The 133,937-nt window shown below is 45.3% G+C and overlaps 4 protein-coding genes and 2 long non-coding RNA genes across 9 annotated transcripts; 2 read left to right on the plus strand and 4 right to left on the minus strand.

The window, feature by feature from the left end:
* Positions 1–5,562: 5,562 nt before the first annotated feature.
* On the minus strand, positions 5,563–75,902 carry MYH9 (myosin heavy chain 9). The gene is made up of 41 exons (XM_041481401.1): positions 75,747–75,902; positions 59,922–60,274; positions 54,963–55,119; positions 44,756–44,783; positions 43,925–44,018; positions 38,876–38,968; positions 38,120–38,183; positions 37,479–37,577; positions 36,477–36,620; positions 33,510–33,605; positions 32,266–32,384; positions 31,011–31,163; positions 29,623–29,796; positions 28,679–28,852; positions 27,996–28,110; positions 25,445–25,638; positions 24,984–25,105; positions 24,551–24,620; positions 23,431–23,591; positions 22,575–22,683; positions 21,463–21,594; positions 20,637–20,843; positions 20,003–20,140; positions 19,407–19,527; positions 18,405–18,579; positions 17,593–17,805; positions 17,000–17,144; positions 16,314–16,520; positions 15,273–15,377; positions 13,872–14,024; positions 13,268–13,516; positions 12,565–12,777; positions 11,648–11,860; positions 11,137–11,298; positions 10,320–10,448; positions 9,887–9,975; positions 9,555–9,678; positions 8,271–8,479; positions 7,746–7,854; positions 7,277–7,449; positions 5,563–7,109 (listed from the first exon to the last, which is right to left on the minus strand). The coding sequence occupies exons 2-41, from the start codon at positions 60,252–60,254 to the stop codon at positions 6,989–6,991; spliced, it is 5,886 nt and encodes a 1,961-aa protein (XP_041337335.1). The 5' UTR covers positions 60,255–60,274; positions 75,747–75,902; the 3' UTR covers positions 5,563–6,988.
* Positions 75,903–98,486: 22,584 nt separating this feature from the next.
* Positions 98,487–105,920, minus strand: TXN2 (thioredoxin 2). Of its 2 annotated transcripts, none has more exons than XM_041481474.1 (4): positions 105,771–105,920; positions 105,079–105,263; positions 103,965–104,088; positions 98,487–99,238 (listed from the first exon to the last, which is right to left on the minus strand). In XM_041481474.1, the coding sequence occupies exons 2-4, from the start codon at positions 105,261–105,263 to the stop codon at positions 99,122–99,124; spliced, it is 426 nt and encodes a 141-aa protein (XP_041337408.1). In that variant the 5' UTR covers positions 105,771–105,920; the 3' UTR covers positions 98,487–99,121. The 2 variants fall into 2 exon arrangements, with proteins under 2 accessions (XP_041337408.1, XP_041337410.1); XM_041481476.1 differs by lacking the exon at positions 105,771–105,920 and adding an exon at positions 105,580–105,720.
* A 914-nt stretch (positions 105,921–106,834) lies between these two features.
* On the minus strand, positions 106,835–115,624 carry FOXRED2 (FAD dependent oxidoreductase domain containing 2). Its single transcript, XM_041481683.1, has 9 exons — positions 115,509–115,624; positions 114,502–115,047; positions 112,819–113,070; positions 112,073–112,342; positions 111,201–111,367; positions 110,392–110,557; positions 109,650–109,891; positions 108,649–108,819; positions 106,835–107,875 (listed from the first exon to the last, which is right to left on the minus strand). The coding sequence occupies exons 2-9, from the start codon at positions 115,023–115,025 to the stop codon at positions 107,610–107,612; spliced, it is 2,058 nt and encodes a 685-aa protein (XP_041337617.1). The 5' UTR covers positions 115,026–115,047; positions 115,509–115,624; the 3' UTR covers positions 106,835–107,609.
* LOC121361209 lies at positions 113,622–114,336 on the plus strand. The gene is made up of 3 exons (XR_005956312.1): positions 113,622–113,756; positions 113,860–113,942; positions 114,030–114,336. It is a non-coding gene; the product is annotated as an uncharacterized LOC121361209 (long non-coding RNA).
* A 171-nt stretch (positions 115,625–115,795) lies between the features above and the next one.
* Positions 115,796–123,174, minus strand: EIF3D (eukaryotic translation initiation factor 3 subunit D). Of its 3 annotated transcripts, none has more exons than XM_041481647.1 (15): positions 123,096–123,174; positions 122,671–122,804; positions 122,390–122,435; positions 121,901–122,037; positions 121,729–121,814; positions 121,182–121,254; positions 120,931–121,043; positions 120,590–120,722; positions 119,885–120,032; positions 119,520–119,650; positions 118,988–119,073; positions 118,607–118,736; positions 117,986–118,128; positions 116,932–117,212; positions 115,796–115,951 (listed from the first exon to the last, which is right to left on the minus strand). In XM_041481647.1, exons 2-15 carry the CDS (start codon positions 122,791–122,793, stop codon positions 115,938–115,940), a joined length of 1,644 nt encoding a protein of 547 aa, XP_041337581.1. In that variant the 5' UTR covers positions 122,794–122,804; positions 123,096–123,174; the 3' UTR covers positions 115,796–115,937. The 3 variants fall into 3 exon arrangements, with proteins under 3 accessions (XP_041337581.1, XP_041337580.1, XP_041337582.1); XM_041481646.1 differs by having other exon boundaries at positions 120,931–121,046; XM_041481648.1 differs by lacking the exon at positions 115,796–115,951 and having other exon boundaries at positions 117,075–117,212; positions 118,546–118,736; positions 120,931–121,046.
* Positions 123,175–123,663: 489 nt separating this feature from the next.
* LOC121361224 lies at positions 123,664–131,966 on the plus strand. The gene is made up of 3 exons (XR_005956313.1): positions 123,664–123,697; positions 124,237–124,398; positions 131,835–131,966. It is a non-coding gene; the product is annotated as an uncharacterized LOC121361224 (long non-coding RNA).
* The last annotated feature ends 1,971 nt before the right edge of the window (positions 131,967–133,937 follow it).

Below are 133,937 nucleotides of genomic sequence, written 5' to 3' on the forward strand. Positions count from 1 at the left end.
CTCTGCCTCGGTGGGATGTCCCAGCAAGTGGGACAGTGACCAACAGGTGCCCCATGGGCTCCCACCCAAGCAGCACAGCCAAGGCCCAGCTGCGGCCAGGAGCAGAGCACGGGCAATTCCAGAGCCATCCAGAGCCAGCTCTTCCCGCCACGGCGCCTGCTGGGAGGTGTTTGCTTATTCCACCCCGGTGGCCAGGAAAAGGCTTTGTTTGACAGGGGAAAACGGAGCCAGCTGCCCACAGCAGCGCTGCCGCCCCCGCACACCTTGCCAGTAGAGAAATTAGTCGGGGGAGCTCCCACCAGCACTGCCTGAGCACTTCCCAGCTTCATGGCAGCCTGCAAACGCAGATTAACTTTCTTGGGAAACGACAGAATGCAGCTCATGCTTTCTGTTTGGAGTGAATGTCCCATGACAGTTTATTTTAATCATCTTGTTGCTTTTAATAGTTCATTGCAGGGTCGTGAGGCAGCCTCTCCTGCTGGGCAAGCCAGAGGCACTGCGGCCCACGGAGAGCAGGCATCCTCTAGCACAGCTCACAGAGGTGCCAGGGGAATGCAGAGGGAAGATTTTGGGGAACTGATCTGCCAGATCCTGGACAGCAGAGCAGGGAACAACTGCTCTGTCCACCCAGGGGATTGGGACCTTGAAATCTTGCTTCGGAGAGAAGCTGCTTTGACATGACCCTGCAGGATAATCCTGAACACAGCTCTGCCCCTGCTATGCCCTGCATTCATGGAATGGGTGTCCACTTTCTCCATCCCATATCTCTTTGCTCCCAGGTTATGGGAGAGGAGCCACAGAGAAGCTGTTATCTGGTCTCCCTCTGTGATTTTCTCCCTAATCCCCTTTCATCCTCTGCCCGAAGCAAACCTGTCAGTTCCTTTCATGGGGATGTGTTGCCAGCCTTGGCTCTTCCTCAGTGTCCCTCTGAAGCTTTGCTTGTTCAGGGCCGTGCTGTGCCCAGTGAGAGGAGCAGTCCTGCAGGCAGCATGCTGCACTTGCTGCTCCCATCCTTGTCCTGACACTTCCACGGTGACAGTGGGACTGCCTGCCCCACACCAGTCAGCCCCACACATGCAGGTGCTGGGCCCCAGCACCTTTTCTGTTCAAGCAGTTCTGGTTTTCTCACCTGCCCAGGGAAGCAGTGCCAGCAAAGGACCTCGGAGGCAGGCGGGGCTTTAGTCCCGGTGTGATTTCCTCCTGCTCTGCAGGGATGCTCTGCGTTACCCTCCAGGGCAGCAGGGCTGGCCAGCCCTCCTCTCAACCACACTCCTTGGCTGCAGCACAGAGGTGAGCACTTCCCTTAGCAAAGGAGAGGTGCTGGGATGCAGATAAATCCCCTCCAGCCTCACAGCAGGGGCCTGAATAAACACAGACAGCACAAACGTGGCACCTTTCCTCCTGCGGGTCCCGCTGCAGTTTAACTGCAGATCTATGCTGGAGCATAAGCCATGTCCTTGAAGTCACCTCCCAGAAACTTCACAGGTGAGAGGGAAATGGTGAGCTGAGCTTCAAGCAAAAGCTGATCAAGAGCTTTATCTGTGCCTTACCCACAAGGACACACCAGGGCAAGACAGCCGGTGCCTCGTGCTTCTGGAAATGATGAGCTGGCGAGCTGGGAGCTGCACAAGCACATCGACAGCCCACAGGATCAAAAGCCTGCACAGCAAATTGGGCTGTGTTACCTCATTAAAACTTGTTGTGGCTGTGCCCATAACCTCAGCTTCAAAGCCTGCTGCAGATCCTAGCAACAACTCTAATACCTAGGCAGAGAGCCTCACCTGAGGCTGGAGCTGGTCTCTCCTGCAGAGCTGAGCTCCTTGCACCTGCACCTGCAGCTTTGGGTGGCAGAAATGGGGTCTGAAAGAGCCAGCTCTGATCCAGCATGGACTTGGCAGCACGGACAGGGTGCATGCAGCCCCCATGCCCTCTCAGCTCCCATGGGGAAGTGCTGAGAAGGAAATGAAACAAGATTTCAACACACGCCTGCTGGCCATGGGGCAGTCTGGGCAGGCTGCATCCATCCAGCAGCTTGCAGGGCTGGGAAGTTTTGCCAGGATCCTCTCAAATCCCAGGGACATTTCAGGATTGAGTGAAGCATTCCAGAAGGGAAGAGCCTGGGCTAGGAGAAAGGATGCTTCCCTTGCTGCTGCACCAGGAGTGCCTCAGTGCCAGGAGTTTGGGGGAGGAAAAGTGAAAGGTGGGCTCAGCTTCTGTGCGATGCTGTTTCTTTATAAGGCAGCACAGGGAGATGTTTCCCTGGATACAGTGGGAATGAAAAGCAGGAAGTTCCTTTGATCACAGCTCCAAGAGTTTGTTGTATTTTTTTTCCTTTCTTCTACCAAGTCTGCTTCACTCACAAAGCTTGTGGAGGCTGCCCCACATCTCTTGGCTGTACAGCACAGCATCCCTGCACTTCTAGGCAAATCTCTCCACTGGCAGCACCGTTCTCTGCCACCAGAATTTCATGTCTATGAGACTTTTTCTTACCACAGAGCCCTCCTTCAAACTCAGTCTTAAATGAGGTCAGGGATTTGAGCTATGGCTCTTCTCCTAAAAAGGAGCCTAAGGAAGTGGTCTATTTGTCCCAAGTGATACACCCTGCCACAACACCCACTTCCATGACATTCTGCACAAATTCCATCAGAAGTCAATTAGGGCTGTACTGAATTAAGCCATTCACAGTGTAATTCCAGCTTAATTAGCAGCAAGCGACCACATTATGAGTAACACGGCATTGTGAGGCCAACCACTCCATCATCATCAGTCCTCCACTTCCTCCCTTGCTCTTCCTTAGGGCTGGAGGGCTGAGCAATAGTGAAACCTCCAAGGCAGACTCTCCTGCAGGGCACATGTCCCACAGCTCTGCTGCCTGCACGCACCCTCAGCTGCTGCAGGTGAGCAGAGGAGGTGGCCTGCCCTCAGTGATCCTCCTGTACAACCAAGCCCAGTCCAAAGAGTGGCTGTAGTTTTACCTAATTGACTTTTCAGCGTCCTTCTCTGTACATTCTACCCAAACTCAAAGTCTCAGAGAGGGAGGCTGCCCCAGGGCAGGGACCCAGCTCCCTGCACCTCTCTCCTCTCGTGTAACAGACCATCATTGCTTCAAGACAGTTCACATTTCACTTTTCCTCTTGCTGCCCGGCTGCTCAGCTCTTTGTTCTGCTCAGCCACACAGGCTTGAAGTGCTAGCAAGGATGGAAGTCATGAATTTAGGACAAAAAAGGTTTTGGTTTAGTTTTTTTGCTATCCTTTTCCTTCTGCTTTTGCTCCCACTGCTAGAGCATCAAGGAAAAGACAAAATCAAACCCAAACAGACAGCATTTATCCACTAGTACTAGCTCTCTGTCCTGAAACTGGGAATATTGTCTCCAGCTTCTCCAGAACAGGCTGAGCTGCCTGAGCTCTAGTTTGGCTCGGTAGCTGGCATTTTATTTTCAGATCACTCAAACCACTGCTCTGAGACCTCCCTCACACCCTAGGCTGGGAAAGCTGCAATTTGCACCTTAACTCCCCCACTGCAGTGCCTGTCACTGAGGACTCCCACTCCACAGCCATTGAATCTGCACCCTCATTCTCCATTTACATTAAGTGGTACTTAAATCAATTTGTGGAAGAAATGGAAGAGAGCTAAACCCTAAACCTGGCAGGTCAGTGCTGCTGTGCCCAGGAACCCAGCTGGAAGTGGCTCTAATGGCCACTGTCCTTGCTCTGCCCTGGGGGAAGCTGCAGCAGGAACAAGCAGAGCACTCAGCAGCTCCCCAGGAAAGAAGGCTCTTTGCGCAGGATGCTGCTGCAGGTCTGGTGATTTACCTCCATTTCCCGGAGCCTGGGGCTGGGCTGGTTGCTCTGCCCCTCGCTTGTGCTGCTGCAATGGCCGGTGAGGGCCACACTGTAACCTGCAACAATTTAACTTTTTTTTTTTTTTTTTTTTTTAAAGCTGGTTTATTACTTGTAATGATCTGGTTGTCAATCCTTTGGCCCAGAATGGCCCAGTGCAGGGACAGGAATATTTGTAATCAACTTCATCCCTTACATCTCCTCACAACTTCTCTATGCCCTTCCCTCTAATTTAGATCCCTTCCACCACGTGCTGGGATCAGCCCTGGGGGAGGATGGTGCGGACAACAAACAGAGCTCCAGCAACAACTTCCAGAAACTACCTTTTGTAGGCCCCATAGAAAAGGTCCCAGCTCAATCTCTCTTCCACACTTACTACCATTGTAACCATTCACCCACTCAGACCATCCCCAAAATCCCAGGAAAAGCCACTGTGAAGCATTTACCAGCTCTGGAGAGCCACAGAAGAGCAACTAACGTGAAGCTATGGGAATCTCCTGGCTCAAGGTTGTGCTCTGCAAAGCAGAAAATGGTGAATAGGAGACTTAATTCTGTCCCTTCCATGGGGATGTACAAAAAAGTGGAAAGCTGAAGAAAAATACTGTGCCAGCTGAAAAAAAAAAAAAGAGACACAAGCCTCTTTCCATCTTGCACAGGACAGAATGGCAGCCAAGCAAGCAGCGCTCTGGCACACACAGCACAAGGCTAAGGACACAAAAAGCAGCCTGAGCTTAAAAGGGTCTTCACAGCACCAGCACACAGCTTCTGCTCTGGATCACTGCAGTGCCTGGCCAGTGGTGCCATTTCAAGTTGATCCTAGGATGGAAAAGCAATTTCTATGCAATTTAAAGGGCACAGTGGTCTCAGAGATACCCTGCAAGTTTCTGGAAAACACTCTGGAAAAAGACTGAAGCAGCTGAATCAGTAACCTCCCAGATGACACCAAGTCCAGTCCTGTTTTTAACAGCAGTCCTATATGCAGGACATCAGCACAGCAGTGCCTATATTCCACACATCAAGAACCCACATCCAGCCCTCGTGCCTTAATCCCTACCCAGACTTTCAAAAACTGCAGCCAATGTAACACAGCTTCAAAAGCAGCTCATTCTCAACTGACCCTTCATAAAGGGACTGCACCCACACATGGTTAACTGTGCCTGCTCCTTCTGCACTGCCCCTTGGCTTTTTTAACTTCTACTTACACTGAAGTTTCTTAACGAGAAGCCTTTTCCCCTCCCGACATCTGGTTAGGCAGAAACGCCAGGGGCAGCAGCCATGTGTGCTCGCCAGGGAAGGAGTTTCCTGTAAGCTGCACCCTCCCTGCTCCTTGTTTTCCAGACCGGCGCTGGCAGCAGCCGCTGCTGGCAGCACAGGCCCCTCATGCCGAGTGCCAGCACCTCCTTCCCCATCGCTGCCGCCCAGGGCCCGGCCCAGCCCGACCGCAGCTCCCAGCTCAGACTTTCTCAGCAAGGGCTGAGTCTCCGCCAGCACAGGATGGGAGGGACGAGCTCGGAGCTGCTGGTGTTGTACTCCAGCTTCTCCTGCCCTGGCTGGAGGACCAGAATGCGCTTGTGGCACTTCAAGGGGCCAGGAAGACCAGAATACGGGCACAAGTTTCTTATTCAATTTCTGGCAAAAATGTAACAAAAAGTAGAATTTCGCTGGCCGCACAGGGTCTTCATTGCAGGGAGGAAAGGAGGGAAGGGCAACACACGCACAGACTGCAGCACATGGATAATCTTTATTGGTAACATCAGTGGAGCACCAGTAAACCATTACTGACTGTAGTGGTGACACACAGCTGAGGCACATGCTAAGGCACTTTTATTATATAAAAAAATTTAAATTCTTCTGTGACAGCAATCTGGGACCAGAGGCTCCTCCATTAGGGCGCTTCAGGCATACAGTATGGTGCTTCATATTTAAATCTTACTTTGCTCATAAGTAGGTCTAAATGCAGCATATACAATATGGTTAAGAATACAGGTAAATCCAGCAACCAGTGTACGGTGTAGAAAAGTAAAGACTATCTATATATAACCATGGTCCCAAGAGAAAGGCAGTGATAAAGACCTTTATTTTTTTTCTTAATTACTTATTACAAGAAATACAAAGGCCTTACATATATCTGTGCAGATTAAAGGGTTTTTAATATACTCTTAGTCAATGGTGCACAATAACTAATCCCAACCCCTGGTTACAGAGCAGGCGCAAGAGGCTTGGACAGGTCAATAAGAGGAATTTCCGTCCCCTTATCCCACCCTCTGCCCACTACCCTATTAAATTCCTCTAGATTCTGTCTATTACCATTAAATATATTTGGTCCCCCAGAGATTCTTGGACAAGCACAAAGACATTGCTCTGCTCCCCCAGCCTGTCATTAACTACTGGTCCACACTACCTTAGATGAAACCGCTCAGAGGCAGAGACACAAACAGGACATCATTGCACTTCAGAGATCTGTCCAGACAGGAAAAAGAAGAAGGGAGGAAAATAGAAAAAAAATGGGGGAAAAAAAAAAGACTCAAGAAAAAAAAAAAGACAACTTTGGCAAGTTCCCCAGGTAAGTGGTCCCAAGAAGAGTTTCCCTCTTCAGCCCTCCCTGGAAACACATGAAAGAAGAAAGGGCAAATTGCCATGGCCAAAGCACACCGTTTTTCCTGAAACTGCTCCCAAACCACATGGGTGGGCAGATTAAAAGAGGCAGAAGTCTGAGGTCACTGAACATGATTGCCGAAAGCAAACAAAGAGGGAGGGGAAAGAAGACAGGACGAAGCTTCCCTGCAGCTAGAATTGAAGACAAAAGGAGATTTACAGCAAAATTAATCTTTCCCTAGCCCCACTCCCTCCAACCTGTAAGGATTAACCAGCAGACATGGCACAGACAGTTCTACAGGCCTTTGCAGTGGCCAAACTGCTGGTCAAATTTCAGAGCCCTGACTCTTTGGCATTAAATACAAAGAGGATTAGGAAACTGGAAAGAGGAGAAAACTAGGAACACAGATGCCCGATGGCTCCAGACACACAGACCTGGGCTTGTTCTGCAGATTCCCAGCCAATTTAGGAGAGGGTTTGCTGAAAGTCCAATGGAAGAGGGGAGGGTAGGTGGGTCACTCCCTCACATGTAACCTGGGTCAAATGGGAGGACTTATTCAGTAGCTTTGGCATCACCAGCATCTGCCTTGCCATCCACTTCCTCGTCGGACACCGACTCTCCCGTTCCCTTCCTGACCATCCGGCGTGTCATGACGAACGGCAGGTCCCCACGCCTAGGGAAGGACACATGGCACGTCAGCAATGTTCCACAGAGCTCACGGGCAGGGCAGGCTCTGGGATGAGGGGAGGAAACACCTGGTCCCGCTGTTTGCTGTGGGCAGCTGCACAAAGCCCACGCTGCACTGGCTGCCAAGGCGTGGCACAAAATGCTCCTCCTTACCTGAGTTTGCTCTTCAGGGAGCTGACTTCTCTATTCATTGCATCTGCTGTTTCGGTGGCATCCTCCAGCTCCCGCTGGAGCTTCCTACGGGATGCATTGGCTCGCTGGGCCTCCTCTTCTGCTTCCTCCAGCTGGCGCTTCAGCTGCTTCAAGCGCATGTTTGCCTTGTCCGCCTGAGCATGCACGGGGCAAAAAGCATTAAGAACTCAGTGTTTCCCCAGAGTTGCAGTAGTTAGAGCAGTAAAAAGCAGAGTTTCCAAAGCCCCCTCTTCCCTTTCTGAAGGGGATTGCCTAGGACTTGAAAGGTCCTAGTTTTTCTTTAGAAGAATCACAGTTTCATCTATCTCATCTTGTAATTATTACAGTGACAGAGAAGAGGAGAAATCCATAGGACAGTGAATGCCTTGGCTGTAGAAGGGAAAGCCTGCCCCCCAGAAGACTCACAGACACTGCAGGTGACTGTACCCACCTGATCTTTGAACTGCTCAGCATTACGCCTCTCATCATCCACCTGCAGCAGGATGTCTTTCAGCTTCTTCTCGGCACGGCGCACCTGTTTGCTGGCAGCCTGGCGCTCCCTGAACACAAACACGGGGGGCTCAGACAACAGCTTATCTCCCACTGTCCCCAGCAAGACCACCTGACCTGGGCAAGTTACAAGTGAGGAAGACAGGAAAAGTCCTCCTTAACGTAGGAAGAAAAGAGGATGGGAAGCAATGTTCCCCAGAAATGACCAAAGGCTGGTGCCACAAGGACAAGAGCTACAGAGGGGCAACAAGTGTACCACAGCTACAGTTTTAGGAGTGGCTGAATTCAGAAGAAGCTGTAAGTGGTTACTATGAAAAACAAGGAAGGTGTGCTAGGATCTTACTTCTGTACTATCCTGTATACCTAGCATGAAGCTCTCACTCAGACAAATAAGAATTAAGAAGAGCTTAAAATCCCAGAAGGGATGGAAGCTTGTAAAGCAGACAGAGTTTCTCCTATTACATACTTTGTCTCCATGTCCAACTGCTCCTCCAGCTGTGCTATCTTTGCTTCCAAGGCTGTGATGGTAGCCTTGTACTTGGACTTGACGGCGCTCTCCATCTCCTGCAGTTTGAGCTTGAGCTCCTTGTTCTGGCGCTCCATCTGCTGGCGAGCGTTCTCGTTCTTCTGCGCGTTGCTGCGCTCAGCGTTCAGGTCGGCGTTCATCTGATCGATCTGCACGGAGACAGAGATAAGGACTCCTCAGCACAGCCAGTGCTCCAGCTGAAAGGCTCATTTATTTCGCAGACTCAAAAAGAACAAGGACCCTGAGGGTGAGCTGAATACTTGGAATAACTCTGATGCAGAGGGAACTGTCTGTAGGCAGGACACTTCTCAAAGTATCTTAGTTTACCCAGATTTTCAAAGTAATTCCTTAAATAACAGGTTTATCAATTTCCTCTTAGGGCTAACTAAACTTGCCAATCACATTCACCACTCTCTGGGGCTAAAGCCATGGTCTGGCACTCAACACAGTAATTATCAGTCTCTGAATTACAAAAATCCTGAGGCAAGTGGATTCAATAGATGTGCTTTACTAATTTATTGTTTATTTGCTGTCTATTTCCAGTACAAAGCAACAGCTTTAAAATACTGACTTTCAGAGGTAAAAGGGTGAGAACTTGCCTACTTCCAAGCCAGGGCTCTGGCTAATAGTCAACCAAGTACAGAACTACACTCTCATCTACCAGAATTAATAAGCCCTTGGAAAACCATCAGCCCAGATCATTGGCTTTGGAGTGCTAAGAAAACAGCATGCTCGACTCTCAAAGTTGGGCAGACAAAATATGGCACAAAACAGGCAGATCAAGATCATGGTTTCTATAGCAGCCTAACAAATTTCATATGTTCAGTCCATTTGAAACAGCACAGAACTGGTAGAAAAGTAATTTTTCAAACACATTGTGGCACTCTTCAGCATGTCGAGTTGGAGCAGCATGCCACAGATCATCTTTCTCAATATCCCTTAGTACAGAAAAAAGGGACTGGGAGGGGGTTGGTTTGGTTTAAAATAAACTGGGAGATTGTTCCAGCTACCCAGTGATTTTAAATGGTCAAAGCCAGCGAGTTAACATAATTGTGGCTGCTATTTTCTGCACTGTGGTATTCAGCTGTTTCATCTTGCTCACACCTACGGCCTTCTGAGGGCCTGCACTGTGTACAAGGCAGCTGCTGGCATTGCTCAGAGCACAGCTGGACAATTCACAGACACCAGAGAACTCCCACGGGCTGCTGCAGCCTGAACAGGTACCTGGAGATTTGCCTTCTTGAGCCGGTCATTGATTATCTCTGTGTTGCCCTGTTCTTCTTCTAACTCCTCCTCCAGCTGAGCTATCCGTGCCTCCAGGCGCCTCTTCTCCTCCATGGCCAGTGCTCTACAGGACACAGAGTCATGAGAGCATTAAAGCAGCACTGATGGCATCAATGCCTTGGGGAAAACTCACCACTTGTACACAAAATTAGCTCAGTCTTTAGGGACCAGAGGGGATACAGTGTGTGCTGCAGTCTACATTAAAAAAAAACAGGCCAAGAAGTGTTTTCTCACAGCAGCTCCTCCTCCCTCAAACGGGGAACATTACTCACCCTTTACCACTGTTGTTGGCAATCTCATCAGCCAGCTCATCCCGCTCTTGCTGGGCTTGGCGCTTGGCACGCTCAGCAGCTGCAAGTTCCTGGAATGAAAACCAGACAGACAGTGATCCAATAGGAAGCTACCAATTAATGCAGCATAGGAAAAGGGAGTTATTGGTAATGGCTGGTACGGTCTCCAGCATGATCCAAAGCTAATTCTATGACATGGCCTGTTCTCTGTCCACCCCACAGATTCCTTTGCTTTGCACACTCCTATCGCAGCTGCCAGGAACGGGCCAAATTCTGCATCTTGAATCGGACCTCATATTTGAGCAGAGCAAAAAGTACAAAAGTAAGGAAATAAACACACCAGCTTAGACTGCTGCATATAGTTCTTGGCCAAAGAAAACAAACCATCTCTTGACTTTGATGCATATTCCATTACCTCCTGCAACTGGATCATCTCTGCCTCCATGCTTTTCAGCTTCTTCTCATTTTCTTTGGCCTGTGCCAAGATCTCTTCTCTGGAAGTACGTGTGTCCTCCAGTTCCCGCATGTAATCCTTCATTTGTGCCTGAAAACAGAGAATAGAAAGGGATGAATTTCAGAGCACTCATACTAAGAGATGTGGTTTGTTTGTCTTACAGGAAACATGGATGGAAAACAGAAATAGGGATTCATTACTCTTCAGCAACCACAAAGATTGCTGTAAATACAAAGGAATCATCCTTTTTGCATTTCACAAGTAACATGTAAAAATATCAATGGAAGAAAACACGATTGCTTTTTGTAGGAAAAAAGTTTTGTCAGATAAATGGAGAGGGGAAGGGAAGGTACAGGAAGCTTTCTAGTGAAGCAATGGAATGAACAGTCTACAGAAGATTTAGTTTTTCCTAAGAACAGGTCAGACAACTGCTTGCAAGAATTTAAAAAGCACAACAGAGCCATTTTGGGGCAGGAGTAGGCCTAAATGTTATTTAAGGTCCTCTAGCTTTGCAGCTCTGCAATCCTTTTCAAAAACATGGATCTTGAAGCAAGCACTAGAGTGGACTTTGCCTACAGCTTGTCTCCCAGGGAGTTAAACAGGCAGATTGGGGTTAGAAGGATGCTTGAAATGCCAAAAAATCTTTCACAGTGAACTGCTACAAGATTCTGCTGCTCTTATGACACAGGTGCAATGTTTTGGCAAGGTGAAATCTTTGCATCCCATTTCCCTGGGTAAAAACTCTGCCCTGACAGCTGAAACAGCTGCAACACTTCACCTGCAGTTTGCGCAGCTGCTTGATGGCTTCTTCACGATTCTTGTTAGCAGTGTCTATATGGCTTTCCAAATCCTTCAGGTCCATCTCGAGCTTCTTCCTGGCAGCCACAGCCATGGAGCGCTGTTTTCGTTCATCCTCCAGTTCTGCCTCCATCTCCCGAACCTGTGTGGAGCAGCAGAGGCATCAGCATTTCAGCTCCTTCCTTTCCCAGCACCCACTTGTCGCATTCCCCTTTCAAAGGCTGCATAAGTGCAAGCATGTGACCTGTCTTCATTCTCCCTGGCAGGGGGATGGGGCTGACATTCCTCTCTAATAAAGCCCCATGGGTTCCTGTGATAGACAAAGACTATTGGAACAATCACACACACAAGGGAGGAAGTCTATCACAGCTTTGCAATATTGCCTGGAGTATTAACAACAATCTTTGGATTGGCACTGTCTGCCTGACCATCTTTGGACACAAGTGCCATTGTGCACAGAATCCATTGAGGATTTACAGAGCAGTTCTTACTTGTCTGATTAGCTGTTTCTTCTTCTCTTCATTCTGTTCATCACGGCCCTGGAGGTCCCGGTCAAACTGTGCCTTCATAGCCTGTTGGTTCACTTCTAGCCGCAGTTTGGCATCCTCTGTGGCCTGCAGCTCATCCTCCAGCTCTTCCAGCTGTGTCTTCATCTCCTCCACCTGCTGTTCCAGGGCTCGCTTAGCTTTCTCCAGCTCATGGACCTACAATACAGTACCACACATGAGGTTTCTGCAGAGAGTGCAGACAATTTAATCTACCCTAACAGAAAAAAAGGCTAAGAACAGCCACTCACATCAGACTGGATACAAGAACACTGCACCTGTCCCTTGTATTAGGGCAGATGCACGCTGCCAGTCTGAACCACAATGACTGTTAGTTCTGGTTGTGTGTGTTTGTGTGGTGGTGGGGAGAAAGAGAAAAGCATTTGTCAGCCCAGTCCTGACTTAGTGAAGGCTTACCAGAGCTGGACACCTCTGGTTCTGACAGAATACAAGAAAATACTTCTTAGCCTCTGAATTTATTATTTTCCTTAATTAACATAACATTTCTTTTCTTTTCTTTTTTTTTTTTTTTTTTTTTTTTTTTTTTTAAATATTGGACGTGATTTCTTCCACTGCCTGGCTAATTGCTGTATTTTACATATCAGGCTCATACCATACCTTAATCTCTGCCACAAGGATATCAGGTAATTTTCAGCTTTGCCACTGCCTCATTTGGGTCATTTCCAACCCACCTTTACCACTCACTGACATAACACAAACATAACATTCACAAACTCACAATGTATCCAGTATTCTCTACAACGTTCCTCTGTGTTACCACTGGCATCAGCTTTTTGCAGTACGCAAGTAACAGTATCGACTGTGCGACATTTCCTGCCTGGACACTTCAACTGAATACTTACACTTTTCCCAACATCGTCCTTTGAGCTCATGAGATCTTCCATCTCTGCCCGGAACTGCTTATTGAGTCGTTCCATCTCAGCCTTCTGCTCTATGGCTTCTTCCAGGGCTCTGGCCAGGGACAGGGCCTTGGTCTCCTTCTCCCGGGCCTCTGCCTCAGCGCGGTCCCGCTCCTCCGCGTACTTGGCAGAGATGGTTTTCTCCTCTGCCAACAGCTACAAGAGCACAGCATCAGTATTCTGAGAAATTACTGATCATCTGCTAACAAGGTAAACATGCATCTTTTCCTCAGGGCCTTCCTAATAGTGTTCTTCCATGGATAGAAGGAATCAAGAAAATGCAGCTTCAGAGATGGAAGCACACATCCCATCTCTAACAACTGTGCTGCCCCAAATAAACAAACCTCTGATTTCCTAGGCCTCCAACCTATTTTTTTCAACCTTCTCGGAGATGATTTGCAAATGACACTTCAAACTCAATCTTGGTTTTGATATAAATGTTATCTCTTTGGGAAAAGGAACATTGCTTAACTTCCTATTCATAGAACAAAATTAATTCACTTCTACTAAAGCATTTTCTCCACTCTGTGTGCTCTGCCTTAGTTCAGAAATAAATATGCATTCTCCAAGCAGTATTGCTTAGGGATTCTTAAAGCAGACCTATCAGCAAGATGTACCTACTGAATGCTTATGACTGAAGTCATACCTGATCAAACTTCTTCTGCTTCTTCTCTAGGTTGGAGACGATCTGCCGCTGATGGTCCAAGTCCACAGCAATGTCATCCAGTTCTTGCTGCAGGCGGGTCTTTGTTTTTTCCAGCTTGTCATATGCAGCTGTCTTCTCCTCATATCGCTGGCTCAAGCCCTCCAAGTCCTTCTGCAGCTTCTTCCTGGCTTCCTCTGCTGACTCAAGACAGCCCAGACCATCATCCATCTTCTTCTTTGCATCTATTGCCTAAAGGACCAGGATTGCACATCAAGCCACAGAAAATGTTCTGTGCACTTTACCAGCACCAGAAGTTTAGGACTTTCAAGTAAGAGAGTCTGAAGGTAATACTCCCTGCTCAGATAATACTGCATGACTGAATTCCCAAAGGAATTCCTGGACAGAAATCTACAAGCACTTCCTATGACTATCATCAGACACCTCCTCATTTCTTCTCTCATCCAAATCAGCAATATCACCCTTGCTCAGGAAAGGTTGTGTTACTAGAAGTCAATTCTGCATTTAAATCTTACTTCTCTCAAGACAGACCTGTACTTACCCTTCCTCTCTAAAGTCACTGGTTTATGGGATGCAGACTCTGTACCTGTTGCTGAAGAATAGAGATCTGTTTCTCCAGGTTTCTCTTTGCCTCCTCCTCTTCTTCCAGTTGCTCCTTGAAAGCATTCTTCTCATCCTCCATTTGCTTCAGCTTAGTGCTGAGGCTCAGTTTGAGGCGAGTCTCCTCCTGCAGCAGTTCCTGTAAAGCAAACACCCCAGTGGAATTCAGCACCACTCATTGGATTTAAAGGCTCACAGTCCTCATCAACTCTCTCCAGGAGTGCTTCTAAAGTTGAGTTTAAGCATGTAACTAATTTCACAGATAGGACAACTGAAGACAAAATTCAAATAACTGCCTTTCAGTGAGTCAGTATAGAAACAAAATATTCAGAAGGGTCCCATTCTCACCTACACTCTAATGATTCAAGTACACTCTTTGCCACACAAGCCTTTCTCAAGGCCTAACCACACAAGCTTTTCCACAGTCCTTTCTCAAGTCCTCCAAGTGGCACAGAAAGTATTCAGACCTTTCCCAACAACAGCATGACTGTACTCTGCTACGTGTCTCCCTCATATTCCAGTACCAAAGGAACACACAACAGACCCAAGTGCTCTTGCATGGTTAAGAACAATGTTGGTCTCAGCAGAACTGTACAGCACTGGTCATTTACCAGCTTAGGGCACAACAACATTAACTGACTTATGCTGCCAGTGTTTGAGCTGAAGGATCTGTAAAGATGAACCAATCTTCAAACCTAGTGCAGAATTTTTGTATTGTGCCCTGTCTTTGGAGTCTGTTTTTTAAAGACTAATGAGTAGACAGAACATCAATGACTGTTCAAGGCTACTTATTATTGATGTGCTCTTGCTTTTCCTTCCAACCTTCTTAGCACTCCACCTTAAGAGTCATATTCTGCTAACTGTAAATGCATGTTTTTCCCAAAGTGTAAGACCAAGGATGATTTAATTCCTGAAAAAATACTAAGTTATTTGAATCGATCACTTCCCCAACATCCACTGGGAAATAAAGTTTTCTGCTTAATTTGACAAATTTACTGGAAATATCACACGCATGTGCACACACACACAGACACCCTGTCAAACACTTGACTATGAAGATCTCAAACAAGAACTTCAAACAAGCACTGCAGTCAGCTGAAGCACTAAAGTGCTCTCAGGTGGCAAAGTGATAGAGGAGGACTTCTAAGCCTAAGACAGGGAAAGTCACATATGTTCCACAGGCTGAGGAAGCAGAAGGAAGATAACCAGCTTGTTTCTGTAGAAATGCTCACAATACCATGCAGTATAAACCCCTTAGCAAAAAAAAAAAATCCAGACCCAATCCTTTGAATTGTTGTATAATCAGTACTTAATGGCATCCAGAGTGATTTCTCCCTTTACCAATGTGTAACAGACACACAGTTGCCTTGGTTTCCAAAGCTCTCACCTGTGTATCCTGAAGCTGTGATTCCAGAGCAGAGAAATCCTTTGCTAATTTGATTGATTTACTGTCAGACTGGTTCAGAAGACCTGTGACATTGTCCAACTCGACCTGAAGAAGAGATCAGAGTATCAGTTACTGAATGCATCAGCAAAAACAAAGACGGGAAGAGGTGAGCAGCTATGAGACCTAAACTGAAAACAGAGGCACCTCTCAACAGGAGGGCGTGTGTATAATCTTTCAAGGAATGAACACATTGTTTCCACAGTCCCAGGAATTAAATACCAGAAGCTGAAACGATATTTTTATTTCAGATCACCTCTATTGCAACAGCCTTCTGATTTTGGTCAGTTTGGGTTAAGGCCTATATGAGATTTTAGCCTGGCAAGCAATTCTAAAATATCTTATTAAACTCACTCTCTTCTATTTTATATATCTGCTTCAGGATTATATCTAGAGTCGCAAAATTACATTTTCATGCTTCAAAAGGCTGTGCATATGCTAGCAGTGTTTGACTTTTAATGACAACCCTCCATAAAGGAGAAGGCCAAAGACAATGTTTCATGTCACTCTAAGGGATTTGCTGCTCCTTTGAAGAAACCCATAAATTCCCACATCATCCTTGAGCTATCAACCATGTGACAAAACTTCCAGACACCGTCTTCCACATGAGTTACTCAACCACCAGTCTGTGTGTGCCACTCCAGGTGCTCCAGCAGCTGAGTGCTCACAGAGCTGTGCTATGCAAACCACTGCCTGCCTTCAGGGGGCACAGACACTCTGCCTCCTGGAGCCTTAGAAAACTCAAACTCCAACAGCAACTGGTTATTTCACCTTCTCAGGGCTGCTCAAAAAAGGTAACATCAATCCAAATATCCTGGTCTAGCAATGAGTTAAGCCCTTCGGAAGCAAATGATGGATTTGCTGTTTTTAGGAACATTATCCTCAGGAGGAGCAGAATTTTTGAACTAGCCATGGGGAGACACCATCCTATAATCTTTTCTCTTGAGCCACGGGCTGAAGCTAAGCAAAACCTATGCCACTCACCTGCAGTTTGTTAACCCTCTCAGCCAGTTCAGTCTTCACTCTTTCGCCTTCTGTAAATTTCACCTGCAGTTCCTGGAGCTGAGCATCCACTTTTTTCCGCTTGTGCTCAGCATCGCCTTTGCCCTGCAGAAGAGCCTTCACCTCGTTGGACAGTTCAACCTTCTCACTTTCCAGAGCTTGTTTTGCTTTCTCAAGATTTGCTTTCACCTGAAGAGGAAAAGAAAAGGCAACAAAACCCCTCAGACTTTAATATGGCAGGATCCAGTGAGTACATGTCTTTCCAACAAGCAAGCTAGTGTATGTTTAGCAGTTAAGTTGCAGACTGTTTCCTCAGAAAAAAACAAGATGAACAGCCTGTCAACTGATTATCAGGAGACAATCTAACAATCAGAGAAGACAACAATACAGAAAAAAGTCCTGCATCATCACATTTCCAAATTAAGAGGTTGTACAAGCTAACAAGTGCTAGCAGTGAGAAGAATGTCTTGGGTGTGCAGTATAACATGCCTAACAGGAGAAAAAAGAATGAATGCCAATATTTAAAACAGCTTTATATATGCTTCATGGAGAAAAACCATCTACCAAGGGAAGAACAACACATGTATGAGTATCATGAACACTTTGTGCTCTTCTGCACTGTCATTTCAGGTTGACTGCTTTGGCCCTGTGTTTTCTGTTCCACATACCCGTTTGGTTTGCTCTAACTGCTCTGCCAGCTCTTCAATAGCTTGTGAATGTTTCTGCCTCATCTCTTGGATTTGAGCCTCATGGGTCTTTGCCTCATCTTCAAGGGTCTTCTTCAAAACCGTTACTTCTTGTTCTCTCTTTGACCTGCAAAATTCACAAATTCCATTTAGATGCTAAGAAGGGAATCAAACAGAGGTGTATATCCACCAACAGCGCCTCTAATGCATGACAATGCCACGGTCTGTTTAGCCTATAGATACTTTTCAAAGGTAGCACCTTGGCACTGCATCCTTCTTAAGTGCAAGCTAGCAGCATTATTTCGGCCAAAGTAGTAACAGCTTGAAAGTACCAATGTTTCAGGGGTACCACTGATATTTTGGTTAGGGAGCAAATCAACTTTCTGACATCAGGTGAGGTAATGCAGTCCTGACTAGGGCTTGCACAACACCTCCTTCTGCAGTCACGGAGGCTGCTAACCAGTGATAAAGGCAAAGACTTGCTATGTATGGTAAGAGACTGAATACAGCAGAATTATGAAAAACAACGAAAACCAAACCCAAATAAAGATAACACAGCCCCACGTTGGAGTTACCTCAGCTCCTGCTGAGCAGCTGTAGAATCTAGTGTGTCTTCTAGCTCTGTTTTCAATGCCTCCAGCTCTTCTCCCAGATCCCGCTTCTGTTTTTCCGCTTTATTCCTGAATGCTCTCTCTGACTCCAGGTCTTCCTGCAGCTCAGTGATCTGGGATTCGAGTTCCCTGATCTTCTTCAGGGCCATGTTTTTCTGCGCTGCCTCTTCTTCCACTCTGTGTTCAACATAAGGCTCATAAGGTTAAGAGCAGACTTAAACCATACACAAATTAAGACAACCTGTCCTACCAAAAATAATCAAGAAAAGCTGGTATTGGTCAGCTCTACAATGTTATATTCAAGACTTTGACCCATATATGATCTACAAATTCTAAGCTCTATCTCCCATTACTTGAGATAGCACAATTACTCACCTTAAAGAAGGGGACAGAGAGGGACTGACAACAGAAGAAAGCAGAAGAGAAAGCACCATTTTACAATGGAAATTGGACACTTTACTGAGTAGATGGATACAGCAACTACCAGAGGGACACCAGTGTGCTGGCACTACTTTTTAACCACAGCTTAAGGATTGCTACTCCAGTCAAACGCATGCAGTGCCTATCGCATCCATAGTCTAGTTCTGAACAGAGAATGTGGCAGTGAGCAGCAGCTAAAGAATTCTAATGCCAAGGACATGGATCTTAAATAGTCCACAGGCTAAATACAACATCCACAGGTTGCATTTATCCCTATTCACCCTATACCAAATGACACAAGACAAGAAATACTTCCCAACCAGGTGGTCCCTGAACTCCACAGGTCAGGTTCTCACCTAGCTAAGGCTGCCTGCAGCTCCTCTTCTTTCTTGGCCAGCTGCATTTTGAGTTCTGCAATCTGAGCCTGCAGCTCAGCGATCTGGTCATGCAGATCAGTGGAGTCTCCTTCAAGCTTCCGACGAGTCTTTTCCAGCTCTTGCCTCTGCTTTTCCTCGCGTCGCAGGCGTTCTAACGGAGATGGGGACACATTAATTACACACTCAGAACATTGTACAAGCACAGAAAAATAAATCTATTTAAGCAACTTTCTTTCCTGATAACACAACTATCCAAACTGTAGCTGGACTGCATTGTTCTGTCAGGACCTATACAGGCATCTATTCTATTTTGCCCTCAAAATATATCTGGGCAATTTCCCTTCCCCTCACCTTACAGCCAAAGCTCCTTTTCCCACTCTCACTGTAACAATGCAAGCACAATGCCAGTCTCACACCACGCAGGCATAAGCACCCATTTAGTGATGCTGGACACAAGGTCTGCTCTCCCTTTACTGAAACTAAACAGGCAGTCTCCAGAAGAATATCCTTCTAGAACTCTGAAGAACTTGTGCAAACAGGCTATCAGAAACAGCACTAACCCTGACAGACTGATGCTGCTGGAAGTAGAAAAGTGGAGACACTTCCACAGCAGGAGAAGAAAGATAACCAGCCTCTCTTCTCCATTGGCCTGGCTGCTTTGGAGCAGATTTTTATTTAGATCAAGGGCTCAGCTGACAAGGCATATAACCTTCAGCCAGACAAGAGCACAGCTCTATCAAACTGATCAATAGCTCACACACTACAGACTAATTTTTAACCCTTCAGAAACTTGGGAGGACTAAAACTCTTTCAGAAATGAAACTGAATTTCAACAAATATTAACAAGAAACCACCTAAAACTAATTAGGCAAGGTCTTTACAGGATGTATCTTAAAAAAAAAAAAACAAAAAAACAAAAACAAAACAAAAAAAAACCCCCCCAAAAAAAACCCAAAAAAAAAAAAAGAGTGCTGCATCCAGCAAGGTCTGTGATCATGGCCTCATGCTTATTCTTCAGTTTGGCTAAACTCTTAGATTTTTCTTCTTCCTCTGTCAGGTTTGTTGTAAATTCAGACATTCTGTCTTCCAAGAGTTTCTTTTCCTGCAGAATTGAGAAAGCAGAGTCAAAAGAGTTGCTGGAATTACAGGGTATTTTTCCAGATCTGACTGCTTAGAAATGTCAATGTCACGAGTGCCTACTCCTGCTACAAGCAATCTCAAAGAAAGAAATCCTTTCAGGATCACAAACAGAATTCAAATAAATTTAAAGGTGCATTTAAATTAAAGATATGATACCCCTTTCAAAACTGAAAGGGAAGTCTTTATTAAATAAGTTGATACTGATTGGCATAACAATGCATCAGAAAATGTTTGCTCATGGATCATTATTTAGCAAAAGTTACTTAAATAGCATACAATTCTGACTGTTGAGAATACAAGCAGGCAGTTACTTTCAAAAATTCAGATCAGAATTCTCAAAGACAAGAGAAATACGGAAAAGGTCAGCCTGTAGTGGTTTTCTCCAAGAGAAACACCAGCGCATCTTTAGCTTGTGGATGATGACGTGGGAGTCTTACCTTAGCCAATTTGAGATTCTGATCTTCCAGAACTAGCACATCTTCTTCCAATTTCTTCAATTTGGCCTCTGTGGTCACTTTTTCTAGCTGCAGCTTCTGCCTTGCACTTTCCTCTTCCTCAAGCTGCTCCTCTAGTTCCTTCACAATACCCAAAGAAAAGCAAGGTATTTGTCAGTGCTGCTCACCAATTCATGGAACAGCACAGCAGCAATATTAGAATGGAAGGTTTCTTCAACCTTCCCTCAAGGTATTATCAGTAGGTCCTAGACTGACATGCCTGCCTCGACTTAATGCAACATACTGCATGCCAGTCAACACATTTCCTAGCAGAATAAACAATGCTATTTTACAAAAAATACTACCATTCCTAAAACAAAGCAAATACTTGTCTAATTGTTTGAGAAGTGGCCATCACCTTCAAGAATGGAACAATTCCAGACAACTGATGGAATTCCTCAGGCTCAGCACCAGAACCGCTGCGTTCTGTTGCTGTTTCCACAGATGGATTTTCCCGTGCCTCTTCCCCCCCCCACCCCGCTTCTCTCTTTCATTTCCCTCCAAGCTGAGGCAAAAGAAAGACTCTAACCCTCACTATCCTCTTTACTGACAAGAGGCAGCATTCCTAAGGCATTACCTGGATGTTCTGCTGCATTTTCTTCTTTTCAGCCTGCAGATGTTGACACCGTTCTTCCTCTTCCTCCACCCTTGCTTCCAGATCATGACAGATCTCCTCCAGCTCTTGTTTCTTGGCTGTCAGGCGAGCTCTTATCTCCTCAGCTTCAGCACACAGTTCGGTTTCTGCTTGCAACTGTTCCTGCAGCTGCATCTTCTCTGCCATTAGCTACATTGGATGCAAAGCCAGAAATAAGACAAGCTCCAATTTGCCAAAGCACTTAGCAATGTGTGTGAAGTTCTGTGCTGCTCTGTTCCACAGTTAGTTTTAAACATTGCAGCAGTCCTCTGCTGTTAACCAAAAGCTAACTATCAAAACAGTTTTTAAGTGTGTGTTCTCCTTCACAAATCAGGAGCTGCAACCACAAATTATTCACAAATTTCTCAATCCATTTGAAATACGGATATTGTCTATTTCCGCTTACAAAAGTAACAAATAATTATCAGCCCTATGGAAAAACACCAACCCTGCTCCCACCTTCTCTGTTCCCAACAAAAAGGATTCCATTACTGACAAGACTGAATTCAACCTGTAACACTCAGCCAAAGCAGACTCTTTTTGCTATAATGGCTACAGAAGGGCAATAGGTAGTCACTGTACAAAAAGATCTGCTGCAGGAAATGAGATGCAAGAAGGTCAAAGGAAAGTGAACAAGAGGCAGTCAAATCATGTTCCAGCAATTTGGAATCCTGCAGTTTGTCCACCAGACCAAGAAAGCAAAGGAGGTGCTCTCAAGCAGTGGGATAGGCAGAGAAAAATTTTTACACATCAGATGTGCAAAACTCACCTGGGCCTGGAAGGTCTCCATCTCACTCAGTCTATTTTCTGCAGCCAACTGCTTCTCCTTGACCTTTATTAGTTCTTCTTCCTTGGCCATCATCTCCTCCTCCTGTCTGCTCACTTGCAGAAGGGGTTTCACCTGAAAGGGAAACCAAGGGAATGAGATGTGTATAAGGAATAACAAAAAAATGAAGAAATGCTCTTGTATTTGAGAGAAGCACTGACTCAAATAACATTTCAGATAAGTTTCTTACTTGAAGGACCAACTGTTTTGTTATGAACACTGGGGGAATCATACAGGACTAGATATCCCCTACTCTGCCAATAGCACACTTTCTGCCAGTCCATTTATTCTCCTCCAGGATGGGAAGCATCAGGAAAGGGTTCAGTAAATTCCAGACCCTCTAGGGTTAAGTAGGAATAGTCAGAGAATAAAAAAGTTGCCATACAATGGGGAAATTCACAGGTAAGTCAATGTCATATAGTGGACTTCTGTAAGGTTTTTGGCATGGCACCCCACAAGACCTTTCTCTCTAAACTAAGAGATATGGACTTGATGGGTGGAGTGTTTGGTGATCAAGGAACTGTCTGGGCTGAACTAGAGGGGGATTCCGTCCCTCTTCTCTGGTGAGACCCCACCTGGAGTGCTGCATCCAGGTCTGGGGTCCTCAGCCCAGGAAATGTATGGACTTGTTTGAGTGGGTCCAGAGGGTCACAAAAATGATCAGAGGGCTGGAGCACCTCTGCTATGAAGACAGGCTGAGAGAGTTGGGGCTGTTCAGCCTGGAGAACAGAAGGCTTCAGGGTGACCTCAGAGCACCTGTCAGTACCTAAAAGGGGGTTCACAAAATAGAGGGGGCCAAACTTATTAGGGAGGCTTGTTGTGACAAAAAGGTCATGGTTTTAAGCTAACAAAGAGTAGATTCAGACTTGATATAAGGAAGGAGTTTTTTACAACAAGGGTGGTGAAACACTAGAACAGGTTTTCCAGAGAGGTGGTGGACAGATGCCCTATCCCTGAAAACAGTCAAGGTCAGCTTGGATGGGGCTGTGAGCAAACTGGTCGAGTTGAAGATGTCTTTGTTCATTGCAGAGGGATTGCAAAGGGAAAACTCCTACCTTGGTGAACAATCGCCACCACTGCCAGTTCCTCAGTTTCAGATAGGCAGCGCAGTTCCTCTGAAGCACTTTCATAGCTGTCAGCTGCTGCTGGCGCTTGGCAAAGGCTCTGCAAAGCAAGTGGAGATGAGACAAAGGAACCCAGAGCAGCACACAATTCACACCCCCAAGCACTTTCTTAGATACTTCTGTGCTTTTTCTTTAGAGGGTTCCCTCCCAAAAAACCGGCAGTTTCCATCAAACTTTCTCTTAATTTTAATTTTTTTTTCTGCTCAGATAAGAGTGGCTCTTTTTTCCTTAATCCAATTTCCTATTTTGACAAAATTTCCCTTATGTCTTCTACTCTTAAAAGCTTTGCTATCTTCACTTCCAAGAAGGGAGATCTGAAGCAGAGGTGTGTTTTCCCACCAAACTATAAGATAAGGTACTATCTTTGATCTTACAACTCTACCAATTGCAGCCCTACCTGATAGCTTAAGAGAAACCCTACACCTCCTGCAACAGTACTGTATTAAGACTTTTCCATTTGCACCTTCACAGCACTTCTGTCAAAAACCTGATCTGCTGCATAGCATTCTTAAGGAGAAGAACAGACTTTATTGCTCAGGTAGTTTCTGGGATACAGCACACAGAGATTCTTGCAGGTAGCAGAAATCTGGCATTACAGAGATGAGAAAACTCTAAAAAGACCATCAACTGTTATATACAATAAATAAATCATGACCTTTCTGACAAAAAACCAAAATTCTAGACATAATTATTTCCTTTTTTTGAAGATAAACTCGTGCTTGAAATAGGAGAAATACATGTTTATGATGAAATACATGATTATGACTTCAAAAATCACTGTACTTACTTTCTGGCCAGGTAACCTCTGCAACATGCTTGGAATCCAATAATGACATCTGTGATCTTCAGGTCTCTCTCTTCTTCAAGATGAGCAAGGACTCCAGCTCTGAAAAACACTTTACTCTGTCCAATTCTGTAAAGGTTGGAATCCAGCTCCAATGCTTTGATCTAAAAAGAGAAAGAGAAGAATTAATGTCCTGCAAAGACTGTTCCATGTGAAACATCACAAAACATATTTGTGGCTCATGGCTCTAAGACAGCCCTTCTCTACAATGCCGCTCAGGCAAATCAAAGTTGCCAACTCCCAGCAAATTCCTGGCCTATCCCAATTAGAGGAGCTGAAGCTCAGCTAAGCACAGCATCAAATGGAGGTAATCAGAGACAGAAAATATGACAGAAAGCATCATTTAACAGAGGTATAACAACACAGGTATCGAGTATTTTGAATACAAGAATGCTCTGAGAAATGCATGTCTACTCCTGAGAGCCCTCTTCCTTTTCTAGAAGAAACACATCTGTTGATCCTTCCCATTTACTTTTTCTCAGTCCTATCTTTGTCAAAAAAAGACAGCCCAGCCCAACCTTCCTTTCAAGAATTTGCTGCCAATGCTTATATTACCTAAGCTAGGAAGTATCAGCTGTACTCATGTAAGACAGAAAAGCGGGAATCCCTTACAGCCAAGCTCAGTTCAAGCCTAGTCATCAAGCTAGAGGCAAAGTTTTCCCTTTGAGGCAGGCAATTCCACAGAAACTAGTCGGAGCCTTTGCTGAAAGCATTTGTCAGCAGCAGGCCATTACAAAAAGTTTACTGAAGCTCATACTTTAAGCATGTGCTAAAGATAGCATTAATGCTTCTAAACATTTTGATTCTATGAATACTGCTGGCATCTCAAAGTATGCATCTGTGAAAACAGAAAGGTCCTCTTGCCTAGGATTATTGAATCTCATGCCAGACAAAAGCCTCCATCCATGAAGCCAAGAGGAAGCTTTTTGCACCCTTCTCTCAGACAAAACATTTGACTTTGGAATTTTGGTCTGTGAGTACAAGTTATTTTTAGCATGCACAACCTCAACTTTCAAACCACACCCGTAAAGTTTATTCAAGTAGAGTTTCTGGGATGTTTTACCATCAGCACGCAAGCCTGCTTTCCATCCATAAATCCTTTGGGAATTGCATTTGGAGTTAAGATTTCATATCTGAAAACGAGAAAGCATCAGACTAAGTCACACAAGTGTACTTGAAAACAACAAAACAAAAGAAACCAGTATGCATTCCTATGCCATTGTGAGTTCAACAGTTTTTCAAAAAACACCGCACCTCTAGACAGCAGAGTATGAAGCAGCAGCCTTGGACAGGGTCCTCTATGCCTCACCTTAACTACATCATTACTGGAGAAATCAAAAATGCTTTTGGGAGGCTTTGTGCCAGGACATACCAAGGTACAGATGTGTTGTCTTTGAAAAATTGGCAATCTAGTTTCAATAAAGACTTCCATTTTTGTGCTTATGTCTTAACTTTGCCAGGCTAAAGACTGCTTCAGATTCTTTTCTAGGGCTCACCTTTGTCTGAATTCCTGGAATACAACTCTGTTGGGGAAACCTTGACGACAAATACGGATTCCCTCCAGCACTCCATTACAGCGAAGCTGATCAAGGACCAAGTGGGGGTCCAGTTTTCCAGCCTAGTGAGGAAAATGTATGTTTTATGAATAGCACAAAGCTTTTACAAAAAGGGCTTACCCCCTTGCCTCTCCCCATCTCTTTCTTGTACAACAGCCAGTTCTCTCTTTTCTAGTTAGAAACAATGGAAAGCTTTTATGCCACCTTGAGAACTACAAAGATCAGTCTCCAAAATTTTAGTAAGCATACTAAAGTTATTTAGGATGACCTTAAAAAAATACCCTGAGAAAACAGGGCCTCTTCCAGATCTCTTGCAAAACCTGACAAAAGCCATCAAGCCAGCCACACGGCCCAGGAAGCCCATGTAAGAATGCACGGGCTGTGCTGTTACAGCTGTTTACCTTTTTCTCATGGTTGGGGATGATGCAACGGACGAAGTTGGGGTTGGTGTTCCTCAAGGTAGCCATCAGTTTAGCCAGCTGTTCTTTGTAGAGCTGTCCCACTGTCCGGAACATTCCCTTCCTGGTTTTGAAGGCCCCTGGCAATGCTGTATCTGACATGCCAGCTACCTGATCCAGCCCAACAATACGGTCCACTAGAGAGAGCACAGGAAAGAGCATTAAAATTCTCCCACAAACAAAAGAAGCATTGGGACATACAAAGAACATCTGGGTAGAACAGGATAAATGAGAGGAGCTGCAGGATCCTTTTTGCTTCATCTCTACACATATGTCGACTCCTGTACAAAATTTGTGCAGGGATAGGAGCAGGAAGGAAAAGAAAGCATCAGCTCACTACAGGAAGTTTGAGTGATGGAGCCAAACTTAATCCCAAACATATTCTACTGATGCCCTGGATGGCAGCACTGGAAGAGCAATCTAGAAGTGAGTTTCAGACGCTTCTACTTGCTTAGCTTAGAATGAAAACCAACAAGAGTTCTAGCTGCTAGCCCAGCAGAGTCAACTGTTAGTTAACTCTGATCCAGGAGGGGCCACAGATAGAGAAAAAGCACAGCTTCACTCTTGCATTACAGGCAGGACTGTCAGAACTGATGATCAGAAAAGTCGTAACTACTCGTCAACTGAACAAGCACAGTAAAAGGCATGACAAAACCCAAACCTCAGGATACCACTGCTTGAGCTGGTTTTGGAGTACAAGTATTCCATGACACAGACATAACAGCACTAGGAGAAAGTCAGAACTCCCTGCCCCAAGTTTCTCCACTATGCCACAATGACATCCAAGCATTGATGAAACTATCACCTTGATGGATGGACACCACACCACAGATTTTTTTTTTTCCTCAACAGAAGTCAGCTAGATCTAGCTAGTCAGCTAGATAGTAGCAGGGGCAAGAAGAAACTGGAGTTTTAATTTTTCCCATTGCTTTTCTACATAGAGATAAATATTCACCCATCCAGCAAAAAACAGCTGTATCACTAAAAATTTCCACACTTCCAATACACTTTTATTAAGGGCTTCAAGCTACTCTTCACCACCTTTAGTGGTAGGCTGATGTTTACACTCAGGCTCCCAATCTTCACTTCAGAAAATACACTAGCTTGTGCTCAATTGTCTTCTGATTTAAAAAAATGCAGCTGCTAGGACACACCCCTACAAAAGAATAAACTAGAAAGAGTATTCTCATTTACAGCTAATATTAGCTAAAAGCAGTTCACTTCTAGAGCAGCTGTTGGAATAGGGTCAAGGTTGTCTTATCAGAAAGAAAAGGTTAAGTTACTAGATGACATCACAGGGAAGTCCACAGAAGTGCATCCCAGATTGTGGCTGTGCCAATCCTCTTAATCTTGAGCCTTGCAATCTACTTCAGGATAGTGAAAAGAACAGTCACTTGCCAAAGAAGATCCATCTAAGAACAATAATGAAAACTGATAAGCTGTGGTCAGTTGACATTTCAAGCCCAAAAGTAGTCTCACAGCAAAGGCCTTGTTAGGCACAACTTGCTGATGGCCATTTTTCATCCAGGCAGAGTTCCTTTGCCAAACCCTCTTTTAAATTATCAGCTGCTGAAGTGAAATCCCAGTACTAAAAGGAATATTAAACTGGAATTAGTTTCTATGCAGTCTCAGAAATCTTCCTTCCATATCTTGCAAGAAATACAGCTGTGCTAGTTCTACATTCAAACAGTTGACAGAGATTTGTTCCTACCCAAGTTGTGCAAGAGCAACTTTAAGCACCTGAATGTGTCTGTATTTTTGTATCCACTTTCAAGGTGAGTTTTACTTTTGTTTCAAAGTCCATGAGGAGCTACTAGCACAAAGCAGAGGAAATGAACAAGAAAGGCAGGTATGACAAAGGGACAAAGAGAAGTTAACGGAAGCATTTCTTGCATGGCTCTAGGATGCATCACACACATGACACAACAGCTGGGTTTCTCAGTCACCTGGTTCTAGATGAAGAATAGGAAAGTGTTGATAGAAATAGGCTCTCTGAACCTTCTGCATCTCTGCAACAGACAGAGACGTCAAAGAAAACCTACCACAGAAAGTGACAGTAACAGTAAGACTCAAAACCAGATAAAACCCAGAGAAGATAGAGTAAAATACTGAACAACACTGCAGAAAGGGCACACTTAGTTGCAGGACTGAAAACAGATTCCACCTCAGATCTTGAGTGTTGCAGCTATACAAGCTGCTGGCTCATAATGGTGCATTCATATTTTATCCCAGTATTCCTCACATTGAGACAGAATTGCTATATATGCAGCAAGTTTAACAGAAGTTGATGCAAATGAACCTTTCTTTCTCTTGAGTTACAGTGAACTTTTAATGAAATACCATGTTCTAAGCAAAGGATGTTCCAGATAATGCTCATCTTAGTGGCTTAGTCTTCAGGGGAAAAAAGCAAAACAGCTCATCACAGGCTTTTGATGCTCGAGCTCTTTCACACAAAAAAAAGAGCAAACAAATGAAATGAAGTTTAAATACATACCATCTTTCCACAGCTCAGACACAAACTTATCCGACGACTGGTGCAGAAGGGTGGCGATGTTATCATTCAGGGGATCCATGTTCTTCATCAGCCATTCATCTGCCTTGTAATCCACCTGGAGAAGATAAACACATCAAGAAGCTTGGGATGGGCAGCTTTCTGCAGCCCAATATCCAACATCTGGCACAGTCTAGAAAAGTGTCTCCAAGGTTTCCACAACAACAGATTACCTAAACATTCTTGGATTTCCCATCTAAGTAAGCACACCTACGAATTTCCAACCCTTACAAAAAGCTGCATGTTCTGTTCTGTCAGTAAAGGGAATGGATTTGCAATGCTAGTTTGTACCATCCAGAGTGTGACACAAAAAACACCTGCATCAGCATTTTTGGTGATGAAGTCTTGATGCAGGTTTCCTCTGAGCAGTACCTCCAGTCTCACCAAGTCACACAGAACAAATTTAAATTGCTGTCAGTTTCACATGTCTTGAACTATAAATATAGATAAAATTGCAGGCAAGTTAGGCCTCCGTAGACCCTGTAAGCTCCTCTGCAATGGAACACTTCCATGAAACCTTCTGATGGTTTCTCATAGGCAACCATTTTGGTAAGTAGCCATTTCTAAGAAGCAATGGTTATGAATTAAGCATTCCAACCTTCACATTTTTGCTATTAATTTTTTACCTTGCCAGCATAATGTATGATACAGAAGTCAGCTTTATCTTTCAGCTGTTTGGGCTTCTGAAATTTGGGGTGGGTGCCTTGTTCTTGAACAACTTTTTCCACAAAGCTTTTGTCTGTTGCTTTTGGGAACCAGCACTCTTCATCCAGCAGAGCCAGTATACCAGGAGGCCCAGCCTTAAAGAAGGGAAACATCAAAACATCATTAACTACATGACTACAACGATAATTAACACCTTTAGATAGCTAGAGGAGAAAAAAAAAGACAACTAAGCCTGATCCACATCACATTCACTTCTTGTGTGGTATCAGTTAAACTACTTCCATTCTAATATAAATTGTTAATAGTTCTTCCATATCCTCATCTGAATTCTGACCATTTTTATGAGAAAGTCTCTTCTATGACATTTGTCTAGGTTGTTTCTTTGGCAAAATATATTTTTTTTAATACAAGAAATATTATCATGCAGTTCTCTAAATGTATTCAGGTGTCTAAATGCAAAAGGCCATGGCAGAAAGTTTCACAAACTAGTCCTTACTATTGGAACATCTACTATGAAATTTGTAAATTCTCAAGTTTCCTTAGAGCAGAATGAAAGCAACAGAGTTCACAGCTTCTCATCACACCTGTTTAAGTATGGAAGTTCACACTACTTATGGCAAACTGCACATACATCTAGCACCATGCAGACCTACCTACTCAAGTGAGGACAATATAGTGAGAGGAAAAAGCGGCCAATTAGATCCATTTTCATGCAGTGTTCCCTACAGAACTAACAGCCTTATTGCTGACACACTTTCAGAAAAAAAAGAAGCTGTTCACTCCTGCTTCTAATCATATTACAGTGTCAGTAGAGGATTACAAAAGCTAGAGGGCCAGAGATGATGTCCTCAATGACAAAATCAGTGCAGCCATTTCCTCCTGGACAGTAAAACAATAAACTTACCGGCTTCTCTATGAGGTCAATGCAGGGCTGCAGGTCCAGGCCAAAGTCAATGAAATTCCACTCTATGCCCTCCCTCTGGTACTCTTCTTGCTCCAGAATGAACATGGTGTGGTTAAAGAGCTGCTGCAACTTTTCGTTTGTGTAGTTAATACACAGCTGCTCAAAGGAGTTCAGCTAATGAAGAAAAAGGCAGAAAGATGTTTGAGCAATTGCTTGTGAAGACACACCTAGCATCCTATTAGCACAAAAGATTGTATCTGTGGTTCAGGCATCTCAGCTAGAGTGGGGCAGACAGTCCACTGTCAATAACCCCTTTGGATATCAACTGCCTGCTCTGTCACGTGCCACTGCACACTGCTGCACTCCCTAGGGAAGTTCATACACACTGGTTCTCAGACTTTGCAAAAGAATGTTTAGCTGTAAACAGCAGAAGAGTTACTGCAACCACTTAACCCAGGACAAGAAAGGATTCTGGTTTTCTCACAAATGCAGAGGCAGCAAGTCCTCTTCATAGGAAGAAGCAGCAACAGAAGCCTGAGGACAAATTCCTAAATGTGTGGACTGGAAAGTCCCTTTTTAATCCTTATATAAAATCAGAGCAAGGAAAATGAGGGAAATTTCTACAAAATTTTCAGATTTCTTCAAACAGTAAGGACAAGGTTAATAAGCCACAGTGCATTTTTACGTTTGACCACACAAATCATAATGTGGCTTCTAAAGAAAGCGGTCCTGTTCTAATTCCTCCCTATTTAATAATTCCTAACTATGTTATTTCTTCTCTTCTTTTCATGAGATTCAGCCACTGTGAAGCCAAAGGTATACCAATAAGAAGGAGAAGGAAAAAAATACCCCCCAAAACCCAACCAACAAACAAACAAACACAAAAAACCAACAAAAACAACCTCCAAAGAAACCAACACTAACTTTTCTGTGTCTCAGTTTTCAATTTCATTAATAAATGGTCCAATTAATTTTTCAGCTGTTCATGCATTAGACCCAGTGTAACATAACACAGGTTGACAGAAGCTGCCTTGCTGGGATAATGGTAGGATACTTCTTTTTTGATGGCAGTCTGTGGCTGCTTCAGATTATAATGCAAACCACATCCTAAAATTATTTAATAGAATCCCGTAACAGTTTAGCTTAACAGTTCACTGTCATCTAGAGAAAGAGCTCACATTTCCCTTCTCTCCCATCTCTCCCTCAACTTTCCTTCAGCTCTTCCTCTCCTACACTTATCTTGCATGAGACTTTATGTTAATTCCCCTTTCTGTGGACTTCACATCCTTGTCAAGAGTGTGTTATTTTCCAGTTGTTAAGCTATTTCCTTCTGTGGTCTTTGCTCCATATTAAACTGTGCTGAGTGCAAGGACCTGACATTTCCTTACCTCAAAAATCTCAAAGCCAGCAATGTCAAGGATTCCAATGAAGGAAGCACCCTGTCTCTTGGTCTTATCCAAAGCCTTGTTGATGCGCATAACCAGCCACCGGAACATCCGCTCGTAAGTGGCTTTGGCCAGTGCTTCAATGGCAAAATCAGCCTAAACAGCAAACAGATCAACATCAAAAGGTGAATCACAAACCAAAGAAAGGCAGATTACACTGCTTCAGGATCTAGCAGCGCAACTGTAGTCTGACATTTTCTCTCCACCGGGAAATTCACTGAACAAGGCTTATTTCAGTTTATTTCAAATGAAAATACACGGCATAGTGATATTCCATATACAGAAGCAAAGAATTTGCCTCTAAATTAGTGTGTCAAAACCAAATTTCAGGATCCTGCCTGCTGGAAGAAACACGAGCTGGTATTAAAGAAATAAAAACTATGCCCAGTCACTTCCAAAGACTGTAGTAACATGGAGTATTTCATAGGCCCAAGGAAATGAACTTAAATTCTTTTGTAACTTTGGATTTATGAAGGCAAATCCCTCCCTGACACTCCGATACCTGTGTTTGACACAAATACTACATGTAGTAAGAAATTAAACATCAAAAGGGACAAGCAGCATGGAAAGGCAACCCTTGACTTTTTCCAGACTTCAATCTCTTACCAATCCCTTCCATGCTACAGGGCCATGTTTCTTTATTTAGAGGATAATGCTGTGTTCATAAAGAAGCCATGCAATCAGTAAGCACAGGGCTTTGCTCCATTCAAGCAGGCCATGAGCTCCTAGGTCAGGTTTCATTTACAGCACAAACAGGCAAGAGTGTTACAAAATCTCCAATCAATTTCAAGGCTGAGTAGCAAATTCTTCTATCTTAGTAGCTGACCTACTCAAAAATAGTGCTTTCTGTATTGCTCCAACTCGAAAATATCACCTTTGCATACCACATTGAAACTACTAACTCCGTAGGGACAGCCAATCACCAAAATTAGGGGACTTGTGTTCTCTTTTTTTTTTTTTTTTCTGATGAGAGAAAGTGCTAAGGGACAGGGTGAATTCTATCTTTATACAGATTACATGAACAAGCAATATATTATGTTAGAAGCAATATATTATGGTACGACGTTCAAGTGTGCTTGCCATACTTGCAATCATAAAGATGGTCAGTAAACACTACAGAAACCTCTGATACATTTATTAGCTGTGCAGCAGTAAGCTTAGAGATGAAATTACTCATTAATTTTCTGAGAATGCCTACCTGTTCTTTGGTCTGAGCTTTCTGGACATAATCTCGTCCAACTTTGATGCGAGGAGTCAGGATACCTCTGGTGAAATCTGTCACGTTGATACCCAAAAGATGAGACACCTTCTGAGCAGCTAAAGATGGTAAGAGGAAACAAAAGATTCATATTACTCTGTTTTTCTCACAGAAAGCAAGAGAAAAATAAAAATATTCTGACAACTGTCTTTAGAAAAGTCATGAAACAGTTTACAAAAACATTAAATGAAGAACAGGTTGCTGAGACAAAATACCTTCCTAACCAAAAAAACACACTAAAAAAACCCTCTTACAACCCATGTTACAGTTTACAGAGTTTCTCCAGAAGCCACTAGAGTATATTTGAAGTAATAGCCTCATACAACTAAATTGTAACACAGAAGCTTTAGAAAGGTCATTGTCTGTAATCAATCTAAAAATACATCAGATAATGGATTTCTTAATCAAGCTAATTGTTCTGTCTTCATCTACTGATTAGTCTTTGAGACAACTCTGTATTTCAGATTCAAGATCCAAAACCCAAACGGTTTACTCTCCTCCTTAAAATGACATTTAGAGCACATTTTAAATAATAACAGCCAAAAAAAAATGCCACTTAGTGATAAATTAGCAACATTTGCACTTCTGCAGTACATCTACAATGAAGGTCTAAGAGTTAACAAATAGTTATATTTGTTACAGAAGACTATAGACTATTTCTTATAGAAGACTGTAACAGTTTTCTATCACGTGAAACATGGCACTATTTACACATTCAACAATGGGCAGTGCAATTAAAATATGTACACATGCTTTTATACCCACCATAAAACTATCCACCACCTTACTCTCACAGTTACCAGACTACCTACAAAGGCAGCAAAGAACATTCCTTAAAATCTGATAATATAGGTTTGAAGGAGCAACTACTGTAGCTGGTTTAAAACACACACTCCACACATTGCAGTAGAGTAATCCTTTTCATCTGCTCCCGTGTACTTCCTGCCTAGCCCTGACACAGGAACAGTGTCACATTCCTGCCCGTGGGTGGCTGCAAACACACGCCTGGCAGAACACTGTGTATCTGTATGGGGCACGCCAGCTCCTCTGACAAATCATTCACCCCGTGGAAAAACAGGACTCCAGCATTCCGTACATACTGCAAAACTTTCTTCCACTTGCAAGAACCTCCTGTAGGCTTTTTTGGTGCACTTTTCTTTGGTGTGGGGGAGGAGATTGGTTACCTGTATTGTCAGGCATAGAGGCTTGGTCTGTATTACGCTCCTTCTTGAAGACTATGTTGCCAAGTTGAAGAACACCTGAGATAACCTTCAGCAGACCTTTTAAAATAGTAATAATAACAGCTTAGTGTCAGACATCACCAAAATGTGACCCAGTTATCCATATTACCCAGTTACGTTTTCTAACATGGTAAAGAGGCCCATCTCCGCATCCCAAAAATCCTTCTGAAATTTAGGGAAAACCACTACAGGTTATTCTTCTAAATGACTCCCATTCAGGACAAAGGACATGCCATGTCGCTCCTATGCAAGTCTACAAAACCTAGAAATTTACCTATTCTCAACACCTCTATAAAATAGTGACAGACAGGACTGAGGGTAAAGTGCCACTTACAACAACTGTATTTTTTAATAAAACACTTTTTATCTGCTTGAGGGTCAAAACTCATCCAATGAATTTGGTACTAATTTTTCCTCAACAGTTACTGTTGAACACAAGGAAAGAGACAGTTAAGCGTACACCCCAATTAAAGATTTTGTTTCTTTAACCCAGTAATACTTTCAGTTCCCTAACCAAGATCTGTAGTCCTTACAGACACACATTATAAAGTACAGAAGGCAGCAGGATGTGGGCGAAAGTGCCTGTACCGTAACTATTACTAATTATATGCTGAAGCACCCCGCCCCATTGCTAATGATACATTCGTACTCTTCAAATGATGCACGTCAAAAAAGCAAAACTATCAGATGCCAAGACAGGGAAGATGGTGTCAATTCAATTTTCACCACATATAAAAGCTCATTGCATAATAGCTTCCAGTGCCTTGAGCAAAGTAAGCTGCCAGTCACTTGAAGGGGATCTTGCAATGAATGTATTTTTTGTCCCCCAATTTCTACTTATTTATGCTGATTTTGGCTGGGGTAGAATTAATTTTCTTCACAGTAGCTGTTACAGGTCTGCGTTCTGGATTTGTGCTGGAAACAAGGGTTCATAAGACAGGAGGAGGCTGGGGGTGCACAAGAAGATGGGAAAGGACACAGCCAGGACAGCTGACCCAAGGGATATTCCATACCACATGGTATCATGCTCAGCATATAAAGCTCAGAAAAGAAGGAAGGGGACGATGTTAGGAGTGATAATGTTTGTCTTCCCAAGACACTGTGTGATGGAGCCCTGCCTTCCTGGGTGTGGCTGAACACCTGCCTGCCCCTGGGAAGTGGTGAATGAATTCCTCATCTTGCTTTGCTTCACTTGCATGTGCAGCTCAGCTTTTGCTATACCTGTTAAACTGTCTTTATCTTGATCCATGAGTTTCCTCACTTTTACTATCTCAATTATCTCTCCCATCCTACTGGGCAGGAGTGAGTGAGCAGCCATGTAGGGCTTAGTTGCCAACTGCAGTTAAATCACAACACTATCACAAAAAGATTTGTTTTAAGAAAACATCCTTTTAATAAGAGAGTGAACAAATGCTCCATTATATGCTACATTAGGAGCAACAGAAAAGACATATATGTTTGTGATTGTCCCACTCTGCTCTGCACTGGTGTAGCCTCAGCTGAAGTCCTGAGTGCAGTTTTGGGTGCCACAATATCAGAAAGATATAAAGCTACTAGGGAGTGTCCAAAGGATGGCTATGAAGATGGTGATGGGTCAAGAGAAACCACGGGAGGAGCAACTGAGGTCACTTGGTTGTTCAGCCTGGAGGAGACTGAGGGGGGACTTCACAGCAGCCTACAGCTTCCTCAGAAGGGAAAGTGGAGGGCCAGGCACCCATCTCTCTGGTGACCAATGGCAGCATCCAAGGGAACAGCACGAAGCAGTGTCATGGGAGGGTTAGGCTGGAACTTGGAAAAAGGACACTGAAACAGGCTCTTCAACAAGTGTAAAACATTAAAGCTATTTTTGCTGTAGTGCCTGGAACCAATAACTCATCTACATGACAGCAAAGACATACCCTAGAGCATACATTACAAAAAACTCAAGAAACTGAGCATAGCAGGACACCCTGACAATGAATTAGGCTACCATTTCTTTTATTTAGTTTAGGCAAATTTCTCTTCACCTTCATACAGAAGTTTCAGTCTCAGATGATCCAGGATATCAATAAAAGTATTAAACTGTCAAAAACAACAGCACGACCAGAAACAGCAGACGGCACAGGCAAATAAATGTTCCCTACAGCCACAAGAGCTGCAGCCTCCAGCAGAGGTGGTGATGTCAAACCACAACAGATGCTTGCTTGCTTCAGTGTAGAGAGTAACAGTCCTAGCTTTAGAAGACCATAGACATTTTGAAGGTGAGACTTTGCAGAACACTGATTTCCAACCAGTGGGGCAGATAATGAATGAGCAAGCACGGAGCTCTGGTGAATATGTATCACTGTGCTTTGTGCTGGCTGCGTGCATTTCTATTCTCACTGTCATGCTACTGTGCTCCCAGAATCAGACAATATTAATTTCTGATCAGCAGTTCAGTGTTAAGCTGGAAAGAAAGGCACTATGACCAGCCCATTCTCAGAGGACTAATCCAGCAGTGGTTGGATCAGATACTTTAGAGCCACTGCTAAGGGATAGGGGGAGCACACAAGCCATGCATTGCATAAGGGAATGAGGGGATCCTTGTATCTTTGATGCGTTTTTCATAAACTGGGTACACACGCCTCAGAATAGGAACAAAAACAGCAATCAGAAGTATGTTTTTATTAGCTGCTTGTTCTAGAGTTAACTGTGTAACCTGAAACTGTGCTGGCAGATCCTGAGGTGGGTCACTCCAAAGCCACTGAATTTTGTTACTTGCACACTGTTCACTCGGGGCAGGGGGAGCAGGAATGGACACAAGCAAAACAAAACCAACAAAATCCCTGGACAAAAAGCTAACAAATCAAACCAAAACAAAAAAAAAGAACACCAGAACAAAAAATCTCGAGACACAGCCTGTTCCCTTTTTAATTCCTTGCATATTCATACCTATTTGCTCTTCATCTGGGATGCCCATGATCTTCATTGCCTCCATGGTCTCCTGAAACATGTCTTTGTCCTGCTGACCCGGGATTGTAACATGCCCATTGGAAAGGAAGCGGTATTTGTTGTAAGGCTCCAGCAGCAGATCATCTTAGGAAAGAATTGAGAAAGAAGTTGCTATGGATTTTTTTTTTAACAGACAACAAGCTACCACCAATATCAAATTTCTGACTTGCATACACTACCATCTCCTGGATGAATCAAGGATTAAGCCCAGTTTTACTTCGGGCTGAACATTTAATGTATTTTAGATAAACACAGAGTTTTTCTGTGTTATTTCTTGCTATTCCTTCCTCTGGACTACTCCACCAAAGCAGTGTCACTCATCATTAGGTCCTAAATCTGTAAAAAGCAGGGATTAATTTGAAAGTAAATCTGCCTTTAATTTCAGATACCTCATTTGTTTCAAGTCAGATGAAAGTTCATACATGAACGCTTGAAACAGTAGCAGCTATGAGAAAGTCCTCTCCTTGTGTCATTCCTGCAGATCCATTTGCAGCTCTTGCACAACACAGACCCATATTACCAGGCTGAGGTATTAAAACAAGGTGTGCTGGGATCCCAGGCTGCTAGAGCTGCTTAGAGGTTTGCAGATTTGCTCCACTCAGTTACACGTCGAGTGCATCACAGCAGGACCATTCCTGCACCAGAATGGTTTACATCATGCAAGACTAGACTAAACATGGGACAGTGATTTAGATAAGGAAGGGCGTAGAGTCATTGCTGGCAGGGAGACAAGTGCAGGAAGGAACCAGAGAAGCAAGTTTTCAGGAACTGAGAAGTGTTCACATGGACATATGAGTGCAAGAAAGAAGTGGAGGAGAGCTGACCATATTCAAAAGGCAGAGAAGGAGGAACTGTGAAGGAACAGGTCTTTGTCTACAAGTGTTCTGAGGCCTCTGTTGTTGTAGTTATGGGATTCCCCCATCACAACACAATCGTACTTACTCTTCAAATGCTCCCCTGCCCCAGAGAGCAGGTAGTAAAAGATGTGGAAGGTTCTCTCCTCTTTGGCCTGGCGAATTGCACGTGACTTCTCCAGCAGATCTTCAGAGAGTCAAGGCCATAACAGGACATACAAATCCCTTCCTATTCTGTGGCAGGAGAAAAAACTACCTGATGTTCTCTTCATACCAACTGACAGGGGTGTTGACTTAGCAATCATTATCAGTCAACACCCCACTGAGCTTCTGGTCTCAGTTCTGCCAGCCTCTGAATGATGACTATGGTAAGAGAGACTTAATTGGTAAGAAACATAAAAATTTATACCATCAATCCCCACTTGCCTTGGAAAGAAGCAAGAATGACTTATGAAATTCCACACCTATTCATGTTGCTGCAGTTTATGCTTGCATTCACCTCTTAAGATTAGAATTCATTCATTAATTCAGAAAAGGTCTGCACCATGATCACAAAGGTCACAAAATACTATTGAGGAAAGAGGAGACTACAAGAGTGATCTTGATAGCAGAAATTTAAGAGTGCTTCCAACTGCTTTCTCATCCTACGTCAGTGGTGATGAGACTGCTAGGTACCATTCCTGACACCTCTAGAGCCTTGAACATTTCAAGGGGTTGCAGAAAGGATACAGGTCTCGATATTGGCTCCAACAATGTAGCCGTTGACATCAAAGTTGATTCTGATAAATTTGCCCTAAGAGGAAGACAAAAGCATTAAAATTAGTATTCCTTGCATTTGGTAACAACAGTAAACAACAGCGGTAAACCTTCTCTGTTTAATCCAGGAAAGGAAACTCCAAACAGGTCAGGCAGGTTTTAGGCAAAGCATAAGGTCAGCCAATAGGCAATGCCTGCTGATCACAACAGCAATTGAACAAAAAAGTCACCAAGCACTTCCAGACACTGCTGTCACTGCGACAGCCTACAAGTCACACTCACTATGTTTCAGCCTAAATTTCCCAAAACCAGGGTTCCCTTGAATTTCACATTACACTACTCTGACAGTTCCACCTCTTTCAGTGTTAGCTTCAACCATTTTTATTTGGTTTTGCTCCAGCTCCCCCACTTGCCTCTCAGATGTTGTCCATTGCTCTCCAGAGCAAGCAAAATAAGGGCGAGTATTTGCTCTCTAGGATAAAACTGACTGTAACGATTACCAAAAAATCAGCACAGATGATCCTGGCACAGGGTCTGGTTTCTTCATTCTAGAGACCTAAAAGATCTATTCTGGATAATTCACCAAATGAAATTAATTTCCCAGATTAATTTAAAGAAAGTCACTCAGTTACTCTGTCCTCTATTCACCCAAAAGCAGAACACTCTGTAAAGTGTAAAATACACTTTTGATGCACTTTTTGAATACACTCACGACATAATAATACTCACAAATCTTGAGGAGTTGTCATTCTTCACTGTCTTGGCATTTCCAAAGGCCTCCAGGATGGGATTAGCCTGGAGCAACTGTCTCTCCAGTTCTCCCTAGAGAGAAATCCGAAATTAATAAAGTAGGTAGCAGTACACGGCATTGACCTTGGGTCAAACCAGCGCTGCGGTTTCAATTCACACTAGTTTGGCATCTGTTGCAGAGAAGCCTTATTAAACCTTAGGAGATGATCACTTAAACCTTCAAAGGAGACTCATTAGTTATCTGGGTTAAACAGAAACATTCATAAATAAGCCTTATTCCCTTCCTCCCAGTGTGTCTTTCTGCTAGCAAGAAGCCCTTCAAAGTCTTCTTACTTGGCTGTAACATCCTGCAGACTTCCCAGGGACAAAGTGAAAACCATACCAGCATCCAAGACCAGGCCCTCATCCCAGAAGTGTACTGCCATAGAGGCTGGAAGAGTGAGGTAAAATCTATCTTGCTACTTAAAGACAGCTCTGAACACTGCTACTAGTAGGTTAAGAAGTTAGTCTGAAAAGGTCTAATGTTTCGTAAAAACCAAACACAAAAAGCTTGCACTTTTATAAGAGTCTACATCTTACAAACAAGCAAAAATCTCCTTTGTAAGGAGGAACACACAAAAAAGAGAATTAGTGGTATCCCACAAACTGCATGATTGCTTGCAGTCATATTTACGTACTCCTCCCCTCAAGGAACACAAAATGCTGGAATTGTAGAAAAAGAAATTCAGAACTTTTATCTCTGCCCAGTACTAGGCCATTGCAGCATATATACCTTTCCCTGCAGGCTCTACACATATCCCTAGCTCTTTTGAAAAATTACTTGTTCTCTGTGCTAAAGCATGGCGTTCTCTATATTTCAAGATCAACTAAAAAGTTTCGGAGACACAAAATTACAGTTTAGATTAATGTTTCTCTTTTTAGCAGTTATCAGTAAGTACTCAAGATTGCCTGTGCATAACAGATGGAAATGAAGTTTGATTTGTGAGAGCTAGAATTTATGGGGAAACTATTTAAGGTTACTTCTAAAGGAAAATTGTTCCCATTTGTTCTCTAAGACAGATTAGTTCTTACACAGTGTCTCTAAAAATACAGGCAATAAAAAAAAGGAGGAAGATATATGAGAAACTGCACAATGAACTACAAGTCTTTATTTTTCACTTCCACGATCACTTCACTTCATGCTTGCAAAGTGCAAGGCCAAACAAGACCCCCAGTCCTGGTGGAACTGCACATACACAGAAGGGGCAGCTGCTGCAAACACCTCCATTCACTGTCAAGTATAGGTAACAAGGGGCTTAGCCCTGGAAAGGGAACCTGAGCTGGGAAATCATCTGTCTCACAACAGACTCAGCATCTGGCATTGCAAGGGAAAAAGCCTTGAAACTAGGGTTTAGTCCTGGAAACTGTGTGGTAGTCACATTTCCCCTTGTGTTCTGCCACAGGTACTGAAGCTGCCACACGTACTCTTCGTTCACACCATTTCTCTTCCCCATCCCACAGTAAAGTCCTAGGCTTCTGTTTCTAACTGCAATTTATTACTATTCAAGTGAAAGATGACAGCAACACAGCATTTAAACCCAACTAAATGGAACAAGGAGGGAAGAGAAATCAGGCTTTGACATCAGATTTATTTTAATTATTTGGCTATAAATAAAACCAAGGCCATACTTAGCTACACAAAAGGGAAGTTTATGCAAATCCACATATAAGAGACCTTACTGTTACTCAGTACCTCAGGAATAAGTGTCATTAGTTTCAAGTAGGTGTTGGTAAATTGTAATTTAGAGGTGATTAGGTCTTTTGAAACACCAAGGTAGCAACATTCATAGAGAATGAGAGCTTGGCCTCACAACAATATGAAGCTCTGGGGAAAGGAAAATGCTGAAGAGTTGGTCAAATCACTGAGCTCTCCTGATCTACCTCAGCACCATGACACAGTGGGAAAATCCAAGTTCTCAGCAAGCCACAGTAACAGCACATAAGACTAAGTGTCTGCAATTACTGTACCCATTCCTCACTGCATGCTGTCTTTGTTTACAAGGCAATTCCATTATGTTTAAAATCTTTAATAAGTTTTTGGGTGGAGTTTGTTGGGGATTTTTTACTTTAAATTTTGATGGTCACCTTTCACTGATGGAAGATATTTCATTATTTTTATACAATAGGTAATTTTGCAAAGCAAAACCATTACAAGACAGAGCTGTCCATTACAAGCTTTCTAAAAATCCTAAGGTTTGTATCATTAAGATGCTGCCAATTTCCTGGCACTTGTAACTGCCATTCCTTGACCTGAAACAAATTTGTTTAACACTTGGCATGTATTTGAAGTATGTGCAATATTCCTCATGAAAACAGAAGCAGAAAAAGCCACTGGGTCTGTTAGCCTGTGGTTGGCAGTTCCCAACACTCTTGAGTATGTTGTCTTTCTACTGCTCTGACATTATAACACAAATTTAAAGCAATTAAAATCCTTGACATCTACCTTGCACTCTGATTTTTTTTTTTTTTTTGCACCTCATACACTTTTTGGAATGTTTTCTAAGCAAGATAGAAGTCTTTCAGGCTATTTATTCTTCAGAAAGTATGGAGAAAGGCATCCAGAAATCACATCTATGTTTAACAGCATGCAATTGAAAAAAATATGGGGGAGGGTGTTTGGTTCACTGGAGTTTGTTGTTTTGTTTTTTCCACTTCAGGGATTTGCTTTTGTATTCTTCTCTGCAGTCATGTGAGAGATTATCAAATAACTAAAACCCAACACCAGTGGCTGCATGGGGGAAGGAGAAAGATCATCCATAACCTAAGTTTCATTACAAATATTTAAATATTAGCTACCGTTACCACAAATTTCCGATTAACTGCAAACACATCTTGAAAAACCACTATTTAAGAAGACAGTAGAGAAGCTGAGATTAAACATGGAAAAACACTGATTTCAACTTCCATAAATAGAAGTTTCAATAAATGAAAAAAAATGTTTCCATAAATAGATTCAGTACACCCCCCCAAAAGGAGCCGTAGTGTGCTTAGAAGTCACACCATGCAGCTAGAAGCTCATTTAGCTGAATATACTAATGAACTGGGAATGGTGGAATGCACCACTACTTCCAAAACAAGTGAGCTAGTGTTAAATATGTTTTATAAAACTGATTTTGCCCTGATATTTGGAAAAACACCAGTTTACATCCAGAAGTTCACAGTAAAGTACCACTACTTTCTATTATATCCTTTGTTTAGTTCTCTGTCTAAAGACAAAAATCTTCCATGACCAGTATACCTGAGCTCCTCAAAAAATTAAATGTATTCATTTTCATAAGTTCCTATATTTTGATTCCAAGTTTGCTCCATAAAGAAGTGTTGCAGAGAGCACTCACTGCTGATTAACAAAGGCTTCAGCTCCAAATCCCCTCTGGTAAGGTCAGTTTAGTCACAAAACGTGAGCAGCAGGACTTTTTGAAAAAAATCAAAACTTAGGGAAAAAAATTAAGTATCAAACTTGGGCAAATCACAAGCCAGTCCAACTTAGGAATGTTTGATTCTCCTGAGCAGACTGCCTGTCCTGCTTCAGCGGTTCAAATTTTACTCATGGACAAGCAGTGCAAGAATACTTAACTCAACCTCATGATTCTATTTTCCACACTTAAAAAAAAGAAAAAAGGAGAATGTTTCTAAATACAGCTACTGACAGACCATGGAAAAAGCCTTCATATGTCTGAAATTTTGGCACATAGAACATTGGTTTTTTTTGGTGGAATTCCAGAACTTAGTTACTACTATGTGCATGCACACACACAGTGTGCCTGCATGCAGAAATGCCTTCTTATTTTTATACTCTACATGCATTAGACATGCCTATACATTAAGCTACTACAGGAAAACTCTTATGTAGAGATGCAGTGGACACACCTGGCACTTGGCTTTCATTAATAAACATTTCCAACGTGTTCAGTTCTGGCCAACAAGCCCACAGTCCTAAAACACCCTGGCTAAACACTTAACTACATCAATATTACTAGGAACAACACACACACTATATGCCTAAGATTCTAGGAAAGCCTTGTCCGGTCATATTGTCCTGGTGGAATACTTCTAAGATGGTATGTGTCTGGGAAAATCCTGCAAGAAAAACCTTAAAGGCAAACTAATATTGAGCACAGAACACAAGTATTCTTGATATCACTACAGTCTCCAACTGAACATCCTTACAAAAAGATTACTGTGCACCACACAAAAAAAAAATAAAAATTGTGAATTGTCTATGGATTTGCTTTAGCTGCAGAAAGTGATATCGGTGTGGAGTGAAAAGCTGCTCAAAAAAATCACACAATGGGACAGAAAATGCATTCCTGGTGCAGAACGTGCAGTAAACGTGCAGCTCACCTACGAGGACACAACTGAAGAATTCGGCAATAGTCCATCGGGGGAGAGGGAGGGGAAAAAAATATAAGTGAGACATCTTTAAAGTCCTCCCACCATCATCACCACCCTCCTCTCATGTGCTGCTATCACTTGGCTGTTTTCCCCCCTTTTAATGTTTTCTATTTCTAAGTTTTTAGCTGATGCCCAGTGGCCTATGATTGTATTCTCCAGTTTTGAGACAGTACATATAATGGCCAGACCTAATCTATCGTGGTACAGAAGAAAGGAGACAACTTCCGCACAGAAGGATTAGTTTTAAGCTGCCTAGACTGGTTATAAGCAATACAACCACATAAAAAGATCAGTACAGGTGATGCCTTTATAGCAGCTCTTGCCCATGCACTTGCCCACGAATCCAAGGGGTTGTGGATGAGTTTATGCCCACTGTAGATCCACTGAATTCAAAGGAGTTATGGCTTCGAACAGTGCTCCCTGACTGCAATTTTTGACAGTCTTGTTGTTTCATAGTTCACTGACCTCCTCAGTCCCCTGACAGATGTTAACATCTAAGCTTCTACTGAGCAATGTGTCTTTCACCGACACCAGCCAATACATATTTAGTGTCCGAAGTCAGCAGAGCAATAGAGCATCATTAAACCTAGGTCTTACCTGGTCTTTTTTGGACTTGTGTGAGGAAGCAACATGAGCCAGATACTGAATAACTTTCTTGGTATTCTCTGTTTTACCAGCTCCAGATTCACCTCTGCAAAGAAAATCTACAAGTTATCCACAAACAAGATGTAAGGGGACATTATCATATTTCTAATCCCAAAAGGGCTACTGACATCCTTAACTGCATTCTGGCCACTGTAGACCCTCCCTTAAAACCAAGGGAAAAAAAGCTGGACTGCAGCTGGACTGCAACATGGAAGGCAATAAAGAACTGTGCTTTTTAGTCACTTGGATTCAAAGACTGTCAAGTGGCTGAGGAATACCTTGGAGGCTGCTGTAGCGGTTGGGGTGAAAGGTAATGAAGTAAATCTTTCAAACGGAAGCCTCCTGACTGCAAGAAGAAACATAACAATTCCTCAAGCATGGCTGAGGGCCAATCAATTTTAGTGTGTCTAGAAGACAAGCTGCTGCATCAAGAGTATCTGTTACTCTATCAGCCTCATCAGTATGCATGTACTTAAACATAACAGCTGCATCAAATCTGAAGGATCACTGCAAGCCTTTTCCATTGACAAAGCTGTATTTCTTTAGTAGCTTGAGCACAGGGGCTCTTTCAAAGCCACCCTTCCTCCATTTATTACAAAAATCATTTTGCAGAAGGAATTATATATTGGAGGAATCGTAGCAGGACTTGTCTTGACTCTCCATTGTTACCTGATTCTGTAATTCCACTACCAGCACTTAAAATTAAGAAAGTCCCTCCTTTTTACAAGAATGTAAAAACACAAACTCTGACATGCAGACAAACTGACAATTGGAAATACTCACGTGCAAAGGATGGACTGATCCTCTCGATCTAGAAGAAATTTTAAGAGAGTAGTCAGACTAGAACTCTAAAAGTAAATTTCTCTGACAGAATGAAATCAACACCAAAGACACCAGGAACTTGTAAACACTGACAAGTATCTTCAGAAACACAGTCAAGTAACCCCTTCTCTGGCAAGACACCCACCTCTTACTATATGCCAAAGTATAATGGCACCACAGCAATTTAGTTTTCTTCATCCAGAAAGAATATTATTTGTATTACAATTTTTCTACAAACACTAAAGAAGTCGCCTACTGACTGTTTCTTTATCACCCAGCTACAGTGTGATGTGCATCTCTACTTGTTCTTCAGCCCCTATTGCAGTGAGCCCATACTGACTTAACAAAAGTTATCAGCAGAGCAGGGAAAAGGGAAGAGGTAGGGGGAAAGTGGGACAGCAACTGTTACAAATCCCTAAGTGCCTAAGATTCACATCAAACAGAGGCTTTCAGACCAAAACAAACACTGGAGGCTCAGTGACAAAATATTTGTTACTTATTTTCTACAGACTGGACCCAAAAACTAGAAGACCAAGCAGCAGCCTACATCCTGTACAGCTGATTGTTTGTGGCATCATCCCCTATTGTATTAACACAGCAGTTGGTAACAACAGAAACCTTTTCTTTTCCATGTTGACATACCAGCAGACATACTAATGCCTGTGTTCAATTCCCAGCTATGGATATCTTTCCAGTTACAGAACTTAATTCACCCAGCCCACTCACCGCTATCTTCACCCACATCTTTAACCTCCTGCCAGCATTCACCTATTATTCCACTTTGTTATGCACAGTCCAGTTCCACCATGCCTGCATCCCACAGCTCCTGCACCCACTCCACTGATTCTGCCCTGTTTCACTTTCACCCCTGCCATCCACCCTGTGCCCACCTGCCTCCACCCAGGTTCCATCCCATTCCTTCACACCACCAGGAATGAGCTAGGAGCACTAGGAAGACTGGAGAGTGCCTGTGCCTACACCAGAACAGCCTCAAGTAGCTTTTTCTCACCACAGGGACAGTGAAACATGGAACGGGTGGGCACAGCAAGTCACTGACTGACAGCCCACAAGAGCTACTGGGACACTCAGAACACACTGCGCCACCAAACTCGAAATCCCCATTAGGCTGAGAGGTTTTTGGTTTTATCTTAGGTGCCTGTTTTTTTTTTTAAATCAAGACCAGAGGACTCCCAGATTATTCAGTCTGAGAAGCTCAGTAACACTGCAGCAGTTAGATTTCATTCAGGTATTGCCACTTTCCTTTTTCCACTCATTGCATTGGACTAACATCTACTCTCTAAAGAGAGAGAAAGCAAGCCCCAAACATCCATGAGAGTATGCGATCCACTGGATCTCTCCAATACATTTTTTCAGTAACTGGTGACATCCAACACTATGTTTTGTGTGACTGTCTCTACATTTTAGCTACTGGTTCTTTTTATTCCTTTTCCCCATAGCTCAGTATTCTTCCCACCAGACAGTACTTAGATGATATAATTAAGTCACCATTCAAGTTGTTTTGTGCAAGATAAAGAGATTCAGCTGTAATTAGGGAACGGTTTCTAGTCTGATAGATTTCAAGTACCTAAAACCTTTCTATACCCTTAAACACTGCTGCTGCAAGCACATTTAGCATTTCAGTACTAACAGCATGAATGCCACATTAATCAAGAAAAATCTCCCATACACACAGCTTAAAAAGAGAGGAGTATATCTAGCCTTTGCACACATTTTTGTGGAATAAGGAAAGCCAGCAAACCTAACAGGTTTGAGATTCCATCTTAAAATATTCTGAAGCCAATAATGGAAGCATTAGGTTCACATGCTAAATATATATATATATGCAACTCCTGCTCTTAAGTGTCTTTACTGGAAACTGATTGTATGTAGATGAGCACAAAAAATGAGAGGAAAATAATCTGCTTTTTTTCCTGTTAAAACTTAGAATATTACCTGCCATTACCCTGCTAATACTGTTCTCAGAAAGAGCATCAGTCCCAAGCCTGGAAGAAAGCAAGTAGAAGAAAATCACCACTCAAACAGTTTTGGCCTGGCAAATTCTTAAGCCTTCAAAAGTAGACACTGCAGCTTTACTTAAATTGCATATTCATTTTTTCAAGTGCTGAATTTATTCACTGCCTTTGAGATATACACTCCTTTTGCTGAAGGCCAGGCCAAGAATAGATGTTAGCCAGCTCCAAAGGCCTCACACATTTAAGGTTTCCAGTGGGTCAAGGGCTCAGCAGGCACATGCCAGCCCTCTGCATGACTGGGCACTTTGAGGGTGGATCAGGGGAATAACTAATGACTCATTTATGGATTGCCTAAGGAAATGTATTCTTCAGTAGTACAACACCTGAGTACAATTCTGCACCACAAAGCAGCTATGTGAAAGGACAAGACTGTGCCTCTGAATAATATCTGACTTTCAAAAGCTTGAATAAAAACAAGCAGTTCACTTGTCCAGAAAAAGTTATGCTCACATTCAGGTACTACACAGGCTCTTTTAAGAGGTAGATTTGAGAGAAAGAAAAAAAAAAAAAACCATCTTAAAAAGGTAACTCTAAAAAAGGTGCTCCTTATTGCTGGTAACCAGCTCTGATCTTGGAATTATGAGCTGGGGCTTCTCAAACAGGCAGTGGAACCGCAGGCACTTAAATAGCACCTGCTTTCCCATTTCCATCCTAGAGATGATCCAGCAAAAGAATACCAGTAAGCAGACAGATTAACTGACTGCTCAACAGAAAGAGATGATCAACATCAGATAACAGTACCAAGCAGTTCTTTGGCACTCAACACTTCCCGATCATGCCAAGTTTTCTCACACTTGATTGAGAAGTTCTTTCCAGCCTTGTTCCAGTAAGGCAAGGTAGCCACAGCACCCTGGATTGACCCTAAGGAGTCCCAAAGGCACAAGCACAGGATTTTTCATCACCTTAACACAGAGCAAGGTGTTGAAAGGTGGTCAGGCAGGAAAAGTCACAGACGGTGTTTGAAATCCTCTTGGCATGAAGCTTTCCTCCCCCAGCACACTTTCCTGGTGGCCCACTGCAGCTGCCTTAGTCACCTCTGCTCTAAGTCAGCAGGATTGTACCTGCGAGTGCAGGCAAGTCTCTGGGAGCACGCAGACACTGCCATAAAAGGCAACATTCCTATTTGCAATCCGGGGGAAATTCTTTCCCAGGACTGCAAAGCAGCAGTCATTGGGATAGCTGGAATTCTTCTAATTGTGTATAGACAGACAACTCAAATAATGTATTGAGCAACAGGAAACTGGAGCCGACTAAAGGGGCAAAGAGCTAACACGTACAAAGCATAACTCTTAGATACTCTTCAAATTAAGAACAGTTTCAAATGCCAATATTTGTTCTCCATATGATACTGACTTGTGCCATCATGAATCAGAATTCAGTTGTCCAGGCAAGAGGCCACCTCCCCCCACCTTTTTTTTTTTTTTTTTCAAAGGATCATTCAACATGGGCGTACTGCACTACTTCAGTCAGCACTTGCCTTTACTTCATTGTCAGTTGTGCAAGCAACCTACTCAGCAAAAGAGAATGTGCTGGGTACCATAAACTCAGTTGCTTATAATAACACAATCAAGAAATGCCTGATTAAAAGAAATCTGCACCTGCTTTTCAGTTCTAAACAGAGTCACTTATTAAAAACAATCCAGAATAACAACTCATTAGTTAATTATAGCAACAGTTCTGTATTTCAAACTAGCTGACAAGGAAAGCTTTTTATCTAGGCTCTTCTTCAGCTCTCATCACCATAGTATTCAAGTGATCACAAGACACAGCAGCCTCAAACATCCAGAAATTCAGAAAGTAAAATATCCTTCAAATTTAAACTATGCAGCAGTATGGTATAATAAGATCAGTAGATTAATTTTTACTATGTAAAAAACCCCATAATACGTAACTTATTCTTTCTTTCGTGCGAGAATAAAAAGACTGCATTTTAGACTGCTCACCGCTTCAGCATACATTAAAAACTTAATTAAACCAAAATTTGTTTTCACAAGAGAGACATCATTGTACCTTGAAAGTACTCAACCAAATATACTACTGCAAAACAACAAGTGTGAATGAATGCTGAACTGCTGCGGTCAAATACATTGGCATAATTGATAAATTAATACAGCTCCAAAGTCTCAAATTTTGTTTTTAAATGTTTTGGGATGGGAGAAGAAAAAGATTAGAAAGCTAGAAGAGAATGTGCAATTTAAGCTCCACATCTCAGTTACAGAACATCCTACCAGGCCTTTATCACCCACTTCCTCTGCATGAGTGACTCGTTTCAAGCCTGTTCATCTCCATAAAAGGAGAAGTAATATAGCATTCACACAATGGTGACATCACCTCTGCAGCTAAGAGGAAGTGGAGCTGAAAGGCAAAGGCTTGGCTGGCAGTCCCCTGCCTATAGCTGACTCATTAAGGCTAAAGGCTTAAGCACAGCTCATGGCACCACCCACCTCCCGACCGCAGCGTCTGGCAGGCAGGCCGCGGCAGCGCGGCCCTCGGCGCTCCCGGCCCGGGCTGCCCGGCCCAGCGACACTGCTGACCTAAAGCAACAACTACCCTCAAATGCATCTAAGTGCTTCAACCACGCAGCCGTTTCAGCTCTTTACTGCCTCCTCAAAATCTCTTCCAACATCAACATAATTTTACATGCCGTGTCCTTTCCTCAGGGCTCTCAACACAGGAGGAGCCCCAGGGACTTGACACACTGTGCTACACAGAACAAGCCCATGGCATTAGACCTAACCAGTACATTCACTGCGGTGCTTTAACCTACGTGCTGGCTTGAATGGGATCAAAAACACTCCAGGGGAACACCGGAACAGAGCCCCAGAACCTGTTTTTGCACTGTCATTTAAAGAACATATTACAGGGAAGTTTCAAAACGCTAACAACTATCATCAAGTACAAAAAGAAAGAGAAATCAAATGAAGGAGAAACACAGCATATCCAAGACAGCTCTCAACAACAGAGCTTCAAGATGTTAAAAAAAGAGAGAGATAAAAAAAAAATCACTTAAGTTGGCAGGAATACTGCAGTGCTAAGATTCAGCTCAGCGTTAGCTGAAGTTTGAAAACAGTCACAAGGAGAAAAGTAAATTTCATTTTTCAAAATGAAATATATCCTGCGGGCTCAAATGGAAATATTTATTTCCCCAAGACATTTTTGGACTAGAGCCCACATCTCCCCTTCTCTAGAACTCTTTAATTGAATCTGGAGTTAGTAGAAAACAAGTTGTAAGCTGTAATTTTAGGTGATGCAAATGTTTATGAAGTCCTGACAGAAAAGAAAAACTAGTATACAGCCTAGAAAAAGCTCAGACACTCATGATACTAAAACAGTGAACTGCAGGGAGACTGACAGCAGGGGCTGAACCATTACATAAGTGACTGCCAGAGAAATCCTGCTCTGGTTTACAGGAATGAAGCAAAAAGGGTGTGGTAACTACTAAAAAACAAGTGGGCAATCGGACTCTTTTTTAGCTCCCTGTTCTCATGAAAACCACATCTCAAGACAGATTTTCAGAGCTGCATTTAGAAATCTCAAGTAATTCAAAGCATGTAAAACATTTCTTAAGGAAACTAAAAACAATGTATGTATTTTCTTGCCCTTTGCATCAAAACAAATATCCTCCATAACTAGCATCCAAATTTCATGTTGCCCTTTGCATAAGAAATTTGGACAAATCTGGAAAATACAGTTGTAAAACCACAGGCTATATTCTTTGGCGTTTTAGTGGAAAAAGAACTTGACCTTTACATGCAACTTGAAAGGGACATGTGTGCCTCTACATAATCTGAGCAGGTCTCAACTGAGAAGCACTGACAGTTTATTATATAGAAAAGAAAGATGTACTTTGGGACAGTGCATTATATAGTGCAGCATAGCAGCCCAATGCTAAGAAGCAAGCTGAGAAATTACTTGGAAGCAAGCAAATTAAAACAGAAGTGTTCTGCTAGCTAGGAAACTTAGAGAAATATGCAAACATTTAAGAATTACAAACAAAACACTTGAAGATCTACAGGAATATTTTACAGGAATAGATCTAGAGGGCTGTCTTTTGTGAAAATCACAAGTGGTCCCAAGGTGCAAGTGAGGATCTTCAAAGCAAATGATTTGTCTTTTGACACCTAACACTGTGTTTCCTCACTTAATGTGACAAGGTGTCACTAAAAAATTATGAAGTTACTGTGCTTCAGTTTTTTTTCTTTTAAACAGCAAACCTACTAACTAAAGACTACCTAACTCCCAAGTGAACACCAGCACAGTTCTGGGTACACAGGTCCCTCTGCAGACTAATCCATCAAGGTCAAGGAGGGTTTAATAATCATTGCTCAGTGATTTTCAGAGTTTTGTTAGGTGAAACATTAGGAGCTCTCCAATAATGTGGAGAGATGGAATACATTCATTAGCTACGTGCTGTCTATTCCCTCTCCCACCTATCTCAGTCCAACAGATCTAAGCTTTGTAGACCAGAATCACCATACTGACCTAACCTATTACAGAAGTTTCAGACACTTCTCAGAGCATTAAACAGACACCATGTTCCAGATACCAATGAAATTTATATCTTCTATCACTATCTGACACAGAAAATTCCCTATGTATGTTCCAAACAGACAAACAGGTGCTGTTTAACCACTTTAAAATATGTTTTTCTAAATTGAGGCCCTGGAGACAGTGAATTGAGGCAAATAATGTACCTCCTTAGTATACATCAACTGCATTAGAATAAGGATTTATTTGCTCAAGACACCACTCCACTCGCAGGCACTGTGCTCCAATCATTAGCACCAGAAGAATAATTCTTCTGAAAGCAGATCTGAGACTTCTGGCATCCAGGTTACCCAGGGAACAGAAACATTAAGACAAGTGGTTGTTTTCTCTAAAAGCAAAAATGTTACGTTTTTTGAGAGTTCTGTTCTTGAAGCACAAGAAGTCTCTCCAGGTAACATGTAGCAAAAATATGTTTTCATCTCATTTCTGAGAGTCACAGTCTTGGGTCTGAGAAAGAAAGGGAAAAACCCCAATAACAACAAACAATCCACTCTGAACAGGTCCTTCACCATTTTATTTCTTCAAGAAAGTACTTCTGGGAAAAAATAACAAAAAGCAATATAATCTCCTGGAATATCTAAGTGCCCTAACGCTTCTGTCAATGAAGTAACCAGGAAATACAAGAAGACCACCAAGCTCACACACCATACAGATGCCTGAAAAGGGTTAAATAGTTTGTGGATTAGCAGAGGTTGGAACAAAACTCTCGTCTTCCTCTCCCTTCCTGATGAACCATCCCTTTTGAAAGCCCTACTTATTCAAATACCATAAATTGACTGAAAACCAACCAAAAAAAAAAAAAAAATCAGAGTCCAAATCAATTAACACACAAAGCTTTTCCACACTGTCAGTTTAAGAGAGAGCTATACCCTGTGCTGACAGAAGTCAGAGTCAAGTCAGCTTGCTATCCTTCTCCAGGCCATGAAGGATTCCCAGTCTTCAGGGCTCTGAAAGTAACCTAGGGAAGGCAGCCTAATCCTAAATGCCTCTGGCTCCTGTGGAGCACCCGACCCTTTCATCTTCTATTCTCTGTACAGATTCCTGCCATACCACTGGCTGCTGCACCAAACCTCCCCCACCGCTGAGCAAAACCCAGAAAGTGGAATAGGAATGTTGCTTTCCATTCCCCTCGAGGCTAGCCAGGACCAGAGACACTGCAACAACCTACTACTCACCCTCACTCCCAGTAGCAGACATTGGAATGCTACTGCTACCCTTTGAAACAAGGAAATAAGGCAATAAATAACCCTAAAACAATCTCTAGAGGTCTTGTAGCACACACAGGTAACTGTGAAACCACACAGAAAAATCTTTCCAAACCTAGTTAAACAGATCAAGGCAGGTAAGTTCAAAAGCTAACTGGGAATGATATTCATATCAACAAGCATTACAAAAAGTCAGCAACAAGGTATCTTAAACTAGGCAAAGAAGAGCTGGAGTAAGCCTCTAGACTGTCAATACTGCTGAAAATACAGCATAGCTAGAATTGTTCTGGGAAAGGTAAACACTCCAGCAGACCTCATAGCAACTTTCCCAAGCTTGGAAAACACAGACAGAGCTGCCATTCTTCAGCTCTGTACAACAAAGCAAGTCAAGGTTGCACTTGGGATTTCCACGTTTTAGACATCATCCAAGCAGTGGTCTGAGAGAGACCTCACCTCTTTTCAACAGGAAAGAAAATACCCACATAGATTAATCACTACCTCTGAACCACCATCAGACCAAGGAAGGTCACCTGTCCCCTGGTGCAGAATTGCAGCTATTTGGGTATCTTCTGTCACATACTGATATACCTGGCAGGGACGAAGGACAAGATGCAGACACATGCACTTTCAAGTGGTTTAACTGTTGTCTATAAGGTAAAAGGACTTCTTCAGTCTCCTCACAACACTGCCAAAGAAACTGTTTCTGATTCTATGTAGACAAGATTTCTTGCTAGGAACACTAACTTTGGTACAGATAAGTCAATAGCTTGTTTAACAAAAATACAAATCAGTGCTTGAGCTAATAAGGAGCAGGCAACTGATGGAAGGAGGTAATAAAAGAAGGAAAAGTGTAATGAGGTTTATGGACAACATTCTGCTATGTAAAATACAGGTGGAGCATCTGTTCTTGACCATATCATGGCAGATCCAGTCTTTCTCTAAGGGAAGTGAGATCCTCTAGAGGTTCAAGTTCACACGTTTTTATCTTCTGAATGCAGCATTCATCTCAGAGTAACACACCAGCAGTATGGCTGTATTTCTTCAAGACCTGCCACATCTTCAGCAAATTGCCACCAACACCCTGCCACCAGTCCACTTCAGCATGTCTGTGTACTCACCCTTCTCCATTCCAGGCTTTTACAAATATAGATTAACTGATCCATCTCATGAGCTCACCCCTGTGCTCTGCCCTGCATGGCACCATGTTTTAGCAACCTTTATCAGCTTTCCCCACACTAAATTTGTTGGAAGACACTAACACAGGTCAGTGGATGGAGATTTTCTCTCTTCCCACTTTGGGAACCTATATCATTATAGTCCTCCTATGCTTGGAGGTGCAAGGGGTAGCAAGGGCAGGTGAAAAGCAGAACTCAAACTGAGACTAATGAGAATTTTAAAGCATGATTTTATTATATCTGGACTTTGCTCAAAAATGTGATGCTAGTGACAAGACCTAGGGGGAACAAACACCTTAATCATTTCTAGGCATCAAAAGATAAAGGAGTAGTAACATTCACACAGGCACACCAAAACAAACTGTCCATTACACCCTTTAAACCTTACAAAGTATGCCTCCCCATAAAACCCAGGTAACAAACAGGAAGAAAAGTACAAAATACCTCCACACCTGAACCTCTCCAAGCATCACACACACCACCACTGGCTGTGAAAAACCTCCTCTCAGAACCAAGGATATGCACAATGCATTCAGAGATGCATATTTAGAAGTCTTCAAGTGATAAACAGGTAGCAGATAATATCCACAGTTCTCTGATTCTCAGTTGTACAATGTGGAGTGAAATAGGTCTGTCCATTTGCTTTCTTTTATTCCATGAAAAGGCAACAGATGTACTTAATATTTCCTGATAGTGAGTTTTATTAACAAAGTAAGAATATAACCAAACAAACAAGTCTTGACAGTAAAGCTACCATTGACCATAACACTTCAAAATGTAGGTTATACTAAGCTTGATCCCCCCCAGCCAGATTGTGCAATTGGATTTTAAGTTGGCTTTGTTAAAAGCCTCTATCAAACAGTACACATACCTGCCCACCTACAGCCATCTCAATTCACAGGCTCATCGCTGAGATGGAAAATTTGCTACCTCGGTTTTCCTTGCCTGCTTCTCTGAACCTCACGCATTCACACCAGCCTGTTCTTTATGTCAAATTTAGCTCTCACCAGACTTTTTGTATGTTTCTTCAATCCGCTACAGCAGGAGAGAGCTATTCAACTGAACACAAAAGCTGGTACCAAGTAGTGTCTGTAAGCAAGGACGATAATGCCTTTTGATATCAGTGAGTTGTTGTTCTCCTACAGTGTTTTGACTGCAACCTTGATTTGTGATTTCAACAAGAGTCATTATCTCAGTCAGCACTCACCTTGCATCATACTCCTGTAGGCTGTGTCTGTGATGGCATAGATATGAGGGGGCATTTCATGTCTCTTTTTGCCTTTGTACATCTCCACTATTTCTTCTGAGTATATGGGCAGGTTCTTGTAAGGATTGATTACCACGCAGAACAGGCCTGAATAGGTCTGGAAAGAAAACACCCAGCAAATAGAGACAGAAATTAAAAATGCTGTATACTTGAATATTTTAACAGTACATTACTTGAAAAAACAAACAAACCAAAAGTGCTTTTTTAATTACTTCCAGTGATGCCATGTGGAATGTTTCCCACTAGGCAATATTAGAATCTGAGGAACAGCCAAAGTCCTATCACCTTGACCAATACTCAATTCTTGCAAGTGTGCACTGAACACCAACTGACCCATTAGTCACACTGATATGACTGGTCTGCTCCCCAGCTAATTAACAGTCCACTAGGACTGGCTTTTCTTCCTTTCAAAGTTCCTATACTCAAAGTCAAGTGCCATTTTATTATATAATGTAGGTGCTTAGCTCCAAAATGCATACATTTTATGTTGTGTCTCATGCTTGATATGGATTTATCTGGTAAATGATCACTAAACAAAATAGAACCTCAAGTCAAAATAGTTACTAAAAGAAAAATAAGACCAGCATAGTCCTGAGACGTTTTCAAGACCACTGGACTATGCCTAAGGCAGTGCTATCCTGTTCTGAATGGGAAGGAGGATTAGATGGCCTCCTGAAGACCCTCCAAGCCTGAACACTTTCATGATTTGTAATGTACCACGTATTACTAGAACTAGATTCAAATTTTAAGATCAGCAATGTATAGTATGTTCGGTATGTACGTTCAGAATGCTCAGTATTGTTCTGAACCAGTTGAAATAGAAAACAATTCTTAAGTAGTCCATGCTAAAAAAGTCAGCAATATATGCCAAAGCTTACTTCTAATTCATATCAAATTGTTAATTCATTATCTATGACAGCAAACTTCCATTTCTCAATTGGTTTCCACTGGCTTAAATTGCACAGTTCTGAGGGAATACAACTGTTAAAACACTTCCAGTGAAAAAAATTAAGCTTCTTAAAAAAAACCCCACAAATCCAAACTTTGAGATCTGAGTACCTAAAAAAAAAAAAAAAAAAAACCCAACAAATTTTTTACTTGCAAAGGGAATAAGAAGAGCAGAGGCTTCTTAGATATTTCCTAGACATTCTAAGAATAGCATTCCAAGCCCTGCTCCTGGGGCTTAGTGCTATCCTAGCTCCCTGTCAACTTTAGAAGCAGCTGTTTGAAACATCTGGAGATAAGCAGCTTTCTACAGCAACTTGCAGTGCTACCAGAAGAGAGTACATTTGGCACTTTTTATTTCTATTGCCTAGATATCTTCTATTGTTTGCTCAATGAAAAAAGAGCTCTTTGGAGTGGTAAAGAGTTCTCCACAAGGAGCACAGAGAGTGCTTAATCAGATTTAGCTCCTTAGCTAAAGGTAAGGATTAGATGGCAGTGATCAGAAGGGTGAAAATAGCATCTACTACACAGTTTCTGGTAGTAGATTTAGTTTACACCCAAACTTTCTACACGCTGGCTTAACACTAAGTAACAAGTCCACTGTTACATGCAGCATATTCAAATGTCCCCCAGGAAGTAAGTTTTTCATGGATATTTAAGGTTTCTTTCCCACATCACAGTATAAACAATCAAGATCTGTTTCCACACCTGCTCTTTTTTTCCCTCCTTTTTTTTCCATTCATTTTTTTAAATATTTGAGGACTATTTGAATGGCTTACAGAAAATACAAAATGTCTTTCCAAAGTGGAAAACTATGAAAGTTGGCTAAAAACCTTTTGGCATAGTACTTCTAAAGTTCCAGGAAGCTAAGCTTCTAGTCAGGTTAGGTTTCAGGTAGTGCTGGAAGGGAGCAGTTTAAGGAGTTTACAGTAACCAAGCCAGCAATGTCAGTTCCTTTTGCCTCAGTTTTAGCTCTCCATCAAGTCTGACAGCACTTGCACAGCACAGAATAAAAGCTCGAAGGCTGGGTGATGCTTTCCTGACCTTTGACTACACCAGTGGAACACGGAGTAGGACAGAGACAGAAATGGGTCAATGCAGGAGCAGCATGTTCACAATGCACACAAGTCCACAAGGAAGGTAGAGCTTTCTTAGCTGTATATCTGTCTCTTCATGACTGCTGACAAATTAGAATGGTTGCTTTTCAAGTAAGTAGAGTTCATGTCTAAAGCCACCCTAGGGCTGAGAGCAGCAGTTTAGAAAAGGGAACACATTCATTTCACTTAGAGTGATGAAGCCATGAAGCAAGTATGCAAGAAGCAGCTACCACCTTCTTCCAGCATTCTGCTTGCCAGGAGAAATACCTAAGGGAAGTTTCCAAGCAGTAAAACGACCTCAGCTGTGTGAAGGGATATTTTTGTCTAATAAAGATGGGCAACTAATTATGGCTGGGATAAGAAACTGAGTAAGACCACCACGTCATAACTGCTGGCTGAGCCCACTGACCGTTTCATATAGGAAGCAAGCTGAGTTGTATGAAAAAGCAGAAGCTGCCAGCCCTACCACAGAGAAGACAAGAGTTACCTTCATCTTACTGAAGTACAAATAAAGACTCATATGCATAAATCCCTGAATTGAACCCAAGGTTCCAATTCAAAGGCTCATCTATCATAACCATAGCTGACTTGGTATTCTATACTTTGTCTCAGACATTACTATCTCAAAATAGAATTCTGGCATTACCTTTCACTAACTATTTCAAGTGACACACACACCAAACTGGAACCAGTTTTATTTTTCTAACTGCTAAACTAACTCTGAGGAGGTGAAAGGACCATCTGCAGCATGGCACAAAGCTGACAGCATCAGAAAATTTATTTTCCAGTAACAGTTAACTTCAATAAAATAACTGGAATGTGTAAGATTGAGTTTTGAGTTTCACACTGAATACAAACAAAGCAGTTCAGGTAAGCAAAAATGATTCACAAAAGCTGAAAATGACCTTTTGATAAAGGATTCCAAATAGAAAGGGTTAATATGAAAGACAGTCTCTTAGCAAGTCACCTCAGTGCAAAACTGATCCACACATGGAAGCAGTAAAATGGTGTTTGGAGTCAAGCTCTTAGTTCTTCAACTGTTTGACACTCCTCACTCAAAATTTGCCTGAACCAGCAATAAGATTTCCCCCTTTGTATTAGAGGATAGAAAGACAGAAAAATAAAGATAAATAAAAAGGAGAAAAGAAAATAACTTAGAAAAACACACAGTCCTGCTACCAAATAAGAAAGAAAGGAGAAGAACAGAACTAAACTACGCCTGCAGTCTTTGCAGAGCCATTTATGCTGGAGATGCACTGCGTCTACTCCCTTTCTTCAAGCGGATTAATGATCAACTAACAGCCACTCCAATGAAAGTATTTTAAGCCTTCTCATTAATCTCCTGACTTGCTGAGAACTGCTGACAGGTGAGATCAGTCCATTTCACAAGTGCACAGGAACACAGTTTTGGCAAGACTTAGATTCTGTAATAGAGAAACACTGTGCAAGGTTTGCTTGGGTGAAGGGTGTGGGGATTTTTTACAAAAAATCTTACAATCTTCTTACAATCCAATCAGAATAACTCAATTTATTAGTCACAGACCATGTCTGAAATTTCAGATGGTATCTTGCATATATGTGAAACAGCCCATTGCACAGCATACAACAGACCTTGAGACACTGCTGAACTATTTTCAACAATTATTATATAATGTAGCAGTGTTTCCTACTCTAAAAATGTTACATATGGATCTTGCATATCCTATTTCATCTGAATACCAAGATTTTTCCATCTGAGAGTAGATTTTGACCAATAGTGGAAGGAGTTGTTAACTACAAAAATAATAAGCCACATCAACTTCCAATCACATTAGCTCTCAAATTTTGACATCAGACTGTGGAAGTCAGACCAAATTTGTATCAGCCTTGATCTTTCAGATAATCTCTGACAATTTCTCCAAGAGTCATCTGTACGCCTTCATGCCACTCCAGAAGAGCAGACACAGCACTATTAAGTCATTAATTTCTCCCTTGTGCTCTCCCTAGTCCTGTTTTAACCAATCACTGCATACAAATTTTACATTACTGCTGAGTTTAACAACTCGTTCTAGAACTGCAGAGTATTAATAAAACAGAAACCAGCATGACCAACATCTGCTTGCTAAACACAGGCAACATGAAGGGGAAAATCAGAAGGGAACTGAAGAACCAGGTAATGATCACTAAACAAGGTTCCGAAGTCTCTTTCCCCACCTTTCCCTATTTATTGCCTTTGGTATTCAGTGAAGTGGTTGCTACCTGCTTCATTGGGTATGACCCTTGGTCCCATAAATGGTATCTGTTATTTACACAGCAACAAGAAGCAGCAATCTCTGCTCTTGTCCATTTGGGGATGGAAAGAAAAGCAACATTTCCTATCTGTAAGTACATGCAGGCACACATGTTTCTTCTCTAGGAAGATGCTCTGAGATCCACACAAAAAGCTTGGCACTAGCATTCTTTCCCACTGAAGCTCCAGACATGGGAAACACATTTCAGATGCTGGGTGGATTGGGACTGTGTTTTTATTATTATTATTTGGTTAGGTTCAGATCAGACTCGCTGTTTACCACTATCCAACTGCTCTTGTGTCTTGCTCACAAAGTTAAAAGGCATTCAAAACATCCTGCAAACAAAGACATTCAAACATTAAAGCCAGATTTATCGTGGCATTCCTCAAAAGCTTCAACATTAACTAGAGGGGGATTGGCATAGTTTAGTGAAAAAATTTTAAGTAGAGGGAAGAAGGTAAGTCACATGATGAGTTGTGTATAGGGGCAATGAAAGGCTAACATACACATTTAGGAGCAAAGCAATTACATTAAGTTCACACACTATGTAATCAGGAACTCCTACTCCATCAGACAAGATTACTTACATAGATCAGTCCTGAGTAGTATCTCTCCTTCAAGTTGTGAAGCACAGAAGCCTCATTCAGGCACGTGAGCTCTGCCATATCTTCTACTTTAGAGAATTTAGGGGGGTTCATCTTCTGGATGTCATCCTTATTTACTTTCACTTTCTTTCCATTCTCTGCCAGCTCCACGATGGCTTCATCTCCTACTTCTTCCTTCAGGCTAGCTGCCTCAAAGCCATTCTTCTCTGAGGGAACCCATACCAGCTTCTTAGCTGCCCAGTCAGCCTGAGTCAGGGGGTTATTGATGATGTTTTTGTCCACATAAAGGTACTTATCTGCGTCTCTTTGCGACATTGTGGTTTACAGCTGGGGACCTGTGAAGAGAGGATGAAACAAAGAAAAAAGTTATTTTTAAAGCCTCAAATTGCCTTGCAACTTCTCAGAGGCAGACAGGCACATGCTAAGTACTCTGAATCCCTGGTCATTAGAGCATGCCTCTCCCTTCTTTAATTTCATGTTAGTAAGCACTGCTAAAGTTGTCAAACTTCCAATAAGGCCAAGGTTTTGCTTGCCAAGAGTATGAAAAAAACCAAACTAGCAAGCAGTTTATAAAAAACCCCAAAACCTACAACAAAACACTGTCCGTTAAGCATTTGGAAGCCATTATTTGGCAAAAAAGAGGAAGCACATTAAAGTGGCAAGCAACAAATGATTTGTGCCAACCCTCATAGCATCAGACACTATGTCAGTAACATTCAGGTCAAGATTAACCCTTCACTGCTCTATTGGCAGAGATATTGGCTCAGAAATAAAATCATAAACGTGTAATCAACACTTTTACTTTGTATCTCTTTACACTGACAAGCTATAAATCAAAAACCACAACTTCTCCGAAATGTCAACTACCAGCCTAAAATGTGAGGTGCGCTTTGCTTCTAAAAGACAGCAGAAATTTGCAGACACCAGTTAAGACTGATATTGGATACTTTCCATCACCAGCTTAGTAGTAATACCCAGCCCACCAGTTTATATCTTTTTTTTTTTCACTAGATAATGTTCAGTAGCAAAATATCTCCAAGATGGTTACAGAACAAATCAGGAAGTTTTACAGGTAAATATCTTCTAATAACATCCTTCTATGAAGCTGTGGTCAAATAGAGGAGAGAGTTTCATCCCTACAAAAGGGAGACTTAGGCGGCATACTTGAAAAATGGCACCCTAGATTTAGTGTTTCATCAAAACCAGAACACTACCGCCAGGGATTTTCCAGTTTATAAGGCAGCAATTTTATTAGTGCCATTCAGAAGTCCTTTCAATCAGAAAAGGACTGCATGCGTCAAGGCTCATTAACCATGTAACAGCAGCCTCTTTACAAGATGCCATAAACATTACTTCTCGAATTCTTCCTCACAAAGATACCAGTGTCCTCAATGTATGTTTCTCATAGCTTGAATAGAAACTAGAGCTCTTTACCACCTAAAGAACAGGAAATTAAAATATGAGTACTTATGTCCTAGAAGGCTATCAGGAGCTATATGGATAACTTCTCTACAGAATTCATATTTACAAACCAGCAGGCAAATCAAGTAAGTGAAGTCTGACTACACACACTGCAGACAAAAAAGTACTGAAAGCGGGACAGAAGCAGCTCAATTCCCAAAACATGCATGAGAGCAACAATAGATGTAGAGTCCCAGCATTAGCAAACAGTGAATGAAGCCAGAAAAACATCAGCCATAATAATGACGGGCGCCAATGCCCACACCAGTCATTTGCAAGCGTGTAGGGAAATTCCTTTCAACAAATGTATCGCTGTAAGTGGTATGTAACTTTGTGCCAGAGACTGTATGGATAGCTGTATATTCACAGTCAAAAATTCTTCAGCAAACAAAGAGAAAATCACTCTATAAATAATCACTTCTTTTAGCTTGAGTTTAAAATCTTTGTCTTAAGCCTTACAGGATATGCTAAGCAGCTATTCCACACCTGACCTCATCTTTCCTTCCCCACAGGGTCACTGACACTTCCCCCTCAACCACAATGGTGATTCTCAGAGCAACTCCTCCTTTTCATATTATTCTTGAAAACTAGATTTTAACGGATACACGACAAAGAGATTTGTTGTAAAGATAAGATGAAGCAGTCTGGAGGCTGCCATAAAAAACTTGAGCTGTCAGGAGAGCTCCAAGACCATGCCATAAGAGCAAGCCTGACAGAGTATATAGCAAATAAAGAAGACCAACAATTCAACAGAAAATATTAGGATTTAATAACACTGCAGAATATCATCTGCAGGTTGTGATCAAGGGGTTAAAAAAAGGGAGTGGAAGGAAAGAGGGGAAAAAGAAAAAAATAAGAAATATTCAATTGTGTTCAGGGTTGTATCAGGTTTGGCAAAGCAACAGCTGTGCTCTACCCTCCATTACACAGCTTCCTGCCTATGCACTCCCAGAATGTAACCAGTTGCCTTTTTTGGCTATAATCAGGCAGGACACAGAGGCACTATGCTTCAGCTAAATTCAGTTTCATCATTTCCTGAGGAATCCAAAGTAACCAGCCATCTGAAGTGTCCTACATTACACTGAAATACAGTCCTCACTTCCTGGCTGCTGGAGTACATGCATGCATTCAGTACATCTTAAGATACATTCTACGATAAAGACTAATTCTTTTTTGGCTAAGGAGTAGGTAAGACCACAAAAAATCTTTCAAAGGGTATCCCCAGTCAGTCCTAGATCTGAAGAAAACTAAGGAAATAAAAATAGCTACAGAGAAGTTAATCAAATTCCTTGCAGGAAGAGAACCCCAAATTATCTCACATACGACAAGAGAGCATCTTCAGCCAGTAAGAGATCATTCTAGAGCATCTATACCTTTTTATTTTCAGGGCTCAAAACAACTTTCACAGTAGCAGGAGAAATAGCCTAACACAGCTATTCTAAAATCTCACCAAACAAGATATTCAAGATATTTTTAATATATTAAATATATATTAATATAGTATAATCTATTGTATATATAAATATTTGTATTTATTATAAGTTTTAATATTTTAAGTACTACCAAATAGTACTGAGGAGATTCCAAAAGGGTCTGCACCTCAGACTTGAAACAGACTTGAAAATCCCCTTATTGCATGGCAGCAGCAGCCTTCTTATCATCACCTTAAACTAGCTCTCCTGTGCTCCAGAACAGAATCCTCACGTAGTAGAAGACAGAGGCTCAAGCTAAGCTAACATGGCATTAGAGCTATTCTCGAGGCTGACTTCGAACCCACAGGGCGTCTAAACTAGCAATACCACAAACCAACCATTAATTTCTCTTCTCCACAAGAACAGTACCAGAGGAATCAGATTCAGCAAGTTCCATCTCATGGACTCCTAAACTTATCTTCCTAGATTATGCTGCATTTCACTGGGCATTTCTAAAAGTCCCTTAAAGTGGTCAAGGAAGGAAGCAAGCTCAGTAAGCTCTTACAGCAGCTCACAATGAATGCAAATCATTGCTGTTTTAGGAACAAATTAGGAAGCAATTTGTTTGCCTGGTAGTTTGCATTTGGGGTGTAGATAATTATGTAGGACAAGGACATTTATCTTTACATAGCTATTGTGCAACTGCCAGATGAGAATACCGTTAACAATATTCTTTTTGATGCCTGTCTATAGGCAAGATGACCAAAGAATACAGAAGGAAGACAGACCATCCTTGTTTTGAGTTTAAATGTCTCCTTCCTAGTATTGTTTCCAAAAACGACATACACTACAATCACTTCCCCGTTAACCCAGTATGTTCCCTTATTGTGGTTCACAGCAGTCTAGGGATGAGGCTGGTCAGACTTTGCTTGTTTTCCATTATTTCAGAGTCCAAGAGACATTCTTTGCCATTTAACTAACTACATAATTGCCAGAAAGATGCCATACAGTCACAGATAGAGACAAAATAATCTCTACAGTCATGAATAGGATGGGACCAAGACATCAGTACGTAGTGCAACCTTAAAAATAATACCAACTGCCCTGTTGACAAACATGTTTCCCAGTAGACAGATTCTTTTGAGAGGAACAAGTCAAACACTGGATTTAACTTGACATGCATTCCCTTTGAATTAGGCAGAATTACTTCAAACCCTCACTGAAATACAGTTATATGGACAGAAGTTTGCCTCAGTCTCCTGCAATTTCATAGCCTTAAGGCTTGAATTATAAGACACTTCACACACTCTCTGCTTAAAGCAGCATCAAGTGCTTCCAATAAACCTGGGAACAAACACTTTATCTGGTTTGGAAAGGTCTAAAAGCTATCTCTGCTGTAAGGTCCCTTTCTTTCAATTACAAGTGTTTTGCAACTGCTAAAAGCACAGAACAATACCTATTTGCAATTTAATTTTCAATAACTATTTGCACTACATCCCCCATTCCTTCCTGCTGACTTTACTCTGTCATCAGCCACAGAATTTCCTGGGAGTGAGCCACTGCTCCATTAGATAAGCTTGGGCCTTACTAAACTATGGAGCTAACAGCTGAAGTAGAAATAGAATTCATAAGAATTCTATATTTATTTCCTAAGAGCATGACTGCAAGAGTTAAAGCATCACACTTACAAGTATTAGAGCACTGGCTGGGCAAGGAAACACCTCCAGTCTGAGTTACCTAAACCATCATTAAAGTAGGGATCCACACACTGTTGTTCTTAGCTTCAGCTCCTTTCCTAGCAAAGATGCATTACTACACTAGAATAGACAGTTTTATTCACACATATTTCATTTCCCTACTTTAATGAATTATGAGAAGTTTGTGAAGTACTGTACTACACAGGATGCGAAATAGCCATATACATGCACTGAATCCTTGGCAATTCATGTCACCACTTCAGAACTTTGCTGTAAGACTGAGCCTGCAGGAAAACAGACATAAGTGGATAATTACTGGAAGTTTTCTTCTGTTTCATATCCACCAGTGAGACACTGTTACAAATTTTCTGTGATTTCATATTAAACAATCCTCCCACATGGTTTGCCTAGTGCCTTTCTACTTACAGTGCAAGAGGAACTACCCTAAAGGGTGACAAAAACAATGAACAATAAATAGCAAACATATTTAGACTACAAGTCAATTTATCTTTCTTTAAAGAGTTCACCTTTTAAAAGCAGTTCATGAATACAACTTTGCCACCACTTTCCAAACTATCTTACCTTTAGCAGGTTGCCAGAGGGTGCAATACAAAACAAAAGGCCCTTTCACAGAACAAAAGGAATGTACACCATTTCTATAGGCAAGACAAGACTTTTGCACTAGGAAGTTACTGCACTACTGGTCACTCATGGCCCTATTTTAGGTACAACTAAGTTGTACTCAGTGAAGAAATTTGATTATTTGTTAATACAAAGCATTTAAAAATTAATCTGAGAAACTGCTAATGATTCCAACTAAGTTTGAAACATTCAGATGTTGGGAATCCTTACTAAGCTATGATCTGAACAGCTAATACTTACATTATTCCTGCAATTCAACTATTTCATTTTCCCTAGCCAGCTGAATGCAGTTCCTCAAATTAGAATTTAGGAGCAGCTAGAACGCTAGACTAAACTAGTCTAAAATAGACTTCAGTGGCCAGGCTAGCTACAGTGACCATGAACTGACAATATAGAACTCCTAACCCACCAATAAAAAACTTCCTATAATTCCTTTGTATTCACTAAAAAACTGTTCAGATCTCATTTGTTTAGGTTGACACTTCACAGCTCCAAGTGCCAGTATATTTATGGAAAAGAAAACTGTAAAGTTTGTTAGCCCAAACTGCTCCAATTTGTAAGTAACACCTACATAAAAACCGGAGTTTAAATCACTAAGGGTGAGAAATGAATCACAAGGAGGCAGAGGGGAAGGAGAAGGAAAAACTGGCAGGAAGCTGAACTGATGGACAGGTTATAGCTGCTTATTTCTCAAGTTCAGTACATTGAGACACACCAGTGCTTGGTGCTTCAGGCTGAATGTAAGAATCACAAATTTCAGTTATCCCAGAGAGAATATAACACCAGGCAAGTACCTGAGCTCGCAATTAACACCCCCTCACAGGCAGCCCCCACGCTGAAGGCACCGAGCTGCACTTACCCTTTGCATTCAGAAAGCTGCCATGCAGACTCATTTCTTCTATTTCAGCTTTATTTGGGATTCATAATGACTGCTATTAGGCTTACTGTAGTTCACTGCTTCCCTCTCCAGTCACAGTCTGACGCACACAATACATTGTTGAAAGATTTATTTCACAACTGGAATGCAGTTTGCTGGCAATTATTGTTGCATACTCAGTTTGACTGTAGTGCTGCCCAGACTTGCCAGCTATCCTGTTTATTACTGTAAATTAAACTCAAGGTAGAGCATTAAAGTGCCCTCTCTGTATGTGGGGCTCTAAGAACCTAGAAGGGGGAGTCTAATGATCTAATGCATAAGTGATGCTTCTATTGCACGGAAGGACTTACTGGCCAGACTACAGGTAAGACAAAAGAAAGAAACTGAAGGCAATTTTGCACCTTCCAAGTGGCCTAAAGGTACCCAACACACATCCTCAGACCAGTGAACATGGAATAAATGTCTCTCGGTTTCTCCATGTCCAGCCCTCTTCCTCAGCTGCCAAGCACCTCTCTGGTATGTGTGAAGCAGCACTTGCATATATTCTACTGTAACAGCTGACAGAGGGGGTTTGCTCTGGCAGCTGGGACTGCCCATGGTAAAATGCAAAGGCCACAAACCCACGTACAAGCAAGACACATGTCACTTAATTGTCACCTTTTCTCTCCACTGGCTTCAAATACAGCAGGACTGTGAGAACAGTCCTATAAGCACGGCACACATGCATTTAGCAAATATTAATGCCAATATGAAGAGGCTACTTTTGGGTACCAAAGACTGAAAACAGGATAATGCAGGCTTCACCACGGGCTACAGAAGCACAGGAACAATCTTGGGCAACCACACTGCATGCAGTAATTAACCACTATAGGTTACAGGCAAATAAAGCCAGGCATAGCTTCCCTAAGTTAATGCTAGGGAGGGTATGCTTGCCTCTATTTTAATTGCACCTTATGAGTTCAGGGAGACATAAAGACTACTACACAATCATGTAGATGGCACCAATACAGTTAATCAGCTCTATGAAGCCTGTGTATGCTGTTTAAACACACCAAACACTGATTTAGGGAGGGGGAGGGTAGCCTTCTGTTGATTTCAAGTCCAGTCTTTAGCATGACAAAGCTAGGCTGGCTGCCACCCAACCCCATTCACTTTGAATAAATATTCAAAGTTTACAATCCTGCATAATACACTTTCTGCAACTGTTGTTTCTCATTAGTGGAGTACAGTACATGCCTTCTCAGCAGAGGAGAGAATTCCTCTTACAGAGACAGTGTGCCCACAAGGAAAACATTCCAGGGGGAGAACACATTCTTCGTGACCACTCAGCAAAGTAATCCCACTTAAGGAGACAGCTGTAGTTCAGAAAATTGCAGCCCATCCCTGCTGTTCAAGCTGTTTTGCTGGAAGACTTGTTTTCAGGAGGCATAATGGCCCGCGTAAGTTCTGATCAGGCATGCAGAGTTCCCTACGGACATTGCATGAGAGGGGGAAAGCGCTTAGAAAGTTTTAACCTTTCTTACCTCGGGGTCACTTTTCATTCCTTCCCTAATATTCTGATTTAAGGCTAAAAAGGGATCTGCCAAGAACTCTGAGGCACTGTGTAAGCTAACTCTACATACATCCATTAGCACTCCCTGTCATCTTTGTCGATGCCGGGTTTCAATTCACTGCAAGAGCGAACAAGGAATAAAACAATTACACCTAAATACAGACACAAAAAATACAGTGCTGGTTCATCCTTTTAGATGCAAATATTTAGCATTTACCTGGCCAAGATAAAGTCATCTTACAGGAACAATTACTCTTGCTAACATTAACTGACAAATTGCTTTGATCTCAGCATCAATATTACTAATCATCTTCCAGCTCATAAAGAAAAGAACAAAGCATTAGTCTAAATATGTCCAGTAAATAATTTTTTTAAGTATTGTTTTTACTTTGCAGCAAAAGTTTCTCTAAACACTTTCAGCTCAACCTACTGCGCCAAACTAGGACTGTGTACAAGCAGCCTTCTGCTACATCTCATATTTTTCTTGTTTCAAAACATTCTGCTGCACATTTACAGCAGCTATGGGAATGGCAGGCAAAATCCTGGCATAGAGAAGTGTACCGCCTCTACAGGGTCCAAGCTGGATTCTCAACCCTTCCAGCAACACATAACAGCTCAATAAGAAGACCTATATCTCTGTTTATGACAGTGATGTCTGAGGTAGAGGTCTGAAGAATGACACTTTCTGGACATGACAACACAGCAATTCTTACACAAAGAAGAAAAAGCTACATAGCCTTTATGTTCCAGGATGTGTAAGGAAGCCAGGTTGAAAGTATTTATGGTTTTTAAATTTTTATTTGTATTATATTTATATTTGTTTTATAAATACTTGTGCTCATAAACATCATGTTCAAGATAGTCTGAAAATCCAAACTGTGGCATTTCCCTATTGCATACAAGGTCTGGCACAGCCTCTTAGCTATCCATTATAAGCATTGTTCTACAGAAAGCTCGTGATGCAGTAGAGCACATGAGGAACACTCAAGTTTGTCTTCTGGTTAGCTTGCTCCCTCCCTGACCTGTGCTTTCTTCTCTCATTGGCAAATATATCAGCCTTTAAAAAGGAACAGCATTAGGCATCGCTAATTTTAGAATTCACCCAACCGTGCCCTCCTGTCTGGATCTCCTGAAACACTGATTTTTGTGTTAGAGGAGAAGAAAGGACCCATCTTTCAATCTCAAATCAGTAAAAGCAAGGGCACTTGAAGTAGAGACTTAGTCTGGACTATTACAATCATGGCTATATGGCATATACAATTTTATATATTCTGGCAATACAAGAAAAAACCTTTTTGGGAAAAAAAAGAAAATTATCTCCTTTTGACAGGTGACTGATACGTCATTCCATGGTTCCCATACGAGGAAATAAATATAATTTGAAACTTTCCAATAAAGTTCTGCTTCCTGCCCTAAAAGGATCAAAAACTACATAAGGAAACACTGAGCACAGAGTAGCCAAACTGTTTCATGTCTCCACCATAGTTAACAACGTTGTGCACTGCCATACACACAGCAGTGCTGTGGTGCTGAGGCACTGGAACAGGCTGCCCAGAGAAGTTGTGGATGCTTCATCCCTGGAAGTGTTCAAGGCCAGGTGAGATGGGGCTCTGAGCAACCTGGCCTAGTGAAAGGTGTCCCTCGTGGCAGGGGATTGGAACAAAATGATCTTTAAGGTCCTTTCCAACCCAAACCATCTCGTGACTCTCCGATAGTCTTCTCCTTATCTACATGAGCAAGAGCTGAACCACTACTGCAGCTGCACTTTTTCCTGACAGAATTAGCAATAATACAACATGGTGATACTTATCACTTAAGTCTACATCGAGTTTTTTGAGCACTAAAGAACTAAAATTTATTTATACAGTTCTGCCCATTAGGAAAAAAATTAGGATTTGCCACATAAAAGATTACCTCCCACCATGTGCAAGAAGATAAACTGATTTTGCACATGTATATGTCAGTGCTACATGGGCAATGCAGATAGCTTTTAGAAGTTAATTTGCCTAATAAATTGGCAATCCTTATTTTATGACTAATACATCTTTCTCATCACATTTGTGTGTTCTCATTTTACTTTTCCCATCATATACTGCATTAAACTTGGAAAGGGCCATTAAACCAATTCACAATAATTTACTGTGTAATGAAATGTCACAGACTTTAGTGTCTGCTGTAAAGATTCATATTGCAACATAAACCAGTTCGCTTAGCTTTTATTGCCTGGGTTAAGTCACAAATCTTAAGGCACAATTTAAAGAGTTTTTGTGCATGTAGAGAAATCTTTTTTGGTATTTATGCTCCTCTAAGAAAGAAGATTTACTTGGTCTGTATGCAGACACATCCACTTGAAACGCAGCAGTTTCAAGTATCCAATTATTTAACTATTTTAGGTAGTCTACTGTATATCTGCATCCATACTTCCATTTATCTGAACAATTCTGAGAAGTCTGAATACATTCCACTTGATGTCAGAAAGGAATAAAAATCATTTCTATCTCTGAACAATGGGAAAAAAGTGATGTCTGAACCACAACTATGAAGGACAAAATATATTTAAGTGGCATTCTGCTAAAAAAATAAAATTCCACTAATACAAAAGAAATATTTCTTAGACTACTTCATATGCATTTACAAGCAAAAAGTAAAATTGTTTTCTAGATAGTTACCACAATGAGGAATTTACAAATTAAATTGCTGTTTCTGGTTATCTTAATCTCAAATTCTCCCCTTCTGACCTGTTTCACTCACTAACTGATAAACACACAACTATTTATCCTCACAACCACCCAAAAAACCCAAAGCAAAATGTCAACACCTTCCTCTACATTTTAAACTATGACTGATATAGCCAAAACAGAAGACTGAGAGTATTTTGTTTCATCTACACTTAAAGAAAAGGTACAAAAATCAATTTACCTTATAAACCAACTAGTTTCAAGTGCTTAGCCAGGAACATTCTAATCCAGTTAACTGTTTACACTCAATATTTCTTGTGAAGTTCTTTCATCTAAACACCCTGTATCTGTTCAAATATGTCTAAATCCTAAGATAAGGTGTCTTTTCTTAAATTGACAGTGCATCAATGAAAATTACTTTGTCACACAATTCAAAATAACTGATTTTATCAATTCTAGCACAGAAAGATTGGAATCTGTTGCAGCAAATAGCAAGGAGACTTACATGTAATAGTCCCCATCAAAAAGAACTTACTAACAATTGACCTACAAACTGATACTACAGTTCTGTTAAGTCAGTCACATCTGGAAAAAAACAGAAACAACTAAATTTTTAATTGAAATTTGGTTGTAGGTTTCCTTTCTTTTTTTTCATTCTTGAACATTTAAAACAATTATATTATTAAACCTAACTGGGTTGACTGTTGACCATAGCCAACTTTAACCAAAGTCAAACCTACTGCACCTCCAAGGTTGCGTAAAAGAGTCTAAATTCAAACGAACTGGTCAAATTTTGAGCTTAAAAGAACAACACAGGTGAATGTACCCTCATCACTACAAACAATACAAAGCAAAGTAAACTATTACAAGAGCCTGCTTTAAGTCTTAGATTTTAAACAGGAAGCTACCCAGCAGGAAAAAAAAAAAGCCCTCTGACTGCACACAACTGACAAAATAGAGCTGTAAAATTTCTCTAAACCTTTTTTCTTACAAGTTGGAACGCCCACTTTGCTTTCACGCAAATCAGAACTCCAGTTCTGTGCGGAGGCATACATCACAATGGATTTCCTGCCGAGACTCATTAAAATGGTAGCTCTTGATGAATGGAAGTATTCATCAGTTAAGAAGACTTCATGATACAGATTTTCAAGTTAAGTTTCCCTTAACATATTAATTATTAGCCTGTTTTTACTGAAGTTGCTTACCCATGTGGTTTTATTTACTGCTTTCAGTAAAGTCAGCATACATGCATTAGGAGAAATTTAAATTTCTAGTCATGAAGACAAGCAGAATCCAAACCCTATGAAAACTCTACAGGCATAGATTTCATAAATAGGTCATGAAGTCAAGACACAGCATACAGCATTACACTTCATTATACCTCTCTGCAACCAGCAGCAATACATTTGTAATACTTCTGCAAGAAATAATTTACAGTAGACAAAGTATGCCAGATCAATTTTCCAGTTTCCCTTTCGCTGTGGTTAAAAAGGACATGACTTAGCAGTACTAGCTCCAGCAGTATCACACAATGAAATCAATCACACCTCCATCACCAGAACACTGCACACACTAGTGACTCTCCAGACTCTTTAGGATGATCAGAAAGGCAACATATCGTGAGGAACAGTAACAGGCCAAGGGACCACTAACTGAAAATGGAGATAACCCATTGTGCTGAACACAACTGGGCTGCAGTGAGGTCAGAAACTGTTAAACCACTACAGTGGCCTAGGACTACAAGACAAATCGGTGTTGAGATTATTACTTCAAGTACTCTGAACAAGTTCTCACAGCCACTGAAGAAAAAAGCGAAGCGGATAAACCATAATTAAGACGAACTTGTAAATTGATGCATTTCATTTAGTTGGACAACACCCATTTGCATTAGCTTGCAGGGCAGAAGTTGCATTTGTGTTTTTGCTTCAGCATACTCTATTAAAATCAGGTTGCTAGTTTCCATCTCTTTCTACACTAGAAAACTCAATTAGAACCATGGTGTGGTTAAACTGAAAAGAAATTTAAGGTACAAGGTCACCGAGCCACCACTAAGTTAGAGCAACTGCCAGCAAAAACAATGCTGCTGTAGGCAATCCTTTACTATTACAGTTTTGTTCCAACCCACAGAAGACTTAATGTCAGGCACACAATTTCTCTACTTAACATGCAAACAGCTCTGCCTCAATTATAAACTAAGAAAGCAAAGAGTAACGAGATATTTACACAAGAAATCAAAGAAAAAAATTTATCTTAAGAGGGCATTAAGTGCACTATTAAGTCAAACAAACAAAAATACATTAAATCATATACTGAGGATCAAGGTTTTGGACACCTTTTAGTAGACATGCACACTAATTGTGAGCCCCTAAAATGCACTTTAGTCATCAGTTAGTTTCAGCATGTTACCCAATAACCCAAAGCTACCACACAAAAAAGCAGATGTACTGTGGGGGATAACACAACCTTAGCTTTGACTTCCCCTTTCAGTAAACCTTGCAATAACTAGATGAGTTCCTGCACCTCCCATGGGCCCATTTATAATCTCACCCTATTACGGTCACACTAATCCATAAGCAACATCAGTCTGGGCAAGACACAGGGATAGGGATGGGGTGGAAGCGGAAGACTGAGAAGAATCAGCTCAGAAATCACAATACCTCTGACGAGTGTCCTGTCTCCTTTGTTCGGGACATTAACAGAATCAAATCTGAAATTTGGATATAGACAGACTAATCTCCCCGTACAACTGAAATGTATTTTCACAAAGCCAGTAGTACCTGCATGTGAATAGCCTGACACACGACCAGCCTGTGAATTATTACTTGAAAACAGTCAGTACGGTATTTTTAAAGCCCTTCCAAGATAACAATGGTTCGTGCTTTCAAGATAGTTGGTTGAAGTGGTAAACGCAAGCTTCGCATTTGTAGTAGATACATTTGCAGTGCTAAGTAATGTTGCAAAGAGACTTGAACACCTGTGGCATCCAACTGCAAGGCAGTTTTCAACTTCAAGTGAGTATTAGAGCTACAACCAGCTACACAGCTTGAACACTCTCCAACATTTTGCATAATACCTAAATAATCTGCTGAAGAACAAACATTATTTTAGCTTCCTAAGTGAGAGATTTTTCCTATGATTTTACTGGACAAGGTTGTTTTTATTTTCATTATTATTATTACTTTTTCATTAGATTCATTTCAAATATTATGGTGTAGCTCTCACAAGCTATTTCTCTTCTTAAAACATTCTGAAACACATCAAAATCTACCCAGAGGAAATAATGAAAAAATCTTATTCTTTATCTCTTGTGATGAAATTATCATCTGGCAACTTTTTTCTTACAGGATTAACTTGAAAGAAAAAGAAACAAAGAAACAACCAAAAAAACAACCCAGGACCATGGTAGAAATAGCCTAACAATCTATGTAAAGGCCACTAAGAGGACTTCAGTTTCTCCACTCATTCTTTTGGGGCAGACAGAACCTGACTATTAAGTCTTCCTGTTTATACAGAAACAGACACAGGCTACTCAGCAGCACAAACTCTTCTCCAGAGGTCACAAATACTTCTCCACAGGTCTTCCAAAGTCAGACCTTGGCTATACAAGTCAAGCATCCAAGAGACAACACCAGATCCCCAAAAGAACCACATCACTCACCAGCTTGGTACCAGTCACACTCACTTTGACGTTTCAGGTCAGTAAAGAAGTTCAGATCCCCATTTATACCCACTACTACCAATTTTGCTTCTACTTTAGTGTTATAGAAAATTTTGCCTGTCCACCTCCATAAAGACAGTGCACACACTACGAATAAGTGCCATAAACAAAACTATCAAGAAGTGGAACACATAATTTTCAGCAGTTCCACCTGAATATGGAGCATCACAGAACTGCTGAATTACTTCCTTGTAGTTATTTTCACAAGGTCATATTAGTATGAAGTCTTGTGTTTATACAGTTTGGGAAATTGTGATTAACAACTTCAAAACCCTTCTGTGCCACTTACATTTATCAACTGCTTTCCCCTCATTACAACTTTCTAGTTAATAAAAATATTTGTTTACCCCATTGAAACCTTGCGAGAGCACTAGAGATGCAGACAGTGCATCTATGAGTCAATAAATGTCTGCACCATGATTTTTGCTGCCATTTTTACTGGAATGCCATCGATAAGTGAACTTAGTCACATCATGACCTAGTGACTAATTTCAAAGGCATTTTACAAAGGCAGTAACTGATTAGAGGGTTGTTACTTTGGAGTTAAAACTTTACCATACCTAGCCTTATGAATAGGAGATGTATACAAGAGTCAAGAATGTGTAATTTAATCTCTCAATCCACGGTTCAACAGTCTCCATGTAAGCTACCTTGTATTTCCTTACAGAAGGCAAATTATAAACGGACCTTGGCCTGCAGACTACTGCAGTATCTTTACAAGTTTGAAGCATATTTTTTTAATGCATTGTTTGAGAGATTACTCTGTTTTGGAAGACCTGCCCAGTTATAAAAAAGCTTAGGTTCTTAGTCCACTCTGATGGAGTGTCGCTCAGGATATTGTGACAGGATATGGCAGAAAAACCTACAAAAGAAGAAAGATCAAGAGCACAAACAGTGCTTCAAGAGGAAAAAAAAAAGAAGGAAAGGAATTGTATGAAGGAAAAGAAAATGGAATTAAAGAGTCACTGCATGCAGAGTTTGCTGACCAATGCAGTTTACTTCTGAAAAATCCCCCTTTATTACCAGAAGCGTGTTATTCTTTTAAAACTCATTTCACCCTGTGTTTAGGCAAATTAGGAGCAATTCTCATTAAACTTCCTGGGCAGGCACCACGCTCGGGGGCTATGAAACTTGTTACTTTCCACACCTACCGAGGACAAGTTGGTAAAGATACCACTCAAAGCCGGAGAACTTTTACTACTCGGTTGGAGGTGATGCCTGAAAGCACAAGCTATCTGCAAGAGCTCTCAGTGCAAGCTTCATCTTGCCCTGTCACTCCCTCCTCCCTCCCTCCCTCCCTCTCTCCTGGCCCAAACCGAACGAGGAAGTGGAGCCGGGCGGGCGGGCGGAAGCCAAGCCCATGGCGGTGTCTGCAGGAGGGCTGTCAGCCCGTGACTCAGGCTGCAGCCCTGACAGCTGCCCGGCGGCCCCTGCCCGCTGCCCCCGCGGGCCGGGCAGCGGAGGGCAGCAGGGAGGGCCAGGAGCTGGCTACGGCGGAAAAGAGCGCCAAGCACCCACCCCACCTGCGGGGGCCGGTCCGCGGGGCGTGCAGGAGCACAGCGGCCACTCCGCGGGCACGGGGGGACAGGGGGAGCACACCGGCACGGCAGGTCCCACGGGGACGGAGCAGCAGAGCGCCGGGACAGCGGGAGCCTTCTCGCCCGGCCGGACAAAGAGGCGCCAAATCCGGCGAGGGAGAGAGGAAAGCGCGGCGCCAGGGGGGACAAACCGGAGCCACCCGCGCCCACCGCCCCGCCCGACCGGCTTCACCTGAGCCCGGCGACGGTGGAGGGAAGGAAACGCCGCGGCGGCGGCTGCGCTCCTCACGGCAAGAGTGCGGCGTCCTCCGGCTGCGGCTCCTCCCGCGGCACCGCGACCGCCGCTCGCTCACCGGCTCTGCTGAGCCGCCCGCCCGCCCGGGCGGGGCCGCCCCGCCCCCGGCGCAGCCGCCCGCCAATGGTGCCGCAGCTCCAGAAGATTGACGGCCACCGTGACCAATCAGAGTGGCCGAGGTGTGCGGAGGCTGAGGAAGCCGTTGAGCCGTTAGCAACGCCCGTGCGCCCCGCCCGGCCCCGCCCAGCTCAGCCCAGCTCGGCACCGGGGCAGCTCGGGCGGGGAGTGGCGGCGGCGGCGGCGGGGTTTCGGGGGCGCCGAGGGCTCCACCCCGCCGGCCGCGGGGTCGGGTAGGGCTCCCCCGCTCCGATCCGCTCGGGTTGAGCCCGGCCGAGCCACCCCCACAACGCCCCACGGCGCGGCAGCCCCACAATGCCCCGCGCCGGCCCTTGGTGCTCCCGCCGGCAGCGGGCGCGGCCGGGAGCGGGGAGCGGGGCTCCCGCTGCCCGAGGCCGTGCCACAACTCCCCCGAGATGGGGCTTGGGACTGGGGGGTGTCCCGGCCAAGAGGTTCCCACTGAGCCTTGTTGTAGTGCAAAATACCTGCAGCAGGAAGATGACAGTCAAAATTTTGTTTCACAGAGTCAGATAGGTTGGAGAAGGTCTCTGAGATCATCGAGTCCGACCTATGACTGAACACCATCACATCAACCACACCATTGCACTGAGTGCCACATCCAGGAATGGTGACTACCCCACCTCTCTGAGCAGTCCATTCCCATAGCTAATCACTTTCTGTGAAAAAAGTCTTTCTGATGTCCAGGCCGGCTCAGCTTGAGGCCATGATCTCACCCTGTCACTGGCTGCCTGGCAGAGGAGACTGACTCCCACCCGGCTACAGCCTCCTTTCAGGCAGTTGTAGAGATTGATAAGGTCTCCCCTGAGCCTCCTTTTTTTCTAGGCTCAACAACTGCAGGTTCCTCGGCTTCTCGTAAGACTTTTCCTCCAGATCCTTCACCCAGGAACTTTTCCTTTCACTGGACTCTAAGGGACAAAACTGAGGCAGGCAGAAGCATGAGCGTAAGCAGCCCCTGATGCTGCTGAGGTGTTTGAACAGCCAGTGCAAATGCTCACAGAGGCCTGAAATGTACTTTAAAAGGCAGGCTGAAACACTGATGTGTGAAACGACAAAGGTGATGTAATTCTGCCTCCTTACATTAAGTGGAACTTCAGGATGAGCTAAAGGAGGAAGTGATAGCCAGGATGCAAGACCAAAGTCCTTCTGAAAAGAGCACAGCATATCTAAATCCATATGTCAGATCCAGAAAAGCAGATAAGGTTTACTGCACACTTTATGAGCATGGAGAAATGCAAGGCTCCTTCCCTTTATGACTTCCTACTTTGTGCAAGGAGGGTACATTTGCAGATGTAGGTGCCAGTGACAGAAAAATACGAAGCAAAATTTACTGGTGGCAGTATCAAAGCTACAAGCAGAAGAGGCAAATGAAGTTAAAGAGGCTTGAATAAAGAGGGAAGTTAGTGGAGAAGTATCTATAGTAAGCGTTTCTTGTCTCAGTGAAACACTTAAGGCTTAGAAAGGTTCACTGCAGCAGTTTGGAAACGATCCTAGACATTTTTATCTCAAGACACAGAAGACAGTGGGAGAAATCACTGAAAGATGATTCTACAACTGAATATCAAGGACACAGAAGTGTCACTGTTAGAGACAGAGGTGAGAAAGGTAAATACAGGTGCAAAATACAAATGAGAATTTAATTTGGCCATGAGAAAGGAATATACAGGAATATACGTCTTTGCTAGTACTTCAAGGTAAAAAATGAAAGGAAGCTGGAATTGTAACAGCTACTCACATAAACAGATAGCTTTGGATTTCCTGTGAGGGTGATGAGGCACTGGCAGAGGTTGCCCAGAGAAGCTGCAGATGCCCCGTTCCTGGAAGCGTTCAAGGACAGAGTGGATGGACTACTGAGTAACCTGGTCTAGTGGAAAGTGTCCCTGCCCGTGTCAGGGGAGTTGAAACTGTCTGATCTTTAATGTCCTTTCCAACCAAAACAATTCCATGATTCTATGGTCAAACCAGTGGCTCATATTGAGCCATGAAAAAAAGTGACCAACATATGGAACAGATATTTACTAGCTGAACAACATGGTTTCAAGTTCTTCCACAAAAATTAAGCAGAATGAAAATAGTGGAGGTAAAAAAAAAAAAAGCTTCTTAAGAATATGAGAAGCTGCATCATCACCCATGTGTCTGAGAAAGGAAAGGTGAGCAAAGGAAAGCAGTCACTATCAAGTCTAAACCGAGCTTTTAAAGGAGGAAAAGTAGCAGATCTTACTTAGGAAAGCAAGTACAAAAGGCACACAAGACATTTTTGAAGAGTGTATATTATTGGTAGTTTAAATTCTTTTATTTTTCTCTGACTCTCACACATATGTTCTCTCTCTTCCTAATGCTCAGATTTAAGGCTAAGGTCAGACTGGACTGCCTTCTTAAGGTTTGGCACTTTTTTTTTTAATATAAATCTAAGAACTTGGTCCCATTCCTGTTTAATTGATATCAAAACTTTCTTGATGGCTTCATCAGTAAAGCATTGAAACTGAGTTCAGAACAAAGACTGGTAGAGGTTTACACCATCCTCCCCCTTCACAAAAAGTGTATCCCACCTCTATAGAAAATTCTATGTGTCTCATGGTCAGATTTGTAGATGTGCCATACTTGAAGCAAGTCAGATTTTCAGTGTCTGTGTTCTGTAGCTTGATTACCTTGAAAACAAGTGCAATAGGTTTTTCTTGGCAGGAAGTTACCCAGGAAAGGGGACACACCTCAGAGAAAAACAAGAGTGACTAAAAGAGCTATCAGACTGATTTTATACATCTGTTACTTTCTACAAATTCACAGGATGTTTATGTGGATCTTTCTGATCAACTTCACTCATATTTTCCATCAGTGTTTGCAAGCCAGCATGATTTGGAAGAACAAACCTGTAATGGTTGTTGAATTCTGGAAAACATCTAAACAGAAAACAGTTTTACCAGTTTGATGGGAATAAATTAATGGCACTGTGGTATTTCCAGAGGGAAACAAATACATGAGGCAGCAAGCATCCCGAGATAGTTCACCAGCTTTTACACACCAGACAAAGGGCCACTTTGCTGAACTACAGTGTTTTCCCCTACACTGGTCTAACCCAAGACCAGTTTGGTCTTAAGTTTGTTGCAAACAATCTGTGCTTAAATTTGTTGGCAAACAGCAGGCCCTGGGAGAAGCCTGCACTTCATTGATCAGCAATAAATGTAGGGACATTTGATTTTTGTATCTGACAAATAGATAAAAATGGCCAAATTAATTTTGGTGAATAATTTTCAATGCTTTGGGGGGCAGAAAAAATCCTCTTCCAAAAGAGGATTTTTTCTTACTCACAAGCTGGAGAGAGTGAAACAAGAAGAGTGACAGAGACAAAAAGGTGTTTACTCCATGGAAGGAGTCACATTGCTAAACTCTAACCACAGTGGCTTTAGACAGAAACCACACATGTACAGATCTGGAGAATGTCACAATCTGGTGTTGCTAAGAAGCCTGAGCTCTGCTTTTGCAAAACTTGAAACCTTAGTTGTTTCAATGCAGATTCATAATTAGAATTTCTTTAGAGAAGCAGCTCTGAACTGGCTTTAATAGATACACCCATACAAAGCAGCAGCTATAAATGCAGCTGAGAACTTGAAGCGTTTTCAGGTAGCAAAAGGAAGTGGCTCTTTGGAGGCAGGTCTGCGGAAGAAAGTCGCTTATGTCTGCGGACTTTGTGCCTCTGAGCAACCTGAAATTTGTCTGCAATTTAAGCACCACGCATTAGCACATAACTTCCTTTTCCCTTTATACCAATTCTTTATTGTTCTCCTCCTAAAGCAAATGCCAGATCCAAACTGTGAGAGTGTGAAAGGTGGAAAGCCATCTTAAGAGATGTGGAAGGAGTGAAAGCAAGTGATGTTTCCCCTGAGGGCTGGGAGGGGTGTGTGTGTCAGAGAACAAGTAAGTGAAATGTGTCCCGGCTAACCTGTCTCAGAAGCAGCCAGGAGCAGATGTCAGGAGGAGAGCAGTCCTTTTCTTTCAGAATGATGTTACTCTTAGCAGAACTACCCATCTTCTGGCATGGCTGTAGAAAAGGTAAGGCTTAATTGGCTCATTTTCGCATGTCAAGGTGCAATTCCATCATGCCCTCTTCATCAGCAAAACTGGTTTAAGGTGTTGTCTATTCTCCCACTAGACATTTGGTTTTAGTGCTGTGACATAGCTTACCACTGCTCCAGCAGTGATGCTGAAGATATTTAAAAAGTCATACTGTACACTGGATCACTGAAGAACAGCTAAAAAAAGAAGGTCAAGAAAAAAAGATCAGTTCACTGATCTAGTTTATAGGCCCTCAGAGAGAGGCATCAGCACAACTGAGGCACCGTGATGGGAGTTTTTTAAATTGGCTTTGCTGATGGAGAAAATTTAAGAAGGAAATATATGTGCACCCCAACACAGGGGAGGAAGGGAGGAGCTGTACCTGGCATACTCTAGCATTTAAAACACTTATTCTATTTTTCACCTCTCCCCAACCCTCCACCCACACAGTTCCATGTGAACAACCTGCTGAACTCCTGCTCTCTCAAAGTAGTTCTTGCTTCAACTTTTGTAAAAGAGGAACATGTTTTTACTTTCTCAGTACATTAATGACAAGATCTGCTGCTGAAAAACAAACCATTTACATACACGTGGTCATTTGGGATACCATTCAGAGGCACACTTCTCTACCACTGTACTGCAGTAAGTATATTTATCACATGCCAGAGTCCCTTCTTTCAGTAAAATGCAAATGACACCATCCTGTAGAAAGGACCCTATTGGGGAAGCAGCTTATCAAACAGCCGTGCTCTGAAGTCATGAAATATCCTCAGAAACACACCTAGATGAAAACTTCTGTCTGAGGCAAAGGAAAAGTCTTCTTGGAACTTGTGAGTTCCGCCAGTCCCTGAGATGAGATTACAACTCTATTTGGCATAGTTACAGACACCACATTCCTGATCTAACATAGTAAGAATAATGGCCCAGAGCTCTTTACATCCAAGAGGTACCTCTGCCATTTAAATGGAACCACAATGCTAAGCAACAGACATTTTTTAGTTCATTATATCCTCTTCCAAACTGTGTTTCCTCTAGCCCTGTTCTCTTGCTGCTCACTATGTTCTAGTCAGTTTTAAATTCAGAAAAGCTGGCATCCAACACCAGTATACAAAAGGGCCAACACGAATACAAGCTATCCAGAAAAGAATCTTTGTCCCAAAACTCAGTTTTGGAACTCAGGAATCTGAGTTTCCTGCCTTGGGCCTACCCAGACTTGTCCTAAATGCCAGCAGAAAACATCCTGTTACCTGCCTTAAAAAAAGCACAGCAACTGTGGGATTTTTTTTTTACAGTTGGTTTTGTTTGGTGGATTTTTTCCCTGAAGAAAACAATCATTTTCACAGCATCTGTTACACCTTAGCTCCTTCAGTGATAATTCAGCAAGTACAAAATTTTAGACTTGTCTGCCCTGGCCTCACAGCTCCCCTGTTCAACAATTGCTAAGGAGCCTTTATTAACATCTCAAATACCTCCTTTTCCTTCTCTCTTTCTCAGAGGGGTAAGAAATGCTTCAGATTCCTGAGTTCAGAAGGGCTTGGGGGCATTTCTCTTAGCAGAGAATAAGTTGAAAGGAGAACAGAATCCTGCCCTTCTGTCACCCTGCACCTGTCATGCTTATGACAAGCCAGGCTTGGGTGAGGTGGTGATAAGGAAAGTACACTTTAAAGAGACTGACAAATCCATCTAAATTCTGTTGAATTCACTCTGATAAGGTAGGGCTGTGGAGAGCTTTCTGCCACCTTTGCTTCTATTTTCCTTCTGAAGGTCTCAGCCTGGGCCATGTTTTCACAGAACTGAGAATTCAGTAGCAGAGTGATTGTGTTATAACAAAAACAGGACTTGGTTCAGAGAACACATAAAAGTGATAGCATTTAACTACTTCACAAAATTTATTCATTGTTTTAATTGCTTTTCAGCATCAGCCACCTTTAACAGACCTTTAAACAAAAGGCATCTAGCTGAATGCTCACTTCCCTCTTCCAGGATGAATTTAGTCACCCTTTTTTTTACACCCTCCTTACAAAAAACCAAGAAAGCACCCCTACTTTCAGCTTGCTGCCTTTCCCGAGGTTACTGTTTGAGATTCTTCTCCACTAATGGTGCCTCTCAGTTTATCCCATGTCCGCTGTTTGTTTTTGGGCTCAGCCTGCTACAGTAATCAAGGCCAAATATTTGCTCAAATGAAGTGGCCCTGTGGTTCTCATTTCAGGAAGTTGGCTGAGGACAAAGTGAAACTAGCTTGAAATTCTCTAGTATGCCCAAGAGATGTTAAGAGCAAGGGATTTTTCCAGTGCTGTAGAAAGTCATCCAGATTCCCACTGTAGCTTTGTTGTGGGAACTGCAGGGGAACTAACTCGTTTATAGCCTGCCCCAATTAAAGGCACCACTTTTATCTGCCAGAAACCAAAGTTGGTCCAGTCAAAACCAAACTTTGGGATCATTCTGTCAGGCTACAACCAGAAAGAAGACCCAACGTGAAGTTACCCGAACGTTCATTCTCCCTCTTCTGCAAGGCTGAAGTCCACATTTTTCTGATAAGAGGAGGCTACATCCTTTGTGCTTGCAAGTCAGTGGCAGGTCTTATAAACACACCCACAGATTCTCAGCATAACATATTGCAAGCTCTGTGCATCTGAAGCCAGTGCATGCTTTGCTCAACAACCCCCCCTTCATTTCTGCCAAGATTCCCTCCCACATTTAGGACTTTTTTCCTGCTCCCTTGAGAGCCTCTTCAATTCTCCCAGCTGCTCAGCTTCCTACTGTAAGCACGGATTGTTCTGTACGGCTTTGCTGGTCTGCTCTGCCTTTGGAAACATATGGACCAATGCAGGAAGCTGGGCACAAAGATCTGTGCATTACCCTTATTCTCAGCCCCGGGTTTGGGTCAGGGGGATCGACCAGAACAGTGAACTGACAGTGATGACACAGAAAATTCACCAGGACTTCCTGAGCCATTAGCTTTGTAGGATGTGAGAAATTGCCAACACAGATACATGAGGAGCCATCACTGTGGGAAGTCTCTTTCAGATGAGGTGAAGATGAGCTCCATTTAACACAGTCACCCTTCTCTCCCATTTATCAGATCATCATTTCCTGGGATTACTCTGAAACAAAGAAAGCAACTCACTGGGCATCCTGTGTGTTTTTATAACACACCGATTCTGGTCAAAAATTAATAACTCACTGAGGTTTCTGAGCTGCCCAGGCTAGCACCTGCTCTGCAATTTCTCAGCTACCCAGAGACAGGAAAGTATGAAAGTATTAGAGGAATCAAACCCGCAGGACAGAGGTGCTCAGGGACTTCTGGAGTTCCTTCAGGTGAGGTAGCAACTTGTGTTAGGTCAAGATGCCAAGAGTCTTGCAAGCACTGCTGCCTTCTTGCACTGCACTGGTCCCAGGGAAGAAGAAAAAAAACCAAACAAACAAAAAAACCCCAAAATAAACAAACAAACAAACAAACAAAAAACAAACAAACAAAAAAAAAAAAAAAAACAAAGAAAAGGAGGTTAAAAGGTTTTCTGTGGAAGATAATATTATGAATATTATTTGGACTTTGAGTTATAAACCCAAGTACGACACAGACCTAAAACACAAAATAAGACAGCACTGCTCTCTTCTACCTAATGGGGCAAGTTATTCAACCTGTGGTAAATCCTGTCCTCTCCCTCCTTGACTTTTTTGTTTGTACATAAAGTTAAAGCATCGTTAAGCCTCTTACTGCTCTACCACTCTCCTGATTACAGCTGCATCTAACACTGAGCTTGAAACACACACCTATACCTAAGTTTGCAGCTAATTGTGAGACTGCAGAGGCCTGTAATTCTTTGACTCTTTATAGAGGAATGTACATGTATAAAAGCCTTTTGAATTTTCATAAGCCACCCCTTAGATGTGGGATAGCAAAATAAAAAAAGATGAAAACAAGATGCTCATCCAATGATTCAGCTTTCCTGCAAAGTTTCTTCAACCAGCCATCATAACCCTGAAAATAATCACCCCAGACCATTTTTCCTGTGGGCTAAAAACACAGCAGCAATGAGAATCATAATTTAAGGTTTTTTTGTTGCTACTAGGAACTAATGAGAAAGAGCTTTGCATTACATGGAGAAAAAGAATCACATGCAGAAAAAGAAAGCAAGAATGTGTATGTTTGGTATTGTTGGGTTATGGTTTTTGAGGATTTTATTTAAATTTTTTTTTTTTTTTTTTTTTTTTTTTTAGTTTAAGGAATGCTAAATCAGGCTTAGCTTTGCTAGGGGACATACCAGCTGTCTCCAAGCTCTTTTTATGATGATCTCTCTTGTACTTTAATTGAGAAAGTAGGGTGTGGAAGTTTCAACAAAGGCTCCCCTTTGTAGTGTGTTAATTAGGCACAGGAGTTAACAAAACCCCTCAGTTATAAACAATTACCTTTCCCCAGGCTTACTTTCATTTTCCTGCTATTGCATTTTTACTAATTTTCTATTAAGTTTCCAGAGTGGACAAGACTAATTTCTAAAATTAGTTTTCTAATTAGCAAGGAAAAAAAAAAAATCCAAACCAAACCCAAGCAGGAAAATAAGTAAGGGAGGAGGAAAAATACCACTATAATTAGAAGCACTTAAAGATGCATATTTTTTTGTGCTTCTTCAGGATACAAGAGACCAAGGTCTTTTAAGTTCAGTGTAAAGTCCCCTCTAAAACTGCAGATGGAAGTGACTCTGGGTGTAAATGCCTGGGGATGTGAAAGAATGTGATGGGGATTTGTGTGCCCTAAAATGATTGCTACCCTCACCCCTCTAGGAGGAGGAAAGAGAGGAAAGTGAGAATGGCTGCAGTTTCTCCAGACATCTCCTTGCGTGCCGGTGTCCTGGCTGGCTGCTCAGCATGTGCTGGAACTCGGGACACACAACAGCTGGGAAAGGAGCGGCCCCTGCCCTCCTCCCTGTTGGCGGTGACCTCACCCATTGGCACCGAGCTGTCCCCAGGGCAGCGCAGCCACCCAGGCACTGCAACCCTCCTCCTCCTCCTCCCTCTGCCTCCCGCCGAGGGAAGGAGCAAACCCCAGGGGCTCGGGGCTGTCCTTCTGCCTCGAAGAGTTTTCCCGAGGATGGAAAACTGTACTGTAAGGATGACTGCTATCTTAACACCAAACGTTTTTCACCCTGTGTTAGCATGAAACCTTTCACGCTGCTGCTCTCTAATCTCGTTTTCTGTTTAATTTCTGGAGAAAGGTTGAGTAAGGCATGTGAATCCATGGTATTGGAAGAAGCATGTTATGATTCAGTCTCCAGTCAGTGCCACACTTCTCTTGCTGCCTCTGATAGTGCTGTTTGCCCAACACCTTTACAACATGGAAGGCACCAGATATTCAAAGTTGCCTTTGTGTCCAAGGAGCTGCCCAGAAAGCTGGGGAGTAGCATTTCTGTGGGACTGGGGAAATAGTAGCTCTACCAACTTTCCCAATGGAGGTTGTGTATCCCATCCTGCCAGCAGACTTGGAAAAGACTGTCTAGGGGGAAACTCATAATTCTTAGTGGCAGCTTCCCAAGCACAGCAGTTCTTACTGGAACTTGCCTCTCCTCTCTGGAAGAGACTGCCGATAGCCTAGGGAAGATAGGCATTCCGACCTTTATTGCTGCACATCAAACCACTCTTCCCTTCTCCCTGTATTGCAGTAGCACAGACTGATTCTGAAGCCAAGATCAGCTCTTGCTGCTTTCCCCAAAGAACTTTCAAGCTCAGACAGACCAGGAAAACTCAAGTGTGAGAGTGTGATCAGAAGTGAAGAAAGGCTGAGCGTGGCCTCAATGGCTGCAGCCCGTTTCGGGCAGGAAGTATGTACAGGTCCTACCCTGAGTGACCAGGCAGTCAGGGAGCTGAGGACCCCATGGCAGCACACAGCTACTGCACGTACGATGGAAAATGTTTAAACTGCTGGAGTTGGGGCCCACAGGAAACTTTTGGGAAGCGTGTGCTGGGTCTAAGACAGGAACCAAGAGAGTCAGTGTTTAAAATATGCACTGACAATGAATTGGTTCATTACTTAGAGAAAAATTGAGAAGGGGGGAAGGGGTAAAACTCAACCACATCAGGAAACAGGCAAATAATTGTCTGACGGAGACACCAGGTCTCCTGATTGCTGGTCTAAGTCTTTGCTGCTGCTCAGCCCACAGCGTCTTCCTCATCATGATCTCCTTCCAGGAGACATCAAGGTCTTCTCTGCATTTAGGTACGGATCTCACACACTGGAAAAGAAGCAAACAGAAACATAGGGCAGCTTGCCATTTTTGCTAAGTGTCTTATTTTTCCCTGATCTACTGTTTTGCATTCTCCTCCAACACCTTACCCTGTTTATACACCCAAAATCAAAGAATGAAAGTGACACCCTTCAAACCAAGGAAACTTTTGGCCCCTGAGCTGCTGAAGAAAGATACACAGATGGGTGGACCATAGCCCCTCTCCTGCAGCACTTTGTAAAACAATTGAACAGTCCCAGGCAGGAGACTTTCTACAAAGGCCAAGGCAAGGAGTTGTGCAGGGCAGAGTACCTGGAGAAACTGGACCTCATGACCTGGACTCGCACATCCATGTGCAGAGACATGGGAAACACTGCCTTTCTGGAGCTGGAGTGGGGAGGGGAGCTCTGGAAGCTGCAGGCAGGAAGAGCCTGACTTGGGAAGAGCGAAGCAGGTAACAATCCTACAACTATTTATGGCTCTTTTTCCTTGTGACAATCGCAGCCTTATAAGGGCAAGAGCGCTCCAGTCGCGGCAGAGCTGCGGAGGTGGAGCCTCCAGGGGCACTCCTGATGTTTGCTCCCAGGCTATCTGCCTGCCCAAGCCGCTGACCTCCTTCCCGGGAAAAACCCTGGGAACCCTTGCTGAATCCCAGCTGTTCAAATTTCAAACTACAAAACGCCTCGGCTCCCCTCCCCTTCTCCCCATAACTCCTACTAGCTGGAGCTGTGGTGAAGCAGAGACGTCTGCTTTTGTAATTTTGTGGGTATCAGGGAGCACTGGGTTGGAGAATGCCCCCACAGCCAACGTGGGAAACATATTCTCATCTGGTTGTGACAGTACTAAGAACTGGAAGAAAAAAGAAAGAAAGAAAAAACAAACAACCCTCCCCATGGCCCCCCCAGTGTTGCTTGTTGGACACGAGTGTGTGAAAGGCTGCAGCTGGAAAATCTGGTGCACAAACTCATTTGCAGATCCTTTTGCCCATGGATGTGCTTCAAGAGCCCCCCAGTAACTTTGGCTGAGCTTCCAATATGTGTGTTGGGTTCTTACACATTTTAGCCCTGTCCAATCCACCCAGCTGAACTATGCTGGAAACGGTTTGCAAATAAAACTGAACATAAACATGCTGAAAATGTCACTGTCATCAGATAAGGTTGCTATGCACATTAAATTCCTCACACGAGTTCATTAAACCAAGGACATCAAAAGTTAAGCCACATGCCTATGTTGCCTGGGATGGGGAAGAGGGTATGGTGAGTGGGGATTCAGGCTGTAAATTTATTTTTTTAGCCTTCTACCAGGCCATAGCTATCACTCTGGTGTGACTCAATTTCTCCCAACAGAAGGGGGAAAAGAAAATAAAGTAGAATGTTACAGCACCCACTTCCCTCCATGAATACTGGTGTGATTTGGGAAGGAGCAGGAGGCAAGGGTTAGCCATGCCACTTGGGAGCTGTGGAATGCTTGTTTTCCAGAGGGCAAAGCACACACTGACAAAGCCAGGCCTGAGCAGCCTTCACCAAAACTAGTCACTGCAGGAGGCAGTTCATCTCTGTACTATGAAACAGGCACTAAGAGCTTCCTCTATGATAACACTTCTCGTAACTGGGGCTGTACTTGAACTTGCAGAAATGCCTGGGCTAGATGCTCCTACATGGACTTATCAGTTCTCAGACACCCCAATTTTCAGAAGTGCCAGATGTAATGACCTTCCCTACCACCTACTGAGTTGTTATAGATCTCACACTACATATTTTAAGAGAGGGGCAGGAGCTGTGAGAGTGGTCTACAGATGGGAGTGATTTCAGGAGATGCTCTCTCCTAAGCCTACCACGCAGCCACCCTTTATCTGCTTTCTCTTTCTCAAGAAAGATGAGCTGTGCACACTTTGCCCTGGGATGAGCAATATGGGTTAGATTAGCCTGCAAAGGTGGAACATCGTGTTCTTCTCAGCCTCTCAAGGGTCAGGGTTGGGGTTTGATGACTCTGTAAAGCCAACCCAAGTCCGAGCAGTCTCTGAAGGAGGGTTATTCCCCTCCCTCCTCTGATCTTCACACTCCCACTGCCAGTCTCAGATGACAGCCAGCTGATTCAGCTGGAAACAACCCTGAATCAAAAGAAAGACAGATGTTTCCAGTTTGATAATTTCCTTGGTACATTTGACTACATGCCTGCTACAGAGGTGCTGAAAATGCACAGTCATGAGCAGCCAGAATACAAGCTGCTCAGAAACTATAAGGGAATTGAAGTTCAGTAGAGACCAGAAAGCCTCCTTTTCAGGGATATTGTGAATGAATTGATTTCAGTTGTGTGGCTGGTCACAGGTGTTCTTATGGCATCCCACATGCAAGTGGTTGCAATCAGTATCTGAATTAAAGAATGTTTGCTATCAAATATGTACCATTACCAAAATCACAGCATCATTTAGTATAAGAAGTAATTTTGGACATCTCTAGGTCAACCATCTGCTTGGAACAGGACCAGCCTTAAAGTTGGATGAGGGTGCTTAGGGCCATATCCAACTGGGATTTGAAAAACTCAGAGGATAGCAAATCCACCATCTTTTTCCTCTTGTCCTTCCACTGAACACATCTTTTGGCAATGAGGCTTTACCTTCCACATAACCCTCACTTGGGTAGTAGAAGTCAGTGGTTAGATAGTCCCCCTCATGAGCTTTCTTGTCCCTTTGCAAACCAACCCAGCTCCCTCAGACCCTGCCCATGTGTCAGATGGTCCAGTTCCCTGGGGCAGCTTCATACTTCTGCCCTGGAGTTGCTCCACTTTGTCAGTGTCCCTCTTGCAAATGTGAAGGACCATCCTGAAGCAGCCTGAGGAGGGAGAGCAGGTGTCTCTGCCTGCTCGTAGAAGCTCAAGTCTTCGAGTGTGAGTGTTGGGGTGTGCATGCACAGCACCAGCATTTGTCCGTGTGTGTACACAGCATCACAGGGCAGCTGTGCATCCGCCTCTCGGGTAAATATTGACTCAGGGGTTTAGGTCATAAAAATGGGTGCAAATTGACTCAAGGCCCTGGACCTGTGGTGGTTTTTGTAAGCAGAGCTTTCCTGCAGGTGTGCTATGAGAATGCCATCCACACTGAGTCCCAGGGACATCTGTGCATGGTCCTCCTGCAGCAGCTCTGCACCTTAGCAGGCACAGATCCTCCTTCCCATTATTGTTGGAGAAGATGTTTACAGTCAGGTTTAAATCTGGTCAGGTAGCTTCTTGATTACTCACTTCTCAGCTATTACTCTGCTTCAGTAACCCTGAAGCTCAGGGAAACAGGGTGTACCAGTCAGTAGCCACGTCTGGAAGACAACAGAAATAATTTTCTGCTCTGGTGATGTTGCCAGAGGGCAACACATCACTGCTGCGATGTCACGAGCTTGAGGCACAACCTTCAAAGCATAAAAAATCCCACCCATTACTCGGGGGGCCAACAGGTGTTTTTGAAGGAGTCAAGTGAAAAAGGGACACCTCAACACTTTTATCTGCTTGCTGTTTTTGGGATATGGTAGGCAAAATGTTGTGTAACTGAATCAGCAGTGGCTTTTGAAATATTGGGCTTGTGGCTTAATGAGCAATCCCTCTGGTGTCTTCATAAGTCTTGGTACTATGGTGTTGGTGGACTGGGCAGGGTAGAGCCACGGCTGGGCCAGTGACTGCCCCAAGCTACAGAGGCAGCAGCAGCAGAAGAAAGCCCTGAGGTGCTTGTTTTTAGCTGGCCACATCCACTCCTCAGTTTATTGTAAGAACTACATCAAGTCTCTGTCATAAGGAGCTTTGGTGCTGCAGCCCTGGGTGCTTGGATGCTTGACACAGAAGGAAAAAGGTTATTGGGTAAAGATCTCCTTGGTGTTAATCTCCAGGCTGGAGCTGTAGTCTTACAAAGAAGAGGAAAGGAAGCAATGTTGTTTGCTATGGGCAATAGTTAACAGAGGGTGAGGTGCTCAAAGGTCTGACCCAGATCAGAGCCAGGCAAAGTTTGTTCCCCAGCTATAGAAAATTATTACAGAAATGCAATAAAACAAGGTTTTACTGTAAGTCAAGGGCAAGAATCACCAACTGTTTATCACCCAGCTCCCTTTATTCTGAAACAATTTAAGGACTGCTTAGGTGGCATGAGGAAAAGATATTCAGGTCAGATTTGAAAGGCAGAATTTGTTTCAGGTATCAGTATCTCCTTTTGAGACCCTTTTGTAATTACCAAAAAGCAAGGCAGAGAGGTGAAATACAAACTCAGCTGATCTTCCCTATCAGCTCCACATCTGGATCTACAGGACCCAGCTGAGATCCCCTGGGATGCTTTGGGACAAGAAGCTGTGTCTGCACCACAGTACCATACGTTAGAAGGCCCAAAATACGTGCACAGCCACCATGAGCCATGGGACCTTGTTCTCTGCCCAGGGCAGGGTGGCCAGTCCCGCCCAGCTTGGCAGCCTGGAGAACCTCACCAAGGCTTATCTGATTCTGTGCCCTCCTCCTTCCCCAGACGTACCCCCAAGGCCAGGTTTTCCTGCTTCACCCCAAAGGCTTATTTTTCTTATTTTAAAATAAACAGAGTTGTGTCTGTTTTGATTTCTAGAAGAAGGTTAGAGGGAGGTCAGAGCTGACATCTGGACTGGAGATAACATTCCCGTCTAATTAGCAAGCCCTGGATAATGAGGGCCTTCCTGTCCCATCCCCCTGCCCTGATGTGAGAAAGGACAGGCAGCGTAGGCTGGTGCAGAAATGGGGCAAGAGAACACCCTGTAGGGCAGCATTTCATCTTCTAGTGTCCCCAGCCCAAACTTGTGGGCAGCTGATAGGTGCCCGTGGGTGATGGCTGGAGGCCGCTCCTCCTCCATCTCTATGAGGACACCATCTGCAGGTGCTCAGCCTCTGCAGACTCTTTCCAAGGCATTGGCCATGGCTTTCCAAAGTGCCAACTGTGCTGCCATTCACCTCTCTGCAAAGCAGGGTTTATGGATTTAGACACCCTGGAGACTACCTGTGCTGCTGTGTATGTGGCAAGAGAAAACACCGGAAGACACAATATTGGTGAGAGACAGATGAGATGAGGACAGTGAGGTTCCTGAAGCATGGCTGGTCTATCTGCTGCCCTCTCCTCAGCGTAGGGAGCTGTACATTGGCAGTCCCAGCCCTGCTCTCGGGAACTGGGTCATTTATCAGGGCAGTGCAGCCCGCCGGGCTGACACGATGCAGCTGTTTGTGCGCAGCAGTCCCGCAAAGAGGAAGCGGCCACAGCCGGAGCCAGCTTTGGCTGGGATGCTGGGCTTGGGGGAGGGAAAGGGGCAGCAGTGCTGAGGAGACCCAGTTTGTGAGGCTCCTGCAATCTGTAGACATAGCCCCCTGCAGCAGGACAGGGAGATGCTGGAATAAGGCCTGACTCAGCTGGGACAGAGGCTCCTCGGCTGAATCACCCGAGCGCCGTGCGCTCCCTGCAGCTCCCCCACTGTGGGCTGCCGGCGCTTTTGCAAAACCTGGGAGATTACAGGCACAGGCAAGCGTGGCAGGGCAGAACTGCAGCCAGGCACTCTCCAGGTGAGATTACGACAGTGGGCGCATCTGGTCCTTGGAAAACCCCGGCTGACACCGCTTAGCAGAGCTGGTGACACACCGGCCTCCTTGCCTCGTCAGCTCCATGGCAGAGGGATTTGCTGCCAGCAGCCTCACATTCCGCCCTCAACGGAAATGCCACAGCCTGTTGATTCCTTGGAGGGAATGTGACCATCATTCCTGGCCTCAGTATAAAACCCCAGGGAGGGGAGGAAAAAGGAGGCAGGGAAACAGGGCTTGGGATGTAACAGTGGCAGAACTTAGCCATCATGACCCCAGCTGCAAGCTGGAGAAACGAGGCTGGGAACAGTGCCCTTGGGTCAGTCATGTGCTGCTGGCCACCAGAGGCTGGACACAATGTCACAGGGAGGTACGGCATTGTGGGGGAGCAGCAGAACAGGGAAATGACAGTAGCCTAAGGAGTTTGGTTGCAGACATGGCCACATGCTGCCAGTTTCTGTGCTGCAGGCTCCAATGAGACCAGCAGTGATGGGTCCCTTGTGTTCCTGCATCCTTTCATCTCAAGGATGCTGCCAGCTTCTGCCTTTCTGTGTGATGCCAGACAGATTAGGAAAACCCCAAATGTGCTTCCTCCTGAGAGTTGCCAAAAAACCGAGAACAGAACTTGATCCCAAGGTCAGTGAAAGGGGAACGAGAACTAAACAAGGTTCAGACAGGTACAAGGGGGTTGGAGTACTGGGCAACCGCACAGTTTAGCATGAGAAATGCAGTAGTAGGTGTGATAGCAACAACTTTTAGTCTTTCCTGAGCTCTGTGAAAAGTTTCCATGCTCTTGCAAGGATTTTAGGATGAAGCCCATGGGACCTGCCTGGCTGGGAAGGGGAAGCTGGATCTTCTCAGGTAGTGAGCTGAAATAGCTTAGGCTTAAGGATCAGCCCCTTGAGAACAGACCTGGCAAGAAAAAAGGAAGAATGTGGAGGTTTTGTCTTGTAGCTTCCTGCCAAAAACTGGCATAGCCATAAACACGAGTGCTGAACAACAATAAGGTCTCCTGTCCCAGCAGCTGCTAAAGTTGTCACCTGGGAAGCTTCCTGCAATCAGCCAGTGGCAGGACAAAAAGGAGCTCCCACATGCTTTCCTGCAATTTGTCATGTAGCTGATCTCTGTTCTGCTCAGTGCCTGTCATCCTCCCTTCCCCCAGAGCCATCTCACGCTCCAACAGGAGGATGTGATTATGAAGATCAACCTCTGGTGCAGAGCAGGCTCATTGTTCAGCCTTGCTTCTCCATGCAGCAAGAAGTGCTTCTCTTTATGGCTTCTGAGTCACCCTATAGCCTCTCCTCAGAAAGTATTTCCCTTGGGCTGGTTCTGCAGGCACTGGGTGGATTTCCCTGGTGTCTCAGAGATCCACAGCCCTCTGCAGATCCTCTCTGCCTGCCACGTGTTGAAGCTCCAGGGCTTACGGTGACCAGAGCTGGCAGGACACTGCCACTGGCTTCTTTTTCAGACCACTGCACCTTTCCAAGGCGTTAATCTCTGGATCTGAACAGTGCCATGCTGGATCTCTCCTCATGGGTAAGTATTTTTAGAAAGTTTGAGCTCAGACTATGCAGTCACTTCTGAGCTATGCCAGGACAAAAAGAAAACAACCACTTCTGTCTGAACAATACCAGCACAGAACAAAAAGCCACTGCAAATGAGGTTTTTCGGCATCACTCAAAACTAGCCAAGCTTTGAAAGATGAAACTTGCAGTAAAAAAAAAAAAAAAAAAAAAAAAAAAAAAAAAAAAGAAAAAGGTTCCTAGTGAACAAGTGAACAGAAAGGGCTTTGACAGTTTACTTAAAAAGCCGGATTAAAGCAAAACGATGTTATATAAATACCAGCGGGCATGCTGGAGCTTGCATCACTCCATCTCCATCCCGTGTGCTGTGACAGCCAGAGCCAGGGCTGGGTTTGTTACCTGCTGCTGCCTGTGCCATGGCCCCGCGGGCAAAGCCACCTGCAGGGAAGGGAGCCGTGCAGTCCCTGCGCCCGCGGCTATGGGCACTGCGGGGAAGCACCATTGCCTCATGATGGAGCAAGACAGCAACCCCGGGGGATGAGACTCCTCTCCTTCCCAAGGCCATGAAGCTCCATGTGCAGAGCCTGCCGGGACAAACACCCTCTCACTGACAGCTGTGTGGGACTGGCATGGAGGAGCTGCAGCCACGCGGGTGACCAGAGGTCACCATCTCTGGAAAACACCAAAATCTCTGATGCATGTTGTACCCCCTGGATGACTTGAAGTCAGTGTTTCTGAGGACTCTTACTGCAAAAATTTCCTGTTTTCCAGGAAATTGCTCAACCACTTGTCCCCTCGTAAGAGACATGGAGCCCAGGGTGCCTTTAGCAGCACAGCAAAGAGAAGCGTGTAGGGGCTGAGAAAGATACAGGGAGCTCAGCCTTGCCTTGGGTGGGAGCAGGCTGGCCCCTGTCCTTTTCTGTCAACAGCTGCAGCTGCTGGGGACATCTGTGAGTCACAGAAACTCCTGGCACTCTTCACAACAGAGAACCAGAGTATGGGAGTAGATAAACATGTATATATACCTATACACCTGCAGGGAACCTTATTTCGCAGACCTTATTTCATGGAGAGAAGCCATCAATTTTAGTGCATTTTTATTGTGACTTTTGGATCATGAGAGCCTAGGAAGTCAATGTGAGGTGGAAAGTTGTGTGCTGCCCTGTTGCCTGCAGCTTCCAGCTGTCCTCCACCCTCAGGACATGAGCGGCTCCAATGTCCCCCTCTGACCTCTCCTTGTAGGATGTTTCCCTGTATCACTTCCCACCCTTGGGCAACGGACCCTTTGCCACCAGGAAGGCAGCCACAGAGTTTCTCCTCACTCCATTCCCACTGGGATGGGGGCAGACACATTTTCAATCTCTCCCTGTAGGCCTCTTGTTTTCACCCATTTGGCTCCTCTGGCCTAAGAAATTTGGGGTTTCCCCTGCTGCTCCTGCCTCCATCCTTCCCTGCTGGTAGAATGCACAGAGAAAAAGCAACCAGGCATGGCTCTGCACAGCAGCCGCCTCCAAATGGGTTTAAGGGGACAAGTGTTGCTGAAGTTACAGAGCTGCTGAGGCAGAGAAGCAACAAAGCTCACAAAGGTACCCCACATCTTGAAAAGAGCAGAAGGACATGGCAGAACACCACCCCTATGTGGTGATGGACAGTGTCCTGATTTAGACAGGGACAGAGTTAATTTTCTTCCTAGCAGCCAGTGCAGTGCTGTGTGTTGCATTTAGTATGAGAATAATGCTGATAACATACCAATGCCCTACTTCTTTCTAAGCAGTACTCACTTTAGATCAAGGACTTTTCAGTTCCCTATGCTCTGCCAGTGAGGAGCTACACAAGAAGCTGGGAAGAAGCATGGCCAGTAGAACTGATCCAAACTGGCGAAAGGGATATTCCATGTCATAGGACATCATCCCCAGTATATAAACTGGTGGTTACCTGGAAGGAGCCAACCACTGCTCAGGGACAGGCTGGGCATCAATCAGCCAAATGGCGAGAAATTATATTGTGCATCACTTGTTTCTCTTGTGTTTTCTTTCTTTTTGTAGTTTCCCTTTTCATTATGAGTATTTTTATGTTATTCTTATATTTTACTTTATTTAAATTATTAAATTGTTCCTGTCTCAACCTTTGGTTTTGCCTTTTTTCCCCTGATTCTCCTCCCCATCCAACCAGGAGAGGTGTGAGTAAGCAGCTGCCTGGTACTTAGTTGTCAGCTGGGGTTAAACCATAGCTTGAGCCTGGGTGTGTTGCAGGGGCAGGTAAGGAGGACAAGAGACTGTGTAACAGGTGATCTAGTCTGGTTTTGGTTTGGAAATCAAGCCTATGGTAGTTTTATCTTATCTTTTTATTGACTAGACTATTGCAGCTGCTGTTATTCTTTAACTTGCAGGAAACTCACAGCAAACACTTGGCACCATTTAAGCAGTAGTTTTGAACAACACTGAGCTTAACATTGCTGCTAACAGCCTTGCAGGGCTGGAGAATTTAACTGCTGATTCTGTTTGAATCCTGTAATTACATGGATGAGAAAAATGAGGTGTGTGGGGGGAAGCTCAAAGTGATTAACACTTTGGGCCAACAGCCTGGATGGGCTGGTGAAAGGCCCTGCCTAAGGCAGCATCAGTGGGGGCCACTTCCCTGTTGACATGGAGCTGGTCTTTGTTTTCTTCTTTACACAGGAGGAATCATATTTGTTGATAAAGCAAAGGATTTACTGGCCAGGCTGCCAAGGTCAGACCTCACTGGAAACAAACTGGCCCAAACTATCCCCTTCAGATGACCACAAATACACAGCCCACTGTGCGCTGCAAGCCGAGCAACCTGAGTTTTCCATCCTCTACCAGCCCTTGAAGCTGGTCTTGGCATAGCACCTCTAGCAGAGAAGACAGCAAAGCTCTCCCTCCCTCCTTGCAGCTATTCACTATGAGCCAGAACAGCTGGAGATTAACTTGGAGTTCAGCAGACAGGCACAAACATCTTGGGGAAAGGAGCAGCCCTGTGTTAGGGCTTGATACAAGTGTAAAGCCAACAGAAATGAAGGGAAAACCTCCACTTGCCTGGAATCAGGCACCTTGGACAAGACTGTGAGGACAGAGGCACTGTGCCTGACCCTTGGGGGAACCTTGGCATTGGCTTCAAAACATGCATGGGGAAGAGACATGGGCTTAGCTGAGTGTTGCTCCCCTTGGGAAGGCACTGACTGCCACGTCCTCTTAAAATAGAAACAAGGAACATTAAGAGCTGAGAAAGCTACTGTTAAATAGACAGGCTTGGGTAGGAGAGAGCAAATGCTTGACAGATCAGAGGAGGATTCAATGTGCTTAACTCCAAAAGGGAAAACAAACTTTATCCTCACTGGAGAAACATTCTCCCAGCTGACATGGAAAAAACAACTACTGCTGAGGAATTACCCATTGCTTCAGATCCTTTCAACTGGGAAAGACCAACATCACATTCAGGTGGCATGAAAATTGCTGTGCAACCCCTCTTTAACCACTACATAAATACACTGCTGGCCCTGCTTCCTGCTTGCACCTCCTGTTATTAACACCGCTGTGGGAATCCCTGAAGCCTTCCCCAGCAGTTGGCAAACAGGGAGCTGAATTAAAAACCTGGCAAAGAAAATATCCTTTTGCTCTGAGTCCTGTCCTGTGGTGAAAACCTTGCAGGCTGCTTGAGGAATCTCAAGCTGTCCCCAAACCCCTCCTCTTACTGTCCACCTGTCACACTGTTCTGAAGGATTCACACAAGGCACCAAGTACATGGGTCTTCAGCATTTATCTCAAAGAAACAGTTGTGGCTTTCATATACTGCACCCTAAAGTGTGCTGGCACTTTAACAGCTGAGTGACACTTTAGCTCTGCTTTTCCTTAGAAGGAAGCAATAAAACAAGTATTTTATACTGCTCCTTAATTACACAATGCAAAGTCACTGTGTTTTTTCCTGTTCTGTAGGATGGTAAGGCAAGAAAGTTGATTATTGTTGGGTATGTGACGCTGTTCCCCTACTTTTCCTGCTTGTGCAGGAAAATGGAGAGTCTTTACTAGAAGTGTTTACTGAGCAGGAACATTGAAACTGCAGGGGAAATTGCCCAGCCTGAAACCTGAGGAGGTCAGGAGCAGCACAGCCTCTGTGATCTCTGGAATAAAATGAGATGCCAGTTTTTATTGATTGTAACTGACCAACAGTTCTTTACCAGATTACATTCAAGTGACATCACCTCTAGCAGCGTGCCAGCGGTGAGATCAGCCCAGCCTGAAAGGGAGGCACCCACCTCAAGAGACCAGTACCACCTTGTGCTGTGGCCCTGGCTCCAGGGGGACAGAAGCAGGTGGGAGCAGTGATGCCAGCCAGCAGCACTGCAGTTGCAGCAGGACTTGGATCACCACTCCCCTGATTCCTTCAAAGGTCATAAATTGTTACTGCAGAGATGCAGAAAAAAAATTACCTGGCTGCTCACATACCAGGGAGGTGAAATGGAGCAATGCCAAAGCAGATTTAAGACTGACTGAACGAAACAGAAGCTGTGGAAAAAAAAAAAAATTAGCAGCTTGTACATAGTTATTAAGCATTTACAGTGTTCTCATGCAGCTTAGATAAGCAAGCTGGAATTAAACAGAACAGTAGTCATCAGTAGTGCTGGTGCTGTACTCTGCCTGCAAGCTCAGGAGGAGGCTGGGAGCACTCAGAAGCCAGGTTGACAGGAAACAGGTGTATGTGAGGAGGAGGAGGAAGAGGTTAGAAGGGCTGAAGGCTGCTCAGACAGAAGCCCACAGCCGGTACCCTTAGTCCAAAGGTCAGGGCAATTGAAGTCAAAAGGCTGCCTTCTGGCAGGGCTCACCCATGTGACCACATTTAATTATTCACAACAGGGAGAGGGAGACACTCAGGCTCCACAGACAGGGGAGGGGTGAGAAAAGCACAGGGGGAGTGAGCACAGCTCAGGATCCTTGTGTGCAGTGAGCCGCTGTTCATCTGTGCATGAGAGGTGAGTCTTCCCTCTGGCCCCCTGGAACCAGCAGCGCACAAAGGGGGTCCTACAGGCAGCACTGAAAGCCCCATGGAAGGAATCCCCTCTTTTGTTTTCAGCACATTACCTTTTAGTAGGGATCAAGTCATAACCTGCACTTCCCCGACCCATCATTAGAAACTGTGCTGCTGATACTCCCAACTCACCTCTCTGGAAAGACAGATTTGTGAAAATCAAGTTTTATTCTCCTGGATAGACAGCAGTGACTGATAAAAGTTCTCTACTGCTGCAGACATACAAAAGGAGATCTATAAAATACTTCTCCCTATTTTCTCTTATTAAATTATGATAGGAGCCCATGGATTTGTGGAGGAGTTGTACCTGTCCCATCAACACAAGGACAGAGGAAGAAACAGACAGGTTTCACAGACAAGACAGAGGCATTCTCAGCTTTAAACGAACCCACCCAGGGCAGGTATGTACCATCCTCTGTAAGGAGCAGCTGTCCTCTGCTCTGGGCTATCAGATGTGAGGCAAAGACAAAAACATTCCTCCTGTTAGCAGCAGCAGCTCTGCACGTCAGCTCTTGGCTGATAAACACAGGCTCCTAATTCCAGCCACATTCCCCGTTTTGAGAATAAGCAGCCCTGCTCCTCAGCGCCCTTTGCAACTACTGCTGCTCATGAGAAGGGGGAGAAGGAGGGAAGGGTTACAACATTTTCCATCTCCTAAAAACACCAAAACAGAAGAAACCCCCGGGTTGTACAGGGCAGGCAATTGACTTGCCCTCAGCTCTCCCAGGCAAGGAATGCACAACATGGACGTGTCCAGAGGCAGAGGTACAGCCACCATTTTACTTCAGGCTCCAATGAGTTTCTTGAGGAATGCCTCCAGCTGATCCTCATCCTTTATGCCCACAAATTTATCCACGACGTCTCCGTTCTTCATAGCCAGCACAGTTGGCACTGCTGACACCTGGTTCAAGAGAAACAGGGAGACAGGTGAGCAAAGCCTGCAGGAAGCCACCTGCACCTCATCTCCCAATGGAAGTGTAAGGAAGCAGGTACAAGGGAGCTGAGCATGCACTGCTCTAGAGTAAGATGTTCACTCACAAAACAGGCCAGCTGAGCTCTGCGTTCCCCCTCTCTGCACTGACTTATACCACTCTATTTGAGATAAGGCTGAGCTGCTTTTTGAGTTTAAATAAGACCCAAATTTTGAAAGACAAAACCACAGCTAATACAAAAACCATCTCCAGTACAAATGCTTCTCCTTCCCTTTTGTCCTATCATAAATGAACACACCTAGGACACATCTCAGACATAATGACCTTCGGACATTTTATGGCCAGGGTAGCATCAGACTGGACCCGTGTTCTTCTCCAGACAGGACTGGAGCTCTGATCCTCTGATCCCGCCCCACCACTGCACAGGCAGATTTCCTGCTCATACAATGGCAATGAAAATCCCCTCCAAGCCTTCTTCCTTTCCCCACTTCTGTTTTCCTTATTTATCTGGTCACAAACCAGTGGTCATTCAGTGCAGATCCCTGATGATTAGGTAAGAAGTGAAAAGACCAGAGTTAGCAGGCAGCTGTACTGCTCTGGGCGCTGCTTTTTTAGCTCAGAACAAAGTTTGCTGGGAATGATCCAAGAGAACAGTGTTGGAAATGACAACACTCCCCAGGGACTTGCTGGTTGACTAGTGACAGCAGAAACCCCAGGGACATGACTGAAAGAAGGAACAACCAGAGCTTGGAGAGCTGCAGCAATGGAAGATCTGATCACATTTCTGACCCCGCAGCTTATCTCTGCAAAGTCTTCCCCCCAAAATACATCCTGTCCTTATCTTGCCCGCTGACTCTCCTCCAGCCTGCAGGACCTTCCCGTGTGCACTGCCAGCCCTGCTGCCAAGAAAGATCTGTAAATCCCTCTGGAAACCCATCAGAGGGCTGGCTTTTCTCCCAGTGGGAGCCTGAGATGAAAGGGACATGCTGTCTTCCCTTCCCACCCGGTCCCAGCCAGGCAGTCCAGTGTGGCTCCCCACAGTGTCCTTCAGGGCTTGTGCCGTCTCATCTGAAGGGATGGGAGCGTCGGGGCTGCTCAATGCACAATCTTCAGCTCCTCCTAGTGACTGCAGGGAGCAGATCCAGAGGGCTGGGGCCCCAGCACCGGCGATGGTGCCAATACATTCCCTTGTGATTTTAGGAGAAAAAGGATGCATTGCACTCAACTGCTCTGTGCCTGAGTAGGCAAACCTCCAGTGAGCTTCCCTCTGGTTTGCACAGTGGGTTAATATCGAGCAGAGTTGCTCCAGTCCCATCCAAAAAACCAAGAGCTGGCTGCTATTAGGGCTGGGGTGAGGAACAGGCAACTCTTGGAAGCTCTGCGGAGAAGCAGTCAACACCACGTTGCCAGGCCCTGCAGGCTGACCAGCGCATCCACGAGTTTCACCTGGCCTTGACTCCTCTGTCTCTTTCCCTCTTTGTGCAAGTGAGCAAATCCTAAGAAAGAGTGGAAGGTCTGGGGCTGGTGCTACAGAGCCAGATGAGAACTGGGAGCACTGAGCAACTTTCCTCTGCTCAGAAAACACAATGTTTTTGTCAGCTTCCTTCCTGCCAGCTGCAGCAAGGGCAGCCTGTTAATGGAGCACATACTTTGCTTTGCTGGTTGAGAAGCAAATATCATGGGAATTTCTAGAATGCAAAGTTGAGGGCACTTTTTCTTTTTTTGGGTCCCATCTGCACTGAACTTAAACAAACTTTACTCCTCCCTGAAGAGCACTTCTACAGAAAAAATCAGTCTGCTTTTGATTAGTGTTGACCACACAGATAAATAAACAAACATGGCCATCCAGGTTATTCCTGGCAACACCCATACCAAGGAATTATCTTCCATCTGAAACTTTTACACAAGCTCAGATGCCACACAACAGAGCAGGGAGAAGGATTTCACCCAGGCCTCTGAGTGAGGAGGTAACAGCATGGAGCTCCATTGATGAATGACCAGTTCTGTACCCAGCAGCTCTCCTGAGCTGCCCACCCACAGTGGCCAGAGAAGGGGCTGCTCTTTCCTGGTCACCACACACAGAGACAACTGGCTAAGGCAAGAGATGAATCTAAAGAATTTTAAGAGACTGCAGATAAACAAAAGTATTTCTTCTCCCTTTCTGCTCTTGAGGTGAGAGGTCAGGAGCTGGCTGGAGCAGTGGAGAAAGGCCACAAGCAGAGATGAAAGGTATTATATAAAACGGGGAGTCCCCAGAGAAAACACTTTTGTGCTGGGCATAACAGGACAGGGAAGGGCACGGGGGACATTCCTAGTTGCAGGAAATGCATCCGTGCTTTGTGCTAAGCTGGGATGGCTAAGAGCCAAGGGCTTGTATAAAGGAATGTGCCAGCATTCCTCAGCTCTTCCAGGGGATCTCCCCCTCCCGCTACCTCCCCCTGCACCAAGGAGGCTGCTGAAGAGGACATTGTGCAAGCAGGCAGCAAGCTGGGGGCTGCGTGTGTGCGTGGGCAGGGGAATAAACATGGATGGAGTGAGACTTCCTGGCAGCTAGTGAAGGAGTTGTGGGGGTGGCATGGACAATGAAAACCCCTAAACAAAGACTTCCTCAGCATGCAGACATCTGATCCCCTAAAGAATGGCTTTAAAACAAATGTTTTCTGATCCCCTCTAAACACCACCTGTGGTCTTCCTGATTTGTCACAAACACTCTCTTTGGTCCCTCTTCGATCTCAACTCGGTGCCTTCCCATCCGCCCTTACATTTCTCCTTACATGGCAACTTCCCAGAAGATGAAGCAAAACTAAGCACATGCTCAGCACATGAACAAAACTTCTGCCTCAGAAAGGATGCTCCAACCTACAAAGGTCTGAGCAGAAAATTCTCCTATCCCCCTACCTGTCTATGGTACTTGCAGACTAAGGACAGTGTTTTAGTCACGGAGATAACGGCCAAGACAAGACACACACGCATCACTCCAAAAGCGGAGGAGGGCCTCTTGCAAAACAAAAACTTCATCATGTTTGTACATAAGGTTCCCGAATGAACTGCCAGAAGCTGACCCTTCACTGCAGCCTCAGTCCTACCTGCACACAAACACACACAGCAGGCAGGGTCCCTCAACACCCGTGGGGAGAGGACACGCAGCAAGTCATCAAACCTGCACAACTTGGGACTTTCAGCCTCTTCTCACAGACCTTTCTCTGCATGCACACACCCTGCTTGTCATTTTCCACTCATCTGAGATTATCCTCTGCTAATCCCAGCTCATTCTATCTACTGGAAGGCTTGCAACAATACATGAGTTGAGCTAATAATCTATATTCTCTTCTCCTCAGTGTGGCTGCTACCAGGGCTTTCCCTGCATCTGTTAGGATTTACACACTTTTAGATCATCACTAAAACCACCTCATCCTCTTCAGTTCTCACCAGCACGCTCTGAGCTATGCAGCCTTTTGGGCTTGCAGCAGCCAGCCCTGCTCAGGAGCCAGCAGCCATATTCCTTGGCCTGGGGTGTATCTGCCAGCACACCTCCACCCTGGAGAGCACCAGAGGCTCTCATGCTGAGCTTGTGGGAGCTGCAAGTCATGACTGTGGCCACCAGCTGTGTGGGCATGCCACCACAGCACAGACAGAAAGGTCTCCCTGAGGAAAGAGTGGGAGGGAACAAGCTGTTTCCACTTCCATCTCCTTCTGGCTCAGCAGGGTGCAGGAATGGCATCTTCTCCATGCTCAACAAGATGACAGCTTGCTCAGGAGATGGTTCACACTTTTCAGGGCAGCTTGAGGAGCTTGCTGTGCTAGTTGTCACCCTGGGAGCAGGACTTCATCTGCAGAGGGGGAGCAGATCCATCTACATGATACCCAAGTGAAAATGCAGCATGTTTTCCCCCAGTAAAACATAACAGCAGGATGCCCCAACTCCATGGGCAGAGCAGTTGTTTGCAAGGAGAGACAACAGAGGCAAGCATGGCGCTCAGAGGGGCTTTTGTGTTTCTTAAACTACCTAACCACTGACAGAGGGGACAAATAAATGAATCATGTAAACTAAAGCCATGGCCTTCTCTAGTCATTCTGCTCCTTCCTGGGAGAAAGGCAGCACAGGGAACACACCACGCAGTAATGTCACACACTAGTGCAAGCACCAAGGTCCTTCCCTTTCAAGAGCAGGATATATGCTCCTGCTGTTTTTTTTTTTTCTGACCTGGCTTCTACTTGTCCAAACAAAACTCACTGTGTCTCCTTGTGCTGCACCTTAAGGATGGGGACATTATGACCCAGCTTCCCTTCCTGAACAAGGAAGGGAAATAGAGGACAGGTTGGTTGCACAAAGAGCCACATTCAGGAGCATGGCAGAGTGGGGCTTGTAACTTCACGATCCTGCACCTGAGCAGCCCCAGCTGGCAGCAAAATGCCATGTGTATTCCAGGCTCCTCGAGGCCAGGGAAGTCTTCACACTGACAGACACCTGCAAGGCCTAGAGACATCTCCCTGCAGAATTAGAGGTGCGGATGCTGGGCATGACCAGCAGAGCTGGAGCAGAGCCAAGCAGCAAAATCCATCTACTGACAAGTGACTCAATGGATCAGGAACCTGTAGGCTCTGGGCTTCCCCTCCCCTCCAATGCACTCCTCTGCCCAGGGAGGCACCTTTGCACTGCCAGCCAAAGAAAGTCTGTGCTCTTCCACCTCCTACCTCGTACTCGATAGCAAGGTCAGTGTGATCGTCAATGTCCACCTTGGCCATCAGCACCTTCCCCTCCTGCTTGGCTACCAGCTTCTCTAACCTGGGGCCTAGGATCTTGCAGGGACCACACCACCTGATGGAGCAGGAAAAGAGAGGGGACATTAGGAGAGGCAGGTGCAGCCATGGAAAGCATGCTGGTACAGCAGTGCCTTTACCACCACTGCTGTTTGTCCACTCAAGAGCCAGCCTGGAAATGCAATTCCTGAACCACGGCTTAGAAAAAAACACTTTTCTCACAAAGGAGCTGTTAAAGGTTAAGGAAGCTCTGCATCCAGTTTCAGACTTCAATTAATTGTCCTCCCCTCCCTGGATGATCCCAACTAATGCTCACTTTGGTTTGTCAGTTGGATAATTTAGAGCAGACTTTTTTTGGCTGTTTCGTGTTCTGTTTACCCCACAATCAGCTGTAACAGGCTCACATAACAGTAACTGGAGGACTATGAAAATATATGAAAAACCCAAAGATAATCAGTATTCTTAATAGAGCAGATAGTATCTAGGAATATTTTTACTAGCAGATGGATGACAGCACTTTTATTGATGACGATTGATGTCACATGGCTGTTATTAACACATAAAGACATTTGCTACAAAGAGCCCCAAAACCACGCAGCTTTAAGAAACATGGAATGATACACCATAACAATGGTGAGGCACAGCAAGTGCAGAGCTCTCCACTGCTGTTAACTAACTTTCATGTTTCTAAGAGGACGTTGCATCCATGAAGCCAAATACGGCAGATATCATGAGGCATCTTTTGTACGATGATGCAACACTGGGGCTGGGGTGACACCTGAGCACCTGGAAGGTGCAGCTATGCCACCCTGGGAAATGCCTTCCTGGCACTCCCGTTTGATGCTGCTGCACGGTGTAGCTGTGAGGGGAATCTTCATTTATTAAGCCTGATAGCCGGAAGCATCTTTCAACAGCAGACTCCACAGTTTGGGAAGCCCTCAGGCATCCTTCTCCATGGTGAGCCCGGAGTGCCACTACATCAGGAAAGCACTACACACCTGCACGGGTGGTGGTGCAGAGGGGTGCAAGAGCCACGAGTGGAACTTACTGCGCGTGGAAGTCCACCACAACGGGCTTGGGGCTGTTCACCACTCGGTCCTGGAAGTCGCTGCCATCCTGCACGTTGAAAGTGCTCCTACGGCCAGCAGAGGTGCCAAAGGCCCTGCCGTGGGGTGCCAGGGACCCCCGCGTGGGGAGCGACAGCAGCCGCTGGAGCGCCAGCCTCTGGGCCATCTGTGGGGAGAGTGGCTGGTGAGGAGGGTGCACCCCATGGCTGGTGCCACCGCAGCAGCGCCATGACCCGAGTCCCCTCGGCAGGACAGCCCCCGCAGGTGTCCAGGAAACAAGCTTATGGGCTATGACGTGGGACTGCTTCCCGCCCCCGTGCCCAGCCCCTGCCCGCTCTGCAGCTCCAGCCCAACGGGCACGGGGCGCCCAGCTGGACCCCGCCTCCTCCCCGTTTACAAGGAGGCAGCTCCAGGCACAGGCTCCCCGTTTCCCTCAGCCCAGCAGAGCAGAGCTGCCCCCACCGCCCGCTCCTCGCACCCACAGGGCAGAGCCAGGCCCGCTGCGACACCGCGGGGCTCCTTCAGCTCATGTCCCAACAGGTGGCACGGGGCCCCCGGCCCCAACCCTGTGGGGGAAGACAACCCCAGAAGCCGGCGCCCCGTTGCTCCCCGAGCCCGAGGGCAGGGCCGGGAGGGCCCCGCTCCCCCCGCCGGGCCCGCGGCCCGCACGCACCTTCCCGGCGCGGAGGTGACCCGCACACACCGAGCTCCCGCTCGCCTGCGCCGATTGGCCGCCGCCGCCGGAAGGCTGCGACCAACGGGCTCGCCGCCTCCCAGCCGATTGGCAGCCGCCCGAAGGGCTGGGCACCTCTCATTGGCTGCCTTGCCTGTCCTTTGGGCCGTTTCGCCCCGCCCCTGGAGGGATAGTGGGATGTGTCACGTGGGGCGAACCCTGGCTGCTGATTGGCGGCGGAGCCCTCCAGTGGGCGCAGCGGGCACAGCACGAGCTGTGGCGCGCCCTCCGCACGTGGCGCGGCCCCGGCGCCGCTCCCGGTCCCTGTCCCTGTCCCTGTTCCGGTGCCTCCGGCTGGCGGCTCTCTTCAGCGTGAGGCTAGGCAAAGGGCTGCGAGCTTCACCTGCTTTAAGCCTTCCTGGAGTGCACAGCTCTACAGTCCCCCAGACAGCAATTAACTCCGTTCCACAGCACGCCCACCGGGGCAGGGCACCGGGAACAACCTGCACCCCTACACTTAGGCTGACCACAGACCAGCGCGGCCCATGCCACCCTCTCCAGCTGCACGTGAACAGGCACTAACTGCCAGCAGCAGCATTGCTTGCATAGCCCAGCATTCTCAAAGACAGCAAGAACTCCTCTGTCACTTCCTGGATCTCTTCTGCTTCCCTGCCTCTCCAAGGAACTGGTGTTTTAGGGAAACAGCAGCTGAATTCAAAGGATTGGGAGAGTTTAGGTACATGTAGGATACAGCCCCCCTCAGTTTGGGACCAATAGTGTGCATTTTTCAAGAAGCTAGAGAGTTGGAAAATGTGTGGAGATAAAAGCCTGTTCCCTGTCACCCCTCCGCTATTTCCTAGAAATCACAGGGACATCATGAGGTCAAGTCAAAACTGCTCTTGCTTTGCAACTCCAGACCCATGGAAGGAGTCCACAGGGATGTGACAGGCAAGCGTACATGGCTGACAAGGGGAGCAGTGAAGTGCAGACAACCTGCCTGTCAGTCCCTCTAGGATCTCAAGGTGACTGGAGGGCAATAAAACAGAGAGAGAGCATTTTAGCAACATCAAACTTTCTTGATGGGACATAGTGCAAATAGGAGAAATATTGGTCATGCTTTATAAAAGACGGGCTAACCTTCCAGGCTGCTTAGTGTGGAAGAAGAAAAACATGCGGACAGCAGATCCAAACTCCAAGTCTCTGTGTCCCAGGCATTCCAAGCAAGCTACTCATCTCTCTTGGAGGAAGGAGTCCCTTGTAGTGTTCTCTGGGAAATTATAAATTATCTGACCTACACAGGAACTAAAAAAATCATCTTTCCCCACTCAAGCTATACAATTGCCCTAACTCAAATGCAGGAAAAATACCAGGAAGTTTTCCTGGAGTATCACTTCAGGATTCAATGCAGAAACAAATCTTCAAGTATACACAGCGTACGGCATCCAGGGACCAGAGAGCCACAGGCTGTGAGCAGTCACCTCTGAAGGGGGACGTGACATCTGAAGTTTCCCAGGCATTCCTGCGCTCCCTTCTGTGGCCTCTGTACGTCACTGCAGACACTGGTCAGTGAGATGAACACCAACACCATCTTCAGGCAACTCTGAACTCTGCAAGGACAACATGGGAACCTCAGCATCACTGGGTTTTGGTCCCTCAGTCCTTCAGAGTATGTTGGTCCTCTTTGTAACAGCAAGATCTGAGCAGGTCTTTGGCAACTCACGATCAGCGGGAGACATGGGAATGGAAAAGGGACACTGGGAAGGGCAGAATCCTGCTGTGGATCTCTGTTACAGTACTGTCACAAGAGCTCCTATGGATTTCAGTGCGGAGCAAGAAAGGTTAAAGCTCATCCTTGGCATTAACAAGATGCTGCAGAGGACGGACCGGTATCCCATGATCTCTCATCAACTGCTGCTGTGACCCATCGTGGCTGTCAGGGGGTCTGCCAGCCGAGAAGTCCGTGTGAGTGTAATCCTGGAGCAGCCCAGCCTGTACCGCGTGCTGCCGGAGCTCCTGGCTCCCCACCAGTCCCTGCATCCGAACGTACCCCTGCTGGCAGGAGGGAGGCAGCTTCTGATGGGTGAAGGCAAACAGGAAACAGGACTCTGCAGGGGAAAGGATCAAAAATTAGAGTCAGCAGAGATACCCTGTAGGGAAATACTTCCATAAACTATCAGGGACTTGTTCAAAACTAAAGGCAGAGAGGATGAGGGAAGATGGCTGGAGTTTCCCACCCGGTACCCTTCCCTGGGTGGCAGCACAGTAATTGACGTAATTCTGCAGAGCTCAGGAGATGCACAGGGATCCCCAGTCTGCACACTGAGAGAAAAAGGAGCTGGATTTGAGCTTGCATCCATCTGGCATCTTCTTTGTGCTATAAGACACAATCCTATGTGTCTTCCCTATGTGTGCCACATGGGCTTTCTGCAGGAGGGCCCCACACCAGTCTTAAGACCAAGAAGGGAAGCAGCAGAGGCTCTTCACCTCTCACATCACAGCACTCCCATTTCCCACAGGAAAGCAATCCAATCAGCAGTACATGAGATCTAGTACACAATGGCACAAAGAAATGTTCAGATAATGAAGAAGAAAGGAAAGCTGCAGCAGGATTGAACCCAACCTTATATGCCTGTCTCTAAATCCTGGCGTGCCTGGGCCAGTCTTCTAATGGTGAACAACAGCAAGGACTCTTTGGGAACATACACACAGAGCAGCACTTTGTACCATCTGGTGAGTGCACTGAGGAGGTGTGACTGACAGTGAGACAAGCAGCTCGCCACAGGGAGATCTCAGCTGTCTGCAGAAGAGATCACTCCTGTCACTTGCTCCTCACATTGCTCCTCCTCTTCCTGCCACTTCGACCCTGTGCACAAATTACCTGCAAAGAAATTGCGCAGGTCGGTGCTGAGGCAGTTCTCCAAAAACCGCCTCAGCGGCAGGATGTGAGCATTTGGGGCTGTCCAGTCTGTCAGAAAGTCCTCCACAATGTGATGGATGGCATTTGGCAGGGGCAGAGGCCAGTCTGGGGGACGGAGTCTCATCTCACGCTCTGCCAAGAGAACATTAAGGGAGTCTCTTAGAAACAAAATGGCATTAAAAAGAGCTTGGGGAGTGGAAAGCAGCTGTGACAGCTGTTTCCGCTTTTGTCCTGACCTTTTAATCCATTACTTTCATTTGCAATCCCCTCTGCTAGCTCTGTCCTCAACAGCCCTGCACAGCTGCTCTCTGTCCCTGCCTGTAGCATTCCTGTCATTTCACTCCTGTTCCCCCTGGGCAGGGACTGCCAGATGGGCTACAATGGGTTTAATGCTGCTACCCATCATGCTTATTTCTGAGAAAGCAAGCTGGACCCTGACCCTAGGTTTCTGGAGATGAAGATTTCAACACACTCATTTCCCAAGGAAGTCTACTCTAAGCCTGTTTGCTGCTGGATAGAACACTTCTCTTCAAATCCTTGCCTTTGGCTGCCTCTAGGTCTGTGTGACCTCTCAGACCAGGGCCTGCCAGAGAGCAGCTTTCTCTTGGCAGCAAGATGGCCAAACAACAACATCCTCATCTGTCAGGTTCTGCAAAATTCACACAGGGTGCCAGCCAAAGGGAAGAACTGTTCCTCTTTTTGGGCATGGGGAAATTTCCAGCACGCCTGTTTGTTCCTATTTTCAAATGTGAGGTCTCTGGTACAACCCCCCACCCCCTATATCAGTCTTATGGACGGAACTTTCTTGCCAACTCTCAGCTTCCTTTTCAGCTCATACAGTAGTGGGAGGTGTCTCACAGGAAGGGGGAATAGTGCTTTCAGGTACCACCCCCACTCTGGCTCTGATTTATCTTTATCCCTCTTTGTTTTGGTTTTGTCACATAATTAGCAGGAAAGCTTACCTGTTGGGAGGTGTTTGTAATAGTAAATAACAGGGTGTAAAAAGTTGGACTGCCAGGCATGCTGTGCCTCTCCCACAGCCCGGTTGTAGTAGAAGACATCCTTGTCAGCCCCAGAGAAATTCCTCCCATACTCCATGATGATGACAAAGAGCCCATTGCAAGCCTTTCTTCCCGTCTGCATTTCGAGCTCGGCCAGGACTCCAGTAGGGTACTCTTCCAGGTATTCAAATGCTGTGGCATTCCTGTGAATTGAAAACACACCATTGGAATTTTCCACCAGAGAAAGCCAGCTGGGATCCAACCCACTCTCAGCCAGTCACGGCTAAAGCCAAAAAGTCATCAGATAGTAATTTTGTTTGGTCATTACAAATCTGAGCTGGACTTGAAGCAGAGCTTATAAAGGCTGCAGATACTGTTACAAGACACCATTTTTTCCTGCATTATGGGATTCTCTCTACAGTTGCACTGCTCAACAATGTTTTTGCCTGGGGTCAGTAAAAGAGTACTACACCTCTGAGCCTAGAGGGAAGGTCTGGATCATTTCAGCCTTTTAAGGGGGAGAAACAGTCTGCACAATTGGGCACCAGCAGTAACTTGCAGCAGGTTTAGGGTAGCTGCCTATGTGATGGTAACATCCTTAGGCAGGAACAGCACAACTGGTGTGGTGGCAACATGGGAGGCAATGGTAAAGAAACAGAAATGAAATTATGGAGCGCAGTGCTGGGAATAATTACTCACTCACTCTCTCAGCAGTATGATGTCAGCCAGGACACTGAACATCTGGTAGAGGCCTGAGGCCTCATTCACCCTCTTGATGATGGAATTGGTCAGCTGTGTAATAGGGTAGACTGTGGATGGCCAGGGGACACCATGGTGACGGTTTTCCAATAGGCGATGGACTGCCCGAGCTAAGACACGGAGAGAAACAAAGACAGCTTATTTAACAACGCAAGCTTGTGCTGTAAGAAATCCAATCTCAGCGCTGCAGCAGGACTCAATAAACAACCTTTACAACTCCTCCGTGCTCAGGATCTCCCACCCCAATCGCTGGTAACTGCAGTGGAGATGCCCTCAGAAAGCTGATGTGATGCTAAGTGGTGGGGGAAGGAGCAGGGGGGTCCTTGGGGATATTTCATTACTTCTCAGCAGTCCTTTAATGATAAGGATGGGCACACACACATAAAGAAGGAAATTCTCTCTACTGCCCACAGCTGCTGGGTTTTAACTCTACAGCACAGACCTCTCACCCACAGCCTGTCACCAGGCAGAACGTCTGGCACGAAGAAATCCATTGTGTTACAAAAGTAACAGACAACAGCAAGAGAGACAGAAGACAAAACAAACACAGACAACTAAAACCTTCATATATGACACCAAGTCACTTCTCCTCCACTTCAGATGATGCAGCTGCAGCAGCTTGACTGTGTTTTGTCCTTTTTATTGCCAGAACAACACTAAGGGCAATCTCTTTCCAGTGGTAAGCTATGGATTGTTCCTTTGAAGGGAGGAACAACTCCCACCTCTGCCCTTTCTGTACGCCCCAGTACTCACTTGTATACCGGAATCCATGGATAAAGCCCCCAGCAGATTTCCTGAAGTCAACTGAATGGCTAGCAGTGCCAAGAACAAAGAGCCCCTGAGTACCTCTAGACTCGTAGCTGGGTTTGATTTGAGGATACTTCTTAATATTCCCTTTTCCTGGCATCATTCTCAGGGATCTGATATGCAAAAGAGAAGAGCAGGCTATCAGGAAGGACAGGAGTAGAAAGATAAAAAGGGTTTCTGACACACATTATTTTGCAGCCACTGCAAGATTCTGCTTCACACCCCTGCTGCCTTCAGTGGTGTTTACTACTAAAATGAGGATCTTCGGAGGATAAAGGTGTTCATCTCAAGATAGCCCTGACAAGATCCAATTCTCAGCTGAGCCACTAACAATGAATTTTGGAAGACAGTGAAGTTAGCAGTATAATTTTCAGCTGCAGGATGTACCAAGGTGGAATGAATGAAGGTTGCATCCTCAGGGAATTTTTTTTCCCCAGACAAAACCTCTTTGTAGCAATCTGCACCTTTATCATCTTCATTTCAGAAAAAAACCCCTCAAACATTGCTAACCTTGTCCATGTGATCTGGCAGGTCAGGATGTTAAGTTCTAAAGGTACAAGCTTTTCTGTGTCACTCAGGTCTCATTGCTCCCATCTGCACAGCCTTAAAGCCTGTTGGTCAGAGGGCAGTGACACACATTCCCTCTGGGACACAGCCTTACCTGCAGGATAAACAAAGGACTGTGCAGCACCAAGCAGCTCAGAGCACAGGGAGGACCAAACAATGCTGCCAGGAGAAAACCTGCTCTTCCCTTTCCTCCCTACACAGGCCCTTCAGCCTAAATACCTTTTTTCACGGAGATCCTGGTTCTCCCTCACCTATTATAGATAGAGAAGTCAAACTTCCAGCCCAGGCAGCGGATGACACGGTCATAAGGTGCACGGGTGGCAAAATTGTCCAGTTCATCCTGAGGGAGGGTGATGGAGTCGATGCCTGCGCTGATGTTCCTGTTCTCCAAGTAGAACCGCAGTGTGATGTGCAGCTTTCCCTTTTTGTCCTTAATGATAGCCAGATCTTCCAGGTCACCCTCCAGAAGCCCATCCAGAGATTTCAGCTGGTAGGTGTCCAGCAGGCCATTGTTAATTGCTCTATGGAAAATACAAGAATGTAAAGAAGAGATGATCTGTCTCAGCTGTTGAAAATGGAATAATTTATCAGGCATTCCAACTTCTCTTCAGTGTAAGGGTTATCCCCAGAGCCTCAGGGCTCACAGGAACAGCACAGGGAACACAGCCTCGCTGTCCTTGCAGGATGTAGCCAACCTCCTAACTTTCCTCTGTGACTGGAAGCAAGGGAATAACTTGAGAGCCAGTACATTTTAAAGATTACAGTTTCCAAGTGGACACATTTCTATTTCACACGGATCCTAAAAAGCTCTCACCAAACCTGTGTTCAGCAACTGCAATCTGGATTGCTTTTAAACCAAGGACCTATGGAAGGCCCCATATTTCCCCTGTGGTCCCCATGACGACAGCACCAGTCCAGCCTGTTGCCTGGGAAAGAGGTGATTCTCCTCGTTTATACTCCAGCTGAGTTAGAAACAGGAACAGGAGTGGCTCCTTACCTCAGATCCCCGACGTAGTGGGTGGCCCAAGAGAGGCGCACGCGGGAGCGGCTCACCATGTGGATGAAATTCGTGACACCCAGGATGTTCTCCGCCGTCTCGAAGGCCGAGTTCCCTCGGCCCAAGATCAACACGGTTTGGCCAGTGAAGTCCTCTGGGTTGACGGACACAGTCTCGTAACCCTCAACATACTCTGAGCCAGGAAAGTTTACCACATTGGGGACCCACGTCCCAGCAGCAACCAACAAACAGCTGCAAGAACAGGGATAGCACATGGAAATGAAGGAATTTCAGGAAAGGGGCCCCATCTCCTCATTCCTTCCTCCTCCCACTGTGGAAGGTGGCTGCAATGTGACCCCCACAGTGACACTGGACCAGCTGCTTAAAAGAAACACCTCTACCTAGCTTAACTAATGACCTGCTCCTCTCTTCCCTATCCTCAGGACAACTAGGAATGCTGTTATATATAGCAATATTCAGTGTGGGTGCTGTATATACGCATCTCCCTCGCCTGTTCATGAATGCAACTTCTACTCATATGAACTCACTGACAGTATCACAGGTTGATTACATGTTGCATAAAAATGACTTTGATTTAAAATTTGAGTTGACATTTGGCAGAGCAGAAGTCCTTTTTAAGACAGACAGGAAATAGTTTCGATATTTTGAGATGTAACTGCCAGTCATAAAAACACGTTAGCAACATCGCTAATTGTCAACACCAAAAATAACTACAGTGATCTTTTTATATCACTCTGTAAGAGCTTTTACTTGAATCTGGAGGAAGTTTTTGTGGCTTAGATGGAAGCACCAGGCGGCTGAGGCAAGCAGCACTGCCTGCTGTCCCAGCCTTGCTTACACAGCGTCCCGAGAGCAACTCGGTACGTGGGTGTCCGGGATTGCCTTCTGTCCCCTCGGAGCCTGCCAGCAGCACACCGGTAAGTGACAGCCAGCACGACCTGCTGTCGTAGAGCTGAGGCTCTCAGGAGAGGTGAGAAATATACTCCGTATGTTCACACCAGTAACTTCGAGGTTTTTTAGGAACGGAGCTCAGTGGCGTTACGGGATACACACACGTAAATAGGAGGAGAAGAAGGGGAATTCAGCGACCAGCAGCCCTGAAGGTTATTTCTCACAGTCTTTGCCCCTCCCACAAAAAATCCCCACTTTCCTCTGCTTTCCCCTCACCCCCCCCCCACTCCGTGTTCCAGGTCTTTGCCAATCAAGGACTTCACTTGTCTGGGACACACCCCTGAGCACATGCGGAAAAACGGGAGCAAGATGTCACTGCACTGACTCAATCCAGTTTGTAATAAAGGCAGTGCTGGCTGTGAGTACAATTGAGTTACTTTTTTCACAGACAGGAATTATCTAGTGATAAAACAAAAGTGACTTCAAACACACTTATCAAGAACAGACGCTGCAGTGACGGCCATGGCAGCCAATTTGTGTCTGCCCTCCCAACCTCCTCAGCTGCCCAAAGCAAAACACTGCCTGTGAAAGGCAATGCCTTCCCAGGAGCAGTTATTCCACCCATCCATCCGGCAATGCCTAAAAAATTTTTTCCGCCCCTGATGGTGATTAAGGCTCTAAGAGGCTGTGAAATCTCCATCCTCGGAGATACTCATGCCTGAACAGGGCAAAGCTCTGGGCTGCATGTCAAGCCCCAGGTTTGCCCATTACCTGCACTTGTAGTTCTTCCTGTCCTGGTCGGTCAGGAGAAAATAATGGCCGTTCCAGGCCTGCTCATTCTTCTCCAATGTCACGTGGATGATGGCTGTGTTGTACTGAACCCGCAGCTTCAGCAGGGAAGCAAAGTCCTCCAGGTAACGCACCATCGTGTCAGCGTTGGGGAAGAAGTCGCGAGAGTAGCGTCGGAAAAGCAGCCGCGGGTCGTGGCTGAGGAGCGAATTCCAGTCGTGGCGGAGGTTGAACTCGCTGTTGGACTTGCCCGTGTACTGCTTGTTGATGCTGATGAGTTTGCGGTGCCGAGGGTAGAGCGCGAAGAAGCTGCCGGGAGCATGGCTGCGCTCAAAGACGAGGTAGTCGCGGCCGGCTTGCTGGAGGAAATAGGCCGCCTGCAAGCCCGCGGGGCCGGCCCCGATGACGCAGTAGTCGTGGTAGAGGAACGTGGCACCACTCACCGCGCACAGGCTGCTGGCGTACAGGGCCAGCCCCAGGAGCGCCCCGCAGACCGCCGGGGCCATGGCGGGGCTGCCGCAGCCGGCCCTGAAGGGAAGAGGACCGGGAAGCGTCACCTCAGGGGCTGCAGCCTCCCACCAGTCCTCAGCCAACGCCGCCCAGAGCCGGCCACCATGACGCCCCCACACAGGGTGGGGTGTTGGGGTGGGGCCCTGCTCCCTGCCAGCCAATAGCAGCACGGGTCCCGGGCCTTCCAGCCAATGGGTGCACAGGGGCCCCCGCCGCACCACACAGGTGGCAAGGTGGGGCAGCACCTGTGGACTGCTGGTGCAGTCGCGAGCGCCTCTGCGCCCCACCAGCCAATGGGGATGGGCGGCGCAAGCCCCCCAGCCAATGGGAGATGGGGTGCCCAGCGCTACCCTCGCTCCCCCGCCAATACGGTCCCGGCCCTGATGCCCCCGCCCCCGCCAAACGACGCACGAGGCGCAGCGCACGTGACGCGCGGGGCCGCCACCACGCGCCCGGACCCGTCCCGCCCGGGGCCGCACCTGCACCATGGAGTTCCCGCCGCTCCGCTCCTCCCGCTCCGCTCCCTCCTCCTTCCCGCGCCGCCCGGGCAGGGCGGGGCGGGCACGGCGCTGCCTCCCGCCCGCTGCGGGGGCGAGCGAGGGGGGCGGCGCGCTCCCCGCGTCACGTGACGCCGCCACCGCCGCCGGCACCATGGCGGCGCGCGCACCACGTGTCCGGGGGCGGGCGGCGCTTAAAGGGGCAGCGCGGGACGGAGCCGCGACCGCGGGGGCGCCCGAAGCACGCACACACACACGAACAGCGCCCGCACTCGGCAAAATCAACTTTATTCCGCTTTCCCCCCGTTTATGATCGATGTGCAGCACAGCCGGGGCAAAGGTACAGCCACAGCCCAGCCCCGGGACCGGAGCTGCCCGGGCACTGCAGCCCCTCGGTGCTGGTTGCGGGGTTCAGCTCTCTTCCTCTGAAAAAGAAGAGAAACAGAAATTAAGTGAACGCAGCTGGGAGAAGAAAACCCCAAAATTAAACTCTCGCTGGCAAGGAAATGCCACAAGGAACATAAGAAACCAAGGCTGCCACTTTGGGAAATTTATCCCACCTCCTACTGTCTCCTTGCCTCTGTCCAGATTCCCAACAAACCTGCCCATCAGCCAACACCACTCGTCATACACAATTTACATTCCTGAACAAATTATGCAGCAACCCAACTAACATTTCCCTTATGAAATCCAGAGCAGCCAGGCTAAGCTTACAGCCTAAAAATAACCTGGGAGATATTTTTCCTATCACAGAAGCAAGAGCTCTAGGATAAATGGTTTCCCTCTGTCAGTGGAGCACACACAGATCTCACATCAGAGATGGTTTTAGGCAGCAAAGGGAAGGCAGCACTTGTCTACTGGGCACCAGTGGGCTGATCCTCCAAAACTCACATCCAGACCAGGCAGTGACTGCTCAGCTTCAAGAGTCACTTCAGAAAAACCTCCACCACGTTCCCTCAATTGCGCTCCGTCACCATGAGTTTTAATGTCACCTTATAGTCACTGCCATTTCTAAAACTGCAGTCAAAAAATATCCCAGTACCAACAGAAACTAGCACCCACCCACTCCTGCAGACCTTGGGGCCACTGAATGAAGGGCTTCTCAGCAGGCTTCATTCTGCCTGGATTTGGGACCTTCCCCCAAACCCTGCTAAAATCAGTCCCCATCAAGTATCTGTACAGAGGCACAACATCTGCACTTCCAACTCTGCGGTGTTTTTCTTCCAGCTCCCAGTGTCACCCACACCTTTTCAACAGAGTCCCATCCTTGGGACCACACATTCTCCAGCCTTGCTCCTCTCCTGCCGTTGCTGACCTTTTAGCTCTGGTCTTCATCATACATCACCCCTTTTCATCCAGGCTAGTACATCACTTAAAACCATAAAGCACCAAGTATACTACACACCTTCCTCTTCCTCTTCTTCCTCCTCATCCTCCTCATCTTCATCAGAGCTGAAGGTGCCATCAGGCAAACTGTAGATGCGGATCACCTGCTTGTTGGGGTCCTTGAGGATGAGGTACTTCCCCTCATCCAGCTTCATGCAGATGTCAATGACGCATCGCAGGATGCCCCAGGCGTTCTCTATGCTCAGATTAATCTGGCTGGCAAATTCATTTGGCTTGAACTGCTGTGTGCCCAGGATCACGTGGCGGGCAGAATCCTTCACGTGGTAACGGGATACGTACCTAGGGGGGCAAGAAGAAACCAGAGGGGTATCAGGAGATTACGCCCAGACAGCAGAACACCAGCAAGAAAAGCAGCGTGATCGTCTTATTTTTGTTTTCTGGGCTGAAAAATCCTAATACTCCAACTAAAGCTAAGAGGATTTCCTGGCTACAAACTGTCAATCTGCAATGCACCTGGAAATCCCCAAATCGGATGGAGAGGTACAAAAGATAAAGAAGAATTAGCCCCACAGATAAAATTAAGAAATAGCACGATTAGCTGGGAGTTTGGAATGAAAAAGATGGAAAAGAATCAATTCTGTGTCTGTGGATGGAACTGAGGCTTGCAGAACCAGTAGAATTCATTTAGCAAAAGCTTCTTGTTCATTCCTACAGTACTCCACTGATTTTAAGCTGACAGTTTAAAAAACGCTGTGGCCGTATCTCCCCCCACCACCTAATTTCTCAGTAACAGGGCACTGAGGATCTCAACCAGATTCCTGCCAGTGCCCACAGTCACTGTATTTATTTCCCCTGTTGGTGACCACAGCAAAGAGGCTGAGAGCCCACACAGCCACCTGTCCCTCGTGTGTGGGGTCAGTCATAGCTGGATGCTGAGGGGAAGCAGCTTACACCAAGGCTGGGGCACTCCCCACAAGCTTTCCCTTCTCAGCCACTCAAACACTGGGTGATTTTAGGATTACTCGTTCTGTAAATGCTTCACTCAGCCACACACCAAGTTTAATAATGGAAAATGCACCTTGGAGACATTGGGTGTGAACCACCCCCCTTACCCGAGTTTAAGATACTCTGATCCAGCCAGCAGTGCACAGCATGTCCAGCGGGCCAGTTTGTAGCTGTTGTTCTTCAGCTCCGTGGCAATGACAGCCCCTCTCTGAGAGTCCAGCTTCTGGCGCCAGTCTACCCCATTGCAATACTGAGAGGAGAATCAGAACCAGGGTCAGCCTGACAAGCCAGCAGCAGCCATCTCTTCAGCCATCTTCACATAGATGGGAAACTGTCTACCCTATGGAACCACGTGAGGGAGTGTGAACTGCAGCCTGCAGAGAAAGCTCTTGCACCAGGAAGGGAGAAATGCAAACAGCTGGGATTGCTCAACATTTGTGGCATTGGTTAGAAGGGGTAGTTAGTGAGGAAAGAATTCTAAAGAGAACCGTAATAACAGACTGGCTCCTGTGCTGAACACCTAGGGAGACAAGAGGGCTCAAGCCAGCTACATCACATTTAGGGGAGAATCTCAACAGCATTGCTTGTCCACCACAGTTATACTCCTTAGTGGAATGTAACAGCCAGGGGACACCGCCAGATGTTTATCTCATCTTCCCTGCTGTACCTGGCATGTCAGGCAGCAGTGAAGCAGTTAGAGCTAGCTTGGGGATCCTGTTCTTCCTCACCCTGGAATCCCACTCGTTCAGTGTTTTGATGTTGATGAATGACACTTCTCCATTAGCTCCTGTCATTACTCCATCATGCTCACAGCGGACAATGAGATCTATATCATCTCCCAGCTTCCACCTTCGGTACCTGCCAATAAACAATCCAGCTGGTTATTTCTGACCTTTATTCAGACCTTTATATTCAGACCTTTGTTCTCTTCCAGATCCACACAAGCATTCAGCAAAATCCTTTCCTCCTCTACCTTTTCACTGTGAGGTCATCCATGAATCCCTCTCAAGTAAAGCTGCTATCAATAACACTTCCAACCTGTTTTGCCTCTGTATCACACTGACATCCTGCCCCCTTGCCAAACCTGGGCATCAGAAATATCAACTTACCTGTATGCAACAGAGGCTACTTCATTTTTATCCATGTCATCCTCCACAAAGGGGTTTGGGTTGGGAAACTTGTACTTCTCCTTTCCCTGTAGATGAAAACAGAGCATGTTAGGAGACAGCTCTCCTCTACTGAAAAAAATATTCTTTTACAGCAACAGTAGCTGATTTCCCTCATGTGGAGAAACACCAAAACATTAAGACAGCTGATGAAAGCCTCATGCCCACATTAGTCACAGCACTATAAGCAGTACTTGTACTGCCACTTAGGCTTCATTAAGTGTACTGAGAAGCCTGTCTGCATCATCAGCAGAAGTAGGATGACTTCTCTGTGAAATCAAGGTGAAAACCTTTCTACAACAAAGCCACACTGCTCACCAGAAATAATCCCACCTCTTTCAAAACTGAAAGACCACTAGTATAACAAAACTGTCAATGAAAATGCTTCTGTGTTGTATTAAAGCAGCCTTAATCAAGTCTCTTCTTGACACTCTCTGGAACACCAACCCCACTACTCATCACTGTTCCACCTTACCATCCTCAGACACTGCTGGGAGAAGTTATGATTGATGTAGGTAGCTTCCATGGCCAGGTTGCGTGGAGAATTAAAGGAGTTGCCCTCTTCCTGTGGTGGTTCATTGGCTGTTTCACTCACTGTCAGGAGGTCTGGGAAGAAAACCAGATCCTAGTGGTTATACTTGGGTGAGTAACTACATCAGCTTTAGTGAGTTTCTAGCCCCACATCAGAGCAGATCAATACTGAAGTTCCCCACACAGCTATCATATGTACTGCAGTAATAAGCTTGTTCAGGGGGCTCAGTGTGGACACCCAAATAAGCATGAAGAAAATTAGACCCTCTAGCTGCTGCAACAGAAATTCCTTCCAGGACTTTTCCTCACCAAAATCTGAGTTGTCCCTCTTGTCAAAGAAAAGCTTGGATCCAACTCTCTGGACAATGATGTCCCAGGAATAGACAGAACGAGTGCAGCTCATCAGTGTGGCCAGGATTGCATCTGTGGCAAACACATTCCCTTGTGTCTTGGCCAGCTGTGAATACAGGAGGAGGAGAAAACTGTTTCAGCATTAAGAACAGATACCCATTCCCCAGGCAGGACGAGAAGTCCTAGCAAACCAGATCACTGATTTCTTCTACAGTTCTGACTCAGAAAGCTGAACTGGTAAGTACCATGTTGACTGCCAGCAAAGTGTAAGGTACTACCCAGGAATTCTGGCCCACCCTCGCCCACACAAGGGGAAAGTAATAAACTACTACAAGATGGTAATTCTGTTGGAAAATGCAGTTTCTTACTGCAAATCTGGACACACGAGAGAAATGTCTGAGCCTTCCTCACCTCCAAAAGCAAGGCCCAAGGATCAGGTCTCTGACATAAGTTTTCTTCGGAACATAGCTCAAGTACTGGTCTGCTTGCTCTTCCAGAATTTTAACTTTTCCTTGGCCAGTGTTCCTAACTCTGCACTAATCTATCTCTGCCTTCCACCTAAGAACTGGTAGCACCAAATGCTTCTTGGTTTTGCCCTTTGGTCTGACGGTGACAGCTGTCTCCAACAACAGCACACACTGAGTTTCACAATCTGGTTTATACCTTTCGGATAACTGGGTCATCCGTAGTGGTGACGGTATGGAAGATGCGCTTAATGCTCCTCAGGAGCTTCTCGTTCCTTGTTGTAATGCGGTCAAAGGCTTTGTCATAGTACTCTAGGGCTCCACAGCACTCTCTGCAAAGATAAGAGGACCATCTGGATACCTCGCTTACAGATAACACCACCCGTGAACCACACAGGGCCTGCTGGGAGTTCCATTACCTCCCCTTGGTTTTGGTACTTCAGTGAGAACATTGGGACCAGGCAGGAGACCCCTGAGCTCCCGCTTTCCAAAAATCTGGTCACTTCAAGGAGCAAGCAGAGGGCTGTCTTAGGAACTCACATGTCCTGTGGCTCTGACACCTCCAGATAGCGCATTTTCATCAGCCGAGGGAAATCCATCTCCTCCTTCACCTCCCAATCGCTGCGAACTTCAACAGAGGAGTCACGAGGTTTCTGCTGTGCGACCAGAGGTGGGGCAGGTACAGAGAGAAATGGAGACACATCAGGATTTGTGCAAGAGGAGCTGCCCTGTGAGTGCAGCCAGAGAAACCTAACCATCAGAGGGGGCACAATGCTCATCAGTTTGTCTACCTGTGATTTCTGGTCCCACTTCTGCCTCACTCCAAACTGCTTCTGAAACTTCTTTTGTAGGCGCAAACGATCTCTAGAATGACAAATGTGAGAAAAGCCGTGATTCCTATATGCCACAACTACTCCTCCACTTCCAAACTACTAGCAGAGGAGCAGTGCTCTCAGACACCGAGCTGCTTTAACATTTGTTGAGCCATCTGTTGATCAAGACACCCGAGGCATTAAAAAGTCTGTTCTTTGCTCTGAGCAGCTCTTTATATAGTTTTACCTGAAGACTGAAATGCAGTTTTCAGAAAGGATATTTTCTCTTTAGAATGCCACCATTACTTTCTAAACACAACTAAAAAATTCTCCTAAATTATTAGGTAGCCATTTGAAATCCATGCTTTTAAGTACTACTGACACCAGAAGAACACTGGACTCAAAACATCCTGAAATTCTTTGCTGTTTGCTCCAGCAGATTCTGTTACTGTAAGTTTGCAAATTCATCAACAGTATGTTCACACACTCCAACCCGAGCTCGGTACGATCGTCTCTGCAGCCTCACCTCTCCTTCTGCTTGGCACTCTTTGGCAGCGTCTGCATGCTGAACTGCAGCATGTTCCGACGGTCCTTGTCTCTCCGAAGGTTCCTCTGCAGAAACGACGGAAAGAAAAAGGAAGACATTTCAATTGGGAAGAATCCTGCTCTCCTCTGAGCCCGTCTCCGATGACACACACCTGGGCAAACCTCATGCGGTTCCTCTGGTACGCCGTTTTCTGCGTCCGGGCCGTGTCCACCAGCTGGAAGCTGGTCTCATCCTCCTCATGGAAATAGGCGTACTGGCTTCCGCCGCCGAACTGGGACGAGTACTTGTCTGGAAACAAACAAAGCATCTCAGCACCAACGTCCTAAATAAAAACCCGGCTCCTAAGTCTGATATCTAAATTGGGATGCCTGCCTTACACCTGCATGTCTACTTCCCCTCCACACCTCCCTTATGAGCCCAGGCAGTAAGGCGGTACAAAAACCCAGAGTAAGCCCCAAGGACAGGGAGAGCCCCACAGAGCTCTCCCAAGAGCAAAGCATGCTTCCTAAAGTAAGCTGCCTGTCTTGCTGAGGTGTGCAGATAATTACAGGGTGGGTGTGAGACATGAAAGCAGGAACGACGCTTGGAAAGAAACTTTGCACAAAATCAACCCCAGGAACAGCCAGCAGACCGCACGTACTTGTGTATCTTTTATCCTGGTACGTGGCTCCTGTCCAGTCGGCCACCTAAGAACGAGCACAAACAGTCAAAAGTAAGTATTAACACAACATATGCTCCAGGTCTAATCCTTCTGACCCCCACCTCTGCCTGCCAGCCCTGCTAGGTGTTCACAGTGTGCCAGGACGCACTGCCAAGGGTGCCAGAGGAGCAGCCAGGGTAACCAAAGCGAAGAGGGGAGGCAGCGAGCCGGGGGCCCGGCAGCGCCCACCCAGAGCTCAAGGCCCAGCACGGCACAGGTACCTTGCCCAGGCGGTCTCCTTTGCTGAAGGGCTGGTACGGCATGTCCTTGAACTGCTCGGGCACAGCACACGGGCCCCAGCCGGAGGGGTTGTCCTGGATCACGGGTGCCACAAACTTCGCCATTTTTTGATTTTCTAGAGGCGAAAAAGTTAAAAAAACTCTCAAACCCTCAGCTGCCGCACGGTGCGGCACCGAGACCTGAGGCCTTACTTCGGCACAAGCCACCGCGAAAGGAACCTCCGCCAAGCAGGCCCGGGGAGGAAGGAAGGGTCCCGGTGGGCGCTGCGCGTGCCGGGGAGGGGCGGGGACGCGGCCCCACCGGAACCGGCGGGAGCGGCGGGGCGGGGCCGGGGGGTCTTGGTACACGCGGGAGGTGTCGGCGCGGCAGGCGAGCGGCTCTGGTGCGACCTCAGCGCCTCCCTCACCTGCGCGGCCCCGGCGCGGCCCCGATGGCGGCGGATCCGGCGGCGGATCCGGGAGCGGCTCCGGCGGCGGCGGGCGGGGAAAGGGCCGCGCGCAGCCCCGGCGCGCCCTTGGCGTCAGCGCCGCGCGACGGCAGCGCCCTGTCGTAAAAGCAGAACACCGCCAACCCCCCGGAAAAGCGAGCAACGAGCGCGGCAGCCGTAAAGCGGCAGCGTTGTCGCAAAATGTCAACTATTTAAAAATGTTCCTAAGGGAAGATGGTCTTTGATGTTTGATCTTTATGTGCTTTCAACTCTGATCAACAAGAAAAGAGGTTTATTCTGTGAAACAGGAGCTAGCAAACAAGCTCCGAGTGATGTTCAGGTGTTGGAAAAACAAATTATTTGACAGTGGAACTGCCTTGTTAGGGTTTAGGGATCAATGTTTTTCAGTGACCTCAGGGGAATTTAACAAAGCTTGGGAAGGTGGATGTACCACAGACAGTGGACACAAAGGATGCAGAATTTACAAGCCACAAAGACATTTGGCAGAGCCCCCAAGGTAAGGAAGAAACGAATAAAGACAGCTCAGCAAGCGTGCTGGATCAGCTGCAAGGGAGGAAAAGGTAATTCTGGCAGGGGAGATCATGGCCACTGACACGAGAAACCACCGAGTCAAAAGGAGAGAGAGACTGAGCATGCAGACTAATTAGCATGAGCAGGGAGAGGTTCGTTAACCAATAGAAGACAGAATACTAATTAAAAAGAGATTTACGTAACTTGCAGCCAAGGGTCACTAATGCCTTTGTTTGCCAAAATATATAAAGAGTGAAAAGTTTTGGTAGTTGTTGTGCTGGCTTTGTGGATTTGCCATCCAGTACCTCTTTCTATGCAGAGCTGTAAATAAATTGAATACCTGGATTATGTGTGGGGATTGGCCTCTTGCAGACTGGGTGAAAGAACCTAGTTGTTGTTTTGGACAACACTGTCATTTACTGAAATTTCATTCCTGTTTAATCGCCACTTAATAGAGAAAAAAAATGTGGAAGGAGAGTGATGTTAAGGATAGTGTAAATTTGCCCTGTTGATTAAAATGCTTGAGTTTGGCTTTGAAGTGTAAAAGCTGGGGGTGACGTGTGACAAAACCCATTCACTTTGTACCCAGATGTCACAGAGAGGAAGAAAACTTGGTTCTCTGTGTGTGCCGAAGGCTCAGCAGAGCACAGCAGCTCAGACAATGGTGAGGTCAGAAACAGCTCCAGTGCTAATGATGGCTAAACTTCCTGGAACTGTGGAACTTCTCTTGGCAGAGGTATTCAGCCCTAAGGTAGGGAAATGCCTGTTGGGAATGGTTTTGGTGTCAATGATTGCCTTTTTTTTTTTTTTTTTCCTTTAGAAAAACTTGAGTTCAACTTAATTTACAAATCATGTATTGGAAGAATATTGATCCTCAGCTTAGTCAAATACAGATTTCAGCTATTAATGTGCAGTTCCCATCTGGTAAAGTTTGCTGTACATACATGTGATGGCGTTACTGTGAGGTCTGGTTGGTAAATTCCTGTTTTCCCAGATAAAAATGGAGATAGAGGTTGAGAGATGACTTGGATAGAGAACAGACTTACAGGACTCTGGACAAGAAATATGTCAATAAAGTCACATGCTAGGACAGGAAACATGACTTAATGCTGTGCCTCTTCATTTTCTCACACACAGAGCTTCCTAAAATAAAAATGTATTCCAAACTCTGCAATGATGCTGTGGAAAACGAGGTACTTTTCAGGCTGTAGTTGTATGATCATTCAACCAACATTTTGTTTTTAGAGGGTGTTACAAAAACCACTTGACTTTGGGAGTTAAAGGTGTGTGAAGCATGGGAATTGCAGTTGCCCTTGCTGTGTTCACAGTGTGATATTTCAGCTTTCCCATTGTCCCTGATGGCTTCCCTGGACCTGCTGGAAGGCAGACCTAGGGCTGGAAGTTGGATTCAGCCCTACAGCCTCTCTAGGAGACCATGAGCCAGTGATTTAATACAGCAGTGCCTCAGGTCCCTGCCTCTGTAATTGGGTTAGTATTTCTTCTCAGGGAATGAGGGCAATAAATCATTAAATCCCAAATGTTCTCATGCCAGAGTGATTGAAATTTTCTCTACCCCTAAAAAGAGCAGGATCTGGTTTACAAATCTCTTCAGCTCACAGGCTAAAAAACTCTTTAGAGAATTTTACTGAGTATCTTTTACCTAGGAAGAGTCTAGATCAATATTTTCCAGACAGAGAGGTTGTGCATTTTGTTCTTTATTTTCCACTTGTGATTCCTCCTCGAGAAAGAACCGAAGCTGCAGCGGTCTTTGCTTTGACAAGACACCCTGCCATTAATCAGAAGTGGGATTATTAAAGTGCCTCTTCCCGCTAGCAAAAAAAAAAAAAAAAAAAAAAATCCACTTATAGAAATACAGTTTATAAAATACAATTTGTAACTGTCTCACCTAAACAGCCTTTTTGGAGACAAACATCATTAGAGCTGGAGCTGCCTCGCTCGTCGCTTGCAGTGGCTCAGTGGGATGGCAGCTCCACAGTGCCTGTCCCTTGTCCCCCCAAGCTGGACCATGGGCTTTGTGGGCTCAGAGGGACTCAGCTTAGGAGATGGTGAGGAAAAGAGGAAGAAGTTCTGAAAAGAGGAATAGACTTAGGAATGAATGAACAAATGAAGAGAAATAGACTGATAAAACAAAATGCTGTGCTTTCCACCATTTCCTCTTCATTCCTGAGCCTGCGTGAGGTGAATGCAAGAGAATGTAGTGCCAGAAATGGCAGATCATGTGCAGCTTGGTCTCAGCCCATCAAATTTCCTTTTCTGGTGACACAGTTGGATATAGGTGTGGGGTAGAGGAGATGGCATGCATAGGGAGTGGCTGGTGCGGGATAAACGCTCCCCTGGGCATGTATCTAACCTCCCATTTTCTTAGCAAGGAGAAGAAGAGTTCTATGAAAAAAAAAATCCAGTCTTAAGCAGGGGGATTTTCTGCCACATTTAGAATTATAGAGGGTTAAGGGTTGAAAGGAACCTTAAAGATCCTCTAGTCCCAACCACCCTTGCCATGGGCAGGGACACTTCCTGCTAGACCAGGTTGCCCAAGGCTTTATCCAACCTGGCCTTGAACACTGCCAGGGTTGAGGCATCCACAGCTTCCCTGGGCAACCTGTTCCAGTGTCTTGTCACCCTCACAGTAAAGAATTTCTTCCTAATATCCAGCCTAAATTTCCCTCTTTCAATTTGAAGCCATTAGTCCTTGTCCTGTCAGTACAGCTCCTGATGAAGAGTCCCTCTCTGGCTTCCTGATAGTCCCTCTTCAGATACTGGGAGGTTGCTATGAGATCTCCATGAGACCTTCTCTTCTACAGAGTGAACAGAATCAACTTTCTCTGCCTATCTCAGGTCACATTTACTAGGAGAGGGAGCAGGCCTGTCTCGCTTCCCACTTCACACCAGGCACTGCACCTCCCGTGTCCTGCTGGGCCCCCGCAGCTCCGTGTGCCTCTGGTCCTGTCGGCTGACCCCACACTCTGCTGCTGCTGCTGCTGCACAGTTCCCCTCCTGCCTCTGGTTTTCATGAAAGGCACGTGAAATACATCGCTTCCTGGAAAAGTACTCCAAATACACTTGCCTTGCAATCATTTGATCCTTGATCCATAATTTCAGTTCATCAGTTAATTAATAATTTAATCAGTTAATAAGACTAATCACTCTTCCCTGGAAGATGCTCATGAGAACAGCCAGGATAAATTGCTCCCATCTGTTTCTCTGTTCTTAGGTCTCCCACTTCTCCGGTGCTGGGCTCTGTGCTGGTGTTAGCAGGCCCATAAAGAGAGGCTCATTCCAGCACCTTAGCTGTTCCAGTCCAAAACCTTCTCTGCCATCCATCTCCTCTGCAGTTTGGGGCTCACTGGAGAGCTGTCTCCCTGTGAGCTGGTGCTGCATTGAGCAGCCTCCTCCTGCAGAGAGAGAATAATACACAGCTCAGGCTGTGTTACCAGGGGCTGCCAGGTTTGAGTGAAGGAGAGCATGTCCAAGCACCCAACCTGTTAGGGACCTTTCCTAGAAAATAGATCACCTCTGCCTAGAAAAAGCTTTGGAAAGCCTTAAGACGGGTTGCTTTCCAGCTTGTATGATGGTACTTCCAATCAAAGAGGCAGCTGAGGGTTGGAAGACTAATGTTCACATTAAAACACTGTTTTCCAGTAGTTCTTTTTCTCATTCTTATAAGAAATGCATCCAAAATAGACAGTTGGGTTCCTTTTCCTCACTAAAGATCAAATACACACCGTATGCCTGTGCCATATGCTTAGTCTCCACTGCCCTGTGCTTCTTGACAAACCCAGAAACCAAGGGAAATAGTCTTCAGCCTTAACACCTTCCCACTGTGGGGAACCCTGATGTTCACACACACCTCCTCAGGTCAGATTCCTCTTCTGCAGTCATTGTCATCATCTTTAAAGCAGTAAAACTTACTGCTGGCTCCAGGGCTATTGTTGTAACCAATTTTGGCCATGAACTGGCTCATGCCCCGGAGGGATGTTCACAGGCTGGGAAGCCCTCCTTCCTTCCCTGGCCCTCATCTCTGCATCCCATCCTTTCTGTGGCACTTTTATCTTCCTCCTCAGTCTGCTGTTCTCTCAGGCCAGGTGATTTGCTGCAATGCTTGGCCTCCTTTCCAAGAGCTTCATTCCTCTTGCTGTTGTCCTGGTTGCTGAACTATAAACCTGTCCTCTCGTGTGGTGCATGCTCACCAGATTTGTCAAGAAAATTCTTGGTTGGATTTCTAGGAAAATTCTTGATTGGATTTTCAGGAACCCTGGAAAAATGGCCATAAAACAGCATTACTGTGTATGTGCAGTGAATCTGATTTTTAATTTGCTGGCTGTGCAGTCTGGTGGGGCTGGGAGCAGGTGGCACCTGGCAGATTTGCTGTGTATGTTCAGACCAGCCCTGGCTGTCCGGTAAGGTCCACACAAGGAACGTGCTGAGTCTATTGTTCTTGGTAGCCGATAGGGCTTTCACTGTGAGGCTTTTCCCCTCTTCCTCCTCCTGCTGTGCTGAGCTCTCCCTGGCTGCTGGGCTGGATTGTCTTGTCCTCACAGACAGACAGAAACTGAGCAAGGACAGACTTACCCTTCTTAAACCACACTGCTTCTGTAGGCTGGATTCAGAGCCTGACCTTGCACTGTCTGCTCCTTCCATGCTGCCAGGAAAAACCACAAAATTTGGTGTATCCAAAAATTGTCTTTCTGTGAATTAGTGCTGTCTCTTGCCTGGTTTTGACTGTTTTTGCCACCAGTGTCAGACCTCTCCCAAAGTTTCTGTGGCTTTGACCACCAGGCTCTGGACCACATGAATTGCTGAAGAGGCAGTGTGCGTGTCATGCTGCGTCCTCACCCTTGGCTGCTGAGCACTGCCCTTTCCAGAGCTGCAGAAGGAGCTCAGGGCCCGCTGCCTCCCCTCAAACTGTCAGCAAGATTGTCTCCTTTGATCTGCACTCAGTGCTGGATTTTATCCTAGCAGCCAACAGGCTAATTCCACAAGTTTATTCTACAAAGCTCAATTAGAGCAGCTGGTGCCAGCAGCGTCCCTGCTGGCTCCAAGCCCGCATCAGGAGAGGAAGGCTGGTGCAGTGGCTGGGGTATGAACTTGGGAGTCCACAGGCTCAGCTGCAAATCCCTGCTCTGTGGCTGTTTTCTAGGCCACACAAGTGAGCTTCTGCAGTGGGAGCTTGTCACCTCCATGCTCCGTGCAGGGAGGGACAACATTCCCTGCCTGACTGAAGGAGATACAAGCTATGGTGATGGGGAACCGTGTCAACAGAGGCTGCTGCTTCTGGGAAATGCTGCATAAATCCAGCCAGATCTACAGCAGGGAGGAGGATGGGGCCCTGGGTGGTGGAAGGCACACAGTGTCTTCTCACCACTGAGTTAGCAGTTTGCTTTTCACCTGCTGGAGCCCCACTCCATGCCCTGCGATTATCCAGTGCCTGAGTCGTATGCAGCATTGCCCTCAGAAGGATTTCAGTGTGAGCAGAGCTATGAGCAACATAGGTTTTCTTTAAAAGGGCCCTTGCCCAGCACAGAAACACCCAATGGTTATATCCTTCAACATCATCAGTGTTAGAGTAACTTCCATAAACATCAGGATCTTCTGGGGCTAAACATGCTGTGCAAGTGCTCTTGCCTGGCTGGTCTCTTCTCTGGAAGGCTTAATGTTTATGCCAGCCAGGAAAAGAGGTCTAAGCACAATATCAGGAGGCAAAAAAAGAGTGCAAGCAATTTCTGCTAGGAAACACAGTTGAACCCTATTTGCACAAGACCTACTTTCAAGGCAGAAAGGAGCCAAAAGCAGATGCTACCTACGTATAACATACTGTTCCCTTCCCAGGGACTGTCAGGAAGGTCCCCACAAAAGAGAAAGGCAAGCAAGGGATAAGCAAGTCCGTGGTAGCCATTCCCTTCTCTGCTCCTTGGTAAGTCAGAGACAGGGCTGGCCGACACGCTTGGCTGCGGACAAATGTGCCTCTCGGGGTACAGGGAGTGCGGAGGGTACAGGGAGTACGGAGCCTCGGGGCCATTCCTTCCTCTCCTCTTGAGCAGATTTCAGCGCCATCTGCTCTCTTCTGTCTTTGGAGGAGTCAGCCGGGTGCTTTTGTCCCTTCTGGCAAAGCTGTGCTGCTTATGTCCCCCATCGGGTGTCAGGTACCCCGAGGCAGCTGGGACGGATGCGCACTCTCAGCCTTGCTCCAGAAAGCTCCCACTGCAGCAGTCCAAGGTCTTTCTTTCTCTCCTTTTCCCTGTCTGCAGCCTGTTCCTCTGGATGATGCACTTCCTAAGGTCACAGCTGACTCCCAAGGTCAGGCCCAGGCTTTGCATTTGGCCCCTGCTGTAGGGGATGGGATGTGGTTTTGGGGGGGAACCTTCCATTCACCTCTTTCTCCCCAAAGGATCCACAAGCAGCACCAGGTACTCCAGGGAGAGCAGCAAGGGCAGAAGGAAACATGGGGCAGCCATGGGGCTCCTTGGCCTTGGAAATGCTTTGTGGAATTACTCTTTTCTCTGCATGCATGAAGTATTGTCCCACTAAACACTCCTAGATGATCCCTGGCCAGGCACCAGTCAGAGCTGCAGATTTTAGAGTAGGAGAAGTGGGGGGACTTGCTGATGATAGGCAGCTTCCTGGGCCATGCTGCCTCCAACCTCATGGTTGCCACGCCAAGCTCACAGTTTGTTATCTGCCCTCCCCTCCTAAAATAATACCTGCCCCTGTGCTGGCTGGAGCCCATCACGGGTAGGTCTAAGCTGAACCCCCATGCAAATTATGTCCTTGTGCCCACTTTGAGACGCTGTCAGGAGAGGGGGAATGAGGGAAAGCAGGTAGTGAGGAGCTCTGGAAGAGTGGCAAAGTCTGCTGGCCACCCCTGTGCACTAGGGGGACACGGGGCGAGGGTGCCAGCGCCGCATCTTCCCTGGAAGCTGCGGGGCTGCTCCAGCTCCCGCACAGTGCGGCTCTCAGGCTCCGCTGCTGTGCCGAGCTCGTCCCACGGGATGGCACTGCCTGCTCAGGAGCAGGCAGCCCGGCCGGCGCTCCTGGCAGGCATAAATGCAGCAAATTAAACGGTGCTGGCAGATTCTGATTGACAGGTCCCTAGAGAGCAAAGTCCCTTGTTTTTTCCATCCCCGAGGGGATCAGGAGCAGCAGGAGGAGCAGCAGCAGAGAAAACCCTTTCCCAAGCCCAGTGCTTTGCCCTTGTGGATCTGTTTCTGGGACTCAGCCCACAGCCGTGTATCTTGACCCCTTTGCTGAAGCCGCGGGTATGGGCCAGCCGGCTCCTCGGCTGCGGGCGTTCCGCAGTGTCAGGAGCTGACCGCTGCCCAGCGGGCCGAGGCCGCCCAGGCCCGGCCCTCATCACGTCCACGAGCCGTGGCACCCTCGTCGCTCCGAGCCCAGGGTGCAAGGCCCGGAGGTTTCAATAAAGGGCAAGCGAAATGAGGCCAGCAGGGTTTGGCGTCATTCGCGCGTTACTCCTCTCCATGGTGTAAAATTGGTACAAGTGACAACACTCTGCCAGAATGGTTCACGTCTGTGTTGGCTCTGCCAGAGCCAGGTCAAAGCTGGGATTTGCAGCCAAGAAGATGGAGGCAGTCAACCAATTTTTGCTGCTGCAGTTGTGGGAAGCAGCATGGCCCATTGGGGTGTCCTGGATCCTCTGGCAGGTCCTCAGCACCCCTCTACCAGCCAGTGGTCGATGGCTTTAGTAAGGTGTAGCCACCATGGGCGCTGGGACGTCACAGATGTCCTCCCTACCCTTGTGGGCACAGATCCCCAGCTAAAGGTCTTTTTATGACCATGTCTGGGTGGCAGGGCCTTGTTCCCTCTCTCGAAGGCAGCTTCTCATCTCCATGGGGCGTCTTGGTTGCACAGCTACTCTGGAGCTCTGTGGAGCCAGCAAACTGTGGTACAGGTATGCTCGGCTTGATCAAAAGTTCTGTAAATGCCCTGTCTGGGTGAGGAACTGCACAGCCCTGCACAGCAGCCCACATGTGCTCCAGCTCCATGCCTCAGCTTAGCGTGAGGGGTCACTTGTTCCCCACTCTTGGAGGTAAAACTGAGGCTGGTAGCATTTAATTCACATTTGCTTAATCTGCATAGGTCCTACTCAAATTTTATCCTCTGTCTGCCACTCTTCTGTACTAAAACTGTTGCCTCTGCTTTCTGTCTCTCCAGAAGGTGTCCAGAAGAGCCTGGGGAGATGAGGGAAGAAGGCCCAGCAGCTGGAAGGCACCTGGGAAGGAAATGCCAAGATGTCTGGACCCCCCTCTACCTTTGGGGGTACTTCCAGTAGATTCAGACAGCCTGTCCTTTGCCATCCTTGCTCACCTAGCAGCTTTAGTTATGTTGACTGTACCTCTGCACAGACCCTCCTCCTCCATCAGCTCTTTTTTCCAAACCTTTCTGTGTCCTTGGCCTCGGTGCTTGGCTTTTGAAAGGCGAGCTGTGTGGCTGTCTCCTTCCCCCGTGGCAGTCCTCACACACAAGCAAGACAGCAGGCTTGTGTGTCTGACGCTTGGCCTCTCTCTGTAGTCATCTGGCACTAAAAATTATCTGCAGAGAAAAATACTGGGCTCCATACCTGGGTCTTAATATCCTCCCTCACCAAACCATAATTACTAATTACCACTCCTGGGTGTTTAAACCATTTGAATGATGCAGTTAAATGCCCGACGTTAATTTAATAGCCAAGTATCTGGGTTTCCCCACATGAGGAGCTCTCAGAGCGTCTCCCACTGAAGCAAAACGCAGCCAGCTCTGGCTGTGGTCCATATGAGAGAGGCAGCAGAGGAGCAGCAAGCACATGTTGACAGCAGACCCACACACGTGAGGACCTGGGCGCTACTCAGCAGCAAGTGCTCCCTTGCCCCACACCATTCCCCAAAGGAAGCCCCCTCTCCAGCCATGCTGTGCCTCCATGGGATGGAAGACCTGGCAGCACTGCCAGTGCAGGCCAGTGTCCCTTGGGTAATGCAGGCCCTCTGGAACTCAGATCCTTTGCCAGAGCCAACCTTGCAAATTGCTCTGTCTGAGTAGGGCAGCACGCTCTCTGGCAGATGCCCTGCCTGCCTTCTACCCATCCCTGGCCAGCATTTAAGAGTGTGTTCTCAGGTTTGGAGGGGTACTGTCCAAAATCAGCCCCGTGCAGGGCCAGACACTGCATTTCTCTGGCACCTGAAAGCGGGGAATGACCATTGTCCCCAAAGAGGTCACGAGGATGGGGCATGACAGGGACCTGGCTGAAGGCATCGGGCCAGACTTTGCCTGCTCCTTCTCCACTCTGCCTGTGTTGCGAGGGGCCTGCTGTCTCTCCTTCCCCACTGCTGGGGCTTGGGACTGGGGCAGGAACTTTTCCAACCCAAATTTTTAACTGGCCTCTCAGTCATGAGTCTTCAGCTTCCCTAAGGCCTCAGAGGCTCAGTGCTGTGGAGGACAGGACCCTGGTGCCCTGGTGCTCACCCCTGGCACACTCAGGGCCTGCCAGAGCACACAGTCAGTAGTGGGAGACAAGAAGCAAGCACGTGGAATGGGGAGCACTGAGAACTAGGAGGGGAGCAGGAAAACCTATTAGGGTCTCTCACCTACCTAAGTGTTAACGTGCCTGGGAAGAGATGGGGAATGAGAGCTTCTGCCCACGCACAAGTCGTTTGCTTTCGATGCTGCCCCTCTAAGACATCACTTAATATGACATTAATTAGTTAATGTTTGCAAAGTGCTTTGAACATGAAAAGTGCTGTATAAGTGCTGAATATTAGTACTAATTATTGTGGCATGGAGGCTGGCGCAGTCTGAAGAGCGTTCCCCACACCTAATTTCAGGCCGGAGCTGCTTCGCTGCCTCATCCCATAAAAGCCAGACAGAGAAGGGGAGAAGCATCTGAACCCCATGAGGAAGTGCACCCCTCATGGAGTTGTGTGGAGGGGGTGAGCTGTGCACCCCCTTCACTCCAGGCAGGACATTGCGTGGGAAGTGTAGCCACATCTTCCCAGTTCCTCACTGGCACTGAGGAGGACAAGGGAGCACACTCTTGCCCCAAGCTCTGAAGTAGGCCAGGATTGGGAACGTCACAGGGTGGATGGAGGATATGCAGGGTGCTTCCTTCAGCTTATCCCACCTATGCCCGAGCAGGAGCACTCAGCATGGGTGGAGGCTTCAGAACCAGGCAAGGAGATGAGGAGGAGGTGAGAAGGTTTTGGGGTCTGTGCACTAGACGGGTTGGGAAGACAGGTGTCTCCTAGATGTGCATGTGGCAGGGCCAGGAGCTCCCTGGTGTCCCCC

Source organism: Pyrgilauda ruficollis, unplaced genomic scaffold, assembly GCF_017590135.1.
Source record: "Pyrgilauda ruficollis isolate IOZ18807 unplaced genomic scaffold, ASM1759013v1 scaffold56, whole genome shotgun sequence".
Taxonomy (NCBI): Eukaryota; Metazoa; Chordata; class Aves; order Passeriformes; family Passeridae; genus Pyrgilauda; species Pyrgilauda ruficollis.

Excerpts from the sequence above, each read along its gene's own strand:
- FOXRED2 (XM_041481683.1), bottom strand. The coding sequence starts at position 115,025 with ATGGCCCCGGCGGTCTGCGGGGCGCTCCTGGGGCTGGCCCTGTACGCC. Across the intron at positions 113,071-114,501 it reads AGGAAGAACTACAAGTGCAG|CTGTTTGTTGGTTGCTGCTG; the intron begins GTAATGGGCAAA and ends CTGTTCTTGCAG. Across the intron at positions 107,876-108,648 it reads CCTGCGCAATTTCTTTGCAG|AGTCCTGTTTCCTGTTTGCC; the intron begins GTAATTTGTGCA and ends TTTCCCCTGCAG.
- EIF3D (XM_041481646.1), bottom strand. The coding sequence starts at position 122,793 with ATGGCGAAGTTTGTGGCACCCGTGATCCAGGACAACCCCTCCGGCTGG. Across the intron at positions 119,651-119,884 it reads GAGGGACAACTCAGATTTTG|ACCTCCTGACAGTGAGTGAA; the intron begins GTGAGGAAAAGT and ends TTTTCTTCCCAG. Across the intron at positions 118,737-118,987 it reads GTAGCCTCTGTTGCATACAG|GTACCGAAGGTGGAAGCTGG; the intron begins GTAAGTTGATAT and ends GTTTATTGGCAG.
- MYH9 (XM_041481401.1), bottom strand. The coding sequence starts at position 60,254 with ATGTCGCAAAGAGACGCAGATAAGTACCTTTATGTGGACAAAAACATC. Across the intron at positions 25,639-27,995 it reads GTCTGAGCTGTGGAAAGATG|TGGACCGTATTGTTGGGCTG; the intron begins GTATGTATTTAA and ends TGCTCTCTCTAG. Across the intron at positions 18,580-19,406 it reads GGCCATGATCACAGACCTTG|TAGAACGCCTGCGACGCGAG; the intron begins CTGGATGCAGCA and ends CCCCATCTCCGT.
- TXN2 (XM_041481474.1), bottom strand. The coding sequence starts at position 105,263 with ATGGCCCAGAGGCTGGCGCTCCAGCGGCTGCTGTCGCTCCCCACGCGG. Across the intron at positions 104,089-105,078 it reads GTGGTGGACTTCCACGCGCA|GTGGTGTGGTCCCTGCAAGA; the intron begins GTAAGTTCCACT and ends CTGCTCCATCAG. Across the intron at positions 99,239-103,964 it reads ACCTTGCTATCGAGTACGAG|GTGTCAGCAGTGCCAACTGT; the intron begins GTAGGAGGTGGA and ends CTCTTGAACCAG.